The sequence below is a fragment of the Furipterus horrens genome, unplaced genomic scaffold (assembly GCF_987537825.1).
Source record: "Furipterus horrens unplaced genomic scaffold, mFurHor1.1.pri manual_scaffold_11, whole genome shotgun sequence".
NCBI classification, from domain to species: domain Eukaryota; kingdom Metazoa; phylum Chordata; class Mammalia; order Chiroptera; family Furipteridae; genus Furipterus; species Furipterus horrens.
The window spans coordinates 88194918-88297615 of NW_028327181.1; the positions used below are offsets into that span (position 1 = coordinate 88194918).

Sequence of the window (102698 nt, forward strand, 5' to 3'; positions counted from 1 at the left end):
ATGCTGGTTCTTCCTTTCCCTTCCCACGTTTTTAAGATGAGGAAGTTAATTCCCCAGTGTCCCATGATACAGTAATGCATATACACAGCAAGACATACATAGTTAAAAACTCAGTACACTTAGGGACTTAAAAACAAAACTCTTTATTACCCTTTCCCCCCTTGCTTTCCAGAGGCCATGCTCAAATCTTCTGTCTGTACTTCTGATACTTACTTCCAGACTTCTAAAGGATATGGTAATATCGCTCTTCATTAGTTTCCTTTTTATGGTAGTTAAGAATTTAGTTCTCACACCAACCACCTCATTCTATATTACTCCCCCCCCACACACACACAATGTCCCCAACACCAGTACACAGCTCTAAACAACTTTCAGATGTGTGTGTTTACGATGCTGAGCCTTTCCTGGGCTTCTGTGGGCAAAGTGCTTTCACATACGGACAAATCCCTCCCCACAGGTACTTGGATCCCAACATCCTCCACTTGCCGAGTTAACACTTCTACAAAAGCCTTTTGGCACCTTTTATTTCGTTTCATCTTCTATTCTTTCCCTTTTGGTTAGCAATCCTATCCCTTCCCTAGTAAATTCCTTCACTTACTTCTTGTTGGTTATTCCTAGTTCTTAGCTTGGTAAAGAGCTGGCAGAGCTAGTAACTTAAGTCTTTTAAAAACAGATTAATTTTTTTAAAAAGTAAAAGCATCATTACGCTTAACGAAGTCAAATGGTATTAGCGTATATGAAGAAGTGAAAGTTTATGTAATCTGCCACTCAAGAGTTGCACTTACTATTATTGGTTTGGGGACTAGTCTTCCAGACCTTTTTTATATTGTCATGATTATACTGCATTATACTACCTATGATACCCACTGATACCATAGGTTTTAAAATAGTACCACTTTATAGTTTAACATTTGCTCAGTTTACTCAAGAATATACTGTGAATATTCTATCTAATCTACTATATCATTTTTCTCTTTATAACTTTTAGAACTTACGTTCTAGCTCCTGTGTATCCCGTCTTGTCCTGTGCATTTCCCACCCTTTCCGTTCACCTGCACTCACCGGCTTAGCACCATGTAGTGCAGCTGTGTGCATGTCTCATCACGCTCCAAACCTGGCCCATCCGCCAAGTCTTTTCCCAGGAAGCCCCACCCGCCTGCCTAGAGGCCCAGTGCTGTCAGCTGCCATTCCAAGGTGGTAGCACTTGGGACCACAGCATTAGATTTAGCTGCCTCCTCTTCTCTCCAGGACAATGAGATCCCACCCCACCATGCCTCTGATCAATGGGCCTTGATCATTGTTCACATGCTCATCACCATGCTACTGCCTACGTGCCCTAATGGGAGCCTCTCTTCTCTCTCCCACTCCTTTCCTGGTGTCCTCTGCCACTCTGTGGCTTTGATCAGCAAAAGTCCCCATATCCTCAACCAGTCTAAAGCCTCCCTCCAGCTCTCTGCCTTCAGTGAAGCCCTCTTCTCTATTGAAGATCACCCCAAGTGGGTTTTCTTTTTTCTTATGTCCCCCCACACTAGAAGTAAGGTTGCATGCTCTTGCTTACTTCAGGTCTGTTCTGCCTCCCCCCACTGCAAACACTAGTGTTTTCCTGAGGCACACACCACCTGGCCTCACACCCCTCGCCTCACCTCATGCTGTTCTCTACCAGCTGCTAGGAGCTATAGGCATAAATTCTCATCTTGTGGCCACCACGTGAGAAAGCTACACACACCTGAACCTTTCTTCAATGTTTACTCCCTAAGTCCCACCTCTGATGACAAGCTTACACTTTTACCCCTTTTTGCAACTGCGAGTATTTTTGGTCCTTAAGCACTGTTTTTTACTACTTTTCTTGGCCCACAACAATAGGCTTCAGGAGCTGGCTGCTCAATCAAGGCTCATTGATTGCTTTGGTACAGATAGGACTAATGAAGAATGTGTGCCTTTAATCCCCCCTTTGAAGGTTTTAGGTCATAAATTCAAAAGCAGTAAACTTTAAGAAAAAAATTTTTATTCAAAATGTTTTTTCATAAAAAGTATTGGAATGAATATGTAGACAAGACATTTAGAAACGATTCTTCTGTTTTAGATAGTTTACTGGCTCAGTTCTAAGGCTGCCCTGGTCAAGTCCTCCAGAAATGTCACTTATGCAGAAGTGTGGCCTCATGGGAAGGGGTTTTTACTGTACTGAAAGGCAGCCAGATGAAGCCGAGATTTGAAGCGCTCAGCTTCCAATTCCCGGAAGAAAGCATCATCGTCGTTTTGTGTGATCATGTACTGCAGCTGCTGAATTTCCTTCTCCATCTTAGACCTCAGCTCCCTTTTCGCCTTATACAATGTCTAAAAGAGAACGCATGTCATCCTGCTATTCACAACATATACCCAGGCCCTCATCTTTTATTCCCTCTCATCAAGTTCCTGCAATAATTTTAATAATTTAGCAGCTGCTGTTACAGAGGCCTGAATAGATAGACTTAAAATAGGATAAATATTTTGGACCATAGATGAACCTTCTTACTAGTATTCTCTCCATTCCCCTTAAGGTATAATTGTTTTCTATTTCTTAAAAATGTGAGTAAATGATTTCTATCTTGTTAATCATTACCTGGGCCTGGGATTTCTCTCTGGCTTTGAGTTCTTGATGTTCCTGTGTTATGGCTTCTGCCAGCAATGAAAACTGTTTACGGGGAAGAAAAAAAACCAAATCTTTTATTTGTCCGTAGTCAAAAAACGGCAGTTCTTATTATACTTAATGTCCAGAAGCTTAAAATCTTTATTTTAATAGAAATAGGGCAATATAGATTCTGTTCTTTGGTCAAGGACTAGCTTATTTATCTTAAATTTCAATCTTGAAAAATGGGGTCAGTTTAATCTGAACGGCGACAAGTTCTGAATTACTATGTGCAGATTTACCGTTCGGCAGGCTAAGCAGACCCCTGACAGGGTGGTCACGGTTACGCACATTAGGAATGTAAACAAGCAGCAGGAGCCCACCTGGTCTCTATAGTAGTTCTCCATTGAGTCCAGCTCATTCTGGTGTTGTCTCTTCTGTTCATCTCGCTTTTCTCTGGCATAGTTTCTTAGGTCTCGCAATCTTTGCTTTTGAATTTGTAAACCTTCTTCAAATAACTTCTTAAATATCTATCAGTTATTAAGTCAGAAAAATTAAGTTAGGCCAAACTTTTATGGAGGAATATAATCATTTTACCCAGTTGGAGGTATATACTCATTGTATTCCACAAAGATTTTTTCAAAGCAACGGATTTACTAGATGTAATTCACATACCATAAAGTCTACCCTTTGAAGATGTGTAATTCAGTAGGTTTTAGTAGATTCAGAGTTGTGCAACCATCACCACTAAATTCAGAACATTTTCATCACTCCAAAAAGAAACCACACCCCCCCACAGCAGCCATTCCCCATTCTGCCCTCCCCAGGCAACTGCTGGTCTACTTTCTACAAATTTGCCTACTTTGGACATTTCATATAAATGGAAGAATATACTATGTGACCTCTTGTATCTGACTTCCTTCACTCAGCCTGTCTTCAAGGTTCATCTATATCATAGGAGGTTTCAATCCTTCATTCCTTTTTATTGCCAAAGATGATTCCAGTGTATGGATATGTCATATTTTATCTCCTCACCAGGTGATGGCATTTGGGTTGTTTCCTCTTTTTTGGCTATTATGAATAATGCTTCTGCAAACATTTGTGTACAAGTTATTTGTGTGCACACATAACTAGGAGTGAAATTGCTGAGTCACAGCAGCTCTATGTCTCACCTTTTGAGGAAGCCCCAGACTGTGTTCCAAAGTGGCTGCCCCACTTTACCACCCCACCAGCACGCAGAAGGGGTCCAACTTCTCCACCCCCTTGCCCACGTCTTTTTTATTTCCGCCATCTGAGTGAGTGTGAGAGCTGTCTCACTGTGGTTTTGATCTGTATTTCCTTAACGACTAATGGTGTTTCAGCATCTTTTCCTATAGCCCACAGAGTCTTTAGCTTTCAGAAAAGATACCTAAAGCAGCCATGTAAACAGGGCAGGAGCCCAGAGCAGAAACAAATGCTGCGTCTCCGCTCGTGCGTAACTGAGGGTGATGTGGTTACCATCTGACAGACCACAGGAAACAAACTGTTCAAAGGACTTGGATATGCTCACTTGTTCTCTGTTGATTAGTGAGAATTCTTGATCAAAAACTGGTTCTTAGAGCCATGGATTCATTAGCCAGCCATGTTCCCTTAGTCGAGTCACTTAACCTCTCAAAGCCTTAGTAGTATCCTCTAGAAATGAGGATAACAGTAAGGCCCACTTCACAGTATTCAGCCCAGTTAACTATAATTACCTTAATGTTTTACTCCAGGAATGAAATTTATTGCCAGTTTAGAATCCCAAAATATTAAGCATTTCAGCTCGATTAGGATGAGACAGTAAGTACTTGGTGGAAACACCTCAGAGCCCATGTATCCTGTTATTTTCCTGATTTTATGTGGAAACCAGGTCATCCACTCACACCTTACATTTCTGTCTGGGATACACTGCTTCCGAACCCCTAAAAGCAGTTGTATGAGAGAGGTCCCTATGTGCAGGGGGTCAGAGGGAATTGACATGAGGGCCGTGGAGACTGTGAACAGACTGGGATGTACTGTGGGGTTGGTCATAACAACACGAGGGATGGCCAGTCTGACCTCGCACAGCCAGCATTTTAGGACTTGTATTTGAATTTTAGATTCAAATTGGGAGTTATAAACAGAAAAGGTGGTCCCAAAAGGTAACAGATACAATTCACCTTCCTGACAGCGTCAGCTAGAAGAGCCACACTTACCATCTCTTCTCGGGTCCTCATTCTCATCATTTTTGCACGCAGCTGGACTCTATAGTCGTCATAGTATTTCCGGGCACGAACACACTGCTGCCGATTTTCTTTCATTTTTGATTGGGTCAGCTTCTGCCTGTGAATGCGGTCCTTGAACTCTTGCTAAGAAAAGGAAAGGGAAAGAGGAAGAGACTCCAATACTCTCACCTGCCCACTCCCCATCACAGTACCTTCAAGCCATACGCCAGGTGTGGAGGACCCGTGGCCTAATGTCTGGGCACAGAGCATGAAGACCGTCAGTCCCCAGAAGTCCTCTAGCCTTTGGTAGGTTTGTCACCTCAGTCCTAAGAGCCAGCCCAGTGGGCCCCCAATGCTACAGAGGACCTCATTTCCCTGTCCTACCAGGGCATCACCTAAGCCACACCCAAATGCTGGTGCAGAAGGAGTAGAAAAATGGCACTCTTACAAGCAAGCTTTGAGTTACCAAGTGTTTCGGTTAAAACTAAGGAAAGTAGGCAAGTTCTTACAAAGTAGTGAGGATGAAATGAGGGCACGCATATAAACCCTTCATCTAGGTGTTCAGGTATTTGTTTCCTTTGCCCCATAGAAGTACCACATGCAGGCCCTCAGACGGCTTTCCCTTCCCTGGAATTGTTTTTGGGATGATAGTTCACATTGCTTATTTTACATTCAACCAAGCATTTTAAAATCTCCTCCTCTGGCATATTGTCTTTGATCTGTCCTTTGCCCCCATTATATTCAACAGAGTATAATGCACTGTGTATGATTCTCTAACCAAATAATAATGGAGGCTGGAAAACCACCTCAGCTCTCTATATGGGACCTAAGAAAGCACTAGTTACAACCATGTGGTACCTCAAAGGGGTTATGAAGATTGACTCAGACGTGGATTAAAATCTCAGCCTTGCTCCTTACTGATTATGGTGGGATCCAGGGCAAGTTAACATCTCAAAGCCTCAGGTTTTTCATTTCATAGAAAATGTCTCCATCATGTTACAATGAAGACTAAATGAAACTGGGTATTGTAAAGCACCTAGCACCTTCCCACTCATTGGTTTTGGTTCAAGTGCTAGATGCTTCTATAGGCAAGTATTCGAGGTAACAGTCTGTGGGGCTATTGCCCAGCTGGTACAAATAAAATTAATATAAGTTATAAAATCAAAATGATAATACACAACTTGCTCTTGACATACCAGTCTCTTGTTATGTTCATATTCTTTCTTGACAAGTGCAGTAAGCAGGTCATGCCTTCTTAAGGCTTCTTCTATCTTTAAGGGGGACAATAGGGAAGGAGGTTAATGATGCTATTCCCTAAATTCTCAAGGATAAGCTCTTCCCCTTTCTGCTTTATATTCCTATGCTTAAAATTGACAGTCAGCTTACTTCATCCTGGAGTTTCTTCTTTGATCGATTTTCTCTATATGCATCCTTTTTGAGCTGTTCAATCTGTGCAATTTGCTGTTTCCACATTGTGCTTAGTGTTTGGTCAGAAACATAGAGAAATGGAAACTGCTCAAGCATCAGGGGAAGGAGACTGTGTTCGTTCACTTTCACTGCAAGGTTAAAAACAAATGCTCTTAATCTGAGAGACTTGCTGAAAGCTTTTAATAAGAACTCTCATCCCACTTTCCTGATAGATCAAAGCTTATCTAAGTGATGCGGTTCTGAACCTGAAAAGAACAATTCTAAAAGTATGTTATTACTTTTGCATTCTCTCTGTGATCGCAGTAAGCCAGCTACTAGTATGGATGAAAAGAAACAGTTCTGATTAATGACAAGCTGGTCTTGTGAAGTCCATCCTACCTGCTCGGTTGACTTGGGTCCTTGGGTGGATGCTGTGTGTGTGGTCAGACTCCTCAGCCCTACTGGGCGGCAAAGTCTGTGTGATTGGATGTAGTTAGAAGGCCAGCAGTCTTTGAAAATGCACGCTGGCATTTCCCATGACCTCATTTTCCTTTTAACAGGACTCTAACACTCACTGGCACCCACTGTCAATATAACAGGAGCTGGGCAGGCCATCTGCTTGCTTTGGCGCATCCCTCTGGTTCTACCAACTTCCCAGAAACAAAGAAAAGGCAGCCAGCGTGAGTGGGCAGAGTAAAGCTAAAGCTGGAGCAGCAGGTGGTAGCCCTAGCATGCCTTTGGTGCCAAGGTACAGGTCTTCCTAAGATGACATTGAAGAATTTTAAATAAATCCCTTATTTAAGAGTCTTATCTCTTTACAGAAATCTAGTGTATGGGAGTGATAAAGGAGAGCACTTCCTCCAACTAACTGGTGGATGTAGTTTTCAGTGCTGTGTCCGTGGAATGTAGCAAACACTTTCAAAGGGTGCCAGTTTTCCATAAAGTACAATTTTGTGGTTCTTACTTGGAACTACTTTATTTGGCTTTGGCAAGCGACCTCTTGGACTTGGAGTTCTGGTGTTTCTGGAGTACATCTTCCAGGGTTGACTACGTTTTGGAGTTCCTTTATGACCTTCTCCGTGTATTTTTTCCTTAGAAGCAGATATAAAACAATAGAAATAAGAGAAAAGTCTAATAACTCTTTTATACATCATCTTACATATTAACAAAATAGCTAATTCCTAGCCAAACCACCTTACTTGAGATTACTAAGATCTGGTTAGTATTATCTACTCTAAGTAAAAAGAATCTCTTGGCTTCTGGTATCCTTTGGAATTTGAAAAAGCACTGAATTTTTTCCCCCGACTTTTCACAGTCACCATAGTCCCTCCCACACCCTAAATACAACTACAGATGTTTTGATGTACTTGTTTCTTTTTAAATCCACATGGAAAAAAACTGTCAAAGTTCTCAATGTTTAGTGGTAACCATATAGTACTTTATATCCTGTTTTAACATTTTAGCATAAGCATTTCCCCATGCTTTTATTTTCTGTAACCATTCTTTCAAAAGGCGATGGAAACTTATCCTTTGGGTTTCTTCCAACCAGGTGTGTAACATTGAGCTTTCCGGTCTTTTCTTACTCCCTACAAATTGTCAGCCTAGATTACCTTTTAAACCCTTGGTGAACTGCTGAGCAATAGAACCACTTAACAACTGAGGAAAGTTTTGGGCAAGAAGGAAAAATGCTAGTGTTCCTTGGTACCATGAGTTGTTACGTTTTAGCAACTTGGCTACCCTATGAATAAGAGAAAAACCCCACGTCATGAAATGAAATCCTGCCTTTTTCTAAGGAGCTAATGATTAAGGCCCTGCTGCTCATTTTTTCCTTTTAAAAAGTTCATCTCTCTGTACTTTCCACGATCTGATCAAATGGCATTACAGCAGAGACTTTTACCCACTGTTTCCTCCTCGTCGTTTATTCCTGGAGGTCCAATATTCTCTTGAACTTTATTTCTTCTTAGTTCCCTTTCAAATGCCTCAGTTATTGCCTACAAAGGAAAAGGCCATATGATCTTTAGTCACAAAAAAATATACCAATCAGAATGAAGGAAAAAAATTCACCTAAGATCCTGCCATTTTATTTTAAAAAGTTCCTTTCAGGCCCTATAGCACAAATTCACATTAGTTCACAGACATGTACTTGGGACATAAAATGAAATTCCACACAATGCATTTTTTTGTTCTCATAGTTCTTATAATTATTTTGATACTCCCTTGAACAGAAGTTACATATTATGTTGAAGTTACACACTATTTAAGATATACTATATAGCAGAGAACTTAAGCTTTCTAAATTTGTATTACACTTCAAAATCCCTATTTCATAGCAGAAAGTCTTCCTGACCATCTCCTCTCATTCCTGTTTTGGGCACTTTCATCCTATCGGTAATTTAAATGGGCTGTCATATTTAATCTACCTCAAATTCTATTCATCCCTGAAGCTCTCTCTAAAAATATCAACCCTTACTGATCTACTCATTCTTAATTCCCTTCAGTACTGGGTATATCTGACAAGATTATAGTCTTTTTAAAATTTTGTGAGTGCAAGTTTTATGCTCCCTCACTGGGGACACAAAAGCTATGTCACACAACCTTCCCTCACCTACTCACGAAGATATGATAGGCATTTTAGCTTTAATCAACAGCATGGTCACTGGAGCACTTCGCTGAAGGTAAATGGTACGCCTGCTGCCCAATGGCAGTCGGGAGATGGAATGTACCTTTGCCTGAAATCGACGGATATCTGTTTCTTTTGGCTTTCGCTGCCTTTTCCTTTCCATGTGGAACTGTTTGTTTCTGTTAACTGGAGATGGAGAGAGTGAATGAGATCTGTAGGGTGTCTTTCTATGCACGGCAAGTCCTACAACACAGAAGAGACAAACACCATTAGTTCCTGACAACCAGGAATGTTAAGGTGGAAAACAATAGCTGATTTTCACCAAGCGCCAAGAGAGTGTGAATGTGCTAAGTGTACCCTAAGTGTACTCTCTCTTGCGTCTAATTTGTATTTGTATTCTTTAGTCGCACCAAGTAAACAGACAAATGCACACAAATGTGCATTCTCTCAAAGAAGTACTTAGGTTCTATATTCAACTTGGGGTTGAAATGGAGCAAAATGTGGAATGCCAGCTGTATACGAAAGCCAATATTAAGTGCTCTTGGTGGTAGAGGAAGAAAGAAAATGTTAAACCATCTGAGTCATACTGTCTCCTCTCCTTTTGCCTACTCAAATCTTATTCTTAGCATAATTTAGCTTATTCTAAGTAGCGCTGATTATTTCCTACTTAGTCATTTAGCCCTCCTAGTGATCTAACAAATCACTTCTCTCCACAAACCTTTTCATGTCCCATTGTTTACAGCTGTGCTTGGGCATCTGATAGTTGTGAGGAGGGGGACTCTGCCTTTTTAGAAAACTGGATTAATTCAATATAGTTCTAAGGTCAAGGAAATTAATTTGAATCTGTTCTAAATAAATTCTCCCAGAGAACTTGTATTTTCCTGGGCTTTTATTTTTCCTTTCACTGTCTTTTAATTCAAATCTTAATTCATTTCGAATTCTGAGATATGGAGAAAAACTGAACCACAAAATCTATTTAAAATGATGTTTTTAGGACATTTTACTATAACTAAAACATATTCTTCTTTAGAAACAGAACATGTAATTAAAATAACATTTTAATTTACAATGTTTGCAAAACTGGATACCATATGTATGTGTATCGTAAGAGAACATATATGTTCCTTGGTTAGGGTTCTAGAGATTACCTGAGCAAAGCATAATGAAAGAAAGAGGAAATAAGAGAGAAAAATTATTCTTGGAGGAAAAAAACCTGAAAAATTTCAGGAAGTTTCAGATGAGAAATACTATTTCTAGAGAAACAAGGATGGACAAAGTAGACAAAAGGGAATGGAAAACATACAGTATCCTCGTTGGTGGAAGACATTTACTTGAACTTGCACAAATAGTAGGAAGTATCTGCAAAAAGGTGGCAAATCACAAACTCATGCATTGCTAACGTAAATACGAGTATAAACTGGTGCAATCATTCTGGAGGAGAATTTGGCAATGGTACCAAAGTGTAAACTCCTTGATCCAGTAATTCTAATAGATGTAGATCCTAGAAAACTTGTTACCAGTTCTTCATTGCAGAACTGTTTATAGTTAATCTACATGTCCTACAATAGGGGAAATGGTAAGAGATATATATACAAACACAAATGAGGTAAATTGTATGGCTTTAGTTACATCATAGTTTAAATGAATGAAATGGATATATGTTAATTACATATAGTTAAAATGAATGAAATGGATCTATAAGTATCAACACAAATTTCCAAAAACAATGTTAAACAAAAAGCAAGTTGCCAAACAATATATACAGTATTTATATGTAAGTTTTTGAAAAACATAAAACAATAGCATATTTAGACAGGTAACATATAGACTGTTAAAAGAATAAAAACGGGGCTAAAAGGGTTCCTGCTCAAGATGGCAGTACAGGAGTGATGTCAGCAGTAGGAAGACCCCTATGTATCAACCCTTAAATTTACAACTAATCAGACATCTCTAACTCAACAAAGGTTTCTCTGTTCAACACACTACCAGGCCCAAGAGATCCACACGTCGGTACATCTGGAGGTGGGCGTATTGGAATGTGTAAGGGAGGCAGGACGGGGGTGAAGGACAGGGACAATACCCGCAGGTGTTTTGCTCCAGCTAACAGAACAGCAGTGTGCAGAAGGAGTGCAGCCCACACACTGCGGCCTGGCAGAAGGTAAGAGGGGCAGAAGCAGTGTCTGCATCTGAGACTCCGGCTCCCTACCCTGAGTGCAGCGGAGCCGTGAGGCAGCCATGGAGACATGCCTACAGCCTTTTCACTATAGCACAGTGGCACCAGCAGCCATAGGGAACTAGGTAGCAACATGGCAGGCTTGAAAACCCAGCTTACCCTCACATGCCACATCCCCCCACCGTGACAGTGATACCTGGAGACCCAGGTGACTAAGACACAGCAGGGACACACACCATCCCAATCACCCAGGTGAAGACTCCTACTAACACAGTGACACTCCAACCAACCAACCACAACCCCAGAGGATCAAAGCACAGAGAAAACAAACTTGTACTATAGCACCATCTACTGGAAAACAAAAGAAAGACTTAATCATCAATCTACCGACTTGTTAAAATCAAGACTGTACCTAAATAAGATGTTCCCTACTTCCACTTTGCCAGCAGTGGAACAACCCATCAAGCACCATGAACAAACAAGGTAACAGGTAACAGAAAGCAAATGACAATTCTCCGGAAACCAAATCAAAGAGATGGAACATTGTCATCTATTTTATTTATTGATTTATTGATTTTAGAGAGGAATGGGAAAGAGAAACACTGACTGGTTCCCTCCCATATGTGCCACAACCAGGGATTGAACCTGCCACTTAGGACTGTAACCTGACCTGCAATCTAATCGGATGTGCCAACCGAGCCAGAGCCATGTCATTATAGCAGAACATTGTTATCTAGACAACTGCCCTGGCCGGGTAGCTCAGCTGATCAGAGCATCATCTGGATATTCCAAGGGTGCAGATTTGATCTCTGGTCAGGGCTTGTACTAGAAGCAACTGATGAATGTATAAATCAATGGAACAACAGATCGATATTCTTTCCCTCCCCCCTGCCTCTAAAAATCAATTTAAAAAAACTGTAGACATTTGATGTTTCTTTCTCACACTGATGTTTCTTGCCCTTCCTCCCTCCTTTACCCTCTCTCTAAGTCAAAAATAAAACATAAAAAATTTTTTAATTAAAAGAAAAAAAAAAGATAAGGCGATTCAAGGCAGTGCACATGCTGAGGACCTGAAGCCACAGTGCCGCTACTTTCAAACATGTAGTAATGTTCATGCTTTGAAGCCAAAGCATGTGTGTGTCTTTGGTTGTCCTTCATTCAAGTACAGTCATCCACACCGACTGCTGAAAGCAACTGCTGTCCGTGGGGACAGACTGCAAGCTCTTAGACACTGGAGAAAACATCAAAGAATAGGGTTGAAGGGAAGAGAAACTGCTGAGGCCACAAAATAACTGAAGACTTCTGAGTGGGGAGTCCAAGATTTTGTTCAATCAGTTCCACAATCATTCAACCAGCATATTCTAGGCACTTTTCATGCGCAATGACCATCCACCAGTGAGACAGACCATGCTGGCCTCAGACTTGAGTCTCATTCGGGTTTCATCATTTACTGACTCTAAGACCATGGATAAGTTTTGTCCTTGAGCCCCATCTTATCTGTAAAACAAGGATAATATCTTCTTGACTTGGGCATTGTTCCAGTTAAAAGTGAGGTCTTGCCACTCTACAAAGATAGTCTGTGCTAAACCCTGCTGATATCAAGGTCTAACATTTGCCCTCAGATTGGAGGACTTCCCACAGTGCCCTTGTTTAGTTCCTGATGAGCGCAGAGAGCCCAGGAGGTCAGCAGCCAAGGCCCTCTGGCACTACTTCCACAGATACCTGCACCCCCATGTTACAACAGTCAAGGTATGGAAACAACGTAAACGTCCACTGACAGATAAATGGATTTAAAAATGGGATATATACATATACATGCCCATACATACAGTGGAATATTGTTCAGCCCATAAAAAGAAGGAAATCCTGCCATTTGTGACAACATGGATAGGCATGGAGGGCATTATGCTGAATGAGGTATGTCAAACAAAGATAAATGCTGTATGATCTCACTCGTTTATGGAACCTATACAAACAAAGATACAGAGAACAGATTGGTGGGTGACAGAGGTGGGGGTTGGGGGTTGAGCAAAATGCATGATGGTGGACAAAAGGTACAAACTTCCATTATAAGTTCTGGGGATATAATGTACATCATGGTGACTATAATTAAAAATACTGTAATGCATATTTGAAAGTTGCTAAGAGATAAGATCTTAAAAGTTGTATGTTAAACTTACTGTGGTAATCATTTTGCTATATATATATGCTGTACACCTTAAACAAGTACAATTATAAATGTCAGTTATATCTTAACAAAACTGGAAAGGAAAAGTAAAAATTGGAATAAGAGAAAATGGTGTCAATCTTGAGAGTAGCTTCTTTGGAGGAAAGGAAAGAGAATGGACTCTGAGAAGGACAGATGGGATCTTTCAATTCTTCCTTCAACACAAAGGTGTAAAGAGCAAATATAATTGTTAACATCTACTTCTAGATGGTGAAGATACAGGTATTTAGATATTATCTTTGATCCTTTTCATATCTCTGGAACATTTAAAATGAGGAAGCCAGCCATTACAAAGACACAGAAGTACCTAAGTGTTCCCCTGCCTGTCCTCATCCTGGCCTCTCTGGGATAGGTACCTGGCCTTCGCTTCTTGGGCCCATGTTCCATGACGCTGTCACTGTGCTGAGACAGTGTCTCATTCCCACTCTCCACCTCTTCATTTCCAATATCTTCTTCTCCATGGTCAGTGTTTTCTTTAATTCGATCACCCAGGGCACTTTTTAACATCTATCAAGAAAATTCAACATCTTTCCATTGACAACAGCAGAATGCAAGTTGGAAGGAGTACACAGACAAGCTTCCCCTGATAATTAGGTACTAATAACAAGGTTTCAAATGCTAATGCATGTTTAGTTTCCAAAGAGTATGTATCAGTGCTATGGACTATTCAGTTCAATGAAGTTTAGAGTAAGTCACATAAGGATTTAATATATTTATTCAATGATATCCCCAAACTGTAATATTGTATTTTGGGAGAATCAGAGATCCATCTAATTTTATAACAGATCTGTCTTTAGTGACAAAGGGAAACTATACAGATGTATCAAAAGAGAAATGGTTTAATATAGTCTCTTATGTTAAATAATTAGTTTTCATCAGAATTCAATAAAAATTTGGATAAATCTGTACCAAATTTGGTCATAACATGAAAGGTTAGCATTCTCACCCTATGTCCTTCCTGTCTGACTTGTGGATCATTTTCACAGTAAGTAAAATACAAGTAATTTTCCAGGTTCTTAGCTCACTTTCACTTTCAATTATAAGATCACTTAAAGCTCACCAACTATGACAATCTCTATAGATAAAAACAAGACTTGCCCAATCTAGTTCAGAGAGCTGTTGAGAAAGTTTCTCTGACACTGCATGTAATTCTTGTTCTGTGAATCTCTTTCTTGGCTTCTGGGAAAAAGATGAATCCCAGGAAGAGGCTGCAGCTCCGTTTTCATATCTGTAATAAAAGTGACTATGTGACATGTAGGTATGTATATTATGTAATTTAAAATAACTGTAATATCTGCTTTAACAAATATTTCTTCACAGCTTAGTTTGGAGAGTATGTCCCTTTGCCTAACACACTGTAAACAGGGGAGCCTGCAGTAATGGTACCTTTTTCCTTTGGGAAGTTTCCTTGTCCTAGGGCTTTGGACTTGAGCTGGAAACGTTTCCTGTTTGCTATCTTTAGGCAACTTGGAAGTTAAGAAAACTCCATGATCTGGTTCCTATTAAAAACAAAGGAGAGTCGATTTAAAAAACTACAAAGACAACACATAAAAATAACATTTTGGGTGTGGCGGAAGGGGAGAACCTGTTGCACAAAGCTAGGTCCCTTTATTCTCCACGTTCTGGTTTTTTTTTTAAATAGAGTATTTGCCAAAATACTCTACTGATAACTGATACGAAAGTAATGGAGCAGTGACTATAAACTTGTAATTAGAGAAAAAGAATGGCTCAGAATGCCATTCAAATATAAAGGCAGGTGAGGTGTTCACAAATATGAAAAATATGACTATACCTGTACAATGAAAAAATGATCAAATCACAAATGGAAAGTATTAAAGTCATGTTTCATAGCAAGAAGTAAATATCAACTGTCCAAAACTGAAACAGTTAAAGACAAAAACCTCCCAAAATATCAATATAAACTAACATTTTTAACAATTTATTTCTTAACCTTAGAGGGAATCTTATGGAAAATACTTCTTGTGGTGAAGAAACATTCGATGTTTCACAATGTGTTCAGTTTCACTTCAGTATCCTTTTCTTCTATTAAAGTTAAATTTAATATTCTTTAGTAAGTAACTAATATTTTAAAATATTTTTTAATTGAAGTTTAAGGGTCCTGCTCAAGAATTATTTCAAAATGAACATTCCCACTTAAATGCCACGCAGGTTGAGAAAGAGAATATTACCAGCAACTCCCAAGTCCTTTCACCACCCTCCCAGCCTCTCCCAAAGTAACCACTGTCCTATGGTGCCTTTTCTCCCTTTTTTCCATTTACACTCCTATCTGAATAGATGCACAGAATGTTTAGAATGATGATCACCTAATGCAAATGAGGCTCATTTCAGCTCTGCACTTTTTCTGCATTGTTTGACTTTTTAAAAATGAGAATGTATCATTATTTATAAATTCACTCTTTGCATATAACTGCCTGTTCTTATTTTTAGAAAGACAGGGACAGGTTAACTGTATAAAAGGATTTTTTCTTTTAAAAGAATGAAAGAATGGAAGCAACTAGGACCAGGGATCGAACCCACAACTAGGTATGTGCCCTGACTGCAACCTTTTGGCTATGGGATGACACTCCAACCAACTGAGCCACACCAGCCAAAGCTATGTACTTTTAAACACTTCAAATTACTTAATTAGGGGCATACAATATGGGTTTTGAAGCTAGAATGCCTGAGTTCAAATCCTGACTCTACAATTGCTGTATGATCTGAGGCAAGATACTAAACCTCTATCAGCTTCCTCATGAGAAGTAAAACCAGTACCTATTCCAGAGCTGTGTTGGGAAGAGTAAATTATTCAATACCTGTAAAGTACCTGGAACGTGTCTGCCCAGCACAAAGTAAATATTCTGTGTATGTTGGCGCTTACTATTTCCCTTTTTATACATTTATCCTGCCCCTATATTCCTAAAGAAAGAACACGTAGGTGTATGAGGTAAATTTTAAGAAGTGCAGTGCTCTAATTGATTAGTGTAATATCCTTGACTACTATTCTGAGACTTCTTTAAATATATACACATCTAACCAACTGAAAGCAAGCTTTTTTACTTACCACAGAAAATGCTGTGCCCTCTCCAGTAGAATTCATGGCAGGGAAGCAGTGACTTGAATGCAAGTATTCTTTTCCCATGGGACAGGGCGCTCGATGTTCTGCGGGGTGGTAGGGTGCATGTAAAGGAATAGCTGATCGGATAGGCTCCCCTAGCTTCCTAGCACTCGGAATCATATCCACAGGAGGAATTTCTGCTAGTTGGACAAATTTAAGCGAACATTAATAAGAAACTTGAAGAAATCAATCATTTTATGTATACATGTACCTATATAAATATGTTCACAATAGGACTTAGAAATAAATTGTAACTTGATTTTTTTAAAAAGCACACAGAAAACAAATCAGGGACTCATCCTCAGTAAACAAGTAGGGCTCTAATTAAATTAGGAAGAATGTAATATTATCATAAAAGTCTTCTGAAAAGTTACTTAAAAGGAACAAAAAATTACTAAAAACCCTAAATGGCTTGAAGAATGGCTATATAAATAATGTTTCATCCACCTGTTATAAAGGTAGCCATTAACAACAGTTTTATGTAATACTAAGCATATGAAAATCCCAGAGATAACAATAAGAAACAATATTTTTTGGAAAAAATACAATAAAAAATTATTTTAAAAAAGAAACAATATTTTTCAAGTTATTATATTTTGTCATTCACTAATAATTTGAAGACCACCAACTAATAAACGAATATAAAGTCTCTGAAGGAGAGGATTTAGGTAATGCAAAAACATGTAACCAAAGATCATCTTAAAAAGAAATCAGCTCATAATTAATACCAAACATTTACAAAATAAGACCATCTAAAACCAAAAAGAACTGGATAAAGGTAAAGCAACAAAAGTAAAAGGGCTCATAGCAACAGCAGTGTCCCAGGCACCAATTACTCTCTCCAGCTCAGAGCAGCAGTCCAAGAACTAATAACATTGCTACTTACTGTCTTCAGTAAAGGATGCCTTATTCTGGGACAAAACACCAGATGCGGGACGGTGCGACACTTCCTCACGTGATTTGGCACACTGTACAGCTGAGGCTTTTTCAGACTGCTTTCTGTTAGGACTTTGAGTACCTAGAAAAGAAAATATTAAAGGTGAAATTTTTTATTGCTGAATGTCATTCTAACCAAGAATTTTGTACCCAGAGGATAAAAATCTCAGGAATGACAATCATAGAACTATGTGAGTTCTCATAACAATTACTTTTAATGACTATCTGATAGCAAGATGTAGTTCTGTAGCCCAGAATCATTTATACAACTTGAAAGCTAACTTTTACACAATGTTTCATTAGTTTGCTTTAGAAAAAATGCCAGAGTTGCAGAAATGCTGACTGTTGCAAGGGATATAGCTCTGGGCTAGGGGCCTTGGCTGGTATCATAATCAAAGATTTATAGATGAAACAAATTAAAATATTGAAATTGAGGGAATATCCACTTTGCTCCTTTACAAATCTATACTACACAAACTTAAAAAAAATTAATTTCTTGATTTTGAGAGAGAGAAACATCAATTTTTTGTTCCATTTATTTATGCATTGGTTGATTCTTGTATGTGTCCTGACCAGGTTCGAACCCACAACCTTGGCATATCAGGATGATGTTCAAACCAACTGAGCCACCCAGGTTATACACAAACTTTGCATAAATGAAATGGATTCATGACTTCCCCTCTCCTGACTTTTTATCCCTTTCCAGTTTAATGAAAGACTTCACAATAAACTTATTCTTCACTTTGAAAGTATGAGAATGTACCCTGAAAACTCACTGATACCAAAATGATCAACTGACATAATCATTAAATATGGAAAAATTCACCTTGTAGAGATCCCAAAATCCACGCAGTTTATTCAAAGACACTGAGTATTTTTAAATTTTTTACACTCATCTGATGTCTTTCAAAAATCAGCTAACATCCCTGGCTGCTGTTGCTCAGTTGGTTGGAGTGTTGTCCCATAACCAAAAAGTTGTGGGTTCAATCACCCATCTGGGCATGTACGGAAGGCACCCAATTGATGCTTCTCTCTCCCTTCTTATTTCTCTAAGAGTAGTGAAAAAATGGCCTTGGGTAAGGATGGGGAAAAAAATCAGCAACATCTGTTTGTGCTCTCTTCCTCAATCTAATACAATATGGCCATTTCATTTCAAAATGTTTTAAATATGCAAATCTCTCTCCATATGTTCACATTTCACATGAATACCATCTCCCTAAAAATCTAATGTTCAAAATTCATAAATTGGTCCACAATTTCTCTACTACCTGATACTGAATTTGTCATTAGTTTGACTCCAGACTTTTCATTTTTACCTGGGTCCATTTTTTTTCTTCAGTTTTTTTGTTTCTTCTGTGGATCAAACTGTTATTTTCCTTTGCAGATTTTCAACAGAACTCAGTCAAAGATCAGTATGAAGATAGTTGATGAGATTACAATAACATTAAATGTTAACTACAGTGATCGACCAAGCACTGTTAAAAGTTCTTTTGGTTTTAATTATTAAAATTTTGCAATTACAGTTGACATTCAGTATTACTTTAGTTTTAGGTAGATGCATAGTGGTTAGACATTTATATAACTTACAGAATGATCCTCCAAAACGTCGACACTATACGTAGTTATTACAATATCATTGATTATATTCCCTATGCTCTACTTTACATTTCCAGGACTATTTTATAACTATCAATTTGTACTTCTTAGTTCCTTCACCTTTTTCGCCCATTCCCCACCTCCCCCTGACAACCATTAGTTTGTTCTCTGTATATTATGAGTGTTTTCTTGTTGTTGTTGTTCATTTATTATTTAGGTTCCACATATAAATCACATGGCACTTGTCTTTCTCTTATTTAAAAAATTTTATTTATTTTTAGAGAGGTGAAGGGAGGGAGAAAGAGAGGGAGAGAAACATCAATGTGTGGTTGCCTCTTGCACACCCCCAACTGGGGGCCTGGCCCACAACCCAGGAATGTGCTCTGACTGAGAATTGAACTGGTGACCCTTTGGTTCACAGGCCGGCACTCAATCCACTGAGCCACACCAGCCAGGGTTTTCTGACTTACTTCACTTAGCATAATACCCTCTAGGTCCAATTATGTTGTTGCAAATGATAAGATTTCATTCTTTTTTATAGCCAAATAATATTCCATTGTATATATGTATCACATCTTTATCCATACTTCTATCTATGGACACTTAGGCTGCTTCTGTATCTTGGTTATTGTAGATAATGCTGCAGAGAACACAGGGATACATATATGTTTATGAATTAATGTTTGAGATTTCTTCAGATAAATACCCAGAAATAGAATTGCTGGGTCATATGGCAATTATATTTTTAATTTTTTGAGGACCCTTCATACTGTTTTCCAAAGTGGATGCACCAATGTATAATTCCAGCAAAAGTGTATGAGGGTTCCCTTTTCTCCACAATTCTACCAACACTTTTTGTTTGTTGATTTATTGATGATAGCCATTCTGACAGGTGTGAGGCAGTATCTCATTGTTTTTAATTTGCATTTTTCTGATGATTAGTGATGATAAGGATCTTCTCATGTCTATTGACCATTTGTCCTTTGGAAAAACATCTATTGAAGTCCTCTGCCCATTTTTATATTTTTTTCTTTTGGTGTTAAGTTGTATTACTTTGTATACTTTGGATATTAATGCTTATCAGATTTATCATTGGTGAATATATTATCCTATTCAGTAGGTCTTTTTGTTTTGGTTTCTTTTGCTGTGCAAAAACTTTTTAGTTTGATGTAGTTTCATTTTTGTTTCCCTTGCCTGAAGAGACATATCCAAAAATATATATATATATATGTATTACTAAGAGCAGTATCACAGTTACTGCTTATGCTTTCTAGGAGTTTTATGGTTTCAGGTCTTACATTTAAGTCTTTAATCCATTTTGAGTTTATTCTTATATATGGTGTAAGAAAGTGGTCTTGTTTCATTTTTTGCATGTATGTCTCCAGTTTTCCAACATTGTTTATTGAAGAAACTGTCTTTGTCTCATTGTATATTCTTGCCTCTGTCATAGGTTAATTGACCATATAGACATGGGCTCTTTATTGTTTTATTGATCTATGTGTCTGTTTTGAAGCCAGTACTATACTATTTTAATTACTATAGCCATGTAGTAGTTTGTTACCAGGCAGCGTGATTACCTCCAACTTTTTCTTTATCAATATTGCTGTGGCTCTTTGGGGTCTTTAGGGGTTTCTTATAGGAATTTAGGATTATTTGTTCTAGTTCTGTGAAAAATGCCATTGGTATTTTGATAGGGCTTGCATTGACTCTATAGATTGCTTTGGGTAGTATGGACATTTTAACATTAATTCTTCCTATCCATGAGCATAGTATATCCTTCAATTTATTTGTATCTTTTTCAATGTCTTACAATTTTCTGAGTACAGGTCTTTTATTTCCTTGATTGAATTTATTCCTTGGTATTTTGTTATGCAGATGTAAATGAGAGTTTTCTTAATTTCTCTGGTAGTTGATTATTATTATATAGAAATGCAACAAATTTCTGAATATTAATTTTGTATCCTGCTACTTTTTTGAATTATCAGTTCTAATAATTTTTTGGTAGAATATCCAGAGTTCTCTAGATATATCACATCATCTACAAATAATGACAGTTTTACTTCTTCCTTTCCTGTCTGGATGCCTTTTCTTTCTTTTTCTTGCCTGACTGCTGTGGCTAACACTTCCAATACAATGTTCCTGATTGTCAGGGAAACACTTTTAGCTATTCACCATTGAGTACTGTTAGTTGTGGGTTTGTCATATACAACCTTTATAACGTTGAGGTATGTTCCCTCTATTCCCACTTTGTTGAAGGTTTTTTAACATAAATGGATGCTGGATTTTGTCAAATGCTTTTTCTGTATCTATTGATATAATAATTATGATTTTTATCTTTCATTTTGTTTACATGGCATATCATGTTAATTGGCTTATGGGATCACAGGAATAAACCCCACTTGATCACGGTGCATGATCTTTTTACTGTATTGCTGAATTGTTTGCTATTTTGTTAAGGATTTTTTCATCTATGTTCATCAGCGGTATTTTTTTCTTTTTGGTAATGTCTCTTTCTGGTTTTGGAATCAGGGTGATAGTGACCTTGTAATATGAGCTTAGGCCTTCTTCATATTTTTAAAATAGTTTGAGGGTAATTGTTAATTCTTTGAATGTTTGGTAAAATGCACCAGTGGAGCCATCTGGTCCAGGACTTTTGTTTGTTGGGAGTTTTTTTGATTACTGATTTGATTTTGTTAGTAAACAGTATGTTCATATTTTCTATTTCTTCTTAATGCAGTCTTGGAAGATTGCATGTTTCTAAAAATTTATTCATTTCTTCCAGGTTGTCCAATTTGTTGGCATATAATTAATTATTCATATTTTCTTACAATCCTTTGTATTTCTGTGTTGTCAGTTGTTACTTTTCTTGCATTTCTGATTTATTTGCGTCCTCTCTTTTTCTTAAATTTATTTTTTAACAAGATTACTTTATTTTTTATTTTTATCAGTTTTTAGAGAGAGGGGAAAGGAGAAAGAGAGGGAGAGAAACATCAATGTGTGGTTGCCTCTCACGCGCCCCCAACTGGGGACCTGACGTGCAACCTAGTCATGTGCCCTGACTGGGAATCGAACCAGCAACACTTGGTTTACAGGCTGACGCTCAATCCACTGAGCCACAGCAGTCAGGTAATTTTATCTTCTCAAAGAACCAGTTTTTGCTTTCATTGATTGTTTGTATTGTTTTTTCAGACTTTTTTTTACTTCCACCCTGATCTTCAATATTTTCTTCCTTCTACTCACAATGGGTTTTGCTTGTTCTTTTTCTAGTTCCTTTAGGTATAAGGTTTGTTTTATTTTTTTCTTGTTTCCTGATGTAGGGCAGTGATGCTATGAATTTCCCTTAGGACTGCTTTGGCTGTGTCCCATAGATTTTTGGGTCATGTTTTCATATCTCAAGGTATCTTTTGGTTTCTTCCTTGATCTCACTGTTAACCAATTCATTGTTTAGTAGCGTGTTATTTAGCCTCCATGTGTTTTGTGTTTTTCAGTTTTCTTCTTGTAATTAATTTCTAGTTTCATAGCATTGTGATCAGAGATGATGCCTGATAGGATTTTAATTCTCTTAAATTGACATTTGTTTTGTGGCTTAACACATGGTCTATCCTGGGAAATGTTCCATGTGTACTTGAAAAAAATTACATTTTGCTGTTTTTTGTGAAATGTTTTAAACATATCAATTAAATGCACTGTTCTAAGGTGTCATTTAAGGCACTGTTTCCTTGTTGATCTTCTGTCTGAATGACCCATTCATTGATATCAATGTGGTGTTAAGAGTCCCCTACTATTACTGTCAATCTCTCTTTATGTCTGTCAATATTTGCTTTATATAGTTAGATGCTCCTATATTGGGTGTGTAAATGTTTACAAGGGTTACATTCCCTTGTTAGATTGATACCTTTATTATTATAAAATGTCCTTCTTTGGTTAAGGAGTGTGGTGTGGCTACTGTCCCTGGAACTCAAGAGTGAACATAAACTCAAAGTTAACATGGAAAGGTGAGGGCTACACTGTGGGTTACGGAGCCTCAGATCCTAAGGCAGGTCAGGGAGAGTCTGGGCTCTGTTTGCCCAGGGTGAGTTTGCCAGGAACAGAAAGGAAGAACATCCCAGCAGAAGAAGTAATATAATACCAGAAAAGAGCACGGGAACCAAGTGGGCAAGACAGAATGGGTTGGTTGGAGGGAGGCAAGGAGAAAGGCTAAAAATGAGCCTGAAAGATATTCGGGTTTACTGGTTATAAGCAGTAGATTGTTGGAAATGTGACCTGAAGCCTAGGAGAAAAATTGCCACTGGATGTACAGACCTATTGGTTGAAACCACGAAAAACGTGAGTCACCCAGTTCAGGAACTATACTTAAAAGGTACTCATACTCATACTCCTAATTATTGTCCCATGGCACCAAGTCCCACACCTTACAGGACAAACTTGCATCCACCTCTTTGCCCATGTGCCCATTATTCCCACTTTACTGATTTCAGATAATTGTTCCTATTTAGTGGGTGATGGTGGTATTTTGGAATTTCAATTCTGAAGTCCAGTTAGGGGTCTCTCTATTCTCAATTCTCAATTTTAAACACTCCTAAGTATAACTATTTACATTTTGATAGCTATGCTGAATAACAATAACTGATATTTGAAGTTTAACTACTCACCATTACTTCTTAGAGAAAAGGTGTGTGCTGTGTCTCCAAGTCTAATTATTTCACTGGTAGATTCTGCTTCATCTCCATCCCAAGAGGGGCCCAAAGCCTCAGATGATAAGGAACACCTGAAAGAGTTCCCTCACTTACTCAGGGCCCAGCTTGACCACAGCGGGCCCTTCCCATGAGAACCCCAAGCCCTGCTTCAAGCAGTCTGCCTGTGAGTTTTCTGCATTGCTATGCAGAAAAAAGGAGAAAAATAATCTTTTTTACTGCTTCTTGAAAATATTATAATGCTCAACATCTAGTTAGCAGAAGTACAGTCAAACCTATAACAATATATTTTGTCTATGAAAGAAGTACAAATTTTAAAACTCTGATATTGGCCAATGATATTGGTACACGAGGGTGCGGTAACCCAGCACTTGCATCCTGCCCACAGGTGCACAGTCACAGCCTTTTAGGAAAGTAATTTAACGACTTTTAACTGCCTTATAACACCCATACTCTTTGACCGAATGCAGCTTAAAGCTATTGGAAGGGAAGGGGGAGAAGGAGTAAACAAAGGTACAAAATTAAAAAATTTTTAATTTTTAAAAATTAAAGAATAATTTTTAAAAACACAGGAACAACCACCTCCCCTTTAGAGGAGTGGTTTAGTAAATTCTGATGCACCAATAAGAATGCTGTGTTATCACAGCGATTAAAAATGATTTTAAAGAGTTTAACAACTTGGAGGAAGACTTAATGTGCTAATTTTAAAATGGAGGAAACAAAATTATACAGACAATATAACTAAATATTTAAAAAACACAGCGAAAGACTAAAGTACAACAAAATGTTAAAGCAGTTACTCAGTTCTGAATGGTAATATTTCTTTTTTTCTTTTTTTTATTTTATTATTTCTTTTTCCAAATTTTGTGGAGGAAATGTAAACCACTTTAAAGATGAATGGAAAAATTAAAAAATAAGTAGGTGGCTAATGCTGAGAATTAAGTACCATATAGCTCAAGGTTCTTAAAACTCCCTCAGGGAAGTTTACAAATTAGTAAAATTTTCACATTAGCTTTTTTTTTCCTTCCTTTTTTTGCTGCCATTTTGGTATACTGTGTGCAATTTTAATTCTTAGGAGAAGGAAAAAGTATAACTTCTTTTGATTAAAGTCACAGACATTGAGTGCTACCTTCCAAAAGACACTCTTTTCCATGATGATTTGGATTCTTTAGTACTTTCTGACTCTTCCACAGGTTCTTCTCTATGGGATTCTTTAAAACTCTGTCCAGTTTCACCTGTTTAGAATAGATAAAAACAATACCAAAAAACAAACAAAATAACCCAAGTTAACATACTATTATTTCTATATAGGGAATGGGTAGAGGTAAGGACAGTAAAGCACCCTCAGCTCCTCCTGGTAAACCGGGCTCTTGCAAAAATGAAATTAGAAAGAACCAAATCATTACCTATAATAAGAGTGCATTACTTGCATAACTCAGAGAAGGAAAACTCTGACTCCAAAAAACCTCCGCTGCCTTGCGGCATACCTCTTCAGGGGAAAAGCTAAGGGAGTAAACCCCGACAGAAAATCCGGAGCCGGAGTCCCTAAGGCGGTTTGACGTTGTAGTCAACACCGGCAACTCCTGCGGCGCACCTGAACCCAAGCTGTATCGACTCCGTCTTTCCCTTGGACCCTTCAGCTGCGAAGAGAGGGGGGGTCTGCTGCATGGGCAACAGCAGACCCTCCATATTACCCTGCCCAGGCTCTGTAGCTTCAGCGTCATCACAAGATGTCGATTCAACACGGGAGGAGACAGATACCATGTCACTCCCGAGTCGGACTGCACAGCCATTCTCGGCGGTGCAGATAGACTCTTAAGAAGCTACACCATCGTCTCTCGAGACGGACGGCTGCCGACGACGACGACTTGCATAACAAAGAAATAATACAAGTGATGCTTTAAAAGCAGGGTCTGTAGTTGTATTAGCAATGTTTTATTATTTAAGCTAGGTGGTAGGTTTATTTATTATTATTTATTTATTTTTTTTAAGAGAGAAGGGAACGGGGGAGAAAGGGAGAGAAACATCCATTGGTTGCCTCTCACACGTCCCCAACTGGGGACCTGGCCTGCAACCCAGGCATGTGCCCTGACTGGAAATAGAACCAGCGACCCTTTGGTTCACAAGCCAGTGCTCAATCCGCTGAGGATACCAGCCAGGGCTGTTTATTATTCTCTTTACCTCGCTATCTGTAAGGGACGTCTGAGATGGGATGATTAGGGTGTAGGTTCAGAAAAACAAGACTGTCAGCCTACTTCAAGCTCTACGAGTCAGACCACATCAAGTTGTGGATAATATTTTCCTTAGGACTACCAACCTTTTTCCTACCCCAACATACCTGATGAATACACTTTCACCAGAGGTACTAATTCACCAGGGGAGTAATTTTGGGAGTTACGCCAAGCAACATCTGAATAATATCAGAATGTGTGCATTTACTCTAACTCATGGGGGTGGAGAGGATTTCAGGAATTATGCCAAACAACATTTTAATAACATTAGGTAACAATCATTGTGCATTTACTCTGAGCTAGGCTTGGTGCCAAATTATTTATGCATATCTATTTAACCTTTAGTTCTGTCCTCTCTTCATCCCCACTTCCCTGTCCTCAGCTAGGTCCCTATCATCCCTCCTCAACTTGTAATGAAGCACTACATTGTAAAAACTGCTGCTATAATTATAATGTTCCAAATTAACCCATCTCTTTACTTAGAGGTAGTTTTCTACCTCTATATCTTGCAAGAAAAATGACTAAAAATTCACAGAGCATCAAAATACCCACTGGTAGCCTTGAACACTCTTCCCCGATTCTCCTATAATGGTTTTATTGTATGTATTCATGGCTGTCTCCCTCACTTGAGTATATGCTTCTTTGACAGCCATAAATATGCCATGCAGCTTTGGATATTCCCAGACCAGCTAGGCTTGGATTTAACATATATTAAACACTCAGAAACATGCCTTTCAATCTTTCCTTCCAGGCCTTACCTATGTATGCTTTTCAACGTTTTTAGGAACAAGGATAAAAGATAGAAAACTATCTTTAACTGATGAGTTTAAGATGAACTTCAAATGTTATAATCACAGCACAGGTCTCACCATCAGTGAGAAATAGGAATGATGAGCCTACCCTTTTTTTGGTCTTTATTTATATTAAAATTTATGTTAATTGCTATTACCGCTGGCAACTTTTTTTGAGTAACTATATAATAGTAAGCCCATTCTTATTTGAGTCATATATTACTCCAACTATGACATACAGCATTGTTTACTGTTTACTTGTTAACAATTTCAAATTGTTAAGACATATAGAGTTTTGGTTTTTCCTGCAATGATAAAGAACATTTCAATGAAGATTTTTAAGCACCTTTCTTTTGTATAATTTCCCTAGGATAAAACCCTAGAAATGGGACTTATTGAACCAAAGATTATAAACAGCTTTTATATACTACCAACCTAGTTTGAATAACCATAGCTCTTTTGGAAAATAATATGACATGTTGATCTTTGCAATTATTAAAAATCATAAACTAAAAATTTCACACAGTAAATTGTTACAATTTAGGGAATGAGGTTACTCAAAGAGTGGAATAAAAGATATTTAGGTTATCACAAACCAAAGTGTGGGCTGAAGACAGAAATGCACCAATTCTTCCTGCCGACACCTCAGCAACATCCAAATTTGAAACAAAAACGGCAGTTGTGACATAGGAAATTTTGCAGGAATTTCATTCAATAAGAAGCAACTGAAGCCAGAATTTAGCTTCCTATTACAAATTATTAAAGTAATTTATAAGTAACATCCAAGTTGACAAAGGATATGATTACAGTCTAGGGCAGAGTTTTCAACCACTTGGAACAGTAAGAATTAAGATTTAGTTTATAATGAAGTTTATCAGGTATACTGTATTAGTGATTCTAATTCTTATGAAGAAAAACAGGCACAGATATAAAAGGTCAAAAGGGACACAGAAATAAACCAAACCAAATTTCTATTCTTGAACTTACTTTTCTCATGAGATGTTTCACTGATGTGTTCTGTAAGATACTCCAGCAGCCCATCAAATATTTCTAGGAGATTCTTAATAGATTCTTTATCTCCTTTCACTATGCTTTCTCCTGGACACAGAATACAGAGCTATTAAAAAATTTAACCAAGAAATCAAAAGCCTCATAATTCTGAAATGAATGTACCACTGTAAAAATATCATTCAAGATAAAAGGATTATAGACCAACCCAGGAGAAACAATGTAATACAGGTGACCCTGAGCAACACAGGTTTGAACTGCATGTTTTCAATAAATATACAGTTGACCGTCTGTATCCCCAGGGTTTCGCATTCAAGAATTCAACCAGCCACGGTTCAAAAAACAGTATTTTCTATCCGTGGTTGAGAAGCCACATATGTGGAAGGCTGACTTACGTTACACATGAATTTTTGACCACGCAAGAGTCGGCACTCCTAACCCCTGTGTTGTTCAAGGGTCAACTGTACTCACAACATCAATTTCCTGATGCCTAATAATATCTGAAGAAACAAAGGGGACTGTCTTGAATATGGTGTTTGATAATTAATTAGCATATTCCATCCTTTATCAAGAAACAAAATAAATGGACTTAACACTTTCAAATTGTGCAATCCTACTTCTGGATGGTGATTTGTAATAAAGATAACAGCAGTAAAGAAATATAAGAAGAAAACAATCAAACTTGTTGGAATACTTTCATCAGGATTTCCTAATTTTTTAAAATCTGTTAATTCCTATTCATACCATTTTTTAAAAAAATCAAAACCTTTTTTAATCTCCTATCATCCCCAACCTCTCCAGCTTCATCTCCCCCACATCCACTTTATAAGCTCAGAAGTTAATCTTTAAACAGTACCTAGCATACACCTGGTCCATAACAGATTTTTAATAAATGTTAAGTTGAAATGTTGACAAGTAATTGGTTTGCAAAAGCATGGAAACTTAACACGTTAAATGTCCCAGAAAATAAACTCCAATCAACATCAGGTATAAACAAACTTAATTCTTGAGACACTTCAGGAAGAAGCAGAGTGGAAATTTGATATTTAAGAGAATCTAGCCATTTATAACTTTAGTCACAATGCAAAACAAATCTAAACTGGAAATTTAGTGTTTCGCAATACTAGTAGTCAAACAATGTTTGACAGATTTTTTGTGTTTAAAACAACTAAACAGAAATCTTATTTTTAAGCTTTATGTTTTTCTGGCTTAACAAAATACACAAGATATACCCCAACGCCATACTCAGGACTTCAGTTTCCAGGATGGGGAGCATATTCTGCCAACCCAGCAACTAATAGTGCCTGCCAGAATGGAGCACTTCCTGGTGTAGGAGGAGCTGATTTAAATAAAACACAAGGAGTAAAAAGCTGCTTTGCAGTCTACTGGATGAGGTAAGCAGTTTTGCAACTTTTCATGGGGTGGGTGTGAGTTACCACGGGAAGCTCTATAAGCAGACATATCCTTGCTATAATATGTTTAAAAAGCACAAATGCCAGAAACTGCCTTACTCCAGTGATAAAGCAATTCTAAATTGCGAAAGAACAGGAGAACCTCAGGATTATCCCTCAAAATGAATAATCTCTGAACTGATTTACCACATTTACTCAGCTAGATCTGTACTCAAAAACTTAAGACAGAGTATTTTTGCCAAAAATTTGTTCTTGTCAATCAAATTAAGAGAAATAAATGACCTATCCTGATTAACATGGACCTCCCTTAACTACTGTCAAAGAATAGATTAACAGTATAAGCCTCTTAGTGATTTAAGTACAGTTTTAAGTCTCCAAGATTTACTCTGTTCATTAGCTGGAAACAATTTACTGTATTTTAGAAAAAGGTTCAAAAACAATTTTACAGTTTTATTTATTTTGAATAGATAACATATTCACAGAATTCAAAATTCATGGAGTACAAAAGGTATACAATGAAAATACATGAAAATTCTCATTTCTCCCTTGTCCTGCAGCCCTTAAGTTCTTCTTACTGGAGGCAATCAGTACCACAGGTTTCTTATAGAAGTTTCTAGAGTCCTTCTGCATTAAATCAATTGCATATACCTTGTATATTCTCTCTACCTTTGTATTTACAAATAGTAGCATATGCTATACATTATCATTTTAACTACACATTTTCCTCACACAATATATATTAGAGATTGTTTCACTAACATGGAACACTGTACATAAAGAGTATCATAATACCCTTTTATAGCTGCATAGTATTTTCCTCTATGGAGTGACCTTAATTTATTTAACCTGTTGCCATGAATGGACATTTAGGTGTTTCTAATTTTTAGCTACTACAAATAAACACATGGTAGCTTTAAAATAACAGAAACAAACAAACAAAAAAATCACACTTCAAACTCTCAGCGAGAACTCTGATCCAGATCCATTATAAACTCAATGTTTGACTCTCCTGGAAAAGCTCTCAAGGGTGGCTGCCTTTACTGTTAGTAAAATGCAAAATTATCTGATGGTTAAGTATGTACCAACCTGTTATGTGAGACAAGCTGACCTGCAGGTAATCCAAGGCCAGAGAATCGATTACTGCTTGTACATTGTGAGCCTCATCCTCTTGACTCCTGGGACTAGCTATGAGGTCTGTGGAAGAAAAAAAAAAAAGCTACACAATTTCACATCTATGAGAATCCAAATTTTCATCTCTTTGTCTCTGACCAGGCTTCGAAGTTCAACTGCTTATAAAAGTAAGCTTTGCCCAAACAGAACAGGGCTTTAAAAGTACAAAGTTTAACAGAATCTGAACACAGTAGAATCTTTATTGTTGAATATAGTTGAATAAATACATGAGTGTGCACTACACTAAGCACCATGCTAAAGGAAGATAAAGAGGTCCCTAAATTCAAGGAGATGAGGTGAGACTTGAACCAATAATCATGGGCTGCTTTCCATGAGAGAAAAAAAATCCACAAGTGTGTAAGGAGGGTTATTGAAAGTCCAGGGATACAGTACAAACACTGATTCTTACCCATAATATTGGTTAAGTAAGAAGACCCAACAAGTTTCTAAGTTCCACTCAATTTAAGAATCTTTGAAGGGACATTTACATAAACATGTGACTTTAACAAGGCACTTAGCACGATTAGATTAAACAGTGATGACTACGACCAGTCAAACTGATCTGACCAAGGCAATCATCATGGCTTGGTCTCACAAGGTATTTGTTAAGGAAATGAATGCAATAATTTAAAATAAGAGGTTAGATAAAGAGAAAGCTCAAGATTGTATAAATACCACAGGCTCTAACTAAGGGCTCTAGTAACTTCTGGCTTAAGGTATAAACATTATTACTCCCACTTTTTAGTACCTTTACCTGGTACCTTTTCTCCCAAAATGGATTGATAAAGAGCAATAAAGACATAAGCATCACAATCTTCTAGTTCATGTATCTTCAGATGTATGTGACATTTCAGGAGAAGGCTATTGGCAACAGTTATCCACTCTGTTGGGAAAGGGGAAAAAGTTCAGGCTTAAATATTAAATAGCATGAGAAAAAGTCATGTATACAATTAGAAAAAAAACAAACAAACCTCCAAAACAGACAGTGAATTCTGTAGAAGATAAGGAATTTGATTATGACAGAATTTCAAAGACCCTCCTAAGCATCATTTTCAAAAAGATCTACTTAATTTCCTGGAATGTCTTCCAGACTGCTACAATTTCAGTGCAGTCAAAAATATAATGCAAATCCAATTTTCACTGTTGCAACCTCAAATCTCATTTACTGTAGTTCTTATTTTACAAGCCATGCATAGGTGTTTTTATGTAGAATATATTTATAAGTACATGGGAATATGATGTCTCAAAGAAGATGGCTTGTTAATGATATTCTGAGGCTACCAGAAACTAATTAATGGATGTTGCTTCAAATTCCCAGTGGCATTAATACTGTTTTTACCCAATTATCTTGTGCAAGTCATAATTTCTCTGGTGCCCAAAAAAGGGGTGATTAACTTAGGCTGCTACAGAATTGGAGCAATGATACTAACCCTAGTGCATTTTTTAGTTTCTAAAAAATATTTGGTTATATTAAAAGAAAATCTGAAAAATTCACACAAAGTCCCTAAATTCAGAATTAGCATATTACCAATACTATTTAAGTTGCCTGTGTACATCCCCCCGCCCTATATTGTTGGAATTAGCCTAGTTCTTTCAAAGGTTTCTTGACCAACGGTAATTCAAAAATTTTGAAACATATGTTCCCTGAAGTGATTGGTGATTAAAGGGAAAATTCTTTTATTCTGTATTCGATTACCTTCAGTATGTCCTAGACATGTGTTTGGTTGTATGTGGAATGTACATTCTCTCCCTTTTCCCAGAAACAATGTGCGTGCGCGTCTCTCCAAGGCCCGTGTTGTCTCCCTCTCCCCCATGCCCATTTCTCACAGGGGACCAAACCATGACAACCGGTTTGAACGCTGTCCTGGAGAAAAGGATGAAAGCGTCCTAGACAACCAAATCAATTCGCTTTCCAGGAGTGGTGCTAGACAAAGCCGGTTTCTCTAGAGGGCACTGAAGAGAAAAGTCCCTAACCAATACTTCAACAGTTCAGGTGTAAGTGCCACCTCAGCCCCACAGTGCACGGGCAGAGAGCACCTTGGCGGTGGCTAGACTTCAGAGAAATACCAGTCCGGGGAAGAAACTTCCCTACTGCCCTTTTCGCAGCCAAGATGCGGGCGTACTACGGGCCCAGCCACAGGGTCTTCTCTCCCCCATCGCCAAATCGGACTCGATGGCCTTCCATCGGACAGAGAGCTGGGCGACGAGACCCTATCCGGAGAAGCCGCCCACCACGGTGGGGTGTCTGTCACAAGCCAGACTTAGTTAAGGCTGGCCAGAGGTCTCAAGTAAAATTTGCAGAGGGGGATCGGGCACTTGGAAGGCTTCAGTGCAAACACACCGGGACTCCAGGCCGACACTCACCAGCCTCTGAGCCGGCCATGTCGCGGAGCCAGGTCGCCGCCGGACTCCGACCTCAGCGCGCAGGGGACGGTGTCCTGGAAGGGCCGTTCAGCACAGACACAAAGCTGAGAGGAGGGGGAACGAATGGGAAAGTTCAGGAAAGGAGGGGTGAAGGAGGGAGGAACGTTAAAACGGTTTCCCGCTGATGATTGGTCATCAGCACACTTCCTTTCACAGCTCGAGCCGAGGCGGCGGTTTGGAGGCTTTAGATACTAGTCTCCTCCGGCAAAATCGCGCCAAGGCATTCTCAGGTGTGTGGATTTGACAGTGCGGGTCACCCGACAGCCCCCGCGGGTCTCCCCGTGGCATTAACACGGCACTTCCGGTGAGCTTCTCGTTTTGTATTCCTCCGCCGACCCCAACTGAGAAAGTAGTGCGGCCCGCTCACTCGCTGGGCGGGGCAGTCACGCGAGAAGTCAGGCCCCGCCTTCTTGTCTCGTTAGGTTCCGGGCCTGAAGGTTCTTTGTAGACGTAAACAACTCGAGGTGGGCAGGGTGGGTTCTCCTGGCTTGGCCATTTTATCGCCTGGGCTGGACCTGAAAAAGTGTGGGGTAGCTTCCTCGAGGTGTGGAAAGACTAGGAAAAGGTGAAGTCAGGAGAGCAGGCTGAGGCATCATGGTGGTGGGTGAACCCAGCCATGAAGGGGGCAAAAAACGGGCGAATCTGAAGGAGGGGCGCGGGCCGGGGGAGGGGAGGGAAGATGGCGGATTTCGGAACGCCGGCGGTCGTTGAGGCCTCTGCGCAGAGGCGGGGTGATTAGGTCATAGAGCAGCTCCCAGTGTTCTCTGCGGCGGAGGAGGCGGTCCAGACTATAAAACCGGCAGCCGGGACGCGACCGGCACCTCATTCATTTCCACCGGTCTTTAGGGGAGGACCTTCTCCTGTCATCGCCGTCACTCCGCCGCTGCCGCCCCCGCAAGGCTTCGCCGTCGCCGAAGCCACCTCCAGCGACTCGTCGCGCCCGATTCTCTCCGCTTCTTTCCCCGCCAACCGCAATCATTGACGCCATGTCGGGCTATTCGAGTGACCGAGACCGCGGCCGGGATCGAGGGTGAATGTGGGAACGGGCCTGTCAGGCCTGGCGGGTGGGGGATGGGAGGCCCGTGAGGTAACGAGCGGTGGGTGGCGATGGGAACCTGGCTTTTCAGCCTATTTTGGGGTCTTCTCAGTCGAAGATTTGCGCTATTTAAAAAATTAGACCAAAACTGACAGGTTTTTTTTTTTGTTGACGGCGCTCATTTTTGTCTTTTGTTCGGGAGAGGGCTTCGGGACCTCGGCGATTTAGTAGCTGTGGGGAAGATTTGGAGGAATGTATTGCGAGGAGAGGGAAACACGACGCCTTGAGGCAGGCGAGGTCGCCGCTGTTAGGGGCTACCTTTCGAGGGGTGTTTTAGGGACCCTGTTACTCTGTGGGAGCCGAGAGGGCCGCCTCCGACTCCATTTTATGAGGTGGGGGCAGAAAGGGGGCTGGCGCCACGGGAATCGGCCATGTGGCTGAGCCGCGGGTACGAAATACCGCTCTCGGACATGGCGGCGCCTTTGTTACCCCGCCCGGCGGAGGAGCTCAAAATGGCAGCGTCGAGAAAATGTGGCGCAGAGAGAAATGCGAGACAAAGGGGGAAGCGCCGCCCCAGCAGGAACGCCGCCCGGGCGACTCCGCCCGGGCCGGGACTCCTCCCCCGGTCGCTGCCAGCTCCTCCTCCTCCTGTGCCGGAGCTTTTATGTAATTTTCTATCTTAATCGGGCGCCCTTCCGCGGGATCCCCCTACTCGCTTGGGCTGGTTATTAAGTGTCCTCGAGACCACTGCCGTGTGTGTTCTCTCGTGGCCTGCGCTGCCCCATTATCCATGAAAACCAAGGCGCCTGGGCTTGAAAACGGCCGGTAAATAACATCGCTGCTAAGCTCCTCCCTTCTTGTGTTCTCTCTCTACCGGATACTAAATTCCTAAGCTTGTGGGAAAGCCTGGTAGCCGGAAGCAGTTGTCGGTTCTTGTAATCTGAGCTTTTGGCCCTCGGGCAGCCAGTTTCCGACCTGAAAAATCCTGGGCTATTAGCTTAGCAACACAAGCGTGTTCCTGGGGGGACGGGGAGTGAAACCTGGGGTGCTAATTGCTCATTGGAGAATGATCGCTAAGGACAGCGTTATATCTTAATGCTTTCAAAAGGTCTTCATCAAGCTAGGGTGTGCCAAGGGATGGTAAGTTAGTGAGTATGTAAACTCCTCTGCAGACCTTTGGAAACGTAAGTTGTTTTTTGTTTCAATTTCAGATTTGGTGCACCTCGATTTGGAGGAAGTAGAACAGGGCCGCTTTCAGGAAAGAAGTTTGGAAACCCTGGGGAGAAACTAGTTAAAAAGAAGTGGAATCTTGATGAGCTGCCCAAATTTGAGAAGAATTTTTATCAAGAACATCCTGATTTGGCCAGACGCACAGCTGTGAGTAATTTCATGTGACTTTGTCAAGCTTAACTTAGTAGTGACTTTATAGTAAATAAAAATGTGACCGGAAAATGTCTTCCAAACACCAAATGGTGGGAAATTCACACTTTCTGATTTATTGGGGAAGAGGTGTTACAGAAACAGATGGCTTTGGGGTTTTTTTTAGGATGATTGAGCGTAATAACACGGTAGGTAATTTTTTGTGCCAAAAAGGGTTTTCATAAGTGGATCCAGACTTAAACTGGCAAAGTGGAAGTACTTAATTATAAATTTGGGGGCTTACTGGTTGCATAGTTAGGGAAGGTGATTATAAGACTTAACTGGATTATTTGTTTATGTAGCAAGAGGTGGAGACCTACAGAAGAAGCAAGGAAGTTACAGTTAGAGGTCACAACTGCCCAAAGCCAGTTCTGAATTTCTATGAAGCAAACTTCCCTGGTAAGTGCTAATTTTGAGTTACCTCCCTTTTTTTTTTTTTTTAAAGTTCCTTTTTCCTGTGACATTACTAATTTTTCTAAATTGCTGCTTAACTATAGCAAACATCATGGACGTGATTGCAAGACAGAACTTCACTGAACCCACTGCTATTCAAGCTCAGGGATGGCCAGTTGCTCTAAGTGGATTAGATATGGTTGGAGTAGCACAGACTGGATCTGGGAAAACATTGTCTGTAAGTTGGGAGAACTTTTGAGATCCTTAGAAGACATAAAAGAAAATAGGACTTTTAATACAACTTCTGTTGTCTTTTATTCCTTAAATAGTATTTGCTGCCTGCCATTGTCCACATCAATCATCAGCCATTCCTAGAGAGAGGTGATGGGCCTATTGTAAGTTGGTTTTTATTTTTTCTTTAATTTTTGACCAAAAGTTTAATATAGACTTGTGGAATATAGAAGAAAAGATAGTTTGTGGTGGCTTTAAATAGAGAGATTATCTTACCCCATTTTGCTGGAGGTTGTCATCTGCTGGTGAAACAATTACATAGTGTAAAACTAAGACCCCGGATTCTGCTAAAAGCTGCTTCACTTTCTGTTCCTCTTAGTGCTTGGTGCTGGCCCCAACTCGAGAGCTGGCCCAACAGGTGCAGCAAGTAGCTGCCGAATACTGCAGAGCATGTCGATTGAAGTCCACTTGCATCTATGGTGGTGCTCCCAAGGGGCCACAGATACGGGATTTGGAGAGAGGTGTGTAACAGAAAGGGTTCTTTTTGTTATTGGTGCTAAAACAGTTCTAGAAGTCTTAGTTCTAAACATTTATGTGTTTAATTGAAGGTGTGGAAATCTGTATTGCGACACCTGGAAGACTGATTGACTTTTTAGAGTGTGGGAAAACAAATCTGAGAAGAACCACCTACCTTGTCCTTGATGAAGCAGATAGAATGCTTGATATGGGCTTTGAACCCCAAATAAGAAAGATTGTGGATCAGATAAGAGTAAGTTCTCTTAGTATACTTTTTCAAACTTAGCTTTAAATTTATTCTTGGAATACAACAAGGTTTTTTTAAAATCCAAAATTCTTTAGCCTGACAGACAAACCCTAATGTGGAGTGCAACTTGGCCAAAAGAAGTAAGACAGCTTGCTGAAGATTTCCTGAAAGACTATATTCATATAAACATTGGTGCACTGGAACTGAGTGCAAACCACAACATTCTTCAGATCGTGGATGTGTGTCATGATGTTGAAAAGGATGAAAAGTAAGTCGAAAACAATTGAAGTGACTTTCAGTTGGGTAGAATCTGAATGTGTTGAGTTAAAATTAGCTTGTTTTTCTGAAAATTCTTGCTTGCTCCATTCAGATAATTGGTTATCGCTGTATGGCATTCCTATAGGAAAGGAGCTCAGGTGTCCTTGGTTTATTTAAGGGCCAAAGGTAGAATTGCTTGATGAGTGGTTATTAATATTAAGCAGGTGTTCCTTTTTTATTTGTAGCCATGTATATTTACCATAAATGTGTGGTAACACCATGGACTTCCTTTAAAATTTATATTTTTTTCTTTCAAGACTTATTCGTCTGATGGAAGAGATTATGAGTGAGAAGGAGAATAAAACCATTGTCTTTGTTGAAACCAAAAGAAGATGTGATGAACTTACTAGAAAAATGAGGAGAGATGGGTATGTGGGCTTCCTCCACTGGAGCAGATACATTAGAGCTGAGTTTTGTGGTAGCGTAGGTAAAACTGTATAACGTTATTTCAGGTGAAATTGGAGGGATCTGTGACCAAAGAATGGTATAAGTGCTGAACTAAAATCTTATCAGTGTTAAATGGCAGTCTACTTATAGAACTTTTCTCTAATTTAGGTGGCCTGCCATGGGTATCCATGGTGACAAGAGTCAACAAGAACGTGACTGGGTTCTAAACGGTAAGTATTTCAAATTTAAGATTCGCCTCTCCTGCCCACCCCCAAAAAGAATTTTGCTCAGAAGAGTGATATATATGTGCCTTTGTTTTGCAGAATTCAAACATGGAAAAGCTCCTATTCTGATTGCTACAGATGTGGCCTCCAGAGGGCTAGGTTAGTACAAATTCGAATTCATGGCTTGGTTTTCCAGAAGATCTCCATATAATTTTTAAAGAAAGTTTATTGCTTTCTTTAACCTCTGCATTTTTTCTAAGTTTTTTTTTCATATAAAGGTGCAGTCTTTGTGGCAAGGCCTAGGCATGACAATCGGAGGACTCGAGGGGGATGGAGGACTAGTGATCGGCTGGCTGCTTCCAGTCGATTAGAGAGGTGAAAAGCTGAAAGTGTGCCAGTAATCTTCAAAAGGCAGAACATACCACCTCTGCCGCGTTAACTGTTCTCTCCAGGGGGAAATGGAAGTTATCCTCACAGTTCACTGCCGTGGTATTTATTCTGTCCCATGCTTTGCATGATTGCCATGGTACAGCATTGTTTCCGACTGTTTGCTGTGATCTGTGAGTCTTTGAGTTTCAGTGAGTTTGCTGAAATGTCGAAGAAATACTTCCAAACTTCAATGTTCAGTGAAATTTTTGTTCAAGTTTGAAATGGAGAGAGCAGCTTTAAAAGGTACTACTAAGCCTTTTACAAATTGGTGAGTACTGGCACATGAGCTCTAGAGCAGGAGCAACTTCCCACATTTAATCAGTGGGAAAAGAAAGCAATGCTTTGAAAGTTCCTCCCTCACCTGCACAGTAGTCGTCATGTCGAGACCTGCCAGAGAGAGACACATTCTCAAGTGAATCCTGGCTTCTTGGAAGCGCTTGCCTAGACGAGACACAGTGCATAAAAACAACTTTTGGGGGACAGGTATGTTTTTCTTGCAGCTGCGGTTGTAAGGTCTTGGCAAGACGAGCAGTGTGGCCAGAATTTTGAACTTCTGATGAGTGTGTAATGCAGAGGACCATGTACCTTTTTGTTTAAAGGTCCTCAAAATGAGCACATGAAGAGGTTGCTGTGAACCTTTAAGTGGCCCTACTGCACAGAAGCATTCAGATGTCACTTGATGATTTGTAAAGGGACTTGCTAATTTGGGAGTGTGTTAGGGAATACACATCCTTTTGACAGGTTCTATCATTGGGTGGGTAATACAACACAGAAGACGTGTGCCTTTTTTATTTTCTATTTTTTTTAACCTCAATGGTGTTCCTACAGGGAATGGATAACCATTTTAACTGTATTTTTTGCAGCCCGTACCTTCTTGGGAATACAATTGTCTAACTTTTTATTTTTGGTCTGGCTGTTGTGGTGTGCAAAACTCCGTACATTGCTATTTTGCCACACTGCAACACCTTACAGATGTGGAAGATGTGAAATTTGTCATCAATTATGACTACCCTAACTCCTCAGAGGATTATATTCATCGAATTGGAAGAACTGCTCGCAGTACCAAAACAGGCACAGCATACACTTTCTTTACACCTAATAATATAAAGCAAGTGAGCGACCTTATCTCTGTGCTTCGTGAAGCTAATCAAGCAATTAATCCCAAGTTGCTTCAGTTGGTTGAAGACAGAGGTTCAGGTAAGACTGATCTTGAAATAAGAGAGGTTGGTGGTTTTAGTTCAAGTAATTGTATATAATCCCATTTAAATGGGATTGGCAGGTGAGTAAAACTCGAACGTGACATGTAAGTTGAAGAAATATTCTTAACTGCTTTATAGTGCATGACAGCTACTGAATTCCTTCTGTGTAGAAATGATTTGTGCCACAGAAATAATCTGTTTGCAATTTTTTTTTGACAGGTCGTTCCAGGGGTAGAGGAGGCATGAAGGATGACCGTCGAGACAGATACTCTGCGGGCAAAAGGGGTGGATTTAATACCTTTAGAGACAGGGAAAACTATGACAGAGGTTATTCTAGTCTGCTTAAGAGAGATTTTGGGGCAAAAACTCAGAATGGTGTTTACAGTGCTACCAATTACACCAATGGGAGCTTTGGAAGTAATTTTGTGTCTGCTGGTTTACAGACCAGTTTTAGGACTGGTAACCCAGCAGGGACTTACCAGAATGGTTATGATAGCACTCAGCAATATGGAAGTAATGTTCCAAATATGCACAATGGTATGAACCAACAGGCATATGCATATCCTGCTACTGCAGCTGCGCCTATGATTGGTTATCCAATGCCAACAGGATATTCTCAATAAGACTTCAGAAGTATATGTAAATGTCTGTTTTTCATAACTGCTCTTTATATTGTGTGTTATCAGACAAGATAGTTATTTAAGAAACATGGGAAATGCAGAAATGACTGCAGTGCAGCAGTAATTATGGTGCACTTTTTCGCTATTTAAGTTGGATATTTCTCTACATTCCTGAAACAATTTTTAGGTTTTTTTTGTACTAGAAAATGCAGGCAGTGTTTTCACAAAAGTAAATGTACAGTGATTTGAAATACAATGAAGGCAGTGCATGGCCTTCCAATAAAAAATATTTGAAGACTGAATTAAGTGGAAATTGTACTTTATTTTAGATATTAATGTCATGTAAAACTTTGCTTAGATGGTCTTTTTTTTTTTTTTCCTTCAAAAACTAAACTTCCATTATTTAGTTTTGGGTAGTAGGGAAATAAGAAGTCTTTTCTTAACAGTGATCTTATTCATATTGCAAGAATTAAAATAAGGTGAGTCGTTTAATAGCCTGTTTGTTTGCAGAATGGTGAACTGAGATCGTAAAGTAGATAGGAAGCCAACTGTATAACCCTACCTTCAAGTGGTCAGTGTGAGAATATGGATGACTGCTTCTCTTGGAAAACTTATTTGAAAGCTCCAAATAACTTGCTTTTTTAAAGATTTATATTCATGCTCTTGGATCTATTGTGCATTACTGGAATGTTGAACAAAAATAAGACTTCACACCTTTTAAGATAAAGTCAGGAGTTATGTTTTCAGTGTTCTTAGTGCAGGTTATAAACAGATTCTAGTCTCCATATGCTTCCGGGGCTCTTAATTGTAGTCACACTGGGAGTCATTGAATGTCTTTCCAATAATCCAGGGAATTCTATAGAGTACTTCAAGCTAAAGTGTAATCATATTTGAACACAAAATATTCTCATCAAAATAAATGATTGACCAAGAGAAGGCAACAACCGAAAGCACAGTGACTATAGTACAAGTCTCGTTAGGGCCAACATGGGTTTATTGCTAGAAAGATCCAAGAAATAGCTTTAGATTTAACTTTAGCTCACCAACTTTTCTAATACTTCAATAATGGCTAGTAGGTCTATATGTCTTCCCAGAGAGTCTGGTATATATGTGCTCTTTTTGCCAGGAGAGGGGAGGTCTTAATGAGACTTTTAAACTCTGATTATTAAACTGAGGCTTTAATTGGTTTTAATGCCTTATCTCTAAAATATAAAATAGAATTCTGTAGGGGGAGGGGAGTGGTATTTTTAGGACTAATACATTGAAAATTGAACAACCTCTACTAACAGTTTTAAATAGCATGGTCAAATTGGTTATGACTTTAAAAGAAGCTTCAGGGTAAGATGGAGTATTTATTACATATTTTACTGTTAATGTCTAACGTGGGCCTTTCAATTTGTAAACACTGAAATGATTGTGGGGCTGTGGGAAACATTTACCTATTTATCTTTGAAGTTTTAAAAGACTCCACTTTTTAGCATGTGTTGTGTCCAACCTGTGGTTGTCTTAACTAATAAATGTAATTTTTTTTCTCCCCATTCTCTCTCATTTATTTGCGTATAGACCTCTAGTGTGGGAAACGCACATAAATAGTGCCGAGAGTTGTAGTTGATATAATTTCCAGCAATAAGATTCAGTTTTCTAGTTTCTCTTTATAAACTTGTACACTTACAGTATGGAATTATTTTCTGAGGTTGCCCAACAACACTAGATAATGGAAAAGAATTAACTTCTCTTTTATTACATTAACTCACTTGCTAAGCTATCACTCTTCATAAACTACCCCTTCCTGGTGGTCTAGTGGCCTTTCGCCTGGATTAGTCTATAATGGTTTCTCGAACCGCTGGAAGGGAGGAATAAAGGGTTTTGGAGTCAACCGTTTTTATCTGGATTGTAATGCCTTTACACTTGGGCACTCTTCTGAAGGGTTAACCTGGAGATCGCAAATGCACAGGCCTGCTATCCTTGGATCTCCAAGTTCTACTTCGTGCGCTGATGAAACTAAAGAACCACTGATAGAGCAGCTAAGACGCCCCAGCGCTTCTCCGCGACCTCCACACTAACGTGCAGGGCTTGTTTAAAGCGTTGCTGGGCCCCTCAGCAGGTTTCCCTAAGGTTCCCTGGGGGCGCCGCTGGCCTCTGCGAACCCCTTGGATGAGGAAAGACCGTGCCTCTTGCGGCTTACGCAGCCCCACCCACATCCTGGGGAGACCTGCTCTGGTGGTTAGGCGGGCTGGAGGTGTATTCAGCTAGTAGAGTTGCAACGAAGAACTAGGTCTCTAAACCCCCCCACAAAGGACTAAAACTAAAAATGGGAGCCAAAGTTCATTTTCATTAACGTTTAAAAGACACGGAGAAGCCCTGGATGCTGTGGCTTAATGGATTGAGCGTTGGCCTGCGAACCAAGTGTCGCTGGTTCAATTCCCAGTCAGGGCACATTAATAGGTTGCACGTCAGGTCCCCAGTTGGGGGGTGCCTGAGAGGCAACCACACAGTGATGTTTCAAAAAAAAAAAAGATTTGCTAATAACCATTAAAAAAAGAAACATCTAATTTAAAAAAATAAAAGACACGGAGATTTAGGGAATGTCTTCTGCTCTGACAGGCAAAAAAAGGGAAGGGAAGTACAGCAGCCATCAGTGGCTACAACTTCGTAGTGAAAAGTAGATGGGGGTGACCTTTATCGACGCTGATGAGGGCAGAAAAACAGCAGTGGCTGGAGGACCAAGCTTGACAGTTAAGGGGGGGAGCTAGGCCCGCGTCCACCCAGGCGAAAGCGGAGGCCCGCGGCGGCCGCAGCCCAGGCTCAGTGTCGCGCTTCCGTGGGCGGGGCCCGCTGCGCGCACGCTCACTTTCTACGCGGCTGCGCAGTTGATGCCCGGGTTCTCACGCTTGTGGCCGTTTATTGGGGTCCCCGACTCGACAGGAGACTGCGGTCTTTTTAACTCCCGAGGGCGATGCGCTCCGGTGCATCCATCAGGACCTGCCAGAAAGTCTGCAGGTGCCTGTTGTCTGGTTTTGGGGGTCGAGTAGATGGAGGCCAGCCTGAGCGGTTGACCGAAGGGAGTAGCCCCCTCGGAGGGCCCATGAGGTCGCACGCGGAGCTACCCGGGGGGAGCGAGCCGAGAGAAGCCCAAGAGACTGGAGAGGGGAGCGAAGCACTCATAGAGATCTGTCAGAGAAGGCATTTCCTCGGTGGCACCAAGCAGCAGATTAGCCGAGATTCTCTCCTGAGCGGCTGCCACGCCGGCTTTGGCCCCTTGGGCTTAGAGTTGCGGAAGAATCTGGCAGCAGAGTGGTGGTCCTCGGTGGTGGTGTTCAGGGAGCAGGTCTTTCCAGTAGACGCACTCCATATTGAATCAGGCCCTTCGCTGCCCGTGGACAGTGCCTTCAGGTTAGTTTCTGCAGAAACAATACGCGAAATCTTACAAGACAACGAACTGAGTAAGGAACAGCTAGTAGCATTTCTTGAGAATTTACTAAAAACATCTGGGAAACTACGGGAGAACCTTCTTCACGGTATGCTTCATGATTTCATGCTTAACAGGTGTCGGGGGTGGAAAGGCAAACTCGCTCGATTCCGCGAATTGCAACTGGCCCTTTATTCACGTGGAAGGGAAGTTACGTGGTTCTCATCTTTTTGAAGTACGTGGTTGGGTATATTGACAGTGCTTCTACGCCGGAGAAAACTGGTCTATGCCGTCGATACTGTTCCCTAAAGAATCTGACCGAAGGACCTGGTGACGCTCTCAATTTCACGGGGCAACCCTGTAATTTTAAGAGTTCATTGAATAGCCTGGAATTAGGATCTAGATTAAATCATGTATTTAAACCGTTTGCTCATCGTTACTAAGATGTTTATAAATACTTCCACAGCCACTCTTCAGTTTTACACACAAAGCTATTTTTCTAGAGCAAAAAGAAAATGCCCTTCCCCATTTTTTCTTACTGAAAACTGACCTGCAGTCCGTTGTTTTGAGAACCTTGTAGGTAATTTTTGAGTTCGCAAAATAGGACTAATCAAGCTTTATAAGTGATCCTTGAGTGAATACACAGAAACATATAGGGGACCATATGCCTTTAAAGTCAAATAAAACGTGATTGCAGAGATTCTTGGGGGGAGGGGAACCTCATCTTTGCAAAATGCTATCCTTGCCATTTTTTATTAAGTGGTTAATTTAAATTAACCAGTGCCCATGGGTCTCTAAAAATTAGTACCTATATTGCAAATTGTTAAAGATTTTCTTAAGAAAATTAAAACAAACTTTTAAGTAAATGTGGTAATTTTGATTTACATAACTTCATTCCATAGTGGCTTTATTTTGGGGGAGTTAAACCACTGTTCATTACCATGCCCCAGAACAAAGCAATCTTGTCTTCCTTGTTAGAAAACGAAACTTAGCTCTCTTAGATGTCCATTCATCAAAGCATCTATGGTGTGCCAGACCTTTTCTTGCCTTTAAGAAGCTTAAATCCACCTGGTTTGCCATTTCCTTCTATGCCCAATTTTCTTGCTTTATTCCACGTCTGGATTATTGTAGTAGCCTGTACTTATTATTAGTTTTTAAAAATTCTCAGCCAATATGTCTCCAGATATTTTTACCAATTCTCTTCTGTCCTTCTGTGACTAATTACACATAGGTTAATTATTTTCCCCATCTTGTCAACTTTTTTGAACACAGTTGCATTGTAAAGTCTATGTCCAATAACTTAGATGTATCTGTTTTTAATATCTGTTTTTCTCTGGGCTTTTTATCATTTGGACTTTGTCCCAATGTTCTGGGTAGTTGGCATATAAATTGTAGAGCTAAGTCAAGGCTTTGAGTGGTGTTTTCTTCCTTCTGGAAAGATTTGCCTTTGGCAGACGGCTATCTTCTTAATATAATCCAGGATTAAATTTATTGGAGACTGGGCTTCAGTCGTTTTACAAATCTCTACTCCTGGAGTGTAGCGTCCCCAGTGAAAGGCTGGGGTGTTTACCAGGGCCCCTCCTCAATGAGCCAGGAACTACAATGCTCCTACATACTTCCTAGTTGCATAAGATGTCAGGAAGCTCTGCTACTTGAGAATTGGAACAGTGGCACTAAATGTTAGATTTATCTTCCCTTTTCTCCAAAATTTGAACCCTCAAGTCCTTACTGCCTTGATAGTTCTCCTTTATCTTTAAACAGATTTTTAAAAAAGTTTCTTGATCAGATTTTGCTGCTGTTGTTGTTATCAACAAGCTAATCTATTATCAGAAGTGGAACTCTTTAAGTAACTTTGGAACACAGTGCTGTCTTTTAGTGGGGTATAATCTTTTATTTAGCTTATGGGATATAATCTTTTATATAGCTTAGAGAACTACAAAGAAATCTTGAACTTGGGTTTATTCTAAGTAGGAATGTTGTAATTATAATTCTGAAGGTATTTCATATATATTATAGGATAAAGCAAATAGATGGGATACGTTGTTATTAAAAGCCAATATTTCCTCTGTAATAGAAAAGATAAAAATATGAAAGAAGACAAGAATAAAGTTTGTAATGTTAAATTTGAGTTGGCAATATCAGTAATAACTCATGATTTAAAAAATATATATTTTCTAACTTTCTTCATTGAAAGGGCCTAGAAAAAATGACAATAGCAATGAGCACACCTAGTACCCAATGTTTGGTTTCTATTGAATAAAATAAACCAGTGCTTGGAGAAATGGCTGATTCCAGGTCTCAGGCAAGGAGAGTACAAGGTGAGTTTGGGACATTTTATGGTGCTTCTAGAAAGCAAAGAATTAGTTGAAGACTAGGGGGTGTCATGTCAGGAGGACACAGATGCTGGCTTGAAGGAGACTCCTACTGGCTAAATTTGGGACAAATCGAACATTAAATACTGATGGTAATGGATCATAACATTAAATAAAATAAAAAATTTAAACCATAGTTTTAACAAAAAATGTAATTGAGGCTGCTGTCGGAGGGAAGAGGTAGAGAAAATTTATGTTTTTACAGAAACTGCAATAAATGTAGAAGGAAAGACGGATTAGAAAAATCACCATGTTATGATTTTATAATCTTCAAGGGTATAATAATTGACTCAAGCAAGGATCATCAGTAGACTCTAAAATATAGGTGGAAGATTGTTGGGGAGCATGGTATTGTTGGGGAATGCATTACCTTAACCAGGTGATTAAATTTGTTTCATTAATAGTGGGATAATTTGATACTATGTTACTCCTGTTAGGATGCAATGAGATATACACATCAGCTATGTAGTATTTATTTCTGCTAAAAATGATTAACGCAAATTAAATCATAAGAAAGCAATCAGACAAATCTCTACTGTGAGATAATCTTAACTGGCTTGGACCCAAAAGTCAATGTCATTAAAAGCAAAGTTAGGGAGGGAGGAGTTGGGAAATGTTCTAGATTCAAAGAGATTAAAGAGACCTAGTCAAAATTCAGTGTATGAACCTTAGGGGGAAAGAATAGCAGTAAATGACATTTTGGGTGATAATTGGAGAAAATAGGATATTGACCATATATTAGATGAAATTATGGTATTATGATTAATTTTATGGTGTAATAGTATATAGAAAATAATTTTAGGAGATGAATGCTGGAATGTTTCTGGGGTGAAAAGAAAAATGTGGCAAAATGTTGACAATTGGTGCATCTAGGTGAAAGGTTTACAGGTATTTATTGTACTATTTCAACTTTCTTGTAGATTTGAAAATCTTCAAACTAAAAAGTTGGGGGAAGACTACCTGAAATTAAGTAGTAATTAAGATCTGCCTTAATAAATAGCTCCATGCTACTTGTACTGTTGTGTTAACATTATTATATTATTAGTTTGTATATGAGTTGATCAAAAAGATTTGGGCTTATAGAATAGATTTACATGATGATTGATTTATCTTTTGACAGGTGCCTTGGAGCACTATGTTAATTGCCTGGATCTAGTAAACAAGAAGCTACCTTATGGCCTTGCTCAGATTGGAGTGTGTTTTCATCCTGCTTCTAATACTAAGCAGACACCTGATGGTGTTAAAAGGTACCAAAAAATGGCAAATAACTTGGCCTTGTGTTTAAATAGTCAAGAACTACTCAATTTCACTTTGATATAGATTATATAATTTTCAAAAAAGTAATTCTCTGATATTTCTGATATCCAAAGAATCGGTGAGAAGACTGAAGCTTCATTGGTGTGGTTTACTTCAACAAGAACTGCCAGCCAGTGGCTTGATTTCTGGTTACGTCATCGCCTCCTGTGGTGGAGAAAGGTACTACAGTAATCACCCTTAATTCAACAGTTAATAAGTATATTGTCTTAATATGTCAGAGGTAATACTTCTCTATAATAAATGAAAAATTTTTGATGTAGCTATGTTATGTTTGTAAGCGACAGCTCTGTTAAGTCAACAAATACAAATAGACTCTGTAATGATTTTCTTCGTTCCATATAACAAAGTTACTTTGGTAAAGACATTGGTTAATATTTCTCTCTTGCTCAGAAGCCTTGTTGCTAAGCTTTTACATTCAAGGTAAAGTTCAAAGCTCTCACCTGGCATTCCTGACTGGTATGAGTTTGACACTTGTTCGCTCTTAGAGCTTCTACTTTCGTTCCCTACCTCTGTGAACTCTCCATATTAGTCACAGTGGTTCTATAAATTGTCATCAAGTTTTAGTATATTCTGAACAGGAAAGAGTTGAAGTAAGCATTTTTGCGTCACCATTGTCTTATCTTTCTCCAACTCTTAAGGTCCCCAAACACCCACCTAAATTAAGTGGAATAATCACAAATAATCAAGCTCTTTACAAATGGATAAGAATGGGAGTATATGGTACTTCATCTCACTTAGTTCTTCCCCTCTTATTAATTAGCTGTATATACAATCAACAGTTTTTCTCTGTGGTTTTGATTTGAGCTTGACCACTGTCATTCAGTTGCTGCATAAAAAGTCTCTGGCAACTTTTTAACATTTATTTTAATAAGTTAACAAGACAAAATTAAACTTTCTTTTCCAGTTTGCTGTGAGTCCCTCTAACTTCAGCAGCAGTGATTGTCAGGATGAAGAGGGACGAAAAGGAAACAAACTTTACTACAATTTTCCCTGGGGAAAGGAGCCAATAGAAACCCTGTGGAATCTAGGAGATCGTGAACTTTTACAGAAGTATCCTGGAAATGTGTCCCAATTACATGTATGTTTTTACCTTGAACTCCTAATTTATCATTTACCAAGATTCTCTGGGGTCATTTCTGAACCAATTGAAAATAAGCTGTAGACATGGTGCACATGACCTCCTCTTAATACTTCATATTTCTCGAGAGAAAAGTAACAGGAATCTACCGTTACCATCCAATCCACAGAACCCTTCAAATGTAACCCAACATGCCAATATGCCCTTTACAGGTCCAGGATCCAGTCTAGGATCGCATACTTTGTATAGGTGTTGTGTAGCCTTAGTCTCTTTCAAACAAACAGTTCCTTTTATCTTTCCTTGTCTTGCATGACCTTGACATTTTTGAAGAGTACAGGCCAATCACTTTGTAGAGCATCCCTTGATTTGAGTTTCTTTCATGTTTCCTCAGCTGCAGAAATGGTGCTGCCCTCTTCCCGATTCGTTACATCAGGAAGCATGTGATAAAATTTGTTATTGGTGATGTTAACGTTTATCACTTGGTTAAGTGGTGCTACTGGGTTTCTCCAATATAAAGTTGATGAGTATTTTGTACTTATTAATTAATGAGTAATTAATAAGTCTCTTGTGGGCAGATAATTTAAGACTGTGTGTTTCTCACAAGATTTTGAACTACCAGTCACAGCATTCATTTATGATTCTTGTCCAAATCAGTTATTACCTTTAGCGTTGCCAGATGATGATTTTTAGAAAATTAATTTGATCATGTCTTCTAGATTCATCAATCAGTTTATATTCTGATTTTAGAGGTCTAAAATATATAATTTTAAGAGTTCTGCTAAGTGATGCTTTATTTTTGTTTTATTTTTCTGTGAAGGGGCGAGATGGACGAAAAAATGTGGTTCCTTCTGTTTTATCTGTAAATGGAGATCTAGACCGAGGCATTCTGGCTTACCTCTATGATTCTTTCCAGCTAACAGAGAATTCCTTTACAAGAAAGAAAAATCTCCATAGACAGGTACTTTTGATATTTCAGAGATAGACTTGGGAAACTAAAAATATATGTGTCCCCCCTTTTTTTTCTTTTGTATTGAATTTATTTGGGGTGACACTGGTTGATAAAATGATACAGGTCTCATTGTTTCTCTGTTTTTAATGTTGGTCTGCTTGGCTTCTAACAAACTGAATAATTTTTTTTTTCTATTGTGCAAGTAATTTAAGTATTTTTCAGCTTTTTTAGAATCTGGCCACAGGAATAATAAGCAGGTTCTCACAGAATAGAACAAGACATTTTGTATTGGGTAATCCCAAGGGCATTTCTGATCATGGGGAGTTAGACAGCTATCTGATTTTTAGCCTCTGAGACTTTCCATTGAAAGTTAGCTTCCTTTTGCATCAGAAGATGAGTGTTAAGTAGGAACGAATAAGCAAAACCTGTGGTATTGATGTCTCTGCTTCTGCTGTCACTGGATCACAGAACTAGGTATGATCCTGGGTCAGGGGCAAGGCTTATTTTAGGACAAATAGTTTTGGGGGAGGGTTCAAAAATCAAGAGACAGAAGGGGTTGAAGCTGTAGGAAAGAAAAGAAATAAGGAGTAAGACTTTGGAAGAAGCAGGAAGGATCAAGACAGAATCAAGAGCACAGGTGGAGGGATTTGTCTGAAAAGGAGTTACTTGAAACAGGGAGGAAAGAAAGATGGTGTAGGTAAAATAGGCTACCGGGACTGGTTAACCTTCGAAGAGAGTTTTACCCATACTCTGTATTTTCTTAGGGAATTAGGAGGCAAGATTATTAGTCTGAAATGTGGAGGAGTATGGTTGAAGAGGCAAGAGTTCGGAAGTCATATTCCCCTTAAATGTGAAAGGGAGCTGGCCCAAATCAAAAGTTTTGACGATTTTGAGTTTCCACTGGCATTGGAAACCATGAGTTTGTGGCACCCCTCTGCATAGTTAAGTGATCGATTGTGCAATGCTCAGCTAACCTGACATGGCCACAGAGAAGGTCAGGTTCTAGAACTGCTCTTGGGGTGGGGATTTCGAGGGTGTCTGTATCCTTCCTTTCACTTACACCTCTCATCCAAACCATAAGCAAATCTGTTCGACTCTGCCTTCAGAATACATGCTGAATCTGACCATTTCTTCCTCCCTCCACTCTTTCCTCTCTGATTAGGCTGGCCGTTAGACCACCATCTTTCCCTGTTTCCCCCACTGAGCACGGCCCTTTTAAAAGGGACCATGTTACTTTGCTCCTCTGCTCAGAGCACTCCAGGAAGCTCCTCATCTCACTCAGGAAAAGCCAAAGGCCCTAAAGTGTTTTACAGACCATTTGCTTTTTGACCTCTGTGTGCTACCCTTCACCTCACTTGGTCTGCTCCAGCAGCACAGACCCCCTCGCTGCTTCTAGAACAAGCCAGGCATGCTCCTAGCTCAGAGCCTAGGCCTTCGTTCTCCCCTTAGTCTAGAATGCTCTTCCTGGGGTAGCCACGCGTCTCTTGTTCTTCAGCCTCCTTTCAAGTCTTTGCTCACATGTCACTTCAGAGAGGAGACCTTCTCTTACCATTTATTTAAAATCACAAATAGCCCTCCCCCAATCCACCCCTTGCCGGCACTTCCTACCCCGCTGCTTTTTTAGCATTTACCACCTTCAGTTACATTTTTGACTTTATTGTGTTTGTTATCTGTTTCTCCCCGTCACGAGAAACAGTCATTTTTGTCCCTAGCACCTAGAGGTAGCCATTCAAGTTTTTGTTGAATGGATAAGTGAATGAGTGGCGGATTTTGGAAAGAGAAAGTCCAGATGATAAGCCACGTGGCCCAGCTGGGTAGGGAAGGCACTGACGTCAGGAAGGGGCGTTTTGACTGACAGAAAATGGCGTTGCCAGAAAATGGGACAGTGTCAGGTGAACTCATTTGTGCAGAACGTTGAAGTGGAGAAATCCATGAGCAGCTGGATATAGACAGCTGAATACATCATTACAAGATTTTTTATGACCCCCCAGCTAGGTTCCATTTTCACACAGAAAATTTTACTGTTTCAGAAGCTCCATGTTTGTTAGTGCTTGTGTTTTACTTAAATGTGGTGTTGTCTCCCCCTCCCCCTTCAATTGTTTTAGGTACTCAAGCTTCACCCTTGTTTAGCCCCTATTAAGGTGGCTTTGGATATGGGAAGAGGCCCAACAGTGGAACTAAGACAGGTGGGTTCAAGGAGTTTTAATGTCATGATTTTAATTATAACCATTATTCCAAGTAAATGAGTTTGCCATTTAAATTTTTATTTTGATTCATTTGCTTTTAAAAAACTTAAACTAGAACTCTGTTTCCTAGATTTTTGTCATTAAAATTGCCAGCCTTGGTTTTTATTTTGTTGTTGTTTGCTTATAAGCATATAGTAGTATTTTGTGCCTTGGGTGTTTTTAATTTACCAAAAGGGTACTGTATGCTATATCTTAATTCTGTTTTTAATTGTTTTGCCTCAGCCGTATGACAGAGAGAATCCTTACACATGTAACTTTCTGGACTGTGCAAGAATTTTTGCCAGTTATATACACAGGGATGGGATTTCTGGGTAAAGTGAATATCTCTCCTTAATTTCACTGTGTCAGCTAGATTGCGCTCCAGACTGGCCACACCTGCTGGTGCTCACCCATACCTACGGAGCGAGGGTACTTATTTCCCCGTGTCTTCAGCACTTAATTGTGCTTAGAGCTTTTCTCTCCTTTTCTGCCTTCCACTATAAAGAGTAAATTTTCTTCTGGAAACCACTAACTTACTAACACTCATTGTTATGTTTCTTTTTCCCTGTTAATTTCTATTTATTAATCTCTGTATTCTTGTCTATTCCCAAATATCAAACATCTTAACACCTATTTACTTAACTATTGTCTTTCCCTGGGAACTTTTTAGAAATTCTTGGTCCCTACCCCAGATCGGGGGAATCAGAAACTCTGGGAGGGAGGCAGCGTGTTTCCACTGGCCCACCAGGTGATTCTGAGGCGCGCTCACGGGGGAACCCCGGTAGCCCAGGCACAGCCGCCAGCGGGGAGGGTGCTGCGGGAATCTAGCTAACGGAGGCCAGGTGTGCTTCTGGTTAGCTTAAGTCAACAGAGCAGAACGCGAGAAACCCCGCTCTAGTGCTTTTGCTCAAGAATGTTAAGGGCATTTAAAATTTTGCTTTGATTTGCTTCATCATTGCTTGTTAAGAAAACAGTAAGTTTACTGTGTCATTTATTCGTTATTCTGTATTTCCAGTCGGGCTTTTGTCCCCAGCACTCCACTGAAACTAATCAATCATCTTTTCTTGAAACATTTTCTTCAGTTGGCCGCAGGAATACCACTGTCCTGCTTTTCCTCATACTTTTCTGGTGACTCCTCCTTAGTTTTTTCTCCTGGCTCTTCTGTCTCTTCCTGACATACTAAAACCCTAGGGTTCAGTTCTCAACTCTTCGGACTTAACTATTTTTCTCTGATAAAAATTGTTTTGGTTTTGTTTGTGCTTTGAATGATAATGATGATAATAAAAATTCTTATATTTAGTATGCAGTTTTTTCTCAAAAGATTTGCATTTATTATTCATCTTTGCAGTGTTTCATTTCATCATTTTCAGGGAAAGTATACAAGTTATAAGTATATAATATATAAATTATAAATAATACCACATAATTAAAGGAATCTGTGTCCATTTTAAAGATTGAAAGGGATGATTTCTGGTTTCACAAAAATAGACTTATCACTCTAGCTACTTTTATTTCTTTCATATTTGAAGTTTTTTTTTTCCCCAGGTTTGTCAAGGGCTGTTGAATGAATTACTAGAAAATGGGATTTCTGTGTGGCCTGGTTATTTGGAAACTGCACAATCTTCATTGGAACAACTTTATTCAAAGTAAGAATTGTCTTCCTTTTCACTGAAATGGTGTTTATTCAAAGTGTTTTATATGATGTTTATTTTATGAGTAACAAATCTCTTCTAAATATATATATAAATATATAATTTAAAAGTATTTCTGACTTTCCCATTTACAGAGCCACATGCCCTTAGTTTATTGCTACTGCAGGAAACAGTGTTCATCAGGTCTGCTTAAGTAGATACCATGTGCAGCTTCAAGACTTACTGTCGTGAAGTGTGTATACCTGAGTTGATCGATTTATGAGGATTGGAGTTATGTATGTTGGTTGCATTTGTTGAGTCAGGACTGCCTTTTCCTTGCTGTGGTTTATTCTGAGGCTGAGTGGAAAATAATTTCATCCCAGAGGACAGACAACTAGTCTCCTTAGTGATCGGCACCTCTGTTGACACCTGGTCGCTCAAGACTGAAACCTGGATATATTATCCTTAGCCCCTCCCTCTTCCTTATTCTCCACATCTAGTTTGTCACTAATGTTGTCAGCCTGCCTCTCCAATATATTTCAAATCCATCTCTCTCCATCTTCATTGCTACTACCCACATTAAGATCAGCAAAATCTCTTGGCCAAATTATTGAAGTAATCTCCTAATTGATCTCCCTGTCTCTAGTCTTACCCTCTGCTATTTCATTAACTTTTGTTTTTTAAATAAAGGAATTAGTTTCTCCTTTGGGTTTATTTTGGCTTTTTTTCACCTTATTTTATTTTTTAGTTTTTTGTTTGGATAGATAACTTTTGATTGAAAACTTTCAAGCTTTGTGTTTTGCTCCTTAGTTCTCTAATAACTTGTTAAAATACACCTTTCATTATACCCGAAGAATCTTGAAACCCCAATTCAAAAGAACTTATGCACCCCTATGTTCATTGCAGCACTGTTTACAATAGCTAAGTGCTGGAAACAACCTAAGTGCCCATCTGTAGATGAGTGGATCAAAAAACTGTGGTACATTTACACAATGGAATACTATGTAGCAGAAAGAAAGAAGGAACTCCTGCCATTTGCAACAACATGGATGGAACTAGAGAGAATTATGCTTAGTGAAATAAGCCAGGCAAAGAAAGAAAAATACCATATGATATCACCTAATACAGGAAACTAAAGAACAACACAAAGGAACTAAATAAAACAAAGAGCAGAATAGCAGTCAATAGGGGGGAGGGGAGAGGGAGAGAAGGGGGATAAGTAAGGGAAGGGATTAGTCAAAGAACCCGTATAAAAGACTCATGGACATGGACAACGGGGAGGGATATGTTTGCGGGAGAGGGGGTGGGTTGGGTGGGGGAGAGAAATTGGGGGAAAAGGGGACAACTGTAATTGAAAAACCAAAATAAAAAAATTAAAAAAAAAAAAATACACCTTTCAGATGATGTCAGAAGAAAAGTACGTTGCTATGGATAAAGCAACTTAATTGTTTTTCATATATAAAATAAAGGAGAGGCATTTATACTTTCCAGGTTCTAAAATCATATCCTTTGAGTCATGTGGACATTACCAAGTTATAGTTGTTCTTTTTTTTCCCCACTTTATTCATTTATTTATTTTTTGGGTATATTTTATTGATTATGTTGTTACAATAGTTCCAATTTTTTTCCCCCTTTACTCCCCTCCGCCCAGTACCCCCCTTTTCCCAGCAATCCCACCCCCCTTAGTTCATGTCCATGGGTCATGCATACAAGTTCTTTGGCTTCACCCTTTCCTATATTCTTCTTTTTTAAAAAAATTTTAATTAATTTTTATAACAATAAAAAAGTTATAGTTGTTTTTTATGTGGTAAGGGCTTTACTGTTTTAGGATGTTTTTATCCAAGTATTTATTAAGCTCCTACTGTGTTTTCTGTACTTTGATACAGTAGTAAATAAGGCAGAAAAGGTTTCTGTTCTTATGCAGCTTATATTCTAGTGGGATAAAATAGACAATAAACAAGGAAATAGATAAATAAGATAACTGATAGAGTTCTACAGAGTGAAGAAACATTAATGAGATCGTGTAACTAGTTGAAAAGAAGGAAGGCCACTGTGGATATATTCAGTTATTGCTGAACTAGAAACTCTAAGTTAGCGTACAAAGTTACATATCAAGCATGATTTTGGTATTATTTGTTGTGCACTGGATTTTTATTATAGTAGTAATGTAAGAGACTTTAAAATAATTTTCTTGGACTGCATCAAAAGGCTAAGGTTAATCTGAGATTCACCCATAATATCACCCAAAATGGTATCTTGCAGTACCACTGTTTCTCAGATTTTATTTTCTTTTATGACTTTTCAGCCATTACAATAAGTCAGAAACTTCCTGAAAATATTACTTTGAATGCGATTCAGAAACTTGAAAAAAGTGGGTTTTGGTCCTGCTTTTGAGTTTTGTGACTCTTGAAAGTCTCACAGACTCTAAAGTAATTAAAGCTGGTAATGTGATGAATTTACAATTAATATTTGTACACATGTATTTTGTTTAACTACTTTTTTTCTTAGATATGATGAAATGGGTATCCTCTTCACAGTTCTGATTACTGATGCCACTTTGGAGAATGGATTAATACATCTGAGAAGTAGAGATACCACAATGAAGGAAATGATGCATATATCCAAAGTAAAAGACTTTTTAACCAAGTATATATCATCAGCTAAGAATGTATAGATTTTAATACTGGTCTAATAAATATTTGCCTTTTCTAATTTGGTCGTCTTATATTAACTTAGATTTTTTTTGTCAGCACCTTTACACTTATGGACATTTTTGGCGCTTCTAAAAATTCATTTTTATTATTTATATTTCTTGATGCATTCCTTTGTATAAGGAATATGTTCAGCTACAAGAAACAAAAATCCTACTATACTAGATTAAGCAAATTGGAATTTGTTTCTCTTGTAACAAGACGTCAAGGTGGGAGGTGCACTGCCCAGAGCTGGTATAATTGTTTCTCTGTAGTTAGAGACATAGGCTTTTGCTATTTTTCTGTTCCATTAATGTGTTGGGTTTTATCTTTATACATGTTGCATAATGGTCATAGGGAGGCTGCTGTGTTTCTAGCTTTCTCATCCACTTTGTAATTAGGAAGAAAGAGAGATGAGAACCAGCCAGCCAAGAGTTTTCCTCCCATTTTAATTGGGAAAGTACAAGCTTTCCCAGACGTACCAATCCAAAGGGTTGTTGTTGATGTTTCACTGGTCAGAATTTGGTTCATGGCCATTCCTAGGCCGATCACTGTCCAGGGGTGTGAGAATATGATTAATTTGGATCAAACACAGTTTATCCCTTGGGGCTACAGTAGTGTCTTATCCTCTCTGAAAAGGGTTTTGTTATCAGGAAAGAAGGAGTTCTTATATGTTGATTATGTTTGTGTTAATTATTATTATCAACCTGACAAAAATTTCAACTAATAATTTGTGTAAAGTATCTTGAAAGGCTGACTAACTTGTTGCAAATTTTTATGTTTTGATGATTATTTTTTGATATCACACAGAATTTCCTACACAAACATGCAGGGTAGTGTAGTTAATCCCACGTGCCAACAACCATTAACCCATGAACAGAACCCAATACCACCCTTCCATATTATTTTGAAGTAGGTTTCAGCTATCATTTTATTTGTAAATATTTTAGTTAAGGATCTTTCAATTAATCATTACCACACCAAAAAAAAAATTAACACTAGATGATACTAAGGAATTATTGACAATTTCCTTAGGTGTGATAATGCTATTATGGCTTTTAAAAAAAAAATCCTTATCTAATATAGACACTTAAATATTTTTGAGTGAAATTTTCCAGTTTAAACAAGAAAAAAGTGGTGGATTATAGATGAAAAATAAGAACGAAACTATTGTTGAAGCTGGATGATTTTTGTGTATGAGAATTTTCATAATAAAATTTTTCTTGAATATTTTTTAGTATCAAATATTGATTCAGTTTCTAATTTGTATTATTTGAATCAGAATTTAAATAAGATTCATTTATTGAAATTCATTGTTAGGTCTGTTGGCCTCTCTTATCCAGTAGATTCTCTTTCTCACTCTCAAAAATTGGGTTGTTTATTATAGGGTTTTCTACTGTTTGGATTTTGTTACATCCCCATGGTGTAGTTTATTTAACCTGTTCCTTGAGATTGGAAGTTGATTCCAGTGGCTCGATCAGCTTTTAAGTTCATTTTGGGGGACAAGATTATTTTGTAGGTTATTGTGTTCTCCCATCAGGAGTCAGTAATGTCTGGTGGTTTCTTTTTAGGGGGATCCTAGCAGTCATTGATCAATGCCTAGATCAGTCAGGTCATTGGTGACAAAGGGGTGATGTTCTGATTCCATCTTCTTCATTCGTTGGCTAGAATACTTCTACAAAGAGAGACGTCTCATGCTGTTTGCTTAGAGGTATGGAAAAGGCTTGGGATAAATGTTGGGTTCGTCCTCTTTGAAGTTAATTCTTTGACCCAACTTTAGGAGTCTTTGATAGTGTGCTTGTTATTTAGTATCTAACAAGGATTGTGTATTTCAGAGTTTCTCTAAGGAGACCATACCCTTGCCCTTGGTACTAGGGATGCTTGTTAGAAGGTGTTTTTTGTTTCTAGGCCTTTTCCGTGTTGAGAGCTAGCAAATAGTGTGTGTGTGTGTGTGTATCTCCCCTCCACCATCAATTCAAATTCAGGATCGCAGAATGTGTGTGTGTGTTTTAATCAGCTTTATTGACATAATTTGCATACAAAAAATTGACTTATTTTAAAGGTACAAATGCAGGTTTTGGCACACGTGTAACCACTACCACAATGACAATAAAGAACATTTCCATCACTGAAAAAAAACAAAACCTCGTGTCCTTTTAGGACTGTAGGTTTTTTTATTTCTAGGTTCAGTCCCTTCATTCTGCCTGATGTGTCGGCTGGTCTGGCAAACATGTGAGTGTCTTGGAGCCTCAGCTCAAGGACTGGAGCTCTGTGACACCTTTTCCAGTACCCTGCCCTCCTCAGTGGTCTCTGGTCCGTGGGACTGTAGGGTTTTTACTTAACCTCATTTATCAGACGTCTGCGTCTCCCCTCACGGCTATGATCCTGATTCTCAAGGACACCGAGGACGGTGGAATTAGAACGCTGTGCCACACACGCTCGTCCGCTCTGTCCCATTGTAATCACAGCAGCCTCAATTGAAAGACCAATATTACCACCGGACGTTTACTTAACATTTTACATTCCTTTTTTTTTGCAGTTTGGGGTTCAATACTTAGTTTTATAACCATGAGAAACTAAAAAGTTTATTTTTTTAAAGTGACTTTTCTGAAGAAAATCCCAGTCCTACCCACCAGAACTTTTATTCAGGTACCTTGTCTTAGGAACCTCAGCTTTCACAGGGTTGTATTTCTGGTCTCAGATCATAGAATGCTTTAGGCAACAGAGAGCCACTTTGGAAAACAGTGTGGCATTGTCTGCTTAGATTGGAGATAAACATACCCCATGACCTAGGCATGTTCAACGTAACTGCATACACTTGAGAGCCATGTGCCTAGCATAAGAAGTCATAGCCCCGAACTAACAACCACTCAATGTCCCATAAAAGAGTAGTTAAATTGGGGAGATGGGCTTGTGGTGGGGAAGAGGCCTGCGGAGGGCTTCTGGGCTGCCGGTGACATTCCAACACTAGTGTTCACTTGGTATAAAAAATTAAAACTACATATAATTTTAGGCATTTCCATATAATGTGGGTGCCATTTTACAACAAAAGAAGTTTAAAGAATGGGTGGATTTGAAAAAGAACCAAAGGGAAATTTCTAGACGTGAAAAGAAGTAGATATTGAAATGAAAATTCAGTAGATCCTCTTCCTTTTCTTCTTCCCTTTCTTCTTCCCTTCCTAAACAATTCAATGCAAAAGCTAAGGCGGTGGGGGGGAGGGGGACTGAATATCTGTGCAGGGGCGAGGCAGAGCTGGGTGAGGAGGGAGTTGTGGGGACGACGGGAGGGAAATCACACAAAGCACTGAACAATGCCTGGAACCTGGTACGTGCTCAGCACATGATAGTTACTGTCGTTACTACAGTTGTTAACAAAGGAAATGTTGAGAGAGGGCAAACCCGCCGCCTCTGTGTCCTGTGTCGCGGCCTCTGGGCCTCAGCCTTGGAGTCTAGCTGCATCTGCGGCTTCGCTCACTTTGCGTGGACAGGTTCATGCTTCAAGTGTACAACACACATCACTCACTCTCTGCCCCGGGGCTTCTCAGTGCCCCGAGTGAGGCGCTAATGGAAGCCCTCTTGGAATGCCCACATGCACAGCTCGGGGGTGGGGGTGGGGGTGGGAGTGGGGCGGCCCTCAGCCCCCCGGGTAAAGGTTTCTCTCTATCTCCCTCAAGTGGACGGTTCTGAGAGACATTGTTTTCCCTCGGTAGGGTTCAGTGGGTCAAGTCCTGGTTACCCACAGCAGCGCTCAACTCAGCAATACGTCCTGGGCTAGCTGTTCCTCCCGTGTCTCGTGCCTGTTTCCTGGGGTCGTTCCCACATAACGATTTGCGTGGAAGGCTTTATCTCAGGCTCTGTTTTCAGGGCTAGTCCAGGATAGGACAGGGCTTTAGAAGGTCCTAGAAAGCAGTCCTGGGGAAGGAAGTTGCTCCTTGGATGCATGACAAGGACTCTGTTGCTGGTGGCAAGGGGGTTATTGGTAACTCAACCCTTCCACGCCATAGCCTCACGGTTACCAAGACTTCGCACCGCGGAGGTAGATAGTGAGCACTGGGTATACAACAGTCCTAGCACTTGGAAGACTCGGGGCAACGGTAATTATATGGATTATGGAGTTGGCTGGCTTTTACTAACTGCTTCAGAAGCTTTGCAGGGAGGAAAATGAGAGGCTGTCGATTGAGGGCGTGCTGTGAAACCCAGCAGCTTTTTGGACGCCAGGTCCAGGGGAGGGCTTCACAGGAACAAATCCAGTTACCGTAGGGTCCCTCATTTGCTAGCCCCTCGCCACCGCTTGTGTTGGCTTCTGATTTCCTTCTCTGTTTCACTCTTCTGGGCCCTCCTGCTCCCTGGGATCACCTCCCAGATAAACGACCTGCACCCAGGTGCTTGTCTCAGTCCTGCTTCAGGAAGCAGCTTGGGTTAAGACATGAAGAAGCCGATGGTGGCCCAAATCACCAAGTTGATGACTTCAGAGATGTAAAGGTTTCTCAGAGGAACAGCCAATCAGTATGACTCGGAGTAAGCATCACCACATGACAAATAGCTAGCTTGAGTTGTTACATGCCTGGCCCTAATCCAAGCCCTTCTGTTTGTCACCTGAATTAACTCACAGTAGCTCCATGACATAGGTGTTATTTCTCTCTCATTTGTCCCCTGTAGAGGGCTGAATGGTGACTCCCCCAAAACATACGTCTAAATCCTAACTCCTGGAACCTGTGGATGTCACCTTATTTAGAAAAGGGGTCTTTGCGGATGTAATTAGGTTAAAGATCTTGAGATGAAGTCATCCTGGATTACCTGGGTGGTTCCTAAATCTTCTGACCAGTTTTCTTATGAGAACAGAGGAAGAGCAGTCCCCGTGAAGACGGAAACAGATTGAAGTGCTTCTGCCACAAGCCAAGAAGCACCAGGAACTACCAGACACTGGGAGAGGCAAGTAAGGATCCTCCCCTAGAGCCTTTGGAGGGAGTGTGGTCCTGCCGACACCTTGATTTTGCACTTCTGGCCTCCAGAACTGTGAGAAAATACATTTGCGTTTTAATCCATCAGTTCATGGTCATTTGTTACCACAGTCCTAGGAAACAGATCCATTGTCCCTTCTCCCCCCACTCAGCTCTGCGCTGTTTTCTTCACAGAACATGGATGGGCAGTGCAGCACGTACAGGCACGCCTTTGACAAGAGCTAAATCTTGAGAATTGAGAAAGTCCATGAAAATCGGTATAAATATTTTTGCAGCCTCCCAAAATCTGAGAGCGAATTTAAATGGCCACCCATAATACATGTATACTTATTGAGTAGTCTTGCCTGCCTCTCATGGTGACTGCGGGCACTGTGCCCTGCAGACACATTTTCAAGGTCACCCCTTTTTGTTTTGGAATTTAGGCATGGTTTTTGCTTTGTCTCTTTGCTTCTGAACTTTCCCTGGGCACGGGAACGGAGAAACCAGAAGGAAGACCATTGTAATGCTTTCAGGATGCACTTCTGAGAAGCACAGTGGTCGAACAGTTATTCTTTTGCAAAAGATGTGGAAATGGGGAGAATGGTCCATGTCTAAAAAGAGCAAAGGCATTTAAAAACTGTCACCAGTCAGGATCTCACCTGACAAAACTGTTTTCTGATGCTAGGATTGGAAGTTCCTGAACTCACCACGGGAACTGTTTAATCATGGAAAACAAGGACTCGCTTCAGGCAGCCAGGGGACGCATTTGAAAGTGTCAATCAAGTTTGCCTTTTCTTCTTGTAAATCAGCTTACCCTGAGATGTAGTTTGTATCTTTAAGTTTCACAAGATGAGCTCAGAATAGACATGTTCAGTTTTACCAGCATTACAGGCTTCTGAAATATGAAAGAGGTAATAAGTTAGTAAACCTAGGATGTACATAGAGTCTCTAAAAAATTCCTATTTTAGTAGCTGGGTGGACTGACAGAAACAAGCATTAACTGTTTGTTCCTGGACTATATCAAGTGATATATTCTTTAAAAATTTTTTCAATTCCAGTTAATATTCAGTATTATTTTGTACTAGTTTCAGGTGTACAGCATAGTGGTTAGATAATATACTTTACATAATGTTCCCCCCTATAGTTCCAGTACCCACCTGACACCATACATACCTATTACAATATTACTAACTGTATTCTCTATGCTGTACTTTATATCCCCGTGATTATTTTATAATTACGAATTTATTCTTGAAAATGGTTTAGAAGTGGCCTGCATCCTCCTCTCTGGATGTTTTACATGATACTCTCCCTGTCACATCCTTTGCACCTCCCCACACACCCATCTCCTGATAGATTTGTTAGGAGCCGTGGTATTGGTTACCCTTGGTCTCCCTGTCCACCCCATTCTTGGACTCCGAAAGCCCTGGAGTATGGTGGCCTCACAGGGACCACTGTCTCAATAACATCTCTTATCCCAAACTGTGGCTCACCATGATTTTGTGGTGTCACCTCCTGGAACATGGGGATGGCATAATGTATCTCCTGAAAGTGTTCGGTTTCTGGGCAAAAGGTAAGGAGCAGAGTTATTGGGCCTATAAACGGAATTTCTGATCACTTGGGGGCAGTGATGTGTAGCCTCTGGACTTAGCAGAGGGTGCTTACCATCTTCGGCTGTGGAAGCACACTGCCTTGGTTCCAAGCCTGGCATAGTCTCCTTCTCTGTAAAGTGGGAATGCCGGGAATTGGGAGTTAGCGCTGTTTATATTAGACAGGGCAGGTGATTGCTTAGCACTGTGCCTGGACCATGGCAGGCCCTCGGTCAGCGTTATCTGGGATTGTTCTCATTGGCCAAAGCCGTGGGTCTGTGTACCATAAAGCAGCATATGAAGCCTGCTTTAAGAGGTGATCATAAAGGGCTTTGGGACACAGTGAGGATCATTTCAAACTGATATTAAAAATAAGAAAACCTCCAAGATACGTTAAGTGAAAAAAATCAAGATGTAGCTATTGCTACCATTTGTTTAGACAGTAGCATATGCATAGACTGTCTGGAAGGATTTTAAAAACTAGTCCCTGGAAAGTAGGACTGGGCATCAGGGATGGGAGGGAAACATTGTACCCATATGTCTGTACAACCTTAAAAAAGTAAGATGAAAACCTAAAACAACTAACCAAACCAATCAAAATACCCAACAAAGCTCTCTTACCTCCTTGATTTTCACAGATATTTGCATATAGTCTATCTTCCATGGGTGTATTTTCATAGTCTCCGAGTGCCTTATCTCTCACAGCTTTTCCTAAATAAATTAGTGCAGGATTAATTAAATTAAACCAATTCAGCCACATTTTCCGCATCTCCTCTGCCAAAGAGCAGAATTCCCCATAGTTCTGAAACAAAGAATGCCCTCCTCCGATGGCCTAAAGTGTTGTCTATTGAAGGAAAGCCAAGGACTCATCAAGAAGGCCATAGCCCTGCTTCTCCAAGCTGGAGCCCACCTGACTGATTTTCCCAGCTCCGCAAGGGACAGCCTTTGCCCATCAGATTATGCTTGAGATGGCCAGAGACACGTGTTCTTTCCATATATCTACATATAATGAAATATTATTCAGATTGACAAGTGAAGGAAATTCTGACACAATGCACAATATGAGATGGGCCTTGGGGACATAATGCTAAGTGACATAAGCCAGTTAAAAAGGACAAATTCTGTATGATCCCCTTTCTGCGAGGTCATCCCTAGAGTAGTCAAAATCATAGAGCTGGAAGTAGAACGGGAGTGGCTGGGGGCAAGGAGGAAGGGGGAAGTGATTGGGGAGTTCGTGTTTGATGGGGACAGAGTTCCAGTCGAAAAGATCGGAAGGCTGTGGATGGTGGTGGTGACAGTTACGCAACAGTGAGAATACTTGATGCCACCCAACTGTATACTTCACAGCAGTTTAGATGGTATATTTTATTGTTACATATATTTTACCACAATTTAAAAGTAATTTGAAAAACTTAAAAATATATATTAAGAATTTCAAGCCCTGGCCGGTGTGGCTCCGTTCGTCAGCGTGTCATCCTGGCAACTGAAAGGTCGTGGGTTTGACCCCTGGTCAGGGCACATGCCTAGGTTATGGGTTCAGTCCCTGGTCAGAGAGCTTACGAGAGGCAACCAATCGATGTTTCTCTTTCACACACCAATGTTTCTCTGCCTCTCTAAAATCAATACGCATGTCTTCGGGTGCAGATTTAAAATTTAAAAAAAAAAAAAAAAAAAAAAGAGCCCTGGCTGCTGTGGCTCAGTGGATTGAGCGTCAGCTTGCGAGCCAAGTGTCGCTGGTTCGATTCCCAGTCAGGGCACATGACTAGGTTGCACGTCAGGTCCCCAGTTGAGGGCGCGAGTGAGAGGCAACCACACAGTGATGTTTCTCTCCCTCTCTTTCTACTTTCCCCTCTCTCTAAAAATAAAATAAAACAAATAAATAATTAAAAAAAAAAAGAATTTCAAGACAGCGACAGCAGCAGAGCATTAAACCAAGTGCAGGGCCCTTAGCTCAGGCCCCGTGTGAGTGCACAGGCTGCACACCCACGAGCGCTCTAGATACGAAAAGCTCTTACCAGAGAAACGACAGCAAGTCTACATGGCATTTACCTTCCCCTTTCACGGCTTTTTCTTCCCCTTTTTATTTCTTCACATCCATTTCTGATTCCCCTTTCCCTTCCTCCTCACCCTCTCCCCTGCTACCTACATCCTAAACCCGTGGGGAACAACGGAAAAGCTAAAGAACTTACTTGCTCTGTGCTTCGGTAGTATCCAAAATGCCAGAATTAGGATGGTCACGATTAGTATCAGTAGTAACACCGGGAGCAGTAGCTGCAGGCAGAATGGACAGCTGTCTCCTCCTGGAAGAAGACAGCATTCACCGGTCACCGCGCAGCTTTCCTTCCCAATGACATTGAACTGTGACATGTTCTGGAAAGGGCAACCAGGGCTGTCTCCCAGGTTACCCCAGGTACTGTGCACCCTAGTCCCTGCATTGTGGCGGACACCTGCAACTCCTAAGGCTTACTTACCTTGTTAGTGAAGTTCTTAACGTAAGGAAGAGAAAAGCGGCACAGCATTTAACAGACTGATCAGTGGCCGCAGTGTCAGGGTCATGAGCCTCAGAATGGCCTGGCCATTTATTGGACAAAGCCCTTAGTCATGTTGGCATGATTTCTGTCACTCAGAGGGCTACCGTTTATTGAGTGTTAACTACAGACACCATGTTAAGCACTTTACATGCATTGCCTTATTTGTTAGCATCCCTCCCATTTTACAAATGAGTTTGGCTCAGAGAGGTTAAGTGACTTTCTTAAGGCCACACAGGCAGTAATTGGAAGGGCTGTGATTTGTGGGCAAGAGCCTGCTTCTGGGGCCTGACTCCCATGGACGGCCTCACTTGTTCAGTACTAACAAGCCAGGGTGTGGGCTCTGTTCTCTTGGGGATGAGGCCAGGAGGAGTGTTCAATGCCCGAGCACGCCTGTTGCCTGTGCTGACCTAGCTTTTGTCCTACCCTCCTCCTACCTCGATCAATATCCCCTCAGAAGAAACTGGAAGGCCAGGTTTGAATCCAGAATTCTCAGACTCCTTGGAGTTCTGCACCAGAACACAGCAGCATGGGGGAGAGATGGCCCCAGCTCTGGGCTGGCCCCCTCCCCACCCAGGCTCTGACCTGCACCTTAAGGGGCCTTGCACACATGTGGACCCCAGACTGCATGTCCAGATGCCATTCACACCCCCCTCAAGCAGCTCCCATAGCTTGGGTCCGGGAATGCTCGCATCCCCACTGTGGTCCACCCTTGGGGGAGGATAAGCTGGGATAGAGACTTGTGTGGGTCCTGATCTGACTGGGTAGGGAGCGTGGGGCAAGGTACCCAGAGTGAAGTGTAGAAAAGTAGGGATATGGGGTCCGGGGTGGTAGAGTCCCATGGCCCCCTGGACTCCTCAGACTGTGAAAATGTTCATGGCCAAGAAGCACCATAGCGGTGCCCTCAAAACACAGGGAAGAGACAGGCGCCCCTCTTGCCCCAAGCTCATGGTGGCACTGAAAGTCTAGATTCACCAGGTGTTAGCAGTGGGGCAACACACAGTCAAGCAGGCGTCAGAAGCCAACGAGAAAAGCATAAGAAAAAGAGACCTGACAGCTCTGAGAGATGCGAATCCCAACGTGCTTGCTTAGGACCCCAGCCGTGGCAGGAAGGCATGAAGTCTTACTACAAGGTCCCTTCCTGCCACAGTGTCCAGGCGGCTCTTCATTTTTTTGTTTTGTTTTTATGGCAGAAAGCAGTCCCATCACAGCTCGTGTGGACCCTACCAAAGGAAAGGCACTTGGAAGTAGGTGGCCAAAGTGGGAAGTGGACAGGCAGAAGAGGTTTCTGGAAGCAAACCCAGGCCCTGCTGAAGGAGCTCGGGTAGACCTTACCTGCTGAGGGTATGATGACGAGAGGACTGTATTTTGCATGGCCAGGAAGTCTGTTTTTAGCTTTGCACTTGTACTGTTCCCCTCCAGTGTTCTTGGTTAAGTTCAGTTCAGCAGGCTCCCTTTCACGCATGGTAATAACTGGTGACATGGGAATGTTTTCCTCAAAGAAAGTATAATCGATGGGCAGGGAGCCGTGGGACGAGATGCAGCGTAGCGTTAGGTAACGGTTGGTTTTTTTTGCTATGGTCAGCACTGGAGTGGTCACTGGGTCTAGAAAAATGCAAATGCGTGTGATACAGGGATAGTCAGGTTGGGTTCACTCTGTCCATAAACATGGATTGAACCCCTCCCCTATTCCTCGATGTGGACCCAAAGGTGAAGGACACCCTTCTTGAGAAGAAGCTTGCAGCCCAGCGAGAGAGGCCAATGAGTATGTGGCTGACCCCATGCCGTGTGACTTGACCCAGGTGCTGAGAACGCCAGAGGGTGGAGGGTGTCTCTCTGCTTTGGGGAATCAGAGTGCGAACGTGCCTTTCATCAGAATTCATAATCTCTTTACTGCTGATAACAATTTTGTGAAAGATCCAGTTCCAAGTATGAAGTTGAGAGGTACTTTTATTCCCAATCCTTGTTAAGTGCTGGCAAGGGGAACAGGGAGCCCACTGTAGAATGCAAAAGAGTCCTGCAAATCACAGGGCCCCGAGGAATGCTGGCTCTACTTACCGGCCAAGGTGAAGTTGAACTCATAACTGTACCTCAGAAAATGGCAAACTTGCGCTTTACATTTGTAGGGCCCCAAATCATCAGCTTTTGAGATGCTTAGGTTAAAAGTCACGGGTTCACCTTTGCTGTTCTGGGTTCCCATGTGAGTTTTATTCCGAAACAAAGAATAGGTGATTTGTAGTGATCTGTTCTGGTTTGAACAAATTATAGATACATTTTGACCCTTCATGACTACATTTGTTTTCGAGTCCAAACTTGGAGAAGCGAATCCTGGAAAACAAAATCACACAATAGAAAGTTCTTGTTAACGTTCCTTGATAATAACTCAGTGGTCATGGCCACATTTTATGGGTCAAGGTGGTGGAGACACTGTTCTTAGTGAACTTTCCTAAGGGGGCGTTTCTTGCCTACACAGCCAGGCTGACCAGGGTGTGACAAAGTCTCAAGGCCTACAGAGGTCCCTCCCAGTGAGAGATCATGGCCTTGAGAAGCTCTTTTGTGCTTGCTGTCTCTCTGGCTAGTTAAGCACCTGAAGTAGACTCTCTAAAGACTGTCTATGCTGACATAGAAATATTCAAGTTCCAGATTCTAAGACCAACTATGTCTGGTAGCTTGTTTTGTCCATTATTTATTTTAAATTTCTTATTTTGGAAAATCAGAACTTTAGAATAATAGTAGAGAAGAGTGCAAAATGGTCCCCCATGATCTTATCACCCAGCTTCAACAATGATCAACTCATGGGCCAGCCTGTTACATTGCCCCCCACCCCTTTCCATTATTCTAAAGCATACCCCAAACTGCATGCTATTTCATCCATAAATTTCAATATTGAGAAAGAGAAAAGCAGCCCCTGACAGTTGGGAACTGTCCTATCTAGGACCTGACCTGTTACTCACAGCTGGAATATCAATGTAGGCGAAAGTCACAAGCCCTCTGCCGGGGGGCCTGCAAGCGGGCCCCCCTACCCAGGTGTCCTGTGATCTCAGCCTGCAAGAACTTGCAAGCGAGTCTTGCTGACGCCAGCAGCTGCACACGGCTCCTGGTAACTGAGTCACAAAAGCCAGGGAACAAAAAGAGCTGAAGACCTAAGCCTCCTTCCCATAGTGATAACATCAGATGTGGTGCAGACCCTTGGACCCTTACTCACACATGATTCTTGGGGGCCGGTTTACAAGTCTCTAAGAATAAAGAAGCTTGAAAATTAGTGTCTCCTCTCTCCCATAGCAACTATATCAGATGTGGAACAGACCCTTGGACCTTTGTGATTTACCGCTTTGCTCTGTCGCCCTATAGGTTAATGTTTATCCCTCTTAGTGGGATCACGTAAGCCTTTTAGTTCTGTAGCTATATAGGTTAATGTTTATTCCTTTTAGTGGAAAGAATGTTTGTTACTATGTAAGCCTTTTTAGTTTCTGTTTAGTTTTACTTTAAAAAAAACTTCTGCAACCCAATAAAAGGAATGGTCAGGCTGTGAACAATCGCTGATAACCAGAGAAAGTTATAGCCCTCCGTTCATTGCTGGCCACTCATCCTGCTTGCTGGACTTAATCTCAGTGTCTCTTTCCACAAATATTAATGCAACAATCAATAACTGGCAAGGCCACGCTATGACCATGTTGGATCAAGACAAAAACAAGATGACACCATAATCATGTCTGGACACAAATAAAGACATGAACATTGTCCAAAGCACAAAAGAGGCCAAACATCCCCCTAAATTGACTAATAATTGTGACTGCTGCATCTTTATCGGTCACAGCTTTTGCTTTGCTCTGTTTTTGCCTTTTAGATGAGAATTATTAAGATACCCAGTTGCATCATTATTTCCGCTTCCTAAAAGGATCCAATCTAGAGAAGAACCCACAGCTTTGAATCTTCCTCCAAATCACCTAACGCAGATCCAAACCTTATCATAAGACCTTTCTAACACCTTTCTTGCTGCAACATCCCATGATTTCCATGGTAGAGATTTTTCTCCCCAAACCCAACTTTGTTTAACTACACATGTATCCCTGGTGATCTTTGGCTAGAGGACATTGGTAGTTTATATGTCTAAAAGATAAGGACTCTTTGTAAACATAACAATTACCATCATCACACATAAAACTTAATTATATATATATATTTTTTCTGCTTAGTTTTTGCTTTTATTTTTTTTAAGATTCTGTTGTTGATAGTTGTGATTTTGTTGTCATTTTAATGTTCATAGTTCTGATCTTCTTTTTCTTAAATGAGTCCCTTTAACATTTCATGTAATAATGGCTTGGTGGTGATGAACTCCTTTAGCTTTACCTTGTCTGGGAAGCACTTTATCTGCCCTTCCATTCTAAATAATAGCTTTGCTGGATAGAGTAATCTTGGTTGTAGGTCCCTGCTTTTCATCACTTTGAATATTTCTTGCCAGTCCCTTCTTGCCTGCAAAGTTCCTTTTGAGAAATCTAATAGGTTCTCCTTTGTAGGTAACTCTCTTTTCTTTTGCTACTTTTAATATTCTCTCTTCATCTTTAATCTTTAGCATTTTAATTATGATGTGTCTTGGTGTGGTCCTCCCTGGGTCTAGCTCGTTTGGGACTCTGTGCTTCCTGGACTTGTATGTCTATTTCCTTCCCCAAATTAGGGAAGTTTTCCTTCATTATTTTTTCACAGAAGCTTTCAATTTTTTGCTCTTCCTCTTCTTCTTCTGGCACCCCTATGATTTGGATGTTGGCACATTTAAAGTTATCCCAGAGGTTTGTAAGCCTCTGCTCATTTTTTTCAGTTCTCTTTTACTCCTTCCATACTGGTTGAATGTTTATTTCTTCCTGATGTTCCAATTTATTGATTTGAACCCTGGTTTCCTTTCCTTCACCACTAGTTTCATGTGTATTGTCCTTCACTTCACTTAGTATAGCCTTCATTTCTTCCCGGTCCTGCTTAATCTTTTCTGTCAGATCTGCGAGCATCTTTATCACCAGTGCTTTAAACTGTGCATCTGTTAGGTTCGCTATCTCCTCATCCGTTAGGTTCGCTATTTCCTCGTCGCTTAGTTCTCCCACTGGAACCTTCATCTGCTCCTCCTTTTGGGCCGTACTTCTCTGTCTCCTCATTTTGACAGCTTTCTGTGTTTGCTTCTGTGATATAGGTAGACCTGTCATAAGGGGTGGAGCCTTGGGTATTCGTTAGTGCTGATGACCCATTTCACCAAGCTGTGGTGCTGTATGTGGGGGAGGGGTCTGAGAGGGAGCAGTGTCGGTTGCCCGCTGCTTTTCCAGGCACTTCTCCCCCTTCCCATGCTAAACCTGCTGCCTCCATTGAAAGACCAGCAGCTTCTTCCTCCGCCCCAACCCCCACTGGCTTTCAAGTCAGAAGCAATGTGGTTCTGTTTTCCCCGGCGCTGGAACCATGTGCTGGGCGGTCTGGTTTGGGTTTGGGATTGGTCTGGTCTGGGGCTGCAATTGCTTCCCAGGTTTAAGATGTCTGACTTTGCTTTCGGCCATATAGCTACCATCCCTGCGTCGCTGCCGCTGTGACTAGTCCTGCTGCTGCTGCCAAGCTCCACCCCTACAGCCACGTAGCTCTGCCCCTCCGTCTGTCTGTCCAAGCTCTGCCTCTCCTACTTTTCTGGCTGAATATTTCTTCTTTATTTCTTTGTTGAACTTTTATATAGTTTGATTTCCTGGATCTTCTGGGTTTTCTTAGTTTTGAAGTGGTTGTAAATTCCTTCTTAGTTGTGAGGGAGAGGTAGTAAAACCCGCTGAGGTTATTATTCTTATTGTTCCATTTTTTGGCCATGGAAGCATCTCTAAACTTGCCCCTGAGTCCTTTGACATGATCCCGATACTCTTGACAGTATGTTTGTGTTTTATTATTCAAAAATGCCAAGGAGGGGAAATAGGCCTCATCAGAAAATTTCATGTAAGAAATAAGATTATGAAAGAATTTAGAGAAATATAGGGAAATATTTTTACATCACCTGCTAGGAAAACGTCTTCCAAATAAGACACACAAAATAGCAGCGATAAAGAAAAGACTGAAAAAATTGACTCCCCTAACACTTGCAACTTCTCTATGGCAAATTTAAGACAAGTGAAGAGAGCGTAGAAGAAAATACTACGTAAACCACAAAGAAAGCAGAACGTTTTTTATATACATCAACAGCAAATCAATAAGAAAAAGACACACAATCAAATAAGTGGGCAAATAATATAAATAAGTAATTTCTAGAAGAAGAAATGAGGGAGGCCATTAAATAGTGCTGGGGTCAAGGGGTGGCTTGGGTGGAGGAGGGAGGTGCTTAGACCCCTCAAAAATGCCGTCGACCTCCCTCCTCTCTTTGATTTGGAGAACTAACATTTTCTCAGCTTAGCTTCAAGACGAGACCTCACCTCTCTTTCCAGCTGGATGGCTATTCTTAAATTTCCTTTATAGGGGAAGGCTGGAGCTTTCATGGTCAATAAACATGGAAAAGATGCTCAGCTGCACAAGTGATGAGGCAACTGCAGACTGTAATATTATTTTTTACTCAGCAGATTGGCGCAAATTAAAAATCTGATCGTAGCCCTGGCTGGTGTGGCTCAGTGGATTGAGTGTTGGCCTGTGAGCCAAGTGTTGCTGGTTCAATTCCCAGTCAGGGCACATGACTAGGTTGCACGTCAGGTCCCCAGTTGGGGGCGTGAGTGAGAGGCAACCACATAGTGATGTTTCTCTCCCTCTCTTTCTCCTTTCCCCTCTCTCTCTCTAAAAATAAATAAATAAGTAAACAAATAAATGGATTATTAAAAAAAAAAAACTGATCGTCTCCACCTTTAGAGAAACACTAAAATATTGGAAAATATACTCCCATGAGAGAGGTCACTATTGGTGACCATGTACAAGTTCAATGTGTTGGGAGGATCTCTGGAGGAATTTAAATGGACATGCCCTTTGACCCCACAGTTTCACGTCTAGGATCTTATCCTACAGAGATGCTCTCACACTCTCATGTGTCCACAAAGGACATTTTGTATGAGGGTGTTTATTGTGGCATTGTTTATATTACCCCCTCCCACCCCCCAAAAGGGAAAACTTGGGGACTCCTACGGGCCCGTGTGGAGGACCAGGAGTGCCCATTCCCTTGCCCCCCATTCCCCTTGCTCCTACAGGCCCTTGAGTTGGTCCAGGAGTTGCCTCTCCCTTCCCTGCCTCCACCCTTTGTTCCCTCAATAAACCTGTTGCCTCATCCCCCCCCCCCCAAAAAAAGGGAAAACTCGGTAAGAGGATGGTGAAATGAATTATGGCTGAGTCATAAGTCATATTATGAAATGCCATGCCAGTGCTGGGAGAAAAAAAGAGCTAAATACACATTTACTACTTTAAAAGGTGTCTGTGATTTATTGTAAGCAAAAACGGGACAAGTCACAGAAGAGTTTGTTTATTATGATATTGAAGAGAAAATGACTCTTAATAGCTTTAGCTTCTGCGAGTGGAGAGGGGAGAGAGATTGGAGTGGGTGTAGCAGAACTTTCCCGTTTATACGCTAATAACTTGGGCTAGCATTTCCCGGCGGCTTACTATGCGCCAGGCACCTTGCTGAAGGCTGTGGCTTGTCTCACTCAGTCCTCACAACAGCCCTCTCGGGTAGGTGCTTTTATTACCCCCATTTCACAGAGGAAAGAGATTTAGCTTAAAGGTGTTGCCTCGTGTACGCAGGCCACCCGGCTTAGGACCACAGCTATGGTTAGTCCAGCTTTGTGATGATAAACTGCCTCCTACTATATATATTGTACAACATCTATGTATTTCTTTTTTTTGTCTTTTTTCTCTATGTGTCAACTTTTTAAAAAACTTTCCTTTTTATTGTTCTTTTACAGTTGTCCCAATTTTTCCCCCATTGCTCCCCATGGTCCCTCCCCTCCCCCCACTCCCACAGTCAGTCCCAACCTGGTCGTCCATGTCCATGGGTCATTTATACTAGTTCCTTGACTAGACCCTTCCCTTTCTTTCCCCCTTATCCCCTCTCCCCCCTCCCCTCTGGTCACTGTCAGTCTGTTCCTTGTTCCCATGCCTCTGGTTCTATTTTGCTCGTTTGTTTCTTTTGTTCATTAGGTCTAATATATATTTTTAATGCTACTTGGAATTATTTTACACTGACTGTGTATTGCTTTTCTAATTAAAAAACAATTACAGAGGAAGAACGAAACTTTTCATTGTAAAAACCAATCTCTGTATTTTATCTCTGAGTCTCGGGAAAGATACTCCAACTCCCTCCCCAAAATCATTCCATTTTAAACAGCAGGTAATGGAAAAGACTTTACTCTGGTCATTTATCTAAAAGTATAGAAAAGCTTATTCATGAGTGACCATGTTTAAAGCTGACCATCCACTGTTTGCTTTTTCTTAAGACAGTTTAAGAGAGAAGTAAATGAAACTTACTGTTTGTTTCTTTCATCGCCTTACAATCCAATTCTGCTTTTAGAGTCGAAAGAGAGAAAAGGAAGACAAAAAATCTCTTTCTCCACATCATGGTTTGGTTTCGAGATGCAAGCCTTAGATGTGACAAAAGAAAAAATGCCCCAGTGTGTTCAAATGGCTCCCCGTTCTCCCAGGAGGTGCGGGCTTAGAGAACTTCCTCCTTATTGACCAAGTGGTCTGAAAAAGCTTGTCATATGACTGGCTGGTGTGACGAACCTGTCTTCCTCAATTACTTCTCGTAAGAAGAGAGAGAGAGAGTAGGCTGGGCAAACTCAGGCGGGATGGGAACTTGAACAGCGGGAAAAATAAAATAAAAAACATGACTGTTCTATTGTCTTTGTGTAAACCCATCTCTCTCTGGATTTGGCCTATATCAAAAGGAACATTTTGGAAGTTGGCTTTAGTTTTGGGAAGCGAATATTGACTGTTTAGAGCAGGCGCGCACAAGCATGGCATCAGAAATACCTGCTTTTGTTACATGTTGATTCTGAGGCCCCACTACAGACTCCCTGGGGGTGAAACCTGGGACTCTGGATTTTAACAGCCCCAGCTGTCTCAGAGTCTCCGAATTACATCCCAGAAGGTGTTGTGTAACCCTTCTACCTGGTCCAGAATTCTCCTGGCTCTGTGAAGTGTATGCAGATGGAGCCACACATTCTGGTGTCCCTACTCTGAAGTGGGCAGCAGGCAGTGCTAAGGGACCTCCCAAGTGGAGGGATCTGTGACTGGGCACCTTGTTGCCACCCAGGGTTGGCCCTGTTGATCTCACACATTCCTGTGGCCAGGTCCCCTCTCTGTGGGGAAGCCAGGTCCCTGCCTGGCTACGGGTTCTTCTAGGACATCATCTAACTTCTAGTAGTAGCTCACCCCTGGTGCTCCTTGCTTGGGCTCCCTAGATCCCCACCCATGGTCATCAGTCATTCTCAGTCCCACACCTAAGCCCCACCGGGTTCTGAGCAGAGCCAGGGCCTGCTGCTAACACCCCAATTTCCTTCCTGGCGGGCCACTGCTCTCTGGAAACAAATCCTCTTATTTAGCCCTTGGTTTGTAAAAGGCCTTAATTTCCTTCTGACAGCAAAAATTACTTCTCAGGTCCCTACTTTCTAAAAAAGACGGCGCTCAGGGACTGGCGGTGATTTTCCCTATTGTGATATGGGTGGCTATTTCACACAAATTGAACCCCTACAAATTGGCCCTCTGGTGGAATGGCACTGGAATCCCAGGATTTCTGCTCAGGGAATTGGAGGTTTGGGGGTTTTTTTTGTTTGTTTTTTGTTTTGTTTTCTAAAATAAGCATTTTATTTGTTTATTTTTTAGAAGGAGGGGAAGGGATGGAAGAAGAGCAGGAGAGAAACAGTGATGTGTGAGAGACACACCGATTGGCCGCCTCCTGCAAGCCCCTAGCTGGGGACCTGGCCCGCAGCCCAGGCATGTGCCCTAACCAGGAACCGGTGACCCTTCTGTCTTCAGGCCGGCGCTCAACCCACTGAGCCACACCAGCCAGGGCAGAGGTTTGGTTTTTGACACTTTACCCACCAGCATCTCATCCACCCTTGCCTGGGGAGAGGGTGGGACTGGGTCCCTAGGGAGGACTGGGGGGCCTTTCCAGAACGCTGACCTGTCTGGGGCATTTGTGTGTGTGTGACTTCCAGCTGGAAGGCCACAGCTTAGACACAAATAAAGCAGAGGAAACCAGAGGAAGTGCTACTTATAGCTGTTAGTTAATGTTGCTAGGAGCGTTTTAGTGAGGCCCCCGGAAAAGGTTACACAATACAGCAGAAGTGACATCTCAAATGGAAAAAGAGAGAGTGAATCCACGGGTCTGGCATGTTCCTTGGGGCCCAAATCATGCCAAATCCACTTTATCGTGGTCCACGGCAATTCACGATATTGATAAAATTGGTAACCATAAATAAAGTCATACAAAAGGTAAAGTAATTGTATTCCTTTATGTTCTCTAAGAGCTTTACTCTGACAGTCTCATGTAATCCTTACAAAATCTCTATGAAGTATGCAGAGGTATTATTAAAAATATTTAACAACCTGTAGAGTTATATAAAAAAATAACTCAATGCATGGATTAAGAATGTTTAAATATATTCCATCACCATGCCTGCTTGGAGTGGTTGCACCACTCCAAGATGAAGGGTCGCCCACGCATCAACACCAGTTGTGCCAGCAACCCAGTTAAGACCCAGCAATTCATCAACAGGATGGAAGATGCACTCGGCGAGGGAATGGCGGCAGACGACATTATCGAATCCAATTGGTCACGTCTCCGCGACGCCATATACAACTCCGCCATTATTGCTTACGGGAAGAAAGAGCGGAAGAACGCTGACTGGTACGAGGCTCACTGGGAAGAAATGGAACCCGTGATCGAGGCTAAGAGGAAGGCCCTACTGGCTTACAAGGTCACGCCCACTCCCAGTACACTTCAAGCTCTACGGGCTGCCAGGAACAAAGTCCAGAAGACCGCCCGCCACTGTGCCAACACCTATTGGCTAAACCTGTGCAGAAGCATCCAGGAAGCCGCCGATATAGGCAACGCACGAGGAATGTATGAGGGTATCAAGAAGGCAACAGGCCCAATCCCCTCCAAGATCGCCCCCCTTAAGTCCAAGACAGGTGAGGTCATCACTGACCAGGAACAGCAAATGCGGCGGTGGACCGAGCACTACCTCGAGCTGTACGCAACGAGGAACGCCGTAACAGACACTGCTCTTAACACCATCCCAGACCTACCAGTCATGGAGGAGCTTGACACCCCACCTACTGCGGCAGAGCTCGGCAAAGCCATCGACCGCCTCGCTTGCGGGAAAGCACCAGGAAGCGACGGAATCCCTCCAGAAATCCTAAAGAGCGGGAAACCAGTCCTGCTACAGCCGCTCCACCATCTACTCTGTCTCTGCTGGAAGGAGGGTTACATCCCCCAGGATATGAGAGACGCCAACATTATCACCATGTACAAGAACAAAGGAGACCGCAGCGACTGCAACAACTACCGGGGCATCTCTCTCCTCAGCGTCGTCGGCAAAGTATTCGCCCGGGTCGCTCTTGCCCGCCTGCAGACCCTTGCTTCCCGCGTCTTCCCAGAGTCCCAGTGTGGCTTCAGAGCTGGCCGATCAACAGTGGACATGATCTTCTCCCTACGCCAGCTGCAGGAGAAGTGTCACGAGCAGCATAAACCACTCTACCTCGCCTTTATCGACCTCACGAAGGCGTTTGATCTGGTCAGTCGAAGCGGACTCTTCAGCTTGCTACGGAAGATTGGCTGTCCACCACATCTGCTTGCTGTGGTCATGTCCTTTCACGACAACATGCACAGCACGGTGTCTTACAACGGCGCAACCTCTGAGGCCTTCCCAGTCAGCAGCGGAGTAAAGCAGGGCTGCGTCCTCGCGCCTACGCTGTTCGGAATCTTCTTCTCCATGCTCCTCCAATACGCCTTTAAGGACTGCAGCGAGGGTGTCTTCATTCACACCAGATCCGATGGCAAGCTCTACAACCTGGCCCGTCTACGAGCCAAGACGAAAGTCAAAGAGGTGCTCATCCGTGAGATGCTCTTCGCCGACGACGCAGCCTTGACATCACACTCCGAAGAGGGACTCCAGCAGCTAGTCACTTGCCTTTCCCACGCATGCAAGGAGTTCGGACTAGCCATCAGCCTGACGAAGACGAACGTTATGGCTCAAGGCACGGGGACTCCCCCATGCATCACCATCGACGGATACACCCTGGAGGTTGTCAACGACTTCACTTACCTCGAGTCCACCATCTTGAGCTCTCTGTCAGTCGACTTGGAGGTCAATCGGAGAATCGCCAGGGCAGCCACAGTTATGGCCAGACTGAACCGGCGAGCGTGGAACAATTCCAGCCTCACTGAGAAAACCAGACTGCGCATCTACCAAGCCTGCGTACTCAGCACTCTCCTCTATGGCAGCGAGACGTGGACCACCTACGCAAGGCACGAAAGGAAACTCAACAGCTTCCACATGAGGTGCCTGCGACGCGTCCTGCATGTCGCATGGCAGGATAAGGTCCCCAACACCAAGGTGCTGAAGCGAGCCAACATGAGCAGTTTGCATGCAGTTCTTAGTGAGAGACGCCTCAGGTGGCTCGGCCATGTCAAAAGAATGGATGCAGGCCGTATTCCCAAAGACCTCCTCTACGGCGAGCTAGCAGAAGGCCAGAGGATGACAGGGCGCCCGAAACTGCGGTTCAAAGACATCTGCAAAAAGGACATGACACAATGCTCCATCAATCTCAACACATGGGAAGTTCAAGCAGACGACCGCCTAGCCTGGAGGCTCGCTGTCAGGCAAGGTACATCACGCGCAGAGGCTGCGCGCAACGAGGAGGCGGTCCAGAAAAGATCGAGGCAGAAGCAGCGTCAACAGCAGCAACAACAGCCATCTGCCTTCACCTGTAACAAGTGCGGCAGGGATTGTCACTCCCGAGTCGGACTGCACAGCCATTCTCGGCGATGCAGATAGACTCTCAAGAAGCTACGCCATCGTCTCTGGAGACGGACGGCTGCCGATGATGACGATGATGACGATGACTTTAGAATTCGTTTATTTTCACTTTTTCCCTCAAGCAACAAATACATTTTCATATAATAATTTATTTTTTAATATAATAGTTTTTTTCTTGGAATTGATACTTTCTTTTGTTACAAGCAGCATGCCATAGTTCTTCATTTTTATATAGTACCTTCCACTTTTCTTTTATTCATTTAATTAATCTTGTAACTCTAAAAGTATTAACATCTGTTAGAATATCAGTACTGAAGGATAAATCTCCCTAAAATGTTTCATTTTCCAAAGATGTTACTATTTCCATTAAACATCCAGGACTTCAGAGTTTCCAAACTCCACAGTTAGCAGGGGAAGAAACTAAGCAAAGACGGCTGTTCAGCTGCAGCTGGCCCACTGCCTGCTCCCCTGGGGACAGCTGGGGTGTAGTTGTAGCTCGGCGTTTGATCCATCTTATGGCAAGGGGAGCTGTTTTTAAATTTTTTTATCCTCACCCAGCACCTTTTCTTTCTTTTTTCTTTTTTTATATTGCAGAGAGAGAGGAAGGGGGAGACAGGAAGAGAGGAAGGGAGAGAGAAGCATTGATGCTAGAGAGAAGCATCAGTTGGTTGGCTGCCCTATGCACCTGGACCACGGGATCAAACCAGCAACCTAGGTATGTGCCCTGACCAGGAATCAAAACCGCAACCTTTCCATTTTGCGCTCACACTCCAACCAACGGGGCCACACCAGTCAAGCCACACCTCCTCATCATTCAGTCATTGGTCATGGGATTGGGGGCAGGGCTTGAGCACAGAACCACTTAGGCGTCTCTGGACAAGCTGTGCCCCAGAGAGGGTGAACCTCTCCATACAGTCTTGAGGAGGGGAGCTGGCCCTGCCTGACAGCACTCACCCACCACCAAACTAAAGTCTCTGAAATCCTGGCTGAACCTCCAGATTTCCCAGATTTCCTCTCGACTCTGTTCCAGTACTCCTGCTGTGTACAGAGTCCAGAAAGTTTTCCATGAAACACCATTGAAACCATCTCTCAAACACTGGCAATAAAATTTAGATATAGTATTTCAGATGTTCCTTCACCTTTAAGAGATGAACAAAAACCAACAAGCTAATTTTAAAGTCTTGGATTTTATAGTTTAAGTAATTTCAAAATACATATTGTGGAAATAGTTGAAGTTTTGAAAAAATAGTGATGAAAGTTTTATTGCCTTCATTTATAAATTTTCCAAAATTTGTTTTTTTTACTTGAAGAGTTATGTTTTATATCAAGCAGGGTCATTAATTTAGGTCATAATGATACACCCATGCTTTTTAATTCTTTTTTGAAATTCTATTAATTTAATGTCTAAAAATACTTAATTATTTATAACTGTACATTAGATTGTGGTAAAAATCCTGATAACATTTTCTGAGTATTCTCACTTGCTTTGATTTGAAAATTTCAAAGTTTTTTATTGTCTCAAATACATGTGTAAAACAGATTTAACTTATTCTTTTCACTATTTTGCTCACTGAGATTATAGGATTTATTAGATCAATGAGCTTTGCTAAAATATGATTACCATCTTTATTTAAAATATTTATTTTTTTTAACTTTTCACGTGACAACTTCTGAACCCCATTTATTCACAACACCACTGAATGCTGTTCATATTTTTGTTATAATAATCAAATTGCTTTTCATTCCAGGAATAGACATCATTGACTTTATTTTGTATTGTTCCCGTACAGTGTAAAAGGACATTCCGGGCAGGCCTGACTAGGGCGCTGTAGCAGAAGACGTCCCGCCCACAGTTCACTGTTCATCTCATTTCTTGTTCGTTCCCACAGATTCTGTACTCAGTTGAATGGTGCCCTGCCCCAGTCTTCATATCCACCCAGATCCTTAGAATGTGAGCTCATTTGGAAATGAGGTCTTTACAGATGTATTGGTTAACATGAAATCATTCTGGCGTCCTAATAAGAAGGTGGCTTTGTGATTCCTCACAGGCGTTGGGGCGGACAGGGGCTCCAGTAATTTCTCATTGATCTGCTGTTCTTCGATATCCAGGACGGCCCTGGCTCCTGCCCAGGAGGAGGCTCCATCTCTGGGACCCAGAGTGATGTCAGTTTGCCCACTGCCCCCTCTCAGGGAAGGGGCTGCTGAGGATTCTGGGAAGATACGGTCAGTTCACAGGCCAGCTCTGGCCTCACCCTGCTTCTCCTGATTCTTCTTGGGACTTGCTCCACCTGCAGCTATGAATAGGGGTTTGGTGTCCATGCCTGGGCTGGGCCGGTGACTTCCACATTGTGCGGGTCACCACTCCAGAACTACACCCTGTGAATGGATTCACCAGGGTCTTTCCTGCCTCTCTGTTTGCTGTGCCCTCATCTAGAGTCTTTCAAGGATCAAAGGGAAGGATCTAGCACTTACTGAGCACCTTCTGGCCAGCAATCAGCCCATCAGAGGGGCCAGCTCACTCCATTCGTATAGCGCTGTGTGTTCCTCTGTTTCTCAGATGGAAAAATTGTTCACGAACAGCCCTAAGTCTCCAGCTTCTGGAGGCAGCTCTGGGATACTAACCAGAATGCCTAGCCACACCCAACTATGGCAGATTGTCTTCAGAAGACGGAACCAGCTCTCTCTCCTCCCCTACCCATGGTCACTGAGGGGCACACAGGCCCATCTGCAAATTCACTTTAGCACATGTTACAGTCGTTATATTCTTGGAGGAAATTCTTGGAAGTGTCTTCTATCACACCAGCTAACATCAGAATTCCTGTCCTGAACTGGGCTGTGTGAATCTAGAATCTTCCCTCTAGATCTATAGGGTGCAAGATAGGCATAGGACATCTAGGCAGTTTTGCTTCTAATCATGAAAAACTGCAAACACTTGTTAACTGGTGTGCCCATCGATTGGAAACTAGTTATTTAAATTATAGGAGCTCCTGCGCACATTCCCCTGGCTGAGGGTGCGCCCGACTCTGCAGACTCGTGAATAAACGCCTCGCTTTGCTGCTCAAGTCCTGTGTCTCGGTTTTTACTGTGAGCGTTTTCTCACACTTATAAACCATTCCCAGTCCCTTATTGACCTTTCCCACTCCCTTATTAACCTTTTCCACACTTTTATAAACACTCCTCATGTTCTTAAACATATTCTACACTCTTAAACCTACATAATCTACACTCTTAAACGTACATAACTTTAACAACATATGTATACAGTACTGCAAAATCCCGCGATATAGCGAAAAATCTGCGATAAATAATTAAATATAATATTTGTAAAAATCCTGTGATACAGTGAGGCTGTGATAAGTGAACCACGATATATAGAGGGACTACTGAATATCTTTTGGGAGGTTGGGAGGGAAGTGGGAAAATGCAAAGACTTTTGGCCAGGTGACTATAAAGTTCTCATAAGTGTCGGTCCCTTCCCTCCACACACACAAACTCTCCATTCCATCTTCGTGAATCTCCTAGCCTTAAAAGATGTCCTAAGCTATCTCAGATTTAGTTGCAGCACAAACTTAAGTCTTTTCTCCCCAGCACAGGTGGTATACTTTTTATTCCATGAGCCACAGTTTTTTTCAAAATAAAATAAAATATAACATAAAATAAAAAGTCTACTGGTTTAAATTGATATCAGAACTTTAAAGGCCTACTATTCAACCATTGGCTTTAAACTGCTCTCTGCGAATAGGCAAGGGGGAACTGTTTTTTTTCAACCTTTGTACATTTATCTCTTCCTCATACTCTCCTCCAGGAAAGGAGAGTGGGTAAATACATGGAAAACAGGACAGATGGCCCTGGGTTGGTTTGTTTGTTCTTTAAAAAAAAAAAAGAAAAATATAGGAGCTCCTTACAATGGGACAGTTTTGGACATCTGTTCTTTTGTCAAATGGCTTTATTGAGCTATAATTCACATTCCATAAAATTTAAAGTATATAGTTCAATGGCTTTTAGTATATTCATAAAGCTGTGTAAGCATCAGCACAATCTAATTTAAAACATATTTATTATCCTGAAAAGAAATTCCACATATGATCAGATATGTTGGAACCATTTTTTAAAATGAGGAAGTTCTCTGTGTGTTTAAATGGGAATATTTTCATGATGGTCATAAAGGCATGTTGTAGAAAACATATAACATATAGCCCATTTATTTATAATAGTATATATACACATATAGACATACTGATGGTTATATATTTGTTCATTAATTTACTTGTATATGCATAGAGTACTATGTCTGGAGAAAGAAATGGGAAAGTTTTATTTTAAATATTTTTGTATACTATTTTTATACTAGGTAAACAATGGGGTGTCCAACACTGATAAAGAGCTGTTTAGCAGAAGCTGTTGTTAATAAAACAAATTTGAAATGATTTTTTTGTTAACCTTCCAATGTTCCATTAGATGGCGCCATTGTCAAATTTCTGTAGTTTCAAGCAGGCTTGGGGAAAAACCAACCAGCCCATTTCTTCTTCCGGTAACAACCTTTTATTTTTGCTTTTTTTTTTTTTAACTTTCTTTTTTTAAAGTATATTTTATTGGTTATACTATTAGAGTTGTCTCAATTTTTCTCCCTTTGTCCCTCTCCACCTGATATCTCTCTTCACTCCAGCAATCCCCACCCCTTACTTAGTTCACGTCCATGGGTCGTGCATATAAGTTCTTTGGCTTCTCCCTTTCCTATATTATTCTCAACACCCCCCCTGTCTATTTTGTTCCTACCAATTATGCCTCTTAATCCCTGAACCATTTCCCCATTTCTCCCCCTTCCCTCTCCCCACTGAAAACCCTCCATGTGGTCACTATACCTATGATTCTGTTCCTGTTCTGGTTGTCTGCTTAGTTTGTTTTTGTTTTTATTTTTTAGATTTAATCATTGATAGTTGTGTGTTTGTTGTCATTCTAGTATTCATTGTTTTGATCTTCTTCTTTTTCTTAAATGAGTCCCTTTAACATTTTCTGTAATAATGGCTTGGTGGTGATGAACTCCTTTAGCTTCACCTTGTCTGGGAAGCACTTTACCTGCCCTTCCATTCTAAGTGATAGCTTTGCTGGATAGAGTAATCTTGTAGGTCCTTGCTCTTCATCACTTTGAATACCTCTTGCCAGTCCCTTTTTGCCTGCAAAGTTTCTTTTGAGAAATCAGCTGATACCCTGGCTGGTGTGGCTCAGTGGATTGAGTGCCGGCCTGTGAACCAAGTTTGCTGGTTCAATTCCCAGTCAGGGCATATGCCTGGGTTGTATGCCAGGTCCCCAGCTGGGGGTGTGTGAGAGGCAACCACGCATTTGTGTTTCTCTCCCTCTCTTTCTCCTTCCCTTCCCCTCTCTCTCAAAATAAATAAATAAAATCTTAAAAAAAAAAAAAAGAAGAAGAAGAAGAAATCAGCTGATAGATTTATAGGCACCCCTTTTAGGTAACTCTCTGCTTTTCTCTTGCTGCTTTTAAGATTCTCTCTTTATCTTTAACCTTTGGCATTTTAATTATGATGTGTCTGTGTGTGGTCCTCTTTGTGTCCAACTTGTTTGGGACGCTCTGTGCTTCCTGATCTTGTATGTCTACTTCCTTCACCAAATTAGGGATGTTTTCTTTCATTATTTTTTCAAAAAAGTTTTCAATTTCTTGCTCTTCCACTCCTCCTTCTGGAATCCTTATGAATCAGATGTTGGTATGTTTAAAGTCCCAGAGGTTCCTAAGCCTCCTTGTTTTTTCGCATTCTTGTTTCTTCTTTCTGTCTGGTTGACTGTTTATTTCTTCCTTTTATTCTGAATCATTGATTTGAGTCCTGGCTTCCTTCCCTTCACTGTTTGTTCTCTCTCTGTTTTTTTAAAATTTACTTTGTGTAGCCTTCATTTCTTCCTTTATGTGTTTGCCATACTCTGTGAGTTCTCTGAGCATCCTTATCACCGGTGTTTTGAACCCTGCATCTGATATGTTGGTTATCTCCATTTCATTTAGTTCTTTCTCTGGTGCTTTGTTCTGTTCTTTCATTTGGGCCATATGTCTTTGTCTCCTCAATCTGGCAGCCTCTCTGTGTTTGTTTCTGTGCATTAGGTAGAGCTGCTTTTACTCCCTTTCTTAGTAGAATAGCAAAGGCACCTGTAAATTGTATGGGGTGGAGCCTTAGGTAATTGCCATGGTGGGGCCACCTGCTTCCCTGCTTTGTGGCTCTGTCTGTGGTGAGTGCTCAGAGAAGAGACAATGCCAGAGGCAGATTTAATGGCAGGCACACTGGGCGCGCACCCTGGGCCCCGACTTTTGAAGGGCCCTGCAAGTTTACAACTTGTACATAATTAAAATTGCATATATGAAACCAAACTTGGTGTCATTAGAAAAAAGTGTAAAGTTGGGGTTTCGTGGGGCCCTTCAGAAGTCGGGGTCCAGGGCGCATGCCTGGTGCACCCAGGGTGCCTGCCATTAAATCCTCCTCTGGACAGTGCCACTGCCTGGCTTCTGGCGATTTGCCCAGCACTAGCCCCATTTCCAGTCACTTTACCCACTTCCCGTATGCGATTGGCACCCTTCCAGTTGCTGCCTGGGGTTCCCCTATGTTCTAAGACCATGTGTGTCCTTTAAGTGGCAAAAATCCAGCAGTTTCTTTAGCCACCCCAACCCCCACTGGTTTTTACAGCCAAAGGTAATGGGCCTTTATCTCCCCAGTGCTGGAACTCTGGGCTGTGCGGTCTGGCCTGGGGCTGGGATTGCTCACTCCCAGGGTATCCCTCCCGATTTTTTTCCACCGCAGGTGAATGGGAGATCATCCTTCCTCTGCTGTCACTGCTTGTCTGAGCCACACCACCGCTCCACCCGGTCTCTGCGATTCTGCCCCTCCTGCCGTTTGGATGAAAGTGGCTTCTTTAAACCCTTGGTTGTCAAACTTCCATACGGCTCGATTTTCTGGTAGTTCTGCTTATTTATTTTTGAGGTCTGGTTGTAATTCTTCCCATGGTTGCACAAGGAGGCAAAGAATGTCTACCTATGCCTCCATCCTGACCAGAAGTCCGCTTGCTTTTCTTTTAAGTCACTTGGAAAAAAAGTTAAAGCCCCCTTTAGAAACACACTATTTCAAGCCAATGAGGGTGATGAATTGAAATGCTTGTTGAAAAAATTAAGTCATTAGATAAAAAATACTGTCAAATGCATGTAGACTGGCACCTGGGAACAAGTTACTTTCTCTCAGTCCTGTAAAAAATCACCACTCATATCTTGATTATCAGAAGTGCAAAATGTTGTCTGTTCCTTTAGAATTTTTTATAATTCTGACTATGCTGGGATTCCTACCTTATCATCATCACCTCCATTATTTTTATATCATACATTTTGTTATGGGGAAGATTTTTTTATCCAAAATGGCATTTGCTAAGTAGTTAATGATCCTATTTTGTATGTATATCTTTGATTAATTAAAGTACCTAATAGACAGTAGGCTAGATTGATATCACTTTAGCCAAAGTAGGAGGAACTTGAATTTGGTGATAAAAGCAAGGGCCCTGGGGTCAGCCCCTGAGCAGCTATAGTGCTGTGGAAAAGTTCCTGTAGCTTTATGGGCCTCATGGGGCTGAGCCATAGTGCACATAAATCACAGAGTACTCTACAATAAATGCCAGTTAATATTATTGGCATTTAATTCAAGAAAGATCCACTTGGGATCTTTCACTGACCCTGAGAAGTGGGCACCGTTGGTCTAGGCTCATCTTTGGGCTGACAGTGAGACTGCTCAGGGGTGCTTCTCTTCCTTGCTTGAAATGCCCAAATTGCCCCGTTTGTAGAGTCGGTGAGCTGAGTAATGGGATTCTTAGGTTTATAGGTTCACAAACTGTCCCTGAAGCACCCACTGTTTGGGGGCAGTTTCTGTGAAATCCTCTGGGATCAAAATGGTACTACAGAAGTGAAGAGCACAGAGTGGATTGTTGATGAGTCCCTTTCATTCAAGAAAGAATCAGTTTGCAGACCTCAGGTGGTAAATTTAAAGAACAGATTATCATAATTTTAACAGTTTGTCGGAATCTGGTACCTGGATTGCTTGGAGCCAGACCTACTAGCACATGGCTTTGTATGTACAGTTTACCTGTGAACAACTTGAGCATTAGGGGCGCTGCCCCCGGCACAGTAGGAAATCCATGTACAAGTTTTGACTCTACAGTTGGCACTTTGCATCCAGGGATTCAACCAACTGTGGATCGAAAATGGTATTTTTCATCCACTGTTGGGAATCTGGGGTTGGGGATGCAAAAATACTGTTTTCATTTTGCAGTTGGTTGAATCTGCAGATGCGAAACCCAAGGATATGAAGGGCCAAGTGTATTTATCAAGAAAAAAAAAATTGCATATAAGTGGACCCTTGCAGTTCAAACCCATGTTGTTTGAGACACAACTGCACGTGTGATGGACAAGTGCAGCTATGCTAATTCTAAAAAGGTAGCTGACAGTCTCTTCTTGATTGTGAAATGCAATTCTGGGCAGACCCCACAGATACAGGAAAGTTCATTTTCTTGGAGGAGGTGAAAAGCCTTCTCTCCCATAGCAGAGAGAGAGAGAGAGAGTAATTTTTCTCTGTTTTCAATGCTATTAGTGTGTATGTTGGTGGGTGGGTGTGTACTGACTGGGCTTGCAATTCTTACTTAAGAGCATGGAAATGACATACTCATTTTTGTAGCCCCTGTCCAGTCTGCGCAGGGCATTTGGTGTCTGCCCAGCTGATGAGAGTTGAATTGCTGGGTAACAGTTAGTGGGGGTGATTTCAGCAATCGGAGGCTGTGTGTTTCTGACCTTGGAAAACAAAGCTATGGCGACCGTTTGGATTTCCTACACTGATGACTTCTCTGGGTTCCTGGGCTGGTTTTTACAGATGAGTTTTGCCAGGAGTGAGAGAGGGGAGGGAGTGGAGAGGGTATGCAGGAGGCAAAGCTTGCTTAATCAACAAAACTATTATAGGCACTGTGCTAAATTTAATCCCGAAGTATAATGAACATACCATAATATTTGCCCATTGTTAAGTATACATTTCAATGACTTTTAGTTAGACTTGCCCAGTTAAATTTGAATTTCAGATAAACAACAAATACTTTTTTAGTTTGAGTGTGTCCCATGCAATATCTAAGACATACTTACGCTGAAAATATTATGGGGTTGGCCAAAAAAGTCCATTATGTTTTTTTCTGTGTGATGGCTCTAGTAGTGCTTAGTTGTCTTTAAGTTCAGTTGAAACAATTTTGTTAGATTATACTGTGACAGCTGTCATATCAGAGTGCATTAAAAAAAAATCAAAACTAGAAAATTTTTGTGCAGCATTTCAACATTGAAGATAGAATAAAATATGCAACATTTTCAGTGTATCATGCTTTATCATTTCAAGAGAGGTAAAAATGCAACTGAAAGATTTGTGCAGCGTATGGAGAATGTGCTATAAATAACTGAATGTGTCAAAAGTGGTTTGCGAAAGGCCTTGGTACTATTGATATTTTAGCCAAATAATTTTTGCTGCGGGGCCGTCTTATGCATTGGAAGATGTTTAGCAGCACCTCTGGTCTCTACCCACTAGAAACCAATAGAGAGAGATAACCAACATATTCAAAATATCCAAATCAATAGTTATTGGTGAAAATAAAAAATGTGTCTTATTTTATGGAAAAAAAAACATAATGGACTTTTTGGCCTACCCAATATTTGTTGCTAATCTGAAATCCAGATTTAGTGAATAGCCTGTACTTATTTGCTAAACTTGATAATTCTGTATTTTTTAACTATAGAGTAGTGCAGCGATTGCCCCAATCTGGTTTTAGAACATTTCCATCACCTCCAAAGTTCCCTTTTGCCCACTTGCAGTCAGTCCCTGATTCCTCAAGTCCCAGGCAACGATGGGTCTGCATTCTGTCTCTGTGGAGTTCAGGAAGGCTGTATTTTTAAGTGGCAAGACTCAGCTGTTATGCAACGTAGTTTAAAATTAAAGTATTTACATCAACAGTTTGGCTTCGTTTTTTCAAGCCAAAACACAGAAGAGACTGGCTGCCCAAGGTGAGGTTGTTTGTCTTCTGTTATCTGAGTGGCTTTTGGTTTGGCAGTATGTAGAAGATTTGAATACCTCGGTGTTCACAGACCACATGGGTAACACAGCTGTGTCAAGGCTGAGAGCCTCTGTGCCTGACACTGAGGTTGGGGACCCTCTCCAGGCCCAGGCGGGACAGGGCACGAGGCTGGGAGGGGCTCTCAGGAGATCAGAAGGAGCCATTCAAGGATGCTGCGTGCTACCCTGGCAAAATGCTGGCTCTTGGCCACCTGAGCCCAGTCTTGGAGCGTCTTAACTAAATATGTCATTTAATTAAGTGTCAATTTGCCTAACATTGTGTCTGTTGCATAAACGGTGGCTTGAAAACAGCTGTCCACGAATTCAGAGTTCATTTGACACATACGGCTGAACACTCACTGAGGGCTGGAGCATCTCCTTCTGAGGTCATGCATGAAAGATGACCCCGGCTTTAAGAAAATTAATTCTTTAGCAGCTAATGTTCGCTGAACACTAATTGTGTGCTAGTATTTTCTAAGTGCTTTATGTGTGTTAACATCTAATCCTCACAAATGCTATAAGGCAGATACTCTCATTCTCCTTGTCTTGCCTATGAGAAAGCAGAAGCTCAGAGAGGTTAAGTAAGTCCCCCAAGGTTGCATAGCTAGTCTGGGACTAAAAGAGCCTTTTCTTACCACTACTCTGTGCTGCCTGATGATATAGTGTGGTACGTTCTGTGGAAGCCCAGAGAGCAAGGTGTTTGGGTCCCTGGGAAGGAGGGGTCAGCATCTCCCTTGGGGAGTTAATGGACCAGAGAATCAGGAAACAGCATTCCAAGCAGAAGGAACAGTGTATGAAAAGGTAAGAAGCACGAGAACATGGCAGGATGAAGAGTGACCAAACAAGGCTTGGAACAAAGGACTTTTCAGAGCATTTAAAAAAAAAAAAAAAAAGTCCTGGACTTTTCCTTAGGGAAAAAAGTCTGATTTTGGCAAGGCAGAGTCTCAGGTGAGAGGCCTGATGACCTTCAGGAGTGGCTGTGGCAACTGTCCCAGCTTGGTGAGTTGTTTCTGGCCCATCACTCTCCCTCACTAGGCCTGTTCCTCTGGCATAAAAGGGCCAATAATAATGCTCATGCTGTGGGCCTGTAATAGGACACAGCGTGGTGTCGGGCATAATGTACGTTAATGAAACGGAATAATGTAGGTGGCATACACTGAAGGCCTGTAAAGTCAGCCCATGGCCACTCACACGTGACACCTGTGCCTCATGTGTGCTTTTAAGAGGGGCCAAAACCTTTTGCCTTCCGCTCTCAGTGGCAGGGGATTTTCGGTGTTGATTTCCATCTGGCGGAGACCTCCTCTTTCTTCCTGTACCTGTGGTTCTGGATTTTGCCTGGAGAGGTACCAGGTGTCTAACCAGCTCTGGGTTTGGGGATGTTTATTCAGAGGAGGGCAAAGTCCTCTTGCTAGAGATCCCTAGCTGGCTTCCTGGTGATTGGTCGCTATGGAAACAAGCTCCCTTCCTCTTTGCTGCTCTGTGGTTTGGGGGCGCACATTGTTGATGCCATGGCTGCACAGATCAGGAGTTCCTTCCTCTTTCCTGTTGCAGAAATGCTACGGTTACCGCCGTTGTCCCAGAATGGCAGCTCACACCTGAAGAGCTTGAGCTTGGGAAAAACAACCTCATTTGATTCCCCAGGGGTCATGGGAATCTTCTGGGTAAGCAGTGAGGCCTGAGAACAATGTTGGTGTGAGAACAATGGCTGAACTGGGGCCCTGCTTTTCCCCTTCCCTCAGCTCTCCTAGGCACGTTTTAAAAATGGATTTGCAGGCAGTTGCAGGTAATATTGTGTTAGGTGGCAGAAAACTTCGAAGTCCCTTGGTGTGGACAAAGCCTTTGATGCAGGCAGGGCCCCCTTCCACTGCATGTACCTACCCACCCATGGAGACCCGAAGAGAAATCTATTCTTGGAGAGTAAGGCTTGCGGATGGAGGGCACGCGTGGGCACAGGAGGAGAGGGAAGACGCAGATGGGGCTGAGATGGGGGCGGGGGGCATTGGTATTCGGGGCACATTGCACACCTGCGTCACCATCAGTCACTTCCGTAATCATAGGAGTTTCAGGTGTCAGCTGGAGACCTGGGGACAGCTGGCGCTGCTGGAGTTGACCCAGCACTCAGGGTGCTCCTAGGGCTCCAGAGCCTGACATCACATGTCCTGTGCGGTGAGTGGGGATCCCAGAGACGATGAAGGACGCTCCAAGGCCCCTTGCTGGCTGACCGGGCAAGTCACAGCCAACCTCAGGGACCTTCTCTGTAAGTTGACCTAAGGGATGGGGGGAGGAGGAAACTAAGGCCACCTCACATTTACCCATTTCACTGTTCCAGGGGTCCACTGGAGAATAATTTTGTGGTGCAACTGATCGTGAAATTATGCGGGAGGGAAGCATTCCATTTAGGAGTTGGGGCATTTCTAGAATAATGTTCAAAAATCCCCCTTTACCTCCTTAAACATCCAGGATCTTCCCCGTGTCTCTCTTAGGTCTCATAATGTCCCTTTATCTGGAGCATGTACATGTCACACTGGGATTCTCCCAGGTTCTAAGTTGCAGTGTGGAAATGCACGTTTTATTTTTGTTCAGGACCCCCGCGGAGCCCCGGCCTTAGGGAAGGAGCCCCTGCTGGCTGAGGTAGTCCAGCCAAATGCCCCCAGAGCAGCGCTGCTCGCCTCTTCCTCCTGGTAGAGAGCATGAGCCTCTTTAGGGAGGACACTCCGGTTCTCCCTGAGGCCGTGTGCGTCTGGGACCAGCAGGAAGGGAGGGTTTCCTGCCATGCTCAGCTTTCTCCTCACCACCCCCCACCCCAAGGCTCTCTGGAAAATTGGAGTGTTGATCGCTGTAGGGGCTGCCTAATGCAGTGATCCCCCAGCAGCAACACCTGTGCCCAGGAGCCCCCGACCAGAACTTGAATCCTTCAGGGACAGGGAACATCTGGTCCATTTTCTAAAATTAGAGATTGTGATTGCAGTAATAGTAGATTCACATGCATTTGTCGTAAACAATGCAGAGAGATCTCTTGTACCCTTGTCCAGTTTCCCCCAGGGGTAACATTTTGTGAAACTACAGTGTAATATATTACAACCAGGACATTGACATGGATACAACCCACAGACCTTATTTAATCTCCCCAGGTTTACCTGTCCTCATTGTGTCTGTGTGTCACATTCTATACAGCTGCATCACCTGCACAGGTGCATGGGTCCACTACCAGTCAAGACACAGTTCTAGCACCGCAGAGTTCCTCCTTTGTCCTTTGATAGGCATATCCACTTCCTACCCTGTCCTCATCCCCAGCCTTGGGGAACCAGTCATCTGTCCTTCATGTCTAAAATGTTGTTATTTCAAAAATGTTATGTAAGTAGAATTGTATTTGGGGGATTGGCTTGTTTTATTTTTCTTAGCATATTTCCCTGGAGATTCATCCAAGATGTTGCATGTATCTATTGTTCATCCCTTTTTAATGCTGAGGACTATTCCATAGTACGGATATATCACTGTTTGTTGACCCATTCACCCACTGAAGGACACCTAGGCTGATTCCAGTTTTTCAGGAAAGCTGGAATTACAAATAAAGCCGCCATCAACATTCAGGTCTAGAGTTTTTGTGTGACCATACGCTTTTTATTTACCTGGGGAACTGGTCCGTTTTTCAACCTGCTGTAATTAAAGCAGATCCTTGAGGGTTGTGACGGATCCATTTGGAGACCTACATGTGTTCTCACATCCTCAATACTAGACATGTATGTCTATGCAGGTTCCTGGCTTGGTCCTAAATCACATGAATCTCTCGTCTGTCTAGAAGCACCGTTTCCTGTGCATGTTCTTCTGCCGCAGCCTGTCTGCCTTTTTTATTTGGACATCTCTGTTTATTTTAATTTTGTTTAATCAGGTGATGAAGTTGTAAAAAAGAAAGGAACAACGACAAAAAAAAAAAAAAAAACCACCAGCAGGAAACATTAGGTCAGTTGTATAGAACAAATTGAAGGGTTATATCCTAGAATAAATAGTTTATATTCTGTGCATTTCAACTTTTTTCAGAAATTGACCCCTTTAGTCTCTGTTCTAAGCCAAGAGTTTCCTATCATGGGACAGTCAAAACTGTTTCTGTTCTGGAGGCGTTGTGCCAAAACCCAGGAGCCAAGCTGTAGAGTGAGGCAGCCAGGGTTCCAATGGACTTGACCACTTAAACTATCTGTAGGGTCCTGGGCAAGTGTACTAACCTCTCTGAGAGCCTTGTGTCTCTCCTAAACAGCGAGAATAACACAGGCAATGTGGTTCGTAAGATCCAACGAGCCGATTCGTGGGAGTCGCGGAGGGCTCCGTGTATTTCCGCAGCAACCCCGCCGAGAATAACGCAGCCCTTCGCTAAACGTTGTTTGAAGGGGGCCATGCGGGGAGCATTATATCACGCTTCCCAGAGAAAAAACTCCCTGCAAATCTCCTATACCTAGTGTCTCCCTCAAAATCAAGTCCCCGCTGTCCCTCCCAGAGTCAGCCAGACGGACTCCGTCCTTCCTCAGTTCCGTGCGCCTCCTCCGTGGCTTTTGTCATCCTTCTGCCCTTCAGTCCCCAGGGATGAGGACCGTGAGCATGTAGGCTGCTGGTTTTGTTCTTGGTTGTTTTGGTCCCTGTCTTGTTTGCTGTTCCGTTGGGTCGGCTGCGTCGGCTGCGTCTGCTCAGGTTTCCACCAAGAGGACACAGGTAGGTGCATTCTCATGCTGCCTGGCGGGTCACTCATGAGCTCCATGAACAACTTCGTGGCCCCTCTTTGCATCAAGCCAGAACTGTGATCCCAGCCCACAAGCAACAGAGGCCACTTAACTGTCTCTGCGATGACTGCTGACAACCGTCATTTACTTTTTCTTTTGCCTTCAAGCCTGGCAATCAGCGGGAACACGTCTCTGACTCACAGCCGTGGTTTTGACTAATATTTGCCTCCTTAGTAGCTTCGTCGATAAGATGAAGAGAACGTTCTGTAGCCAGTTTTCCCTGGAGACAGGAGTGGCCTGCGTGGCTGCTGGTGTCCTTGGGAACTGGCGGGCAAACTTGCCTCTGGCCAGCACCGGCTCAGAGGAGACGTGCAGATGTTTCCTCTGGAAACTTCTCCCTCTCTCAGCTGCCTTTCAAAACCGTCACAAGACTTTTCCTCACCTGCTGTGTGTTGCAAAATTCTAACTGAAATATACCTCCCTATCCCTTCTGCCCAAAAGTGGGGGTGGGGGATGGTGGTGGGGTGTCCAATTCCTCTTTCACATTAAAAACAATGTAATTATTTAAAGATAATGACCAGCTATTCCCCCAAATCTTAACATTTGTACTTCCTTCAAATGCTCCTCTTTGGATGTGGCTTGAAGGCCCCTGCCTCAGCATTTCCATCACTGGTCCACATGCTTCAGGGAGTCCCACCCTCTCTGCCACCAGAACTAAAGTGCAGATGACAAAATGCAAGTGGGACTGACTGTCTTCTCTCCTCTTCTCAGCTTATTTCTGTTAATGCTGCCAACGGGGAGCGGGGCCCCACCCCTTTCAAACGCCTGACTTTCCCATGCACTCTGCTGTTTAGTAGCGTCTCCCCCATCCTGTATTTGTAAGGGCAGCTTTGAGGGGCTAAGATCAGGAACCTAGTATCACCATTTGGCCCATTTCTTCTTCCTGGTGACATCCTTTGGTCTACCGATTCTGTCACTTGGCCTCCTCCCTATCCCTCTCAGTGCTGTGTCATCAGGGATTCAATCAGCATGCTTTCAAGAGTCCTCGTGGGAGCTGTCACTAAAAATGTCCACCGGGAGTGGGTGGGGGTGGGAGGGAGAGCAGCGTTGAGCAGTGCCTTGGAGAGAGCCCTCTTGTCACCAGTTCCCGGCTTGGGGCGCTGGCCTTCCGTGGAGGAACACCTGGCTTCCAACTTTGCCTTCTCGCCCCAACCAGGCGGTGGAGGCGACGGGCCAGGTGGGCTAGAGCCAGGCTGGGTTGACCCTTAGACCTGGCTGGGCTTCCCGGGGCCCTCCTGGTGGGTTGGCAATGGGGCCTGGGCTTGGCCTGGGGTGAGGTTTGGGGGATTCCCCTGTGCCACTGCCATATGAGTTCTGCCAGGGAACAGGGCGTGGCTGCCTTACTGTGGACCTCAGGCTGGAGTGGGGCTGGTGCCCTAAGGAGGCCTGGAGAACCGCCCCGCCCCCCAGCCCGAGGGCAAAGTGGAAGCCAGGGTGGAGAGCAACTCTAAGAGGGTCTCCCCAGAGCCCTGCACTCCTCTCCCTGTGACCACAAAGCTGGACAAGGAGAAGCTGGATGGAGCCAAACCCCAAGTGAGGACATGGGAGCTCTGGAGAAGGACCTCCAGCAGTTTGCCGGGCTCCTGAAGCAGAAGACGATCACCCTGGGGGTAGACCCAGGCCAATGCTGGGCACATCCTAGGAGTTCCTTTTGTGACGATGCTCAACCCAGCTACCATCTGCCACGCTGAGGCTCTGTAGCTCCGTTTGAAGAACACCTGTAAGCTGCAGCCGCTACAGCAGAAGTGAGCGGAGGAAGCTGGCGACCACAAGAATCCACAGCAGGCCCAAAAGAGAAAGAACCAAGTGAGATGGCCACATGGAGGGTATGTTCCTGCAGTGCTGGGCGCCCACCCTGCAACAGATCAACCACAGCACCCAGCAGCTCGCGCTGGAGGAAGACGAGTGTGGTCCGAGTGTGGTTCTGCACCCTTTGCCAGAAGAGCAAACAATCAAGCAGTGACTGTTCTCAGCAAGAGGATTTTGAGGCATCCGGGCCCCTTTTCTCATGGGGGATCGGTGTCCTTTCCTCTGACTCCAGTGCCCCATTTTGGTCCCCAGGCTATGAGGGCCCTCCCTCTGCTCCCCTGTATTCCTCCATCCCTCTCCCTGCAGGGGAAACCTTTCCCTCTCTGTCTGTCACCTCCCCAGGCTCTCCCAAGCATTCAGACTGAGGTGCCTGCCTGCCCTTCCCAGAAAAGGAGAGAGCCAGAGGAAGAACCCTGAGAATTGCTCCAGGGCTTTGGGATTAAGTTCTTCCTTCACTACGGAATCAACCGTGTTGGGGCAGGAGTGTGGGGAACTGACTGGAGAAAAAGTGAAGTTCAATGATGCTCTTGATTTTAATCTCTACATTACTTATCACGTTGATCTCAAATAAAGAAGCCTGGGAGACACACACACACACACACACACACACAGAAAAAGAAAAAAGAAAAAGTCCACCAAGAGCAGGAAGAAGACAGAGCCATGTGGCACTCTATAAGAGAGCTCCTTTGAATTGACTCTGATCAAAACTCTTGATAATTGTCCCAGAAATGGCAGATACCACACGCTTCTCCATGAGGACCCCAGGCCAGACTTGGTCAGATGTCTTTTCTGAAATCCAGAAACCCTGTATCTGCAGTATTGTACTGTTTTAGCAAGCTAGTAACCCTGACAACAATTGAAACTGGGCAAACTTATCCTGATTTATTGTTAGAAGCTCCTTGCTGCTTCTGGTCATCTCCAGTTCTGGCCTGCTAGCTGCAAGAGTGCTCTATGAACACCTGTAAGTGTTCTGCTCAGATCTGTAGCATCTAGACCCCCAACCCAGTTCCTCACTGAGCACCCTTCCCTCTGGCCCCCTTGCTTCATGACCCAGGCCTCATCTAGCCTTTGATACCTGGCCTGATCCCTCCTGGGTGTGACCCCCACAGGCAGCCCTTGTTAGGCCTGGCCCAGACTCCCCATCTCTACCTTTCTCTAAACTCCAACCACAGAAGTCTGGGCCTTCTCCATAATTTTTTCAAGGAAGACTATTAAAGTTCTGAGGCAGCGTGAGCCATGACTCACTAGGAAAAGATTTTAGGGGATGTTTAGACACAACATAAAGTTTTTACATACCCAATAAATAATCTGTTGGGAGTTTTGTGGAGGATGAATACCAAGGCCCCTGTGATCTGTGATTTTGTAATTTCCACCGCCCACCTTTTAAAAAAAACCTTCACCTGAGGACTTTTTATTCATTACTTTTAGAGAAACAGGAAGGAAGAGAGAGAAACGTCAATGCAAGAAAGAAGCATCAATTCTGTGCCTGGACCAGGGATTGTAGGCGTCCAGACTGGAGGTCACACGTACCTGTGTCCAGATCAGGGATCAGACCCACAACCCAGGTATGTACTCTGACTGGGAATTGAACCTGTCGTCGTGGCATATGGGGGTGATGCTCTAACCACCGGAGCCACACCAGCCAGGCCCTGCCTTTTTTTCAGCTCAGGATATTATCTAGGTTTCAGGCTAGATACTAGAAAGGGACACGGTTGCCCCACACACCTTCATCACCCAGAAATAGCACCAATCCATTTGGCCCAAAAAGCTGGGCCAAGAGAAGCCTCTTAGGCAGGAGCCACTGTTTCCTTTCAAAGCAAGAAAATAGAGGGATCGGCTGAGAGCAGAGGAAAAAGTGCCCTCTCTTTGCTCTGCAGCACCTCCCACGAGCTTTTGTTTGCAAACTGAGGTTATGACTTATGATGAGAAAGGTCACGTATTTCTGCTGTCCCCTGAAAACAGCTGGGCATAGACAAAGCTAATCACTCACTGGACTGAGAACCACTCTGGTGGGTAATGTTTTAAGTAGTTGAAAGTAGTTTTCTCTCGTATATTTCCAGAGCCTATGTGCAGAAGTGGGCAAACCGTGGAGGAATGATTCAAACGGCAGCTGTCAGCCAGCATCCCTGTCTCTTACCTTCTGTGTTTTCTGCTTCTCTTCCTCAATCCCTAATACTAAAATATTAGGGGAAGGACGGATACCTAACACCCAAAGCTTGGGCTTAAGAAAACCAGTTGGATGAATGGCTGCTACCTTTTCCTGGGGCACCAGGTGCATCTCTGGTACTCTTGGAGGTGGGAGTCCTAGGCACGGAAGGGGTGACGTGAGGGATGGGGACACTTCCATTGGTAAGTCCCATGGAAAAGCAAACGAGGTTCTATTAAAAACGCTTTTAAGTCGTAGACATTGAACTTAAAGTGATCCCAGCCCACAGGCAGCTGCTGAGTCCCACTTGCAGGGAAGGGACAGTGCCCAGACCTGCCCCTGGGATTAAAGGGGTTCAGAGCTGGGACACTGAAGAGTCTTTGGGCTCAGGCTGCTCACAGTAAACTTCAGCCTCATTGCGGGTAAATGTTTTGAAGTGGGGACAACCAGAGAACCTCATCAGGGTTCTCCAGATTGTTGTTGAGTGCACTGTGCCTTTGCTCAACAGCCAGCTTAAAATAGGCTTCTGAGTCAGAGCCTGGTGATAAACTGGCAACTTCCTGTGCTTTAAACCAACGTCACTTTTTGTATCTAGAGTTCATTTTGTTGATCTTGAGATTAACAATGACCATTCCCTCCCTCCGCCCCTCACACTCCTGCAAGAGTTTTTTCTGGCAGGGTCATTTCTCCACGAACTTTTGATAAACCAATTAAGGTTTCCTCTTATTTTAGTAAAGTTTACTTCATCTTGGACAGAAAGGACAGAAAAGGGAGAACAAGGACAAAAAACATTTCTGTTGATGATGATGATGATGATGATTATCATTACTGCTGCTATGACAGTATCAAGAGTAGCCACTATCTAATGGGTATATAGTTTGCCAGTCCTTCTGAGCTTTATCCTCATGAGGAACTCTCCTATACTCATGGAGGGGGTAGGGTGAATGACAGTAGAGTAAGCGGATTTGTAGCTTGCTAAACATTTATATCAAAAGGAGTTTGATTGAGATCCGCTTGAGGCAAGTCTCTGGTAGAGTGCCATAGGTCTTTATCTTTATTTCTCCTATTGAATATTTTTATTAATGACTTGGATGAGAACTCTGGTGGTCTTCTGATAAAGTCTGTGGATGATTCATAGCTGGGAGGGAGAAGTCAGAGGATAGACTCAATTGTCAAGAACATGGATAAAGGCTCCACCTGGAAGTGGATCTCCTTATCCATCTTAGACTGGGGGTTGGGGAAGCTAGAGGGCGACACCCAGGGAGGGCTCCTTCTCGTTCTCTATCTTCCAGGAGGAGCTTATCTCAGCTTGCCTGACTCTGTGTTGGATAATCTGTTGGTAGGTCCCCTCCAAATCCCTGAGGACATGGCCAGGCCTTTGCCTTTCCTGGTGCTTAGCATGGTGCCTGCTAGGATTCAGAGACGCCTCCCTCTTCCTGGACTGTCCTTGATGTTTCATTTCTATGGGGCTTCCTAGAGGACCCCAGCTGGCCTGGCCTGGAGCAGGGATGGGAGCTGAATCTTCTGCCCAGGAAGGTGCCATAAAAGCCCAGTTGCTGGAGGCCTCAGAGCAAGCCAGAGAGGCACAGGCAGGCAGATGTGACTCTGAAGCTTGCTGATACTTCACCTTCTGGCTCTGTTTCCTCATCTCTAACACAGATCGTGATACTCTCTGTGGTGGGCTGATAGTAGCCCCCAAAGATACCAGGTTCTCTCTGTGGAACCTGTGAATTTTACTTTGTATGGACAAAAGGCCTTTGCATACTTGATTAAATTAGGAATCTTGAGATAGGGATGATAATCCTGGATTATCTGAGTTGGCCCAAAATGTAATAACAACTGTCCTTAAAAAAGAAAGGCAGAGCGAGATTTGACACAGAGGAGAAGGCAATGAGGAAAAGCAGAGAGATTTGAAGATGCCAGCCTTGAATATGATAGTGATGTAGCCACAAGCCAAGGCGTGTCAGCAGCCACCACAAGCTGGAAGTTGCAAGGAACGAATTCTCCCCTAGTGCCTCTGGAGGGGGTGTGGCCCTGCTGACACTCAGATTTTGCTGCAGGATACTGCTTTTGTATTTCTGCTTTCCAGAACTGTGAGAGAATAAGCTTCTGCTGTTTGAAGCCACTACATTTGTGGGGATTTGTTGTAGCAACCACAAGAAACTGAAACACCCGCTTCCTAGGGTTTTTAAAGTAACAACTTTATTGAGAGGTATTTCGCATACTGTACCATTTGTCTATTTAAAGTGTGCAGTTCATTTTTTGGTATATTCAGAGTTGTGCAGCCATCACGACATTCAACTTTAGGACCCTTTAATTACCCTTAAAAAGAAACCCCATACCCATTAGCAGTCACTTCCCTTTTCCCCCAAGTCCCTTAGCGTTAGAAAACTACCAATCTGTTTTCTGCCTGTGGATTTGCTTATTGCCAACATTTCATGTAAATGAGATCAGATAAAATGTGGTCGTTTGTGTCCAGCTTCTTTCTCTCACCATCATGGTTCCCAGGCTCACCATGTTGGAGCATGCAGGGTACTGTATTAATTTGTCTTGCCCGATAATATCCTATTGTGTGGATATTTTGTTCATCTCTTCACTAGTTTGTAGACATTTGAGTTGTTTCTACCTTTTGACTATGATTAACAATGCTACTATGAACATTTATGTAAACATGTTTTCATTGCCTTTGAATATATACCTAAAAATGGAAATGCTGCTGGGTCATATGGTAACTCTATTTTTAACCTTTTTTTGAGGAACTGCCAGACTGTTTTATGAAATAACTATCATTTTACATGTCCACCAGCATGTATGATGGTTCCAGGCTCTCCACATCCTCACCATCACCTATTATTGTCTGTCTTTTTAATTATAGCCATCCAAGTGGGTGTGAAGTGGTATTTATTGTGGTTTCGACTTGCATCTCCTAAATGATTAATGATGTCGGGCACCTTTTCATGAGCTTACTGGCCATTTGTATATCTTCTTTAGAGAAATGTCTGTTCAAGTCCTTCACCCATTTTAATTTAATTTTATTTTTCAGTTACAGTTGACAGTCAATATTATTTTATATTAGCTTCAGGTGTGCAGGATAGTGGTTAGACAATTATATAATTTATAAAGTGATTCCCCCCTGTAAGTCTAGTACCCACCTGGCACCATACATAGTTATTACAATACTATTGACTCTATTCCCTATATTGTACTTGACATCTCAGGCCTACTTTGTGAGTACCAATTTGTACTTTTTAATCCCTTCACTTTTTTCACCCAGCCCCACCCCCGATTCTCCTCCAATCTGGCAACCCTCAGTTTGTTCTTTGTGTGTATGGGTTCATTTGTGTTTTGTTTGTTCATTGATTTTGTTCTTTAGATTCCACATGTACATGAAATCCTGTGGTCTCTGTCTTTTTTGGTCCTACTTCTTTCATTTAGCGCAACACCCTCTAGGTCCATCCATGTTGTCGCAAGTGGTAAGATTTCATTCTTTTTTATAGCCAAGTAATAGTCCATTGTACCTATGTAGCACAGTTTTTTCATCGAATTGTCTACTGATGGGCGCTTGGGCTGCTTCCACATCTTGGCTATTGTTAATAATGCTGCAGTGAACATAGGGCTACATATATCTTTTCAAATTAGTATTTTGGATTTCTTTGTATATAGCTCCAGAATGGGATTGCTAGGTCATGAGGTTCTATTTTTAATTTTTTGAGCAACCTCCATACTGTTTTCCATAGTGGCTGCACAATTTGCATTCTCACCACAAGTACATGAGGGTTCCCTTTTCTCTACATCCTCACCAACTCTTATTTGTGTATTTATTGATGACAGCCATTCTGACACGTGTGAGATGATATCTCATTGTGGTTTTATTTTTTAAATATATTTTATTGATTATGCTATTAGTTATCCCAAATTTTTCCTCCTTTCCGCCTCTACCTGGTAACCCCCATTCCCTCTAGCAATTCTCCCCTTAGTTCATGTCCATGGATCATGCATATAAGTTCTTTGCGTTCTCCATTTCCTATACTGTTCTCAACAATCCCCTGTCTATTTTGTGCCTACTAATTTATGCTTCTTAATCCCTGTACCTTTTCCCCAACTCTCCCCTCTCCCCCTCCCAACTGATAACCCTCTAAACGATCTCCATATCTATGGTTTTGTTTCTGTTGAGAGACATAGGAAAGATCCTGGATGTGTCTTGATGTGGTCTAGTATAGGTCCATCTCATTTGGGACTCTCTATGCTTCCTGGACTTGTATGTCTATTTCCTTTGCCCAATTAGCGAAGTTTTCTTTCATTATTTATCCAAATAGGCTTTCAGTTTCTTACTCTTTCTCTTCCCCTCTGGCACGCCTATGATTTGAATGTTGGTACTTTTGAAGATGTCCCAGAAACTCCTTAGCCTATTCTCATTTTTTTTGAATTCTTTTTTCTTCTCGCTGGTTGTTTTTTTGCTTCCTTATGTTCCAAATAATTTGATTTCATTTTTTGCTTTATCCCCCCTACTGTTGGTTCTCTGTAAATTTTTTTTATTTCACTTAGTGTAACCTTCATTTCTGCTTGGGCCTTTTTAATTTTTTATTTTTATGCTATTGAAATAGCCAATGAATTCATTGAGCATCCTTAATAACCAGTGTTTTGAACTCTGCATCTGATAGATTGCTTATCTCCATTTCATTTAGTTCTTTTTCTGAAGTTTTGTTCTGTTCTTTCCCTTCAGCCATATTTCTTTCTCTCCTCATTTTGGCAGCCTCCCTGTGTTTGTTTCTGTGTATTAGGTAGATTTGCTTTAACTCCCTGCCTTAGTAGTGTGGCCCCTCTGAATGAATGTGGCTTCTTTAATTCTTTGGTTGTTGGCCTTCCATACAGCTCGATTTTCTGACAATTCTGGGTGAAATTATTTTGTAGTTTAGTTGTTATTTTTGCTGTGCTTGTGTGAGGAGGAGAGCCATGTTCACCTAAGCCTCTATCTCACTGTGGTTTTAATTTGCGTTTCTCTGATATTAGTGGCCTTGAGCATCTTTTCATATGTCTATTGGCCATCTGCCTGTCCTCTTTGAAGAAGTGTCTATTCAGGTTCTCTGCCGGTTTTTAAATTGTGTGTGTGTGTGTGTTGAATTGTATTTCGAGTTCTTTATAAATTTTGGATATTAACTCCTTATCAGATGTATCATTGATGGTTGTATTCTCCCATTTAGTATGTTGTTTTTTATTTTGTTGCTGTGCTTTTAAGAACAGAATGCACATATGCCTGTAATTGTTTGGCTTCAGTGCCTGGGACATGGTGGTGCTTTTGCCCTTCTTCCCAGGCTAGTGCTGGGCCACTCTGTGCCGAAGAGAACAGGCCCCTGGCCCCTTGGACCATTATGTGGCTGATCTGTGACCAGGGCCGACTCGTCCATTAGTTCCAGGAGGCATAGTACCAGGGCCCACAATATTTTTAGGGGCCCACAAAAAACTGTTTTTAATTAGAAGAATAAAAAGGAACTTTCAGGTCAAATAATATATATAATATTCTAGTTTATACCAATGCAGTTGTAAAATATATATTTTTTGGAAATTAAGGAAGGGGCCCATGATGGCAAAGATGCCTACAACCAGGAATCATAATACAACCCTTATCTCCTGTCCCTGGAGGGGGACTGCAGTAAGGGACAGAATGGCGTTGACTCCTCCACAGAATCTCAGCCTGCTTCCCTTCTGCAGCTGCTCGCCTTTGCAAGGGACCAGCTGAGGCAATGAAGAGAGCACCCAGGTGGGCGTTGAATTAGAGGCTTTGAGGCCCTCCCTTTGAGCTCATTAAGACAGCCAGAGTTTCCAGAGCAGCAGTTTACAACTATTGTTATTATTACTCTTGTTTTCATTGTTTTTATATTCTTAGTGTACTCTACTGACTAAATGTCTTTCAGATGCCAGCTCTCTTTTGATCTTTGTAACAAAACTAAAATAGCTACAGCGAGCCCATTATTCCCATTTTATAGGTGAGGAAAGGGAACCTCAAAACACTGAAGTTATTAAACTACAGAGAAGGACTGGAATCCCCAGCTTCCGATCTAAGTGTTAATTAATCAGACTGGAAGCTACAGCCTGGGGAAATGGCTGATGTCTTATTTCCCACCACTCTAGTCTTGAGGTAGGTGGTTGGTCAGCTCTGTGTGGTGCCTGTAGCCCCTCTGACAGGATGGCTGCCTGCTTCCCCCACCCTTTCTCTCTGATCCCACCCCAGCTTCTCAGAAAAAACACTTCTGGAGATTTACTCAGGCAGCTGTTTTATGCTGTAATAGATTGCGGTGATTTGAGTTTCCTGGTCTTTGATGGCAGAAGCACAGCATGGACAAACCACGTGTTCCTTCCTCAATGCCCTTTGGCTGAGAAAGGGAGCAGGGAGTAGCGCTCTGGGGGAAATAGGGTCCTGGGTGAACCTGTCATGCCTGGTGAGCATACCTGAGATCACCATCCTGGCAATATATAAGTCAGGAGTGACGCAATTCTTACCAAGGAGCCAAAACA

At 41.8% G+C, this 102698-nt stretch overlaps 4 protein-coding genes, 1 long non-coding RNA gene and 1 pseudogene across 11 annotated transcripts; 4 read left to right on the top strand and 2 right to left on the bottom strand.

The window, feature by feature from the left end:
• Positions 1-1983: 1983 nt before the first annotated feature.
• On the bottom strand, positions 1984-32918 carry CEP95 (centrosomal protein 95). 7 transcript variants are annotated; one of them, XM_090291589.1, is made up of 20 exons: positions 32575-32918; positions 30959-31093; positions 30127-30234; positions 27608-27718; positions 24728-24833; positions 23557-23672; positions 17259-17390; positions 16319-16512; positions 14641-14753; positions 14353-14482; positions 13611-13761; positions 8958-9097; positions 8136-8225; positions 7199-7325; positions 6214-6383; positions 6024-6098; positions 4819-4971; positions 2989-3135; positions 2600-2671; positions 1984-2334 (listed from the first exon to the last, which is right to left on the bottom strand). In XM_090291589.1, exons 1-20 carry the CDS (start codon positions 32591-32593, stop codon positions 2158-2160), a joined length of 2466 nt encoding a protein of 821 aa, XP_090147715.1. In that variant the 5' UTR covers positions 32594-32918; the 3' UTR covers positions 1984-2157. The 7 variants fall into 7 exon arrangements, with proteins under 7 accessions (XP_090147715.1, XP_090147716.1, XP_090147713.1 ...); XM_090291590.1 differs by having other exon boundaries at positions 30965-31093; positions 32575-32917; XM_090291587.1 differs by lacking the exon at positions 32575-32918 and adding an exon at positions 31907-32548 and having other exon boundaries at positions 8958-9040.
• A 528-nt stretch (positions 32919-33446) lies between these two features.
• DDX5 (DEAD-box helicase 5) lies at positions 33447-39955 on the top strand. The gene is made up of 13 exons (XM_090257803.1): positions 33447-33664; positions 34882-35047; positions 35392-35488; positions 35587-35720; positions 35812-35877; positions 36093-36234; positions 36322-36482; positions 36572-36744; positions 37052-37162; positions 37350-37411; positions 37505-37564; positions 38807-39031; positions 39253-39955. Exons 1-13 carry the CDS (start codon positions 33621-33623, stop codon positions 39654-39656), a joined length of 1845 nt encoding a protein of 614 aa, XP_090113929.1. The 5' UTR covers positions 33447-33620; the 3' UTR covers positions 39657-39955.
• A 2553-nt stretch (positions 39956-42508) lies between these two features.
• On the top strand, positions 42509-55346 carry POLG2 (DNA polymerase gamma 2, accessory subunit). The gene is made up of 8 exons (XM_090292455.1): positions 42509-43171; positions 46555-46681; positions 46805-46910; positions 47656-47829; positions 48647-48787; positions 50884-50964; positions 52549-52649; positions 55143-55346. The coding sequence occupies exons 1-8, from the start codon at positions 42610-42612 to the stop codon at positions 55306-55308; spliced, it is 1458 nt and encodes a 485-aa protein (XP_090148581.1). The 5' UTR covers positions 42509-42609; the 3' UTR covers positions 55309-55346.
• A 4195-nt stretch (positions 55347-59541) lies between these two features.
• MILR1 (mast cell immunoglobulin like receptor 1) lies at positions 59542-72996 on the bottom strand. The gene is made up of 8 exons (XM_090291009.1): positions 72830-72996; positions 66440-66709; positions 65717-65986; positions 64043-64153; positions 62475-62564; positions 61758-61826; positions 61079-61159; positions 59542-60338 (listed from the first exon to the last, which is right to left on the bottom strand). The coding sequence occupies exons 1-7, from the start codon at positions 72918-72920 to the stop codon at positions 61107-61109; spliced, it is 954 nt and encodes a 317-aa protein (XP_090147135.1). The 5' UTR covers positions 72921-72996; the 3' UTR covers positions 59542-60338; positions 61079-61106.
• A 16571-nt stretch (positions 72997-89567) lies between these two features.
• On the top strand, positions 89568-96472 carry LOC149998770 (uncharacterized). The gene is made up of 3 exons (XR_016507239.1): positions 89568-89718; positions 95468-95604; positions 96100-96472. It is a non-coding gene; the product is annotated as an uncharacterized LOC149998770 (long non-coding RNA).
• On the top strand, positions 93200-94477 carry LOC149998771 (POU domain, class 5, transcription factor 1 pseudogene; annotated as a pseudogene).
• Positions 96473-102698: the final 6226 nt, after the last annotated feature.

What these genes read in the sequence shown, in the direction of transcription:
- CEP95 (XM_090291584.1), bottom strand. Translation starts at nt 32,030, where the DNA reads ATGGGCATGGGGGAGAGGGAGACAACACGGGCCTTGGAGAGACGCGCA. An exon ending in ATGAACATAACAAGAGACTG is followed by an intron (nt 4,972 to 6,023) that starts GTATGTCAAGAG and finishes TCCTTTTCTTAG; the next exon opens with CAAGAGTTCAAGGACCGCAT. An exon ending in TGAGGACCCGAGAAGAGATG is followed by an intron (nt 3,136 to 4,818) that starts GTAAGTGTGGCT and finishes AATAACTGATAG; the next exon opens with ATATTTAAGAAGTTATTTGA.
- DDX5 (XM_090257803.1), top strand. Translation starts at nt 33,621, where the DNA reads ATGTCGGGCTATTCGAGTGACCGAGACCGCGGCCGGGATCGAGG. An exon ending in GATACGGGATTTGGAGAGAG is followed by an intron (nt 36,235 to 36,321) that starts GTGTGTAACAGA and finishes GTTTAATTGAAG; the next exon opens with GTGTGGAAATCTGTATTGCG. An exon ending in GGTTGAAGACAGAGGTTCAG is followed by an intron (nt 39,032 to 39,252) that starts GTAAGACTGATC and finishes TTTTTTTGACAG; the next exon opens with GTCGTTCCAGGGGTAGAGGA.
- POLG2 (XM_090292455.1), top strand. Translation starts at nt 42,610, where the DNA reads ATGCGCTCCGGTGCATCCATCAGGACCTGCCAGAAAGTCTGCAGGTGC. An exon ending in ACACCTGATGGTGTTAAAAG is followed by an intron (nt 46,682 to 46,804) that starts GTACCAAAAAAT and finishes TGATATCCAAAG; the next exon opens with AATCGGTGAGAAGACTGAAG. An exon ending in TTGGAACAACTTTATTCAAA is followed by an intron (nt 52,650 to 55,142) that starts GTAAGAATTGTC and finishes TTTTTTTCTTAG; the next exon opens with ATATGATGAAATGGGTATCC.
- MILR1 (XM_090291009.1), bottom strand. Translation starts at nt 72,920, where the DNA reads ATGATGTGGAGAAAGAGATTTTTTGTCTTCCTTTTCTCTCTTTCGACT. An exon ending in ACTACCGAAGCACAGAGCAA is followed by an intron (nt 62,565 to 64,042) that starts GTAAGTTCTTTA and finishes TAATTTATTTAG; the next exon opens with GAAAAGCTGTGAGAGATAAG. An exon ending in GGTGACACCACAAAATCATG is followed by an intron (nt 61,160 to 61,757) that starts GTGAGCCACAGT and finishes TTCATATTTCAG; the next exon opens with AAGCCTGTAATGCTGGTAAA.